At 35.5% G+C, this 144,179-nt stretch overlaps 6 protein-coding genes across 10 annotated transcripts; 2 read left to right on the plus strand and 4 right to left on the minus strand.

Annotated features, from left to right (window-relative positions):
• Positions 1 to 2,890: 2,890 nt before the first annotated feature.
• Positions 2,891 to 78,334, minus strand: LOC113073763 (ankyrin repeat and fibronectin type-III domain-containing protein 1-like). The gene is made up of 25 exons (XM_026246516.1): positions 77,974 to 78,334; positions 77,785 to 77,866; positions 76,872 to 76,975; positions 76,518 to 76,670; positions 73,091 to 73,305; positions 64,721 to 64,950; positions 50,648 to 50,685; positions 42,912 to 43,040; positions 39,703 to 39,895; positions 38,808 to 39,018; positions 34,641 to 34,835; positions 33,331 to 33,444; positions 32,675 to 32,772; positions 32,339 to 32,429; positions 24,778 to 24,885; positions 19,246 to 19,345; positions 18,349 to 18,481; positions 17,498 to 17,614; positions 16,630 to 16,845; positions 16,036 to 16,202; positions 13,103 to 13,244; positions 12,677 to 12,845; positions 11,822 to 11,988; positions 5,669 to 5,882; positions 2,891 to 4,222 (listed from the first exon to the last, which is right to left on the minus strand). The coding sequence occupies exons 1-25, from the start codon at positions 78,018 to 78,020 to the stop codon at positions 3,465 to 3,467; spliced, it is 4,191 nt and encodes a 1,396-aa protein (XP_026102301.1). The 5' UTR covers positions 78,021 to 78,334; the 3' UTR covers positions 2,891 to 3,464.
• On the plus strand, positions 25,824 to 28,029 carry LOC113073765 (uncharacterized). The gene is made up of 3 exons (XM_026246521.1): positions 25,824 to 26,005; positions 26,782 to 27,255; positions 27,409 to 28,029. Exons 1-3 carry the CDS (start codon positions 25,979 to 25,981, stop codon positions 27,898 to 27,900), a joined length of 993 nt encoding a protein of 330 aa, XP_026102306.1. The 5' UTR covers positions 25,824 to 25,978; the 3' UTR covers positions 27,901 to 28,029.
• On the minus strand, positions 28,019 to 32,308 carry LOC113073764 (uncharacterized). Of its 4 annotated transcripts, none has more exons than XM_026246519.1 (12): positions 31,842 to 32,308; positions 31,074 to 31,187; positions 30,905 to 30,982; positions 30,713 to 30,790; positions 30,533 to 30,625; positions 29,959 to 30,304; positions 29,487 to 29,769; positions 29,157 to 29,390; positions 28,963 to 29,048; positions 28,762 to 28,866; positions 28,404 to 28,590; positions 28,019 to 28,277 (listed from the first exon to the last, which is right to left on the minus strand). In XM_026246519.1, the coding sequence occupies exons 3-12, from the start codon at positions 30,931 to 30,933 to the stop codon at positions 28,249 to 28,251; spliced, it is 1,470 nt and encodes a 489-aa protein (XP_026102304.1). In that variant the 5' UTR covers positions 30,934 to 30,982; positions 31,074 to 31,187; positions 31,842 to 32,308; the 3' UTR covers positions 28,019 to 28,248. The 4 variants fall into 4 exon arrangements, with proteins under 4 accessions (XP_026102304.1, XP_026102302.1, XP_026102303.1 ...); XM_026246517.1 differs by having other exon boundaries at positions 28,404 to 28,620; XM_026246518.1 differs by having other exon boundaries at positions 28,404 to 28,620; positions 30,905 to 30,997.
• Positions 78,335 to 85,370: 7,036 nt separating the features above from the next.
• Positions 85,371 to 90,774, minus strand: LOC113073766 (hepatic leukemia factor-like). The gene is made up of 4 exons (XM_026246522.1): positions 90,478 to 90,774; positions 89,631 to 89,978; positions 88,127 to 88,341; positions 85,371 to 87,028 (listed from the first exon to the last, which is right to left on the minus strand). The coding sequence occupies exons 1-4, from the start codon at positions 90,584 to 90,586 to the stop codon at positions 86,813 to 86,815; spliced, it is 888 nt and encodes a 295-aa protein (XP_026102307.1). The 5' UTR covers positions 90,587 to 90,774; the 3' UTR covers positions 85,371 to 86,812.
• Positions 90,775 to 94,369: 3,595 nt separating this feature from the next.
• Positions 94,370 to 118,853, minus strand: LOC113073767 (syntaxin-binding protein 4). 2 transcript variants are annotated; one of them, XM_026246524.1, is made up of 23 exons: positions 118,492 to 118,853; positions 116,345 to 116,418; positions 116,110 to 116,205; positions 115,959 to 116,028; positions 115,784 to 115,858; positions 114,544 to 114,623; positions 113,512 to 113,641; positions 113,032 to 113,164; positions 112,120 to 112,226; positions 111,767 to 111,989; positions 111,570 to 111,648; positions 109,795 to 109,880; positions 109,089 to 109,191; positions 108,789 to 108,901; positions 108,480 to 108,569; positions 108,271 to 108,336; positions 104,790 to 104,966; positions 104,128 to 104,244; positions 102,868 to 102,917; positions 100,863 to 101,005; positions 95,285 to 95,342; positions 95,140 to 95,204; positions 94,529 to 94,633 (listed from the first exon to the last, which is right to left on the minus strand). In XM_026246524.1, the coding sequence occupies exons 1-23, from the start codon at positions 118,548 to 118,550 to the stop codon at positions 94,626 to 94,628; spliced, it is 2,202 nt and encodes a 733-aa protein (XP_026102309.1). In that variant the 5' UTR covers positions 118,551 to 118,853; the 3' UTR covers positions 94,529 to 94,625. The 2 variants fall into 2 exon arrangements, with proteins under 2 accessions (XP_026102308.1, XP_026102309.1); XM_026246523.1 differs by lacking the exon at positions 95,140 to 95,204 and having other exon boundaries at positions 94,370 to 94,633.
• A 4,088-nt stretch (positions 118,854 to 122,941) lies between these two features.
• LOC113073769 (ras-related protein Rab-40B-like) lies at positions 122,942 to 138,767 on the plus strand. Its single transcript, XM_026246525.1, has 6 exons — positions 122,942 to 123,534; positions 132,969 to 133,029; positions 133,718 to 133,778; positions 134,574 to 134,651; positions 135,062 to 135,284; positions 137,719 to 138,767. Exons 1-6 carry the CDS (start codon positions 123,369 to 123,371, stop codon positions 137,988 to 137,990), a joined length of 861 nt encoding a protein of 286 aa, XP_026102310.1. The 5' UTR covers positions 122,942 to 123,368; the 3' UTR covers positions 137,991 to 138,767.
• Positions 138,768 to 144,179: the final 5,412 nt, after the last annotated feature.

The raw sequence follows: 144,179 nt of genomic DNA on the forward strand, positions 1-144,179 counted from the left end.
GCTGACATCACTACATTTCTTTACACAATCCTTCACAGGAGAAACTCCAGTTGTGACATTTTTTTTTTGGAAATCAATTTACATTTTGTGCAAATACCATTTTTCTTTCATTTGTAAAAAACATTACAAACAGTAATAAATTGTTAAAACATTGCAGCAGACACATTCACAATGTTGCTTGCAAAAGCTGCCCTCTTCATTCGGGGGGAAAATATCTCACTTAACTACAGGCCGTACATATGGATTATGTGAATAAATATATACTATATTCACAATGAATCTGTTAGGTAATAATCATTGCAAAATGAATGTGGTATAGTTTTACAGAATTACTGATGCATTACTAAACAATCTACCTTTTTGGTTATGTCCTTAGACCATAAACTTGCATTTCATTTAAAATATCTATGGCTTTATTGATAAAATGAGGGCTGTGATATTGGTCATTATGTTTAAAGAATGATCCACTTCCAAATCATTGAAATATTTATGAATGTGTGTTTATATATGTGGCACAAATTTGCGGTAAAAGCAAAGAAGGTTCCTATCTCTGCAAACGGTCAAAAGTGGTCCGATTCAAAATAATCCAGCTACCAAACTCTTATTATAGTAAAAGTTGTGGAAAGCAAATGTACTTTATGTATTAAAAGTGCAGTTTTTATCATTCCTTCAGACGGTAAAACATAAGTGGTTTTCTTTTCCTTTCATAACAGTGGGTTACCCAGCATAAATAGGAACAGGAACAGACAAATTACAACAAATCTTCAAATGTGAACAATCACACGCCACAAACCACCATCATATGGTAAACATCACACAACTCAAGGTATTTTTCAATGAAACACATTCTGTGGAACAAATGTCACGCACTCTTTCCTTAGAACTACTTACCAGCTTTTTCAATTGAAAAGGGCTCGTGTTTGTAGTGACGGGATCATCTTACAGTCATCCAGGGTTTCTGAACACTGAAACGCAATCGATTAGAAACAGATGTAATGTGAAGTGGGTGATGCCACTTCATACATCAATAGTAAGAGCAAACAATGCTTAATGGGCAGTGAAATTAGCGGATACATCAATCTTTCATTGCAAGTAAATACATAGGTGATTTGACGGTCAGTTAAAATTCGGTTTAAGTCCTTTCTCCACCTAAAAACACCAAAACAGTATGTTTCCAGAAGTAGAAATCCCATTCATTTTCTCCACAGAAACCTTGATTTTCATCAATAACCTTTAAACCTTTCAAAATAGACCAACCAGATGTTATTAAATCAATTATTTATATTTATTTATATATATATATATATATATATATCAAGTGCAAGGTTGGGGGTTCGATTCCCTGGGAACACATGATAGGTAAAAATTCAGATAAAAATAGCCTGAATGCACTGTAAGTCGCTTTGGATAAAAGCATCTGCTAAATGCATTAATTTAATTTAATTTTAATTTAATATATATTAAACAAGTTTATATATATATATATTAGGGGTGTAACGATACGCGTATTCATATTGAACCATTCAGTACGAGGCTTTCGGTTCGGTACGTGGTACGCATTATGTACCGAACGGTTCGTTGGACTAATTAATTATATTTTTGAAATATAATGATATGCGTTCAACAAGGTAGCCCAATAACCCAAACGACGTAACAGGCAACGCCCCTGACACCCTCGAAGAAGAAAAAAACACCACCTTATATGTTTATGTTAGGCTACTCAGTCAGGCGCTCGCTCACTCAGTACGCGCTGAGTGAGCGAGCAGTTCATGCACGGTACGCGGTGTCCAATGCGTTTAACAGACCAGAAATAGAAGATCCTCCAATAACCAACAGGTCTGGTGTTTGGGTGCACTTTGGATTCCCTGTAAGCCATGGTGATGGCAAGAGAGTGGTGGATAAAAAAACAACGGTATGTCGCATCTACATGACAATAGGGTACACCAGAAAAAAAAAAAACACCAGCGGGAATACTTGAAACATGTCAACTCATTTACGCCGACATCACTTTAGTGTGTCAGTATCTGGGAAAAGACGAAAACAAGGAGAAACATACACGCAACAAACTATGCCCGCAGCATTTAGGCCGACATTTCCAACGGATTCAAACAGGGCAAAAGACATCACCGCGGCGATCGGTAGGCTTCATTTACGTGGATATGAGACCTTACTATTTACCATTCATTCTATCATCACCATTATAGCTTACAGGGAATCCAAAGTGCACCCAAACACCAGACCTGTTGGTTTTTTGGAGGATCTTCTTTTTCTGGTCTGTTAAACGCATTAGCCATTTTGCAACGAGCCTTCAGCGCGTACTGAGTGAGCGAGCGCCTTACTCTGTAGTGGAAAACGCAGGTTTTAAGAACATGCTTAATGTAATTGAGCTCCGTTACAATATTCCTTCACAAGCCCATTTCAGCCAGACTGTAATTCCTGCTTTGTTCCAAATAACATAAGCCCTATAGAGAACCAATTGAGTAAAAACATTTTTTTTATAAGGAGCTGTTTTTGTTTTATACAGTATGCTGCTAATAAAACACAATAGAAGATGGGTAAAGAATAGCTCCATCATTGTTCAATGTAAAAAAAACAAACATACTTTGTTAGTTTTAATAAATAATTTTTTTTTTTTAAAATCAAGGAAATTTATCTGCCAATTTTTTCATTTTGCTGTATCTAAAACGTACCGAACCGTACTGAACCGAACCGTGACACCAGTGTATCGTATCGAACCGTGAATTTTGTGAACCGTTACACCCCTAATATATATATATATATATATAAACTTAAGTTTTTTAAATTTACACACACACACACACACACACGCACACACACACACACACACATATATATATATATATATATATATATATATATATATATATATTATACACACACACTTAATACCTTACATAAAAAATGTATTCATTTAGTTTTACTTCTAATCAATGGATTAGAATGTTTATGTTTAGAATGTCATAAACTGGTTTAAATACAATTGTAGCTTCTAATCAAAAAGCTGTAATATTTAGAGCTAATTTGGGTTTTGTTCATGACTTCAAAATCTTTTAGTCTGAGGAGGCTTTTCAACCCCTATGGTGATAATAAATGGGAAAAATACATTCCGAACAAAGGCAGCTGAAAAAGTGGGCGCTCACTGTTGGGCTCTATTGGCTGAGGAAAATTTCAAGTTCTGAGGAAAAGCAGTGCTTTGTTTCACGTTGCATTGATAATCAACATTGTAACAGTCAGAGCCATGATTAATGAGTCCCGCAGAGTTGACCAGCAACTTCATCCTCTGCAGAGAGGATGCAAGAATTGATTAGGCTAAGTGTTCACTCATTACAACTGTGAGTTGTTGTAAAATGTACAGTTGGAGAGAAAAGGGGTGTTTTGGAGCTTAGAGGCAATTTTAGTACTGATATATCCCCATGTCTACATGATGGAATGCTTATATCATCCTAGAGAGTGCTGCTGAGGATTTCCGACACTTGTTCATTCGTTTGCTCATCCGAATCCATGTCCTGAGCTGTAGTGCCGTATCCCGATCCGGCCTCTCTGGCTGCAGCTCCTCTCGATCCCGTCTCCGCCTCCTCCCAATGTGGGGCATCTCTGCAGGGTGACGTCTTGCTGCATGACTCCACAAAGATCCTGCGAACATTGGGCTTAGACTCCCTGAAGGGCGCCCTGTATTCATCCAAACTGTAGGAGGTAGTGGGAGAGTGTGATAGGGAGAGTGGCGACTCCAGTGGCAGGTCGATATCGCTCTGTCTGGTGTAGATGCCTTCGGATAGTGAAGGAGTGTGACTCTCGCTCTGTACGCGCAGCCAGCGGTGCGGCCCGCCAAAATAACTCCTCTGGGGATGGCTTTTGGACAGCAGCTTACGTTTCGTGGGTGGATCGGCCAGGAACTTGCTGCGGGATGGCTTGTCTGTGGTTTTCACAGAATAAGAGGACAGCGATAGGTCCTCCATGTCCTTGGTGCACGATTCGGTTTCCAGGATGGACTTGGAGCAAGTGCTGTATTTGAGATCATGCATCTGGAGAACATCAGGAGCGCTGCCGCTGAGGACATGCACAGCCTGATGGGAGAGATCCTGGGCTGAGGAGTAAACTAAGTCCAGGTCACGAGGGCTCAAAGCATCACTGGAGTCATAGTCACTGTCTGTGGGGAGAAAGACTTCCGAACAGCCCTCTTCATCTGAACCCGGCTGGGATTCTGCATCAGATGGGGATTGAAATAATAAGTCCATTAGAAATAAGCAAAGTGTTCAAAGAACTAGACATGCTTTATTAAAAATCCTTTGCCTTTAAAATCTGACTGGATGAACCATGTTCAGAGTCCATTGTGGAATAGCCAATATACACCCCTGTTCAAAAGTTTGTGATCATCAAAGATGCCTTTATTTGATCAAAAACACAGTATTATTGTGACATTTTTTTTTTTCAATTAAAATAACTTTTTTGCTGAATTTTCAGAAGTTATTACTCAAGTCTTCAGTGTCGCATGCTAAAGGAACATTTCTTATTATCAGTGCTGAAAATAGTTTTGTTATTAATATTTTTGTAGAAACTATGATACAAAATATATAACACAATGATATAATGAGAGACAGACAGACAGATATTGTAGATGATAAATTACTTAACTCACCTGAACTTTTGCACACTGGTGTTTATTTATAATGTAGAAAATAAAACTGCTGGGATATCACATACTGTACTGTCAACCATTATATAATGCAATATTGTTTTGTTAAATGCATTTAAAAGATACTATTAAGTATCTATGGTATATAGTGAAGAATCATGCATAGGTTCTTTCTGAAAGATCAATGAAAACAGTTTTAATTTAAACAGCGGCAATGTTGGTTGAATACACATCCTCACACATAATGCAATAATTATAATCCCTGGGAAAATTGTCTTATCATCTGTTTTTAATTAATGTTTTTAATTTTCTTAATACATTCAAAATAAATGTAAAGGCGTACTTTATCAGCACTGCATGTTTTTTGTTTTTTTTAATGCACTGAGACACTGGTAATATTTGGAATCATTAAATCATCAAAAAATGGCCTTAAATGTATTGCCACTCTGTGTTTTAAAAGATAAAATAAGCAGTTTGTGATTTGTGCAATGCCTTAGACAAATGCAAATCTATCAAATCAAAACATGGCACAATTGGGTCTTATTAGAACAGTAATGATGATCTGTGAATTATCATAATTTGCCAATGCTTAGTGATACAGTATAGTTTGAAACCCACATTTCCAAGCATCACAGGGTGCCAGAACATCACTGATGTGAGCGTAATCTGTCCTTTAATATTTTTCTTGAAAACTAGTGTCTTTTGTTATATATTTATTTGCCACAATTTTATAAACTCTCTTCCCTTTGAACACCCTGTAATGCTCTGCAAAACACATGGCATCTCAAAGCTTTAATACTGAATGTTTTATCATATCAATAAGCGTGTTGCATTATAATGAAGCCGATGCACTTATGCATTTCTTACAGAAACGTTCTTTTGTGCTGTCAACAAATACCACGTTCTCACTACTGCAAATATAATACAAATTTGAATGCAACACAGACACGCAGTCAAGCACCACACATATTTTTATGCCTGGAAGAAATGCAGCTATTGAAAAACAGCATTTACCAGCTGTGGGCTTTCGTCTCCTCATTTCTGGAGAGGGCGAGGGAGTGGGCACGTAGTCTGTGTTAGAGGACATGGAGTCATTCTTCTGGACAGGAGGCTCCACGCTGACATCTACTAACCAGGTGATAGGCACCCAACCGAGAGGCTGTTTATAGCGGGCATGCTGCAGGGCATTGGTGATCCAGCGGACGTCTCGCCACATCTCGTCCGATTGCTTCAAACACACAAAGGGAAAAAACTGTGAGGCTGAATGCTCTGTTATTTCATTGGAAATGCTGAAAATAAAGTTAGCTTGAAAACCAAAGGCTGCTTTTTAAATGCTGAATCGACATAAATGCAAATTGCAGCTTTCAGTGTGAGAAATGCGGTATTTCCCCCCACACAAACATCACAAAGCTTTTCAAACCATTAACGCGCATCACACAAAAGCTTCAAAGGAGGCCACAGAAAACTCGCTGTGAAGTCTGAAGGTGCATGACCGTGACTAATATCACAATTTATTTTGTGTCACCTTCCCCTGTTCACCAATCACAGCAGGTCAGAGCTGAATTGTACATATTGCTCCTGTTTAGTGTGCAGAAGCGAAATGAGAAGTAAAATGTGTTTTCAATCAGAGCTGTTAACCGCCATGAAGTGAATCTTCACAACTACCACTTTCATATTTTCCATCCTTGGGACGTACTATAGCAATTGTATTTACAAGGAGCTTATTTCAAATTGGAAGGAAAAAGGCTGTACAAAAATGAAGCAGGGTAGATGAAAAAAAAAAAAGACTCTGCAATCTGAGCTTTTTCTAGCAAATGCCATGTGAGATCCATCTTATGGGAATGAGCCTTGACACCACAGGATGACTCCTTTGGAAAATATGCCGGGCTTCTAATGACGAAGAGGGGACTCCAGTATGACAATGGCAATAATATGAGTTTCTTTAAGTTGCGAAATAGACTACTTGAACTAATAAATGTTTGGCTGATCCTGCAGGATGGGAAATATTGCAACAAATTAAGGGAAAATAAGAATAAATAGGCATTGTGGCTTATATATATCATACACAGTGCTCTAATTTAGCAACTCTCAACCCAAAAATTAATCACAGGTCTGTTCTGATAGAGCCGTGGACAGTGGGGAAGAATAATGTTCAAATGGAAATAAAGAAAATGTAACTGAACTGCTATTTAGGATAGCAAAAGTTATATTTCTGACCGTTATTAAAGGAATTAGAAAATGTTTTCCTTTTTATGTGCGTCAAAGGGATTTTTATGCAAAACATTTGGCGAAAAATATAAAAATATTAGATATATCGGTAACACTTTAGAATAAGGTTCCATTAGTTAATGTTAGTTAATGTATTAATTAACATGAACAAACAATGAATAATACATTTATTACTGTATTTATTAATCTTCGTTAATGTTAGTTAATGAACATACAGTTATTCATTGTTAGTTCATGGTAATTCACAGTGCATTAACTAATGTTAACAAGCACAACTTTTGATTTAAATAATGCATTAGTAAATGTTGAAATTAACATGAACTAAGACTTATAAATGCTGTAGAAGGATTGTTCTTGCTTAGTTCATGTTAACGAAAGTAGTTAACTAACATTAACTAATGGAACCTTATTCTAAAGTGTTACCGATATATCCAATATTGAGAGGCTGCTCGTCAGCCAAGGTCCATTTCAACTGGGCCAGGACTGCATGGAGAAATAATGTTAAATGGAAATAATAAAATGCATCCGACCATGTAATCATGCATATTTAGGACAGCAAAATGATTAGGCCTGACCGCTAACAGGAATGAGAAAATGCTTCCCATTTTTATATGTATTAAGGGCTGTGAAATCAAACTCAACAGTATTACGATGCAAAATACTGGCAAAAATGTTTACAATATTAGACCGATGCAACACGGCTATAATCTACATTTATACTCAAGCTATATATAAAAAAAAAAAAACAGTTATTGACTGTCAAAGAAAACATAAAAATTGAAGAGATATTTCAAACTAACAGTCAATCTTTCCTCTCAGCCTGTCATATTAACTATTTTAGTGTTAAACTATGTCCATTGTAAAAGTCCATTGGACTGTGAGTAATATCAGATTAACTAGTAGTTTATTTCACTCGCATTATAGCAGCAAACTTGTAAATCTGCCAACTTAAAGCCATAATGTTACTACTAAGTAAATTTGAGTGTCATGGAAGCTCCATCTCAACTATACATCTTGCCATATGCATCTGAAATGTGCATTTTGCGGTCTGCCGTTAGCTCTTTGACAGGACCACACAGCGATACAAACCTGCCCTCTCGCACGAGAGCAGAGCGCAAAGCACTTTCCACCAGCATGCCACTCTGACAGACGTGGCTCTTTTCTCATTCGCCGCCTCCTAGAACGTTAAGGTTTTCACGCTAATTGATGCCACATTGCTCAGCCCCACGCACACATTCATGCAGTAACACTCATTGATCTGTATTATTTTTTTCCCCTCGTCGCTCTCAGGCGCTGTGTAATCTGTGGTTAGTGTGCTGCTTTTTTCCAGCGCCTCTTGGACCTGACATCACACAAACACTCTTGTGGTTTTGTGGTCAATCTCAATTAATCGTCCAGACCGGGGTGGCGGAGAGGGATTATTTCAGACCGGCACACTTAACACATGCCTCTCTTTCAAGTCAAACTGTAAGAAAGCCTGCTGAGCTGTTATTGAAATTTCGACACAAGAAAAACAACTTGTTTTACAGTTTATACGTCTAGTAGTTATGCTTTATGACATCAATAAACTATCCTAATTGGATTATTAGTTTAAATTGTTTTTGTAGTTTGATGTTTCCAACACTCCCAAGCGGCTGGGAATAAACATGTGATCCTCAGGAGTAAAACATGAATGACGTATTGCTAAAAGTTGTAATTGAAACAACACGAATGGGGCTAATAAAAGGGAATGAAGCAGTAAAGCATAATTTCAGATAGTGTACAAACAATTAAAAATACTAAATAGCAAAAAAAACAAACAAAAAAAACAAGTATAGCACTATTCTACACACCTGTTTATTGCTATACATCATGTTATGCATACATTCTTACAAAGTCACTGCATGCATTGGCATAAGACTGAATAACTGAAATTACCACATTCAAATTCCATTCAAACGTTTGGGATCAGTAAAATCCTGAAAAAATTTAGTTTACACAGACAAAAAAAAAAAAATTGTAGCTCAATTGTTTTCGAATTGGATAAATAAACAGCTTTGGTGAGCATAAGAGACTTATTTCAAATACATTAATAAATCTTACCGACACCAAACTTTTGTAACGAAGTTTACTTCTCATTTATTTAAGGTGATTAATCAATAGTTTTTCAGAGACTGCTGAATTTGTGAAAACAAATTATTTAGACCAAAAACACTGTTAAGCTTGGCTATAAAGATGCAAAATGCTTGCAGTGCAACAAATTATTTAAATTGGGAAGGAATTGATTTGTTGTGATGGATGTTCAAAGCAAGTTCACACTGACTGCTCCAATTACAATGGAGATTCTTTTGCAAATTATTCCTGAACTAATATACTTCCAAGACGTACAACAAGCTGTACAAAACACCAATTAATACAGATCTTATAAAACAGCTATTTGAGAAGTATTGAAGAAGAAAATGCACATGAAAACTACACATTCAGCTTGAAAATATATATTCTTGCACGTCATCCGAAAACATATTTATGGAGCCAAAAGAGTATCAATAAAGATAAATGCACACACTACATTCACATATGCACACATAGGATTCATACATGCACACACATAATTCATAAATACACACACATGATTCACAAATGCACACAAAATTCACAAATGCACACACAAAATGTAAAAAGCACCGAAGATTCACAAATGCTTACAAAATTCAGAAATGCACACAAAATTCAGAAATGCACACACAATTCAGAAATGCAAACAACATTTACAAATGCACTCAAGATTCACAAATGCACAGGACAAGATTCAGAAATGTATTTCTGATGCACACACACATATATCTTGATTTACAAACTGCTTGCGGTCTGTGAACTTCACTGCATTTGTGTGTGAATTTTGAGACTCCTCTGACTTGGCTCAACACACAAATGCCTTTTTTTAAACAGGATGATCTGCAACCAATCAGATATCTCCCTTGTTTGAGCCAATCACAAGAATGCACCCCACGTGGGGGATTGTTTACTTATAAGCCAATCAGCGAACAACTCACTTTCTCAATCAGCGAACGACTCACATTCCTCAGCGAACGATTCACTTTCCTCACGCAGCGAACGACTCACTTTCCTTAGCGAGCGACTCACTTACCTCACGCAGCCGGCGACTCACTTTGCGCAGCCGGACACCCACTTTGCGCAGCAGGAGACTCACTTTCCGCACCCGGAGAGTCACTTTCCTCTGGCAGCGAACGACTCCCTTTCCTCGCGCAGTGAACGACTCACTTTCCTTAGCGAACGACTCACTTTCCTCACGAGTCACGCAGCGAGCGACTCACTTTCCTCAGCGAGCGATTCACTTTCCTCTCGCAGCGAACGACTCACTTACCTCAGGCAGCGAACGACTCACTTTCCTCACGAGTCACGCAGCGAGCGACTCACTTTCCTCTGCGAACGATTCACTTTCCTCACCCAGCGAAGTTGAGCGAACGATTCCCTTTCCTCATGCAGCCGGCGACTCACTTTGCGCAGCCGGAGAGTCACTTTCCTCTCTCAGCGGACCACTGACTCTCTCTTCATGTAGGGACCGAATATTATAAATAAAGTGACTTCTATATTGCGTCCAAAATAATATTTAGATATATTTAAAATATTAAAAAAGGTGTAAAAAATTTTTTTTTAACTTTCATTAAAATATTTCAATAAAATGAAATAATTGCCTATTGCAAATTTATGAATCCATGGTTAACTTTTTTTCTGCAGTCACAGTCTGGGCTATATGTATTGAGACATTTTTTAATTCATATTTTGTAAAAAAATAATAATAATACAAAATAAACCTGAATTGTAATCTAAACATCTGTATTTCCATACAATTTCATAAATAAGTAGGCTATAATATGCCACACCACAGGCATATCGCGCTTTGTGAACGTGTTCATGTGATTGGCTTATAAGTAAACAACCACGTGGAGTGCGTTCTTGTGATTGGCTAAAAGAAGGGAGACATCTGATTGGTTGCTGATCATTCCATGCATTTGTGTGTCGAGCCAAGTCAGAGGAGTCTCAAAATTCACACACAAATGCAGTGAAGTTCACAGAGTGCAAGCAGTTTGTAAATCAAGATATATGTGTGTGTGCATCAGAAATACATTTCTGAATCTTGTCCTGTGCATTTGTGAATCTTGAGTGCATTTGTAAATGTTGTTTGCATTTCTGAATTGTGTGTGTATTTCTGAATTTTGTGTGCATTTCTGAATTTTGTATGCATTTGTGAATCTTCTGTGCTTTTTAAATTTTGTGTGTGCATTTGTAAATTTTGTGTGCATTTGTGTATCCTGTGTGTGTATTTATGAATCATGTGTGTGCGTGTATGAATCCTGTGTGTGCATATGTGAATGTAGTGTGTGCATTTATCTTTATTGATACTCTTTTGGCTCCATACATATTGCTGTAGAAAAAGCATAAGGTGCTAAATTGTTTCTATTTTGTATTATATTTATGAGTCCAGGCCCTTGTAAAAGTATTTTATAACTTTTGTAAAAAAAAAAATGTTAAAAGAAGCTTGTTAAAAATGGTGTTGCTCCATTAATATACAATATAGAGCTGAATTAGATTTAAAAAAAAATAATTGTTTGTCATACACTTTAGGACAAGAGATGAAAATAAACCAAAAGAACAAGTATATATATTTCAATGTCATCCAAAAGATATTGCTATATTAAAAGTATTAGCACAAGGTGACTAATTATTTACATTTTTTAATAATATTTAGTCCAGGCCTTTTTTTACAGCACTTTATATTTTTTGTAAATAAATAAATAAAAATATAAAGGTTATATAAAATGTGTTGCACCATCAATATTCAATATGATACTGAATTATAGTATGTAAAAATATAATTTCTAAAGCGGGAGAGGGGGGAAAAAAATCACAAATCATATTATCCTTCAAAGACCATACCTGAATGTAGTCCAATATGTGCTGTTGTCTCTGTTTGGCTGTGGACACCTCAGAGTCAGTGATGGCCTCTCTAAAAGCCTGCTGGGTAATTAGAGCGTCCAGATCCAGCACTGAGGACAGCCGGCAGTACAGACTGATAAATTTCTCCTTATATGAGCAGAAGTGAACTGCACATGGGAGACAGAAATATATAACACCACAGTTAGTAATGGACAATTTAATATAAGGGTACTGAGATAAAATTGCATTCCTCAAATTGACTTCAATGGGTGGTATGCTACATGAAATTGAGACCCTACGAAGGTTATCATTAATGTCCCCAAAAAACACTGACAAATCTTTTTAAAAGATGTTTTTGTAATGGAAATCTGTGGGTGGTTTACAAGCGTATGGTGTTTGGGTTGAAACTACCTCACAGTATAATGTTTAAAAAGTAGTTTGAAACTCTCCCCACAACAGCAGCTGAATAAGCTACTAAGTGTTCTAACTGGCACCACTGCTAAGCATACAAGCACACGCTTTGCCTTCGCGTCTGAAAACAAACCTTGCTATTTGAATGAAAGTGATCTGCCATTCTTTAAAACACATTTTATTGAATTATAATATTGATTACTTGTTTAACCTTTCCTTATTTTACACAGTCTGGGCTCAGCGTGGGGGGTGGGTGGCTGTTTGGCTGGCCGTGGTGCGCACCGCCACCCCGCTGGTGTCTCTGTGTGTGTGTGTGTGTGTGTCTGCTTGATTTACTAGAGGTCCTGAGGGAGTGTGACTGGAGGCAGAGGGGGGAGGAATCTGTGGATTTTTATAAGGCCAACTGAGCTAATATTGTAGAGGTCGAAACAGAAGCCAGTGTACCGAGCTCAAACATTTGAAGAGGGAGGTTGAGGAACCCCGAGTGTGGTGTGTAGGGGTTGGTCTGTCCCGGGGCAGAGCAGACGTCGTCTGAGGCAGGCAGCAGCAGAAGAAAGGACACATTGTGACCCAGCTCCAGCACCTCGTGTGTGTAAAGACGGAAGTGCTTGGCCTGTGTGGGACACACACACACACACACACACACACACACACACACACTTTAAATCATGAGGGTCAAAGGGTAACAATGTTATGCCATAACTTAGCATCAATCACATCTGTCCCCTCTAACCATCCATCCATCCATCCATCCAGATCTCAAAGGATTAAGTAAAATATATTGACAAACTTTTATATATAGAATCTTTTTGGGATGATTGTGGTGCTTTACACCAATATACCACAGACTTGTCCTGTAGACTGCAGTACCTGGTGGAGAGGTAGATTGATCTGGTGCAGCAGACTCTTAATGGCTGTCTGGAGCTCAGAGAAGAGGAGGCAGTCTGTATCCTGATCTTCTCTTTCCACCTCCACAGGGCCAGACAGTGACTGCAGCCATTCCCACTCATTCCTGGGTGGGAAGAGACAGTGTTTAGTCAACATACACATAGCTCTATATCAAGGCTTCCAGTGGTGTCCTCGACATAGTGGTTTCCAAAGGCTAGTGGGATGGCATGTCTGATTTTTAGGGTAAAGATTAGTGAGATGCTTGTGGCCAACCACTAAAAACTCTTCCTTTTAATCTGAACATTTTACACCAAGAAAAGTGCTTAATTGTCCAATAATGCTCAAACAGATGCTTAGAAAAGCGACAATGCTTGGGTATTTGTTGCAGAGAGAATAAAAAAAAATGTATTGCAAAGAGAATTAAAAAAATAATTATTACACTATTATCTGTGACAAAATATCCATAAACCTAAAGTATATATATATATATATATATATATATATATAAAATAATTTAACTTTCCATAAATTTCATAAAAACTGAAGGATGAAAAGCATCAGCTCATAGTATTCAGGTAAGATGATGATGGGGCAAAATTTAGTAATTTGGTCTTAGTCTCAAGGACACCTTCAAGGCTAGATTCTAGGGGGTAGGTTGGTGGAAAAAAAAAACGCAAATTTCTTTGCTCCAGAGGTTTTCCTCGAGCCGTGAGTGGGCATCGTCCAGTGTGAACCTCCCACTGACTTCCACAGTCCGGCTCCATAGTAAATTTAGTTTTACTGCCACACAGAGCTGCAGGATAATACCCTCCCTGTCTCTAGCTACCTACCAAGGTCCACACCATGACCCGAGATGAAAATAAATAAATAGCTCCTTTACCGAACAAAAACAAATAGCAGTTTTGTTTTGACTGTAAAAAATGGTGGTGTCAAGAAACTATGTAAGCCTGTGGTGAGGGGGAGCCCGACGCAGAGTTCAGGCATATTTCAATCTTCTCAGGTACACTCACTCTGGAGAGCTCGTATTGGCTTCACTAATAAGAAATATTAACTTGTTTCGGTGCAAAAACAATGTTTAAAACTGAACATCCATATCAATGACATTAATTAAATTGCATGAGAGGTTTTTATGATGAGTCGAGAAGTACATTTGTTGCTCTTTTGGTAAAAGCAATAAATTAACAAAAAAGGAGAAAATAATTATATGATTCAATTACAGCCTTTGAATACATGCTTTAATTGTTTGCAATATTTATCCAGTGCTTTTAAACCTAGGGTCGTTGTCTTTCATATTTTTTAAAAGAAAAAAAAGCTTCAGAGAACTAGTTTGTGAACTGCAAAATGCAGGATGATTTGAGGAAAACATGAGCTAAAACACATCCTCACTCATTTACTATATTAGTATATTCAGAATATTATATTTCCCCTAAAGCAGGACCAAACAATCATCCCATTTGTTTTGTTGCATATTATGTATAGAATCTTACTTTTTATTTGCAGAAATTTGCATTTTTCATTTAAACATCCCCGGTCACTTCCCAACGTTTTTTAGCCAAATTATTGAAGCTTATTGCCATTATGGGATTTAAAAAAAAAAAAAAAAAACTAACATACTTTTTTTTTCTTGAAAATTTTAAATGTTAAGTATTGTGAGATGTAAACTCAGGATTTTGAGTTTATATCTAGTAATGCTGTTTTTTTCTGCCACAAAATAAATAAAAAACAAAAAGGTAATTGACTTTTCTCTCAAAATTCAGATTTTTTTTCTCACAATTATGAGTTATCATTTTGTAAATCTGTATATTATATTTCTCAAAATTGCACACAAACATGTTCCAACATGGCATGATCTCAGAAAAAAAATAACAACAAAATCAGCATTGCACATGTGCTCTACACTCAAGTAAAACAAAAAAATCTAACCACTTAACTATCACACTACGGTGAGATAAACACATGAAGATGAAAATGAAGATGAAGATACAAGGATAAATCCATGACAGAACAGACAGGAGACACACTTAAGGATGTAGCAGACCAGACGACAAACAGCGAACAGAACACAACTAATATAGTGGAGCCAACAAGGATAATTAACCAGACACACCTGAACTAAAAGACACAAATCAAACATGAGGGAAAAATGGACCACAGAAATTACGAGTAATAAAAAAAGAAAAGTAAAAAGGTGTGTGACAGTAACATTTAGTTCAAAATGGCCCATGTCCTAAAATGAGTTGACACCTCTGAAGAGCAATAAAGAGAAAAACCCTAATAATAAGTGTCCTTATTATTAGAGGTCATCCTCCACCACACAGACTCTCACACTAGACAGTACACCCTGGACTACATTTCCCATGCTCCATTGCACCAATCACAAGTTCACCTGATAAGAATCACACCATGCACCTGAGACCCATTACACACACACACAGCACAATCATCAGACATGCTTTATAAGCATTGGACTTTCTCTCACACACTACCAAGTATTGTTTTGTGTAAGTCGCTCTTCTAGCAATACAAAGCCTTTTCGTGTTAGTTTGCTTGGTCTTGTCTCTTTTTTTTAGTTCTCATAGCCTTTCAGTTTCTAGTTTTCATAGTGTAGTCTTTTTCTTGCTTTGCCCTGTTACTTGTGTTTTGACCCTTTTGCTCTGGATACTAAATTACCCCTCTTGCTTAGCCCTCTGGATATTGTTCACTCATCGAAGACACACGCTCGCCCTAGGATTATTCTTGTGTCTTGCTCTATATACCTGTATGCTAGTGTTTGACCCATGTCTGTTATGACCATGTCTCTGTGTAATAAAAGCTTGCATATGGATCTGCACGTCTCATCGGCCCCCACGTTACAACAAGAAATATCTGTAAAACTGTAAAAGTCAATAACATGTTGAAGAACACTCTAAGCTGACCTTGAAACGTTCCAGTTGTCTCGTATCTTGGTGTGGCAGAGCATGTTGGGCATCCGCTGAGGAACCAGAACTTTGATCTGATCCACAGAGCTGCTAAGCTTCAGGTAACCCAGATAAAGTCCAGAGGACAGCCGATGCTGACTTCGTCGCTGATAGGCCATAATGTCCTACAATCAAAATAAGAGAGTTTATATAAAAAATTAAATAAAAACTTTCTTTGAATGGTGTATTATTTAATACCACCTTACAACTTATTCCATTGCTTGTAAATACCACAATTGTAAATGCATTTTTCTGTATTTAGGTTCATATACAGTATATGTGTGTGTGTGTATATATATATATATATATATATATATATATATATATATACACACATGCATTTCATTCACATATATTTATTACTTATTATTTGTTCGTTGCTGTCTCTGTGTACTGGAAGCTTCTGTCACCAGAACAAAATCCTTGTATGTGCAAACATACTGTACTTGAAAATAAAGCTCTTTCTGATTCTGATTATTTGAGGTATCATTAAAGTCTGTAGATTAAACCATGCAAGAGTTGACATTTGAGTCAAGACAGAGCTGTATTTACCTGAATGGTTATGAGGAGGATGTCCAGGGCATATGGTTCCTCAGGAGTGGAAAGAGACTTCCTCTGACTCTGCAGTTTGGATACCTGCATCCACTTCCCATTGAAAAAGGAATAAAGGCTATCCATCTCCCTCACTGTCAAAAGCAGGACATTCCCATGACGGTCTTTAATAGGCTCATAATGGACTCTTCCCAAATTGTGAGTGCCCAGAAGATTCTGTTTGGAGAAAGAAAAGAAAGAAATGGAGAAGAATATAATGCTATGATGCTGTGCACGGTGTCCACTACAAGACAATAGTTTTTTTGGGGTTGTGACATTGAAACCACCATGGAACCGATAATAATCATACAGAATATAATAAAATATTTTAGTGTAACTAAAAAATTTACACATTATTGTACTAAAAAAACTGTTACAGTATTTTTCGGACTATAAGTTGCATCATTCCAAAAATACGTCATAATGGGGAAAAAAAACATATATAAGTCGCACTGGACTATAAGTCGCATTTATTTAGAACCAATAACCAAGAGAAAACACTACCGTCTGTTTAAACTTGGTTCATTTCTCTTAGTTAATTTCTCTTTGTTCATGTCAAATTTATTTTGATAAATAAGTCGCACCTGACTATAAGTCGCAGGACCAGCCAAACTATGAAAAAAAGTCTGACTTATAGTCCGGAAAATACGGTAAGTAGAACATGTAGGCCAAAATAATTGTTATGCAATTTAAAATATGCTCAAACACAGACGCACACTCTGCTAAGAGTCCCACATAAGAGATTATCCAACCCAATTTCAATTTGTACTGAGATCAAATCCCATTATAGTGATAAATTGTTAGCAAGGCTCATCGCGGGCTGGCAAACCTGCAGTTGGCCCGCGGCCGCCAGCATCTTCTGTCTGGACTGCAGAGTGGAAGAGGAAGAGGTGGAGACTGCCAGGCTCTGTCTCAGCCACCGGACGTCTTCCCACATACAGGACAGCTGCAAAATAAACACACGCGTGCACTTTTAAAGTAAGAGGAAGCTATTTACCTAATTCCTCGACATCATTCAAAGTCATGAATGCCAGAGTGCTTTATCTTCAGTTAGGCGATATCTCTGCTATAAAGTGCTTTAGACAGAAAAGTCCATCATTTGTAAAGAAGAAACCGTGTGCCTGCCCGTTTAACCTTCAAACTATTTTAAACTGGGAGACAAGGTTTATCAAGCCAACATCAAAATTTGCCTTGACGAACTTTCATTTTTAATTGCATATTAGGAGACAAGTTGTAAAATAAACATTTGGATGTGGACTTGAGCGCTTGAAATGCTGCAAGGTTCGTTCCATGAGTATAACATTACCTCCAATCTCACCATAAAATCTAGAAGTATTTGGCCATCAAACAAAGAGCTATATTCTGCTAAGGCTCTCTCTGCTTTTTGCATCACACCACTTTAGCCTTGTAATGATGGGCTAATTACAAATGTGCGGCCTAACGTCAAAAGTGTGGTGACTGTTCACTTTGACAGAATATATTTAGGACGCTAAGCTGACCACGGGCTGCATTTGGAAGAAACCAACAAAAATATTGATACTTGTCAAAGAGATGTGTAATGAAAACACCGAAAATGTATGTTTCAGTTCAGTGTTAACAGAACGCACGTTACTTTAGCGTCGTTTCTCTCCTGACCTCTCCGCTGCTTAATGTCGCGGTTGACTGTATGTTTTTACATACCTTGGTAAACCACAGAAAGTCCTGCATGAGGGAGCTGCTGTATGAGTCTTCCACCTCCACTATGGGGATCTGATCCTCATTAGTCACTAGCAGACTGTCTTTATGGTAAAATACTGATGCTATATAAACTCCCCTGAAAGAAAAAAAAAACAGCCAAGAGAACATATTCAGAACAAGACGAATTCATATATTCAGCTAGAATGTTAATCCTATAATGCTTGGCACTTTCCAAGAATAGAATACAATATAGGGCCTGAAACTCGTAAAGAGGGGGCCTTTTATTTCTGGAAATATTTAGTGATATGAATTTCTTAAAGTTAAGATAATGTTGATTGTTAACCTTACAGGAAGCAAATAAAATATTACATTTATATTTTAAATATATTCATTAGCAGAAACACCAAAACACCTTATACAATTATAAGTTTTATTTTCTATTCACTGTAGAAACAACTGATGTTTTTGCATGTCAAAATATTGTTAAATCCCTTAAAAACCCTAGACAGCAATAAATGTTGCATAAACATTCAAATTAAATAGGCAAAATATATTTTGCCATTAAAATGTGAATTTTTTTTTTTTTTAATATCACAATAAATTATAATTATAAATATATGCATTATAAATATACTTAATAAATTTTTCAAAATATTCTTTAAAAATTATGACGTTTGACTTTGACTGCTGGATTCAGCGGAAAAAGGTCAAGACCACCTGAGGTGGAAAGGGCTACAAATAAAGAAGTGCTTAAATGTACTTTCATGAACATATCTAATAGCACAACAATCTAGCAATAACTATTTTTGCCTTTAATTCTGAAATAAAACTAATTTGACAAAAATATGTAAACTTTTCGTGGCAAAGTGCCACCTATTTTCTGTCATATGCTCATACCACCTTTTTAGAGTCTTGACAAATTTAGTAGAGGAGTGAAAAAGGTGTTTCAGGCTCCGGGACACTGACTGTTTACGACTTGGATTCGGCAACTTTGATGTGTCTAGGGGAAAAGACGAGGCAAGATGAACAAACAGGTAAAAACAACAAAATATATACACTTGGTAGATTCCTATGGGAGACTCAAAATAGTGTGAGAGACCTACAATGGAAAAACTGTGTGAAAATCATCTTATTTATCTGCAAGTTACTCTGATTCACTGATTCATTCTGACTTCCTTAAGATTGACTAGTTGTTAAGAAAACCCAGTGATTTATTGAGTATAAGCCATGTAGTTTTGGTCATCCTCTGGAGATTAACATTTCCCAGTCACTTGAAATCCCTGTTGTCATCAAGACAAAAAAATCATTGTAAAGAGCAAAACAACATGCTGAATGAAGGAATAAACGTAGAGCACTTTGAAGACAGACTGGGTGAAAGAGTCTCAGTGCGTAAGTGTAAGTGAGGGTCCGGGGGAGTAACCCAGGCCACCGACAAACTGGTTATCTGGAACATTTCAGCTGCGTATCTCCAGCTTCAAGTGCAGCCATATCAGCCCACATTTCAGCGATGCCAATCTTCAGACGTCCCTGTTTTCATGAAATTAAGCATCACGTAATTGCCCCCCGTGTAAACAGCAGGGCAGACGGAACAATCCATTTGGCTGAGAAGCTGTTTACAACGTGAAAGTGGCCATCAGAGCGAGTGAGTGAGTCTCTGTGAGAGCAATCACGCTAACTCTAGTCTCAATGTCTCCACCGGAGGGGCTAAAGAAGGGAGGTAGGAAGGCAGATTTTCCGTTTGAAAATCACTATCAAACTCCTCAAGGAATAATGTGTCTTAAAAGTCCCTTAAGAAGATTAACCCCTGGCCCCTTTGACCCTACCGTGGCACTGTTAACAGTACGTGATTAAATGCACACACTAATGGTTTCCTGCTTGGCGAGATAATGACATAACGTAACCTCATAACTGCAACACGGAATCTTACTGGAATCTCATGACAATTACATCCCTATTGAAAAAAAGTAAACTTTGATTGCATATGCTGGAATATCACAACCAGTTTTCAAGGTTTGGATGTCAACTGCAATTTTTGCATCACAACAAGTAGGAGTAAGAACATAATTATCCACTTTGGGAACACATTAAATCCGTTTTAACATTTTGTTTTAAATGTTAAGATTAGTGGTAGTTTCCAGTGTCCGCAAACAGAGCCACTGCACGTGTTGATAAGTTGAGAGCAGAATTTGTATTTATTTCTCCCTCAAAAGGTTAACTGGCTTTGACAAGCAGATTATAAGACATGAGTGCATTGGCCTCCTGTGCCGCCAAACTGTCACAATAAATAAATAAAGAAATGCATTTTCATTTATGAAAGCAAAAAGAAAAAAAATGGATCGCCTTTGATTAATGACTTGGCAATCCATCTGTCTACCGCACAGTGAGTGCAACCATGAAATGAGGTTAGTGAGAGCCGGAGAGACGGCGAGCGCGGGTAGCATTCTTCATTTTCTAACTAATTTAGCGGGGGTCAACGGACCCTTTTCAACATACGAGAGCGAGCGAGATCATCCATAACGATCGTGGCCAGACTTTCCAGGCCCTCGTTGACAGAAAGCGCTTACATAGCAGTGGCGGAGGTGTGCGTGTGAGCGATTGCGCTGTGCGTGTGGGTGTTGCTGTGTCTCATGCAGGAACACTGGGAGCTGTGTGCATGACACACACACACACACACACACACCTTGGCTTCAGAGCAACCTCTCAGCTCCACATATACACATCATAAATTAAGATAACCTCTGCTTAAACAAGCTGCATTTTTTTGTCAGAGTGGTTTTTATAGTGGTGTCATTGTACTGATGCGGATTAATTTTGCAGATTTATTTTCGAACACCATTGCTCCAAAAATTAATATGGGGACACATAATGCACACAGGAAATATCTCTAAATGTTCTTAGAACTAGATGAATATATTAAGAAATGTATTCTTGCTTGCTCATTCTTTAATTGTTTGCACTTCGCTTCTGTGAATACTTTATGTCTCTGACAGTGTGGTAAGAAAAATTAAACAATATATATTTTGAGGTTTATTTAAAAAAAAAAAATTATATATATATATATATATATATATATATATATATATATATATATATATATATATATAGAGAGAGAGAGAGAGAGAGAGGGGATCGAAAGTTTGGGCATCCCTTGCAGAATCTGTGAAAATATGATTAATTTTCAAAAAAATAAGAGAGCTCATACTAAATGCATGTTATTTTTTATTTAGTACTGTCCTGAGTAAGATATTGTACATGAAAGATATTAACATTTAGTCCACAAGACCAAAAAAATTGCTGAAATTATTAAAATAACCCTACTCAAAAGTTTGGGAACCCTTGGTTCTTAATACTGTGTGCTGTTACCTGATGATCCTCAACTGTCTTTCTGTTTTGTGATGGTTGTGCATGAGTCCCTTGTTTGTTCTGATATGCAAAGATGCTGGAAAACTGAAGAATCTGCAGGACCTTAAAGATTTTTCTGAAGAACTCTGCTCAGTTTAACTGTCCAGAACAAACAAGGGACTCATGCACAACCATCACAAAACAGAAAGACAGTCTAAGATCATCAGGTAACAGAACACAGTACTAAGAATCAAGGGTTCCCAAACTTTTGAGTGGGGTTATTTTTAATAATTTCAGCAATTCTTTTGTCTTGTGGACTGAATGTTAATATCTTTTATGTACAATATCTTACTCAGGACAGTACTAAAAAAAATAACATGCATTTAGTATGATCTCTCTTATTTTTTGAAAATTACTCATATTTTCACAGATTCTGCAAGGGGTGCCCAAACTTTCGATCCCCACTGTATATATATATAATAATTATATATAATATAATTTTAATTATAATTTTTTTTTTTTTTAGTTTTTACTATCCTGAATATATTACGTCAAATATTTTAAATAAATTAATGTTGATATTTTGTACTTAAGGATATTTATATGTTCTTATATTCAAACTATTACATTTTTTTAGTTTTTAATTTATGTGGTTTTTAAAGATATTTCAACATTTTTACTGAAAAACAAGACAGACTGATGAAGAAAATGCTTTTGGCAATGTACATACCCACATTCTCTCTAAATTAAAATGGACAAAGACAGATGAGTTATTTTTGCATAGTTTTCTGCTTTCCACATCATTCAGTGTTTTTCTTGTAGAATCAATTAAATAAATTCATTTGCGACGCTGGCAGCCGTCTCTCTGACATCATTAGGGTTGACTTCTAAACAGATGAGTGATGCCGTTTTTTTGCTCACCCCCCTCCTGCTTGTGGCCGGCTGCATAGCTGCCTAATGAAGTTACTGTTTGTGAGCAGTGCAGCACTGTCAGCACCAGGAACAGCGTTCGTCTATACCTCGACGGCCGGCCTCTGGGTTAGAGGGTGGGCCTGAGGCCAAAGCAGACTGTATGCTTCACGATACGTCCAGCAAGCCTCGTTTTAAAGGTGTTTGTGCTCGAGTCCTATGATTTACAGTGCTGCACTATACGGATGACATGTTTGACACATAGATGTTAAAATCTAAAATGGATAAATGTATTAAAACATTATTTATTTACATGTCCTCCTCCCCGGCCTCACCTCTTGCGTGCAGAGTGTAGGAGGGCAGGCAGCAGGAATGCTGAGAGAGCGTATTCATGCTGCTCTGGATGACCATACTTGAGTCAAAACACTTTGACCATGCTTCATTTAGTCACTTTAATACGGAGTTAATCTACTGGAAGAAGTGTGGACTTAGAAGACGAAAGGATGATGGTAGGGAGAGATTTCTGGTGAGTGGGCCGATGGGTGGATGTTAGGGAGAAATAGGCAGAGAGAGAGACGATGAGAAAGAGTGAGAGCATTATGAGAGACCGACGAGGCAAAGGCCGAACACAATAAAAAAGCAAATAAAAGAGCACCAGCTGAGCAAAAAACTGAGATTATGAGGATGATGTCATCTGGTGAGTTTTACAAAGCAGTCTAAAATCACGATAATGAAAGCATTGCTCTAAATTCAAATGAGAATGAATGCAGCAAAAAATGTAAATAAATTAAACCAATTTAACAAAATATTAGACATTTATTAGAAAATTATAAAGAATGTATACACTTATAGAAAAAAATTAAATGAATATAAAATATTAATTCCATTGTGAAATTCTCCAGATATATATAATAGATTTAAAGATATAAGTATAAATGAAAAAATGAAGAAGAAAAAAACAAGCAATAAGACCAAACAAGAAACATCACACAACTTTCAAAAAAGAGGCATCACAGAACTGTAATCAACATTTGAATTTTTTTTTTATCATTTTGGAGATGAAGTCTACTACAGACTTGACCTCTGTGTTAACTATTAATGAATATTGGTTCGTGACTGGACTGTATAGAATCACTGGTTTAAAATATTTCCCCGCACCACTGATCACAATGCAGCAGGTATGTGATTCCCAATGTTTTGAACCATTTACAGTGTAATAGGTTTTCAAGCTCACATGGGAGAGCAGAGATATTACCAAAACTTTCAAACCTAATTGAATACACCTACGCTACTGTGGCGATTTATGATGCTCTGAAGGCAGGACCAGTTTGATATCAGGGACCATAAATATGTTGCTCTAAGACAAATGGGGATGTTGACCATTGGGAGTATAATTGTTTAATCAACCCAAGCTCATAAACCTGAAATGTTTAAAACACATTAATGCTCAAAAGTATGTACAGTTTTTTATGTTTTTGAAATCTCTTATTCTCACAAAAACAGTCATTTTGTGAAATAGTATTACAATTTAAATAACTGTTTTAATATATTAAAATTTGTAATTCATCCCTGTCATGCCAAAGCTGAATTTTCAGTAGTCATTACTCCAGTCTTCAATGTCACATGATCCTTCAGAAATCATTCTGATATGCTGAACTGGTACTAAAGAAACTTTTTTGTGTGCGGGTGTGTGTGTGTGTGTGTGTGTGTGTGTGTGTGTGTGTAAAAAACAGTTGTGCTGCTTAATATTTTGTGGAAACCATGACATTTTGTAATTAGGATTATTTAATGAATAGAAAGTTTGAGAGAACATCATTTATTTTAAACAAAAATATTCAAATCAAATTAAACATCTTGTCTATTGAAGGCACCTTTTCTGAATAAAAGTATAAAAATAAACACATTTTGAACATAACATTTTGATCTCTTACATGTATCTTACACAGACGTTGATGTAAATCCACTAAAGTTTCTCACAAGAGACATCCCATGTGCTCCAGAGCCTTGCTACGTCACATAACTGCTCATTTCTCAATCTCCTTTTTCTAAAAAATTATATAAATGAAATTCCCAGGAAGCTAAAAAAGGAGCATTTGTGAATATTTGTGTGAATGAGAGATAGTGTTCTTACACTTTGTGTATCTATGTGAATCAATACGAGTGATCTGTATGTGTGTGTACCTCCACAGCAGTAGTGCTGGTGTGTGGCTCGAACCTGCTGTAACAGCCTCTCCATAGCCTCAATGTGTCCTCTCCTCTTGCTTTCTCTCCCATCGCAGTCCTTCCAGTCTAACAGAGAGCAATATCACACAAGACTCAGCTTTAGATTTGTGACATGTTATAGATGTCAAAAAAAAAAAAAAACATTTAATTTGATTCAGTCAGATGGTCCTGCAAACGCTTAAAAGTCTTAAGGCCCGTTCACACCAAGCACGATAATTATAAAGATAACAATAAAGATATAGTTCTAAATATCGTTCTCAATATTAAAGAATAGCAGAGTCCACACTACAACTATAACGATTAAGGCATAGAGAAATGGTATCGTCGGAATCATTTTCAGAACGATTTTTTTCCAGCTGATGAATGATACAAATATTGACATCCAATCAGAATCCACCCTGCTATTGCTATAACGAGCTCGAGGATTTAAAGCGGCAGACGCACGTGCGCTCAGAATAAACAGACGATATCGTTCGCTGGTGTGGACGGCTGGACGCTAATATCGTTATCTTTATAGTTATCTTTAGTTATCGTTCTTGGTGTGAACGAGGCTTAAAAATACTCCAAAACAATCCAAAAGTATGGTGAAACAGTGTTGGGGGACTTACTGAACAGCAACACGTTATCAAGAGAGGGTCAATTGAATGCAATGTATTATAATGAGTATAAAAAAAACTATAGCTGTCTCGGTGTCTGTATTGCGTACATGCAGTTTTATAATGCTGGATTTGTTACTGACGCAACACTTGTCAGTTTGTTTTTCTTTGCAGTGCTTATTTGAAAGCTTAAACTCAAGGCCAGATTGTTAAATAATAGCGCAGTCCTATATCCAAGGATGTTGGCTAAAATCAATATAATTTTCTTTCCTTTTATCTGACATAATAGTTGAATTAGAAGCACAAAACTATGCTGACGCAAAGCTCAAAGCTTTGAGAACTTTCCAGTCAGTGGTGTTTGAAGCTGTAGTATGCTTTTTTATAAATTATCCTTTATTGTGGTACTTAAAGGAACCGTGTGTAGGATTGTGGCCTAAACTGGTACTGCAGTCACTATAAAAATACTGCAGAGCGGTGTATCCCCTCCCCCTCCCCCCTGACTCGAGGTTGCCAGATAAGCTGCAGGATTCAGCAGAAACGTAGGCTGCTTCATCGAGCTTCCAATGGCAGGTGACGAACAGACGTACACAGTAAGTTTTTCCGTTTTCTGTTAATTATGTTTATGCTTCATGAGAGATATTTTGATAAGTAATTATGTATTTAAAAATTTTACTAATTGTCATTAGTTAAATATAATCGTAAAGATGTATGCTCGTATGTGACTGTATAATCGTAAAGATTTATGCTCGTATGTGACAGTATAATCGTAAAGATTTATGCTCGTATGTGACATTATAATCGTAAATATGTATGCTCGTATGTGACAGTATAATCGTAAAGATTTATGCTCGTATGTGACAGTATAATCGTAAACATGTATGCTCGTATGTGACAGACAGAATGGTAACTGTTAGTCTAACTTGTAACGTTATTTATCTGTCATTAATGTAAATACAAGCACAAGCCTGTCACTGTGTAACCAATATCAAAGATACAGTTATTCAATTAGCTGATGATATAAGTGAAAGTGGCCAGCTGTATTTTTTATTTTTATTTTACTTACCCTGCAGCACGTCCGTAACGCTAAAATATGTGATGTGAAGGATTACATGACATTCTATTATTTTTGGCTGTAGAACTTGCATGAAAAACAAGTAGGCTACAAAACGTTCCAAATGGCCCAAATTTTTCACATCATAGGCTACACTGTGCTTTTCATTAGTGTTATGGACATTAGAAAAAGTATTTTTTCCTTGGAATTGTACCTACTGTAGTGCTTCCAAATCAATACTAATATAGTACATAGCCTAAAAGGTAGAGAATGTTTATTTTGAGTTAGCACTTGTACTGCTCTCACTTGTTGCAGCCTGATTTAGACCTCAGTTATGAGGTGCCCGCTGTCCTAAGTGAGGCTGATGAGAGCTGGGAAGGCGAGAGGAGGCGCAGACAAAGGAAAAGAAGAGCAAAGGGGAGAGGGACAAGAGTAGAGCGTGCAGGTCTTGGTCCAGGAGACAAAGAGCAGAGAGAAGGAGAGAATTTAGAGGGAGGAGATGGACCAGGTGGAAGAGGCCAGAGAGCTGGAAGAGAGAGTGCAGATGTTTCAGGTGGAAAAGGAGAGAGTGTGGGCCCTGCACCAGGTGGAAGAGGCCAGAGAGGTGGAAGAGGCCAGAGGGGTGGAAGAGGCCAGAGAGGTGGAAGAGGTCAGAGAGGTGGAAGAGGAGATAATGCAGGTCCAAGTACTGGAGTTGGCAGCAGAGGAAGGAAAGGGAAAGGAGGCAGAGATGCAGAGGAAGAGAACAGAGTTCAGATGATCCAAATTGACCGAAGGGTCCGGACAGAGGTTTGTTTCCAGAATATGCTAGCTACACAATTGATAGATTCTAGTAAAATTATGGCTTGTGATAAGTAGCCACCATTTGAATCAATGTTAGCATCTTTGTTATTTTTAATCAAATGTAAATAACACATTTTCTATTATGGTTTGTTTACTTAGGCACTCATTCAGTGCATGAGTGAAGTGAGGCTACGAGCACTAGCAACCCAGGTCTTCTCCCGGAATCCTGGATTAGTTTTTGATGCACTTCCTCAATTGGACAGCACAACCCCACCTAACGCTGCTCTTCCATGGTGCACCTGTGGGAACTGCAGGGAAATGGCCACAGACGCTGAAAGGAAATGCTGTGGCCAGGGGCCTGACTACTGCATCAGCAAATTGGCACATTTTGATCTGTATTGTCTGGAAGATGGTTATTTGCGTATTCACAGAGATTACAGAAATGATATGTTGGTGGTAGCTGAAGTTATAGAGCCAGGAGATGATAACAGACAATTTAGGTATGCTGCTTATCGTCAATACATCTTTTGGCAGCATGGGTCACTGGGTCTGGGTAACCGTCGTGTTATTCCCAGCTGCTGTATATGGAAAATAAGGGACAAATACCCTGACCCCCAAGGCCAGTACACTGGCTTTGTACCCACCATTTGATACCATTCTAACGTGAACAGTTAAATTCAAGTTATTTATTGTTGTATATATAGTTTTACTAATTGTTTTTTGATTTGTTCAGTTTTTTGGTTTGTTTGTTTGTAAAGAGCCTTCCTCATTTTTTCAATAAAAAAAGTTTATTTATAATAACAATACTATGCTTTTTACAATGTAGAGAAACAGTATATAAAATGGTATAATGATAAATGTTACACAGTATAAATAGAAAACTAGACTCAGCTGCTCTGTACTGTTAAAATTTTAGAAATTGTTGATAAGCAGCTTGTGACACAAAAGTTTACATGGCCATGAAGATGGTCAGGGTTGTGAGGCTCTGGAAACTGGGCTTCACAGGTCTTTAGTCTGGAATGTTGACACTGAGGAGAGCAAAATACAACCTGAAGTTAGTTTATTTCAAACTTGGAAGTGTTATGCATAACATCTGACGTAGTGTGTGGCATGTAGCCCAAGGTGCAAAATAAATAAATTTGCATTCAACCTACCAAGACCTCTCCTGACTTGGGTGTGCAGGAGTTCCTCAATGGTTGGTGCCGGCACAGGGGGAAGTGGGCCGTACCTTCTGGGGTCATCAGGTCGTAGTGTCCTCCGTCTGGGCATCCCCTTACCAGCTAATCTCTTTTGAAGGATCATAGCTTGCAGTTCTGGGATGTAGCCATACGTCTTGGATGTCTTCCGAGTGTATAGCATATGTCTGGTTAGCTACTGAATCAACAAATATCCAACATCAACGAACCATCCTAACTTATTCTCTTTACCAGCAAGGCATGTCTAATAAGTCTGCATGTTAGTTTTGCATATTATTTTTAGATGACAACTATTTTTCAAACCATATCAACTTACAAGGAACTCTTGGTAAGAATCTGCTGTTTTGCAGCACCACCAAAAGTGGTTGACAATGTCTTTTAGCCAACTGCTCAAACTGGACTGACCCTTGACCTGTGAAGCCTGGGATAGACATAACAGTTATCATGATTACACCGCTCAAATTAGGGTAGATTGCCATGCAGAAAAGGAAGCCATAGTAATGACAGCTGAACTTACAGCATGGATCCTTTTTGCCAAATTCTTGGCCCCATGCCACATATCCAAGCTGTGCTGCAGCCCAAGGTCTTTGTACTTTCCTTTGTCTTATTTGAAAAAATAATATGTATAATTAGTACAGTAATGGTCCCCCCACCCCTCCAAAAAAGTTGTTGTAATTCTACAAGTAACGCAAAATTTCAGTGGCAACTTACTCATTAGTGCGGAGATCTGGACATGGGCATCAGTGCAGACCTCTACTAGTTTCACTTCATTCAAAAGAGTGTCGACTGTCCGCACAAATGCCTCTCTTTCCATGATCACAGAATTTCGCCCAGTCTCCCTTTTGTCCACAGTGATGACAGAGATGATTTCCCTGGATTCGTTCTCCATGGCAGTGTATGTACAGTACTGGGCGCAATGTCCAGGACTGTCCATTATTCCATCCGCTATTCAATTTGTAAACAAGAATCAATGATTAACACAGAACATAAAATTTACATCTTAACATTCTGTAGCATAAATGAATAAAAAATGTACATTACCTACTATTACCACATCTCTGTCTTTTAGCCGATTTATTGCCTCAGCCCTCCTCTCTTCCCAAAACTCCTTCACAGTGTCTACACCGTATGTGTCCTGAATTGTGAAAAATGAACTACGGTCCACCATCCCCATGTTCATAAACTGGAACAGAAGCGAGACTTTGGCGTAGTTGCTTCCGGAGAGTAGTATGTTGCTTGCCAACATAAAGTCCCCTGCTAGCATCCCGTACCTCAAAGTGGGCTGTGAGCTCCATCTCCATACAGTGTGGCCAACAAGGCAGGTCTGACAATAAATGGGACACAACTTAGGCTATTTAGCATTATCAAATACAAACATAGAATTGCTTCCACTAAGTGGAAACTACAACTCAGGAAGCTTGATTGAGTTTCACAAAACCACTGTCAACGTATTGACATTGCCTCCAACACCGATCTACACTTATTTGCAATGTAGTATGATTACAACACATACCCATTCCATGATGCTTGCAGTACCCCTGCGTGTAATGGAAACTTCAAATGGAGGGCGACACTGACACTCCATTTTACTGACGTCACATGTGTATGGGCACTTTTGGACCGGAAGCACAAGTAATGTTGCAAGCTGCCTCAAACAGTCCTCATAAGTGATGGAGGCCCGTTTCCCGATTAGGTCATCTTCAGTCATGACCTCCAGTGTATCAGGAAAGCCAGGTTGTTGAAGTGTAGGTAAGGTGACTGATGGAGGCTCTACATCCGGGATGTCATGTACTGTCTCACTGGCATCTATCACAGGCAGATTATCAATGCATGGTGGTGCCTGCAATGCTCCACCCAACCTAAAGACATGAAAGATATATACTGTATATATCATTTACAGATAGATATCCAATCAGATGAATAAAATAAAAATGGCATATACAAAGACGGGGTTATCTTTGAGATACTACAGGGACCAGAAAATATAAAAAAATCTTACATCTTTTATTTTTATGTTTACATATTTAATTGAATCAATGTTCGATAATGTATTGTGCATAATCTTAGAGGATCCAATGTTAACATACCGAATACAAATACGAGGGACATAGTCCTCATCTTCACTGTCATCTGCTTCAATCTCCTCATTACTAACACCTTCACTGTCCCCCCAATCAATTCTGGCAAATGTGATAGAAAATTATATTTGTTAATACAAAGCAGAACATCTTGTTACTCAATGTTCAGTAAAACCCAGTGGAACTTACACACTGTTCATTAGATCATTTATCTCCTGCTCATTCATGACCTGGGTTTCAGCATCCTGGATGCTCATGTTCTGTAGACTAAAAACAAAAACAATACAGAGGTCACAAAGATTTTTTTTTTTAAGTACATTTTTACTTACAAAACATTTCTTATCATTTGGCATATTAGGAAGCCTGAGAGGCTTTATCTACCTTTCCTCCAGAACCTCAGAGGCATCCATGGTGCGCTCATCATCTTCCAGTCTTTCCTCAATAGGCGACAGGTCCTCTCTGTAAATGGTGTAGCTGTTTAAGACCCAAATTGTTTCAAAATATGCAATGAAAATAAAAAAAAGAAATAAAAGTGGTACTGACTACTGACCGATTTGAAAGTGTTTCAGATGATGCACATACGATACTGGAAAGTGATGGTGCAGTCAGGTGGTGCTTCTTCAAGTTTCTCTTACTGGGTGTTGAGGTGCTGGGGCCATAATAGCTGAAGAGATAAGCGTTTTTGATTTGATTTCTTTTTTTAACATATAAATACAATTACAATAAAAAAATTTGAGAAAAAAAAAGATAATAGTAAAACAAAACAAAAAACATATAAACAACAAAATAAAAATTCCTTTTTTTTCAATAACAAAAAAAAATCGATTTACAAGTACTAAAGTTTTTGTAATAAGTACGCTAACAAATAACCAAAACATTTTCCACAGCAATTGTAATGCGGGCCAAATTCAATATCACCAATGGCTATCACAGGGTTGTTTTCAGTTCCATCAGAAAATATTGTTATAGTAACTAAATTACATTAGCAATGGTCATAAAGGTCAACTTTCAGCATGTGTAACTTGGTCCATGATATACGTGAAGAAGAAATGACGAATCATTTTTACTGAGGTAACATTAGGCTACTGTCTCAATTACGTTTCAAATTGCCATAATGGGCGTGCTAATGTTGTTTTCCTCAGCTTCTCAGCATAATGACAGAAAAACGGGCTACTGTAATGCATTGCTTAGCATACGTCCATGTGAGCTAACGTTATTTTACTTTGCACAAACATGCCTAACTTTGTTCGACTGTCATTAATATATCAAATGTCCATCGACATCAAGTACAAGCTAGCCAAGCATAGATGAATCTTACCTGTCCAGGAGAAAATTAGCAACGTTGGCGTCTGTGTTCAAATTCTTCTCCGTTTTCAGCCGTCTCCATCGTTCAAAAACATCTCCAATACAAATTCTGGTTTTATTTCGGACTTTGTCACGACGAATTTCAGAATTATAACGAGGTCATTTTTAATTTAGTAACAGACATTTTTATCCGACTGGAGTTAGAGTAAGTTACAGCAAAGCTGGCAACACGGATCCCGAAACACTACTGACTTCGTGATTGGTAGATAGGAGGAGGGAGGCGCGTCAGGCCAAAACACAAAATGACAACAACAACATCAGTTGAGGGCTGCAAGTCCACTTTTTAAATGACAATATCCTGGCCGGACTACTGTTGTCAGTGATATACGTATATGAAATGAACATGTTTTCTTAATGTCTAGTGACACATCAGGGCCATTTTATGATTAATTAAAATAGATTTCTTACATACAGCTCCTTTAACAACTGTGGCTGCTCTTCAGAACTTACTGGAGGGAACAGCAGAGGGAGGTTGAGAGAGTTGTGCCGGACCCCAGCCTTTCATATTGTAGGCAGACACTTGAACGTAGTATTGTCTACCCTGTAACAAACACGAAAAAAAAATATCTAAGACATAATTTACTTATAACAAGCTGTACTACCAGTGGAGTTCTGTGGACATAAAATAACACATAACTGACAGCAGACATATAGACCAGACAATAATCTTTGTGTTTGTGCCTACAAGTGCACAAGAGACGATGATATGTTATTCTGAGAAAACACAGTGACTCGAAGCATCTATCTCTGGATAACAGTAAAGTCTACAAAGTAATTTGAGCTCACCGTGGTAAGACCTGTTATTGTGTGTTTCAGGGACTGCAGATTTTCGAGGATCAGCTCTCCGGCTAATAAAGAGAAGTCCTTCAGACAGCTCCATTCCACTGCAATAAACGCCATCATACATTATACAGAGTTAAAAGCTGAGAACATCAATAAATGAGTGAATCTAAAGAACCAAAATACGACAGAATGAAACAGGACCATGACATCATAAACTACAGAAATTTCAGCTAAAACAACATCATAGTTTTAATAACTAGATATTTATATTAGAAAATGTGAGTGGTTTTCGTCCATGCATATTGCTAGGCTGCTGTGGGTCATTGCTAAGATGCTCTAGATGGTTCCTAAGGGGGATTTACAGTGGCTGTGCACTGATACATATCTCCAACTCTCTAAATAATATTCAGATGCCTAGATATGACTTGTGATTTTCCTTTAATTTAAGTCCATGGGTTTGTTCACCTGTTAATCATCTTTTGAAATTAAGAGAAACTGCAACTGTAAACTGCCAATAAAAGTAATAAAACACCTCTTCTCCACCCCTTTCATACAGTTGTTATACCCACTGTAATAACAATTTAATTAAAAAAAAAAACACCCTTTCTCAATGCAATCAGGTATATGTGTCTGTAATACAGACAAATGGCTGCACTGACCTTTGTATTTGGTCACTACAGCCGAGTTCATGCTGGCAGGTTCCTGAAAGCTAACAGTGAGAGACGTGCTGCCGGTCACACTCAGACGCACCATCAACGGAGCCTCCGGTGGTCCTGAAAGAGCCAGTTCAAAGGTCACATAGCAGAACTTGCACATAGCTTGCATTGTGCTTTTAGGGTGGGGAGTACAATAACTGTTGGTAATTAAATAACCATAAATACAGGTGATGTTTAATTATTATGATGTGTGACTTATTATGCAAAGTAATCCATTGTCAGGTTGATTCCCCGCAAGTATAAACATTGTTCCGACATCAAAACACGTTCTGCTCTGTTTGAGCATCTCAGCCAGCCCAGCTCAGCAACGATAGCTATGTTTTTGGGGCGATTTCCGTTAGAAAGATCAATTGAAGTGTTTGAGTGTCTGCACACAAAAGTGGCTCGACTTACAATTTATTTTCACAATTAATGAAAATAAAGTTTGAAATTGCTTAAACCTTTAAATAGACATCTTATTGTCCTTCAGAGGTGGAATGTAATATCGGTTTATTGCTTTTCTGTTGACCTGCTGTCAGTGTAAATGGAGCCACTGTCTGCCCAAGGGGAATCCAACAGCAGTGGAGAACTGCAAAAAGGGGTGAAATCCACTCATTTCAACAGGAATCCATTATGCCTGAGGGTAGACAATTTTTCAACGCAGATATCTTGTTGAATTCAAGTTGCTCATGCAAATTCTGCTTTCTTTTTTTAAAGTAAAGGGGGATTATTTTTTTCTATACCCACTTTATTTGCACATGCAAGCTGTTTGTGACTCCATCTTCTTGTTAGCACCTTCATATTGTACAGCTAATGGTGCTCTTGTGTTACCTAAAATCCTTTTCAGAGATACCGCTGAGTATTTCTTGGCAAAACTTCTGTGACAAAGCGATGCTGATTTATCGCGGCTGCTTTCACTTGAGGTTGTTTACAAAGAGAAGCCAACGAAACTCACCTGATTTAACAAGAAATCAATATGACAGGAGGGTGAGAGGAACTATCTTGTGTGTTCCCAGCTCAAGAGTCATTTCAGGCCAATCAACCTGATATTAATATCAGTGGGCCAAATGATCATAGTGGCTTGTTTGAAGAGTATTCACATTCTAATAAAGTTAACAGGAATAGATGACCTTTCAGCAGATAGTGATAGATTAGACAGGACTGATATTAAAAAAGGCTAGTTTTCTGTGTAATTGTATTGTATCTTAACATATGAATGACCTTTCCTCTCCCTGAAAGGTTAGACAACAGTAGCAGTCTCAGGTTTAACTTACGTGCATGCTCGAATCCCGTGCGCATGCGCTTGTAGAGTTTGCATCTCCACTCCCAAGCTTTGAGCTGTTTTTCCTTGTCAGATGTTTCCAGGCTGAGACTTTCTCTCATAACCTGGGTGGACAGGTCGCTGGCTCTCCTTTGGGCTTCCTGCACCAGCGCTGAGAGATGGGCATCTCTGCTCTCCAAACTGACAACTGAAACACAACACAGAGGTCTGGTAATGATACTTTTGTATGATTACAAAATGTATGATTTTTTTCTTTTTTAGCTTCTGGGCAACCTTGTATCTCAGTTTAAAAGTGAGGTGTAAAGTCAAAATGTGTTACTTCAAACCTGTATAGTGTAAAAAATACAGGTTCTCTGAAATGAAAATTAAATACACATTCAAGCTCTTGTACAATAGAGCACAACACTGGTCACCCATTTTTTCAGTGGCCTATGTACTAGAATTTCCTCTGTGGGCAGTAAAAAGGTTTTTCCATCAAAGAGTTTTTTAAGCCTTGAACCAAACCAACCAGCTCGGAGATGAACACAACATTACAATTCGACTGGAAGCTAAATTACCCGAAAACAGTCACTAGACTGCATACTTAAAATTATTTATAAGGAAATGAAGCTATCATTCCATGACACATTGAGATTGACGTAATACAAAAACTATAGTACAATATATAATGACTTTATAGTTTTAGTTGTAAAAACAATATATTTTGAGTTTGTTGCAAAATATATATGCATTTTGAGAGTGTAGGGAGTAGAAATTTGTTTTCAAATTTATATTTGTTCTTTCTCTCTTGAGGAGTGAGTAGTGTAGGTTTTTGAGCTATAATAATAAAATAAAAAAATATAAAATGAATCAAAAATCAAACAAAGCAGAACCAAATAAACAGAGCATGGTTTACACAGAAAATTAACTCATCAAAACTCAGCAAGAAGGCCAACAAGAACATATCAAACATTCAATAATGAACAACTACATAACCAGACCAAACACATAACCACATAAACCAGTAAGCAAAACCAGCACATGACAAATCAATAAACCATAAGAAATACAATCAGAATAACAAAACAGAAACAAAGATACAAAAAAGCTAGATAAACTTCAAAATAAGAGACAGATACAATTATTATGAGTAGTGAGTTTCTGAAATAATATTTAATTCACACTTGTGGATTCAACAGAAGAATGAATCATAATTTAACTGCCTCGTGGTAGCTCTATCTCGAAGGGTTTATGCGTTACTGCCGAAAATCAATTTCTCTATGGAGACAATGACTAGGACATTTACTTTCTGGAAACCTAATGAAGCATTACGCTCCATATCCAAAAAACAAAACAAAACAAAAAAAGTATTAAAAAACAAGTAAAATTGTTGTCACAAAAAAAATTAAAAAAAAAATATCAGTTTAGGCAGGGCATAAAAGTTTTCGCATGCAAACTTGTTTATAATCAAAACTGTAATGTGAAAATGACATGTATCTCCAACTTACATGAACCAAAAATAAAAGTCCTGATTGAAATGACAGGAAGCCCATTACACTACCATTAATTCTCCCAGCTCACACTCCATGTGTCAGCATAGCAGTGTGGATGAATGTACTCTACGGTCGTCTGGAACACACAGGACTGTGTTTGGCCATATAGATTTGTCATGGTAAAATGAATACTGCCTGACCAGACCTCCTCATGGGCTGTGAATACGACTGCATTTTCTTTCAGAGTCTTACTCATAGACCATGACAGCAAAATAAACAAATAAATACATGGCTGAAGAAACCCTCTTTCACTGGCCCAGCCCGAACCCCTGGAGACGGGAGCTCTCCGGGGGAGATGATAAAGTGTGTGTTGTCAACTCAAAAAAAGAGGGTCTAACCTAGCCGGTCTTACACGGGGGTTCAGGGCACAGTGGAAAAGGTTGATATTAGCAGCCTTGAGGTGCAATTTCCTGTGCTCTGAAGATTGACATCTGGCTACTACATGCGGTTAATTGAACAAACTATAAATTAATGGGCAAGTCGGCAGACATTGCACTGTCACACACAGTTGGCATTGTCGGGACTTCCCTAAATATAGGCATTATGGGCCCCAGTCCTGTCCATAAACATGCTTTAACATCAGTCTTCGGTCAGCCCCCTAAACTGTCAGGCGTCTGGCTGATTGATTTACTTGACACTTCTGGCTTGACATAAATATAAATCCCAAAGCCCAGGAGGGGAAAATACGGCAATGTTTGTTTTCTGTTTGTTTACAAGGATTGGATTTTGCCACGATGAACTGTTTTGAAATTTAACTGTAGCCCGGGTACAATAAATCACTTTGTATAATTGCCTCCTGTTACATGCATAATTGGAAAAGTCAAACCATTAAACGACAAACCTTGTTAAGATTTTTGTGAGGGATGCCGTGTGCTGTCTACCCCACCCCGGCCTTGCTCAGACTGCAGTACACTACTCCCTGTTAGGTCGCAGACAACATTCAGCTTTTTCATGATTGCACTGTGGACTGGAGGACTTTTTTTTCACGTCTTTCAAGGTAAGAAACACCTGTTCTACTGTTACAATAGACTCATGGACTGAATATGCTGTTGATTATTCCAAGGGCAATGGGCGCAGATATTTTTAACAGATCTGTTCTTGATGCATTAAAACCTGATATCCGGACCCAGGTTGTCACAACTATTTTTATATGAATGTTAAAAAATATGCATGAATGACAACAATGATTGTTTTATTATAAGCGTACAGTATGTGACACTGTACAATGTTATTACCAAAATATTACATAATTACATAATTCATTAACTCATTAGTGGTCACGACAGATGTCAGTAGATGTTTAAAGTAAAATTATGCGTGCTTATGGCAGCTTTCATGGAAAAGTTTATTCTAGTATTCCTACTTGGAGGCGATTATTACACGAGCCCCTAAAGCAAAGTGCCAAACACTCACTTCGGCTCAGTCTGTTTATCGTCAGCTTCATTCTAAACAGCTTGTCCAATTACAGAGCATCTGCTTTTGGTCACCAAAGCCAAACAGGAGCGTGTGACACAAGAAAAACCTTTTGATGGTGAAGAAACTGCATAGAATGCACTTCTGTTCCTTAGGGATGAAAATGTGAAGATAAGCAAAACATACAAAAGTAACCTAAGATAATAAGTAATAAAATCAAAGTAATACAAATTTAAATGTTAATAGTAAATAAAATGCCTAATTTAATTTAATTCAGCCAAAAACACAGAATTACTGCTTCTGTAAAAGAGATTTTATTGTATTACTGTGATATTAACTGTAAAACTGAAACATTTTATCAAATGTGACTAAGTTTTATTAAATTGAACTGTATATATATATATATATATATATATATATATGTAGAGAGAGAGAGAGAGAGACTATTTAGAACTACAACTGTTTAATATTAAATTAATAAATGTAGATATTTTATTGCTAAACTGACTTTTTAAACCACTTAATTTAATTTTATACAATTTAAATATTTAAATCACACAGTGTGTTTAAGTGTTAATACAATGAATACTACATACTATGTTTGTGTGCATATGTTTGTGTATATGTGTGTGTGTGTGCGCCTATATATGTATGTAGAACTAGTATTCTAGTATAGTATACAGTACTGTATTCATTTGGAATATATATTTTATATATCAATATGCAACAGCTGACATTTAATGAGGGGACACAAGACTTAATACATTAAATCAAATACAATCTATCTATCTATCTATCTATATCTATATATCTATCTATATATATATATATATATATATATATATATATATATATATATATATATATATATATAAATTACTAAGAAAATGCTAGTATTTCAAAATGTTTTGTTTTAGACACAGGACTTAAAAAGAAAGACAAACGAGATGAGAATGAAAACACAGCTGAACGTAATGAAGAAATCAAATCGGTAAACATGATGACAGACAGGCAAACGGAGAACAACGTCCAAACAAGGTGATATTGTGACACCACCGTGACAAATGTTCATAAAGGGCTAGATTAATTAATTGATTCACTCCAGTCAAATTACATTTTAAACCTCAAGAATGGCTCTTTAATAATGAAACACATTAGACACACTGAAGGACTTGACTGTTTGAAGCTCATCGCTGTTAAATATGCATACTCACAGTGAGGGCTCTCCTTCCCTCCAGCTTTGAGTAGCAGTTTGGCTATGGGGACGTTGTTGGTCATGATGGAGATGTCCAGAGGTGTCAGACCTTCACTGTTGGGAGTGTTGAGGTCCAGTTCATCAGCTGTGTACTGAAACAGCAGGATCTGTACGGCATCCAGGTCCTGCTGTTCGACAGCCTCAAACAGAGCCTCACTGCTCTGAAAGTTCTGTGAGGAGAAAAAACGGTTTGAAGGTAAGCAGCGGCACTCATGATACTCTAAGTAGTCATTTAACAGAACTTTTTATACACTGTAATTTGCAGAAAATTTGTTACAGGAACAGTCCCCCTATTGCACCTTTGCACCTCACTCAGACAACATGAAAAAAAGAGCACAGATTGCCAATAGATGATTTCTCATGGGTTTGACCTACAACCATACGATTAGTAGCACAGATCTTTAACCAGGCATGCACCAGAAACTACTAGTACCCCGATCAATTTAATGCAATAATAAATGAATAATTCAAATGTGAATTCATAGTTTCTGAGTTTCTTAGCAGTTGAGTTTCTGCTCTTCAATTGTGAGTTAAATCCATGTATGAAAACATATGCAGGCAGCGAGGGTGAAAGATGTATTTGGGCACTTGAGTCAACAAGAGGATTGCTAGACCTAGTCGTATATAATCAGTGACATTTGTGTAAGCTCTGAGAGCATGGCACAGCGCTGACAGTCTCATGGGCATCCGAAATGTCACTCCAGTTTTAAGCATGTCATGTGTAAGGTCAAGTGAATGTTAATATCAATTGATTATACAGTTTATTAATGTAAATGTTGGCTAATGTCAGCTTTTTACTGTAAGAAAAATGGTGAATTATTGATTAATTAAAAAAAAAACATTAAGATACTCACAGATACTTTACGGATCCGATCAGATCGACCAAAAAAGTAGACATCCTCAAAGGAGGAGTGGCTTCCCTTGAGCTTCTCTGAGAGGTTTCGGTAGAGGCGCTTGGCAGCACTCGGGGAGGCGGGACCTGCCCCCTTCTTAGTCTGCGTCAGCTGCAGGTTCTGCATCTGTTGGGTCATACTAATGGAGAAGTTCCTGTGGAGTTGAGAAGGGAAAGAGAACAGACAAAACACATTTAGGTGTGGACTGTTACATCAGTGCTGTTAAGGGGGTGCTCTCAAAATAAATTAATAGCATGTGTTTCGGTATGCAATTTATGACTAATATCTGAGTCAGCAGTGTCTTGGTGACAGATGGCCTGGCCACTGGATAGTCATTAATTCCTCAGCTCAAGCAAAAAACTACCTGCAAAATAACTGCATATGCACAGGTATTTTATTTTGAAAAGAAAAAGCAAATATGTGACATCTAAATAAACTTTTCTGATATCTACACTACATTTTCATAATGTTTTTTTTTTTTTTTTTACAGAAATTAATGCTTTTATTCAGCAAGAATGCATTCAATTTATCAAAAGTGACATTTACAGTGTTACAAAAGATTTCTATTTCAAATCAATGCTGTTATTCTGAATTTGATTATTGAAAAAATCCTGAAAAAAATTTATCACTGTTTCCAAAAAAATAACTGTTTTAAACTAATAAGAAAGGTTCCTTGAGCAGTGAATCTGCTTTTATTTTATCATGTGACACTGAAGAGTAAGAACTGATGAAAATTCAGCTTTGCCTTCACATGAATCAATTACATTTTAAAATATATTAAAATTGAAACAGCTATTTTAAATATTTCACGATGTTACTATTTCTGTATCAGATAAAAAAACCTTTGAGCATAAGAGATTTCATAGGCATAAACTTAATTCCTTCAAAAGATTTTAAAGGGGTCATATGACGTTGCTAAAATAAACATTATTTGGTGTAATGCTATGTGTTTATGCGGTTGAAGGTTCAAAAAACACATTATTTTCCACATAATGTACATTATTGCTGCTCATCTATGCCCTGCCTTTCTGAAACTTGTCGATTTTTACAAAGCTTATTGTTCTGAAAAGCTGATTGGCCAGCTATCCAGTGCATTGTGATTGGACAAATACCTCAAGCGTGTGATGGAAATGTTACACCCCCTACCAATCTGGTATGTAGCATTATTTATCAGAACACCGGTGCGACAGGACAAAAACAATAAAAAAAAAACAGTATAAACTGTCATAATTATAATTACTCACACTGTCTTTCTACACATTACGCATCGCGCTGCATAAACATAAAACCATGTCTGCATTTGTGATCGGAGAAACGACAAACAACAAGCACTACTTTACACTGTTTAAAACTCTCGTTTGAATCATTTGTAGCAAATTCTTTAAATATGAAACCATACTTACAGACTGTGAGTCAGAAGCGCCAGACTGTGAAATTGCCCCACTTTATAGAAACAGACTCCATTTTGTAGGCTACTCTCAGAGGAAACAGTCCTCATCCTCTGTATAATGTGCTGCACACATCTGAATATTTGGGTTGAACTGTTCCAGAACAGAATACAACTTAACCACTGATTTTTTAGTTGTGTCCTCTTTTGGAAGGCCAAATAAAGTAGCTTTGCTTTCACAACAAAACACAGCATCTCGACAACATGGCGGGTGCAGCAACAGTGAGAAAGTTATGCTACTTTTTTTTATGAACATTTGGGTGGTGTTCTGCAAATTTTCCACAATGTGACATGGAGATGTGGGGGGGGTGTAGTCGACTATTAAATTTTATAAAGAATATCTCTTTGGATTTGAGACTTTAGTCTTTGCAACTTTACAGATCTTCTTTATGCACCAAGAGCTTGTAACACTCCAAAGAGAAAGGAAAAATTTAAATCGCATCATATGACCCCTAAAAAAAAGAAAAACTCATTTCATGGCATCATTACTCAATATCAAAACTGATATCACTCAGTGATCCAAAACAATTTAATTAACTATGGCAGCCAGGCCAAATTGACCTAACCGCAATTCGTAGATACTTTACTAGGTGGCTAAATACAACATCACTAGCATTAATTTGTATGATTTGTGGAAAATCTTACATATATTATGAGGTGGCAAATTTGTATGAAAGACTACCCCTAACCCTGTCCTTAAATCTACAGAATCAATCCTTACAGAAATCATACAAATTATATTTGTATAAATTTGCTACCTTGCGAAATATCTATGAATTGGTCGTGAGATATCATTGGCCATCACTGCAGGACAACATAATCTGGTTATCAAGGATATCCTCAGTGTTCTTATACTATAATGAAATCCTCCAGGAAATCAATTAATTCTGAGCTAAGAATAACAGTATGTATAGACAGTGAATTTATAGTAGCTGTTGAGAGAATCCAATTTATAAAAAAAAAAAAAAAAAAAAAATGGCCGAACATATGTAATACATATGTTTTGCTACATCCCAAAAATGTATCAATTTGTGAAAGAATACTCTGAACACCATCAATCACTCCATGACATGTGAAAACAATTCATATAAATGCCTGAATAAAAGACAAGATCTGAAACATTTGTCAAAACATCTGGTGCAAGTACACACTGTCTGAACAGAGCATAAAAAAACATGCTGTTAAAAAAAAAGAGAACTTGAAGTCCTCATTATTGAAAAAAAAAAAAAATAATAATAATAATCTTGCAATTACATCGAATTTGTCCTTAATTGACATTCCCCTTAAAAGCTATGGAACCGAAGGGGATCAATGTGGTATTTCTCATCTCAGCGCTCCATAATCCTGTCAGACATGACATAAAGGCAGTGTCCTTGTTTTTTTTTCTTGTGCGCAGTTTTGAGTGTGCAAACACCTACTCAGTGCACTAATAATATTGCACTCTGCAGTGCCAGAGTGAAGCCTCTGACACCACTGAGTATTCAAGCGAGCAAAGTGAGAGGTCAAATCAGAGTGGTGCTCTACGGTTATGCCTTGAATACAATAAGGCCAATCAAAAAATGAAAATGCAGCTGCCTGGATGACTGAGAAGCACCTGTGGGAAGCAGCAGGGGGGTGATGGGTAATTTTAGAAGCACTTAAGAGGGGAATCGAACTGTGAGGAAAAGTACACTTGAAGTAAGAGACTGCGGACGGACGAGAGTGAAAGCGATTCTCAACTCACCTGTCCAAGCTCTGAGAGCTTCCCGCAGCGCCAGAGAGGAGGAAGAGGGGTCTGAAATCCTTAATCAGCGCAGCATCGCTCTGCCTCTGGTTGAGTCTCTGAGCCAGTCGGGAGATTCTACTCTCAGATCTGATGAGAGAAAGTCCAGTTAGATGTGGGACAGTGTTTGATTCAGGACACTGGAAGAGGAAAAGGGTCAAAACAGACACCCCTGCTCTGGAGTCGCCCGGAGTACCAGGTGTTCACCGCAGCTCTCCTCTTCACGAGCATCTCGCCACGGTGTTGGCTGGCTAATGTGCGGTGAGAGGAGAGGAGATGGAGGGGGGAGGGAGAGGGAGAGAGAGAGAAAGAGAGAAGGAGGGGGAGAGAGGGGCATTCTGCAGGCACTAGGATGAGCGACACAGAGACAACAAAAGCACACAGGCGTTTAACGCGAGATTCCACTGAGCATGCCCAGAGCACGCTGTGAAAGCGATGGGGTGGGGGGGGGGACCTGTTGTTCCAGTTCTCTCATTCTTCCTCTTATCTGCAGAAACAGGCATCTAATCCCCAACATAACAACAATCTGGTGTTCTGACTTTCATGAGTGGACCTGAGTTGGATCCACAGGTAACTTGCCTCTCATGTACACATTTGCACACATTTGCAGTGTCAAACCCTACTGAGCTGTCTGTCAACACAGTATTTTAAGACATCACAGGAGGCCTGCTCCAAAAGGTAGCAAGCATAATTATTAAGATTATGTTTCGCCCCCTCTGGGTGCATTTTATACTAAGGCGCTCAACCAGCCACCACTGAGTTTCCATTAGATTCTTGGAAAAAAAGATGAATCCAAAGGTCATAGCCTCTGACCACACACACTGGTGACACGACTGCCTAAACATTTAAAGATATTATTTAAAGAAAAATATTCAAATAATTATAGAAAGAATACAAAATAAAAAAATTCTAAACAAGATAGATAGACAGCTTCAATTAAATTAGCATGCAGTGAGGCAGTTCACTAGGTTTTGGGATTACACATGAATCACAAAAGCAAGCTGATGAAAACTCAATTGTGGCTAGTTGAACTCTTCAATTTAAAATGTGGCCAGAGGGCAAAATGCATAATGCTCCAACTTAATTGAGGCATACTTCAAACTAAAACATGTCCTAATTTCCCCCTCGTTGATGATGTTGTTATAATAATGATCAGAACATTACGGGAAAAAAGGTTGTTTGTGTCTCTGTATTTGTGAAGACCCTTAGGTTTTAAAGCAATATTGAAAATGAGTGCTCAATCACTGCATGTAATGCTTTTAATCCATTAATACTGACTTAATAGCTGGAATGCTTGACTGTGTGTTTAGTGCCCTAGTGCACAAAAGCATGCCCTGATTTTTATTGTCTACAAAGGCCAATGGAAAATTACAGTTCCATTTAGGAGATTTCGAAGACTTTTTAGAAGTAATACTAGCTTTTCATGATGAAATCTGAATTAGACTACAAAAAAAAAAAAAAAACATGTTTTACCGTGGGAGGATGTGCTCAGACTTTACTGTGTCTATAGTCGTGACATGGTGTGAAATGGATCCCCGGGGAAAAGGAATATTATACTAATATGGCTTATCTCTCCACCTACTTGGATATTAGTAAATGCTTTAATTTCTCAGAGAATAGCTCAAGCCATTTTTTTCGCATGCAAAATGGTCACTAAAACAAAGAAGAGCTAAAGGCAGTCCTCCTCCATAGTTGGTTTGAAGATACCCAACCATTCCAGTTGGAGATAAAGACAAGTTTGAGGAAAGAAAAGTGGATGATTCACACGACCACATGGCCAGACAAGACATTTTACTACTGCACTCTTACCCACATAAATTCCATCCTGTGTTAAATCAAACTTCTAAAAGAAGAGAGAGACACTTTAAAGAAGTAATGAGGAGATACAGAGAAGAAAACAAGAAGGTGATACAAAAAAAGATGCATGAAGATAGCTGCAATTTGACAATTTAATTCAGCTAAATGATATAGGGATGTGTTCTTTATTTAAGCATTAATGAATATATGCCAAATTAAAAAGACAGATTCAATTGTTCCTTATCTAACATAAAACGTATGAGGTGCAGCCAGAGACTCAATTTCTGTCCTCAATTTGTCAACAGTTTTTTTATTTAATTTTTTAGGTAATGCTAAATCGAAAACAAAGTCAATGGTCAAGTGCTTAAAAACAATGTTTATATGAAATACTCACTTTTAGATAAGAAATACATTTAAATAATAATGAAATGTCCAAAATCGGCCTCCCTTATTCACTGTTCTTTGTACGTCAAATAACAAGAACAATATGAAAGAGCAAAAGAATAATACATTTTAATCAAATTTACTTTTACATTGCTTTTTTGTTTTGTGAATGGTTTGATTACATAAATCAGTAAACAGTATTATACACTGTAAAAAATGATTGTTGATTAATATATATATATATATATATATATATATATATATATATATATATATATATATATATATATATATATATATATATTGCAGTATATTTCAGCCTTTTTTATGGCTCTAAACAATACTGAAATAATGTAAAATGTAACTTAATTCAATTTGTTACTTGCCATTTCTTAGGAATTAATTGTGAAATTCATTAGTAATTAATAAAAGTGAGTTTATGAGTACAATTATAAATACTACAACAATGTTTTAGTGTATATTATATTATAATATAGTAATAATGTTTTATAAACATACACCACCTAATACTGTACATGTGTAAAAAACAGCAATTTCAGACACAGCTAAACTTAAAGTTAATAAAATAAATTCACATACTTTACTTTAATACTAACTCTCAAAACAAGCTTTCAAGAGCTAAAACTGTCTCACATGCAATACTCAAAGTGTATATTCTTAAATGACACCAGATATATACACCAGGGATAAGGGGTCGGCCTCTTTAAGAGGGAACTGCATCAAAACAGTTCAAATATAATGGCAAAAATTTTGAAGAACATTTTCCATGGGGGCAGAACAAAGCTGTTTCCATAGCTGCAGCTTAAAAGCAAAGCTCTCATCGTCTTGCATGTGAGCATTCAGGAAACACAAGCTTAATGAAAACTGACACTAATTGTACAGCGAGATACCCGTGTCATCAGTTCCTATCAGTGGAAGTCCTTGAAAGGGTATTAGAAAAAAAATTAATAAAAATAAAGTAAAGTATCATTGTGCACCACTCAGCCCAAGGCAATCTCTAATAAGGAGTAAATAAATACATTTATTATTTCTTGAATTTTTCCTGCTACTTTTGCACAGTGATATTGCATCCCGTGGCCTACAGGAATACCTCCGTGCAACATTACGCTTTATAAACTCAATTCCTCATGTTTGGCAGCACTGGGACAAAGAAACTAATTTACAAAAGCAAGACAAATAACTCTGTCAACATGTAGTGGCTCTGTTAAAAAGGGCTTAGTTTCTTTCTAACGTCAGGAGTAGTGTTGTCAAAAGTTAAAAATGTGACGATACCAGCATTTTGAATTCTTAAACGGCTCTGATTGGCCATTGTGTTCAACAGACATATCTGTTGAGTGCGTGAACACAATGGCCAATCAGAGCTGTTCAAGGATCTGCTCAACAGTGCTCAAAATGCTAGTGGGAAATGCTGGTATCGTCACATTTTCGAACTTTCAGTACTGACATCTGTACTATTGATAACACCAGTCAAGAGGAAGTTAAAAGTGATACTAGAAGGAAACAATGAAGAAACCAGGCCAGCTAGTAATAGTACATAAGCACAGGTGTAGAATGACTGAAAGCACAAAAGGAAGGTGTGAAAACAGGTAGAACCAGTGAAGCAAATGGAAGGAGATAAAAAAGACACCCTTGGTTCCTATTGCTTGAAGCATGAAACGGCTTTATGAGTCCTCGTGGAACTTCATGTAAAGTTGTAGCTATCACAAAACCACTTCTAAACTCATGTCATCTCCAACCTGATCCAGTCGTCTCACATTGCAGCCGCTTCCAGATATTTCTTTACTCATGGAAAGACAAGAAACCTGCAGAAGGGGGGCTATGAGAGGAGCAAACACGTAGCCAATCAGAAGGCAGTATACCAAGTCACGACGGCTTGAAAGAGCAAGCGTTCTCTTCTCAGCAGGCTTTTGTGTGCAGCTCCTCTCCGCAGCTCAAGGCCAAGTCTTCCATTTGCATGGCAGGCAAAACAAAAGCCACGACAACAGCTCTGCGACACACATCTCATCGGAGTATGGGCTTGGATGCTTGGTTTCTATTAGTATTTTGCTCAAAACCTAAAAATATCGTTTACTGGCAGGCAAATCCACAATATCATGCGACGATTCCTCAGGCGAAGTGCAAACCACATGTACGATGGTGATTAGTCTCAAAACAGCTACTCCAATGAACAGAAAATGTGGGAAGTGGATACTAGAGCCAAAATCAAGCTCCAAGAACTTGTAGAGTAAATTATCAAATGTCTGCAAGATTTTATAAATGAAAACGCTGATTTTTGTCATACTTGATGGGTAGAGTACCACACTAGAAATGTTAAGATTATCAGTTTGATTGCAATGAATGCGATTCCAATAAAATGGACAGCTTGACCAAAAATGAAATTACTTACTTGGCCTCATGTCATTCCAAACCTAATATTAGAAGAACATTGGGAACCAAACAACAAGTTGGAACCCACTGACTTCCAATGTTTGGACAAGGAGATTCTGAGACGATTCGCAAAATATCTGCTTTTATGTTCCACAGAAGTCATACAGGTTTGGAACGACACAAGGGAGACTAATGATGACGGGATATTCATTTTTGGGTGAACTAAATTCAATTTGAAGGCACCCACTGCAATCAACAAAATTTGATAATACTTTAGTTTAGCAAACTGTGACTGTGTTTGACTGAATTCGTTAAGCTAAACTATTGGCACATGATTAAGGACTCTGTGATTCAATCCTTCAGAATATAAAAGTCAAGTGTCGTATAAAGCTTATATAAACATTAAAAAGATCTTTACGTAACTCTCCTTAATAAACTCAAGTGTTACCTTTATGTGTGGGCAACATGGATTTCTGTGTCCCATGCTAGGTTGAGTCAGCCAAAACTATAATTCAGAACAATTTGTGTCAGCGAAAGTACAACTCATCCTGAGATCAACCTGGACTCTTCTTTTTTTGGCATAAAATACATACATCAAATGTAATGTTTCAACTGTGTCATGAGCGGGAAACATCCATCAGTGAGAAATGAGCCAGAGAATGGCTCGACTGACCGAGCATAAATCAAGCAGCTGTCAATTAGTCCTGATGTTGTCATTCTTCATAGGAAGCAAATAGCCGATTGCAATGTTCAAACTTTGATTTTTGTCTGTGAAGCCATCCGCTGTTTCAAAGATGTCTTCAGAGTTGTATTTTTCATTAAGACAATTATAACTGAAAAATTTTGCTTCTGGCTTAAATATGAGTCCTCTATCCATAATATTGCTTTCTCAAAAGAAAATAATTGTCTCATCTGAATCAGGAGAGAAATATGAACAGATGAAGTGAAAACAGTCTAAAACAGTCGTAAAACAAATATGTTGATGTGAGAGGACAACAGGTGATTGAGAGTTTTTATGCTTTATGTATTATGGTTTTATATTTTGGCCAGAAGCGATGGATTTAAATTTACCTTTATGCATTTAGCAGACGCTTTTATCCATAGCGACCTACAGTGCATTCAGGCTATACATATTTTACCAGTATGTGTGTTCCCTGGGAATTGAACCCACAACCTTTTGCGCTGCCAATGCAGTTTTTACTCTAATGTTAACTGATGGACTGGATTTGTGTGGATTACTTTTAAATTATTGTGATTTAAATTTTATCAGCTGTTTGACCTTATTCTACCAGCACCCATTCACTGCAGATGATCGATTGGTGATTTTATCTACTCATCTATATCTTGGATGGCCTGACGGTTGAGTACATTTTCAGCAAATTTTCATTTTTTGGCTCACCTATTCCTTTAAACTTCAGTTTGTGGCTTCAGATGACTAGAAATATACTGCACAGGTAGTATAGGATAATTTAATTAGCTTTAATTGTGATTTGGCAGGACATAGTTCCCATCTACTTGCATTGAATGGAAAAGAGCATCTCAAGCATTCTTCTAAACTACTACTTTTATGATCCAAAGAAGAAGAAAAAAATCATACGGGTTTGGACAGACATAAGGAGACACGATGACAGATTTTTCATTTAGGGTCAACTATCACTTTCACCATTAATTACATAATTGCACTGCTACGAAAGCTGATTTGTACATTCATGTCTTTCAAACCCAGTATGACTTTCTTTTCTCTGTGGAACACAAAGGGAGTTCAAGCTGTTCTTCTCCATAAAATGAAAGTGAATGGTGGCAACAGCTTTTTTTTCACAGATTTTTTATTTTTCACAGATACAGATGACAGATTTTTCATTTAGGGTCAACTATCAATTTCACTCTTAATAACATAATTGCACTGCTACAAAAGCAGTGTTCATGCATTATGGAATACAGCAGCGTCAGAACATATTTGTAATAAAGTCTAAATAATTTGAATTATGAAACTGCAATAAAGTCTAAATAATTTGAATTATAAAACTGTGAAACAATGCAGTGTATCAACACCACAATGTTGCAGCACCTATCTCTGGAATCATGAAAGCCAACGACTTGATTATGTCTTGCTGAGGCTTAAATGCGGCTTCCATTGAGTTGATCTCCATAGCAACACTACTAGTGCCATATTTCTTAATGGATACCATGGGCTCCACTGATTCAGACTGCAGGCAGTACGGTTTCTCACCGAGCGGAAGCATTCAGAACAGTTTCCCTCTGCAGCTACTAGACGTGCGCATGCAAACACACTATTACCCAAACAAACTGACAGGTTAGGGATTTTAAAACCCCATAAGAGGTTCTACTGGTTGTAGAAAATGTATTGTTGTGTTGAGCTGAATACAATGCTTCACTGTAAAAATAAAACTGCATCAAAAGGAATGACAGACACCTGTAGAGCTATTACACACTGTGAACTGCCACAGAACCCATGCATTTTTTGCTCATTAACATATTGCAACAGTTAAATGAATGAATAAATACATTATCCAATAGTAAATGCTGCAGATAGCTTAGTCAAGTTGATATATCAAAAAGCAAACCTTCATGAAGTTTCATCAGAGTAGTGACCAGAGCAGCGAATAATAGTGCACATAACACTGCAGGATATTGGCTGCTTCTGGTTAATGGTGCCCCCCCCCCCCCCCCCCATGGATTCATATTGATAAAACCAATAGCTTAGAAACATGCTCCTTTGTGCATTTGATTGGATTAAAATTTCAGTGGATCACAACGGATAACAATGATAAGAAGCACAAAATAAACAGTTATAAACATCTTCTGTGATAACAAGACCTTCTGATATCTTGGTTCTGAAGTCGGAACATGTCTAAACCAGAAATACAGAATTTTACTGCCTTGCAATGATTATTATATAATTATAGAGTTCATACCGAGCTCATTAGCCAACTGTAGTTACACTTCATCATATTCATGAGTTTTCTCAATTGTGTCAATTTTGTGAACAACATTTGATAGTGCTGTCATTAGTTCAACATCTGTTTCTTGTCTTTATCTTTTCCGTTTTCATTTCGGACAACTGCATGGAGTTTTAGAAGGTGAAGGATGTAAAATAAACTACTTACTTTTTATGGGTTTCGTATCTGCCAGTGGCTCCAAGACTCTGCAAAATTAAATGAACAAAACAGTACAACTTTAAATATCATTTATATTAACATTAATGATAAATTAACCTTGATTAATTCTAAATTAAGACTATCTGAAAACTTATTCAAAAGGTAAAAAAAAAAAAAAAAATTGTTTGTTTAAAAACTAGTTATATAAATAGTTTTGTATAAAAACTGTCACTTTATGCTTTTGCTTGGAAAGTAAATCGGTTGTTATGCAATTATGAACTTTTCCAAACTAATACTAGATTGTATAGGTATTGAATTACCCATAAGTCAAATAAAGGCAACATGACAAAAATGCATGAAACTACAGTGCCTGAATTACTAGTCTAGGATTCCACAGCAGACATACAGATGCATAAAAACAGATGTGTAAATGTGGCCCCTCGTTGCTTACATAATGTGAGTTAATGATATTAACACTCTCTATTACTACAATGCCAAACAGAAATATTCAATTTTCTAATTATGCCATAATCAACGCAGATACCAAAGCACTTCCGTTACCAGAAACTGTGTCCCCACGCTTGGGAATGGCACTCTCACTGTTGTCATAGCAACTTTCGAGAATGTTTTGAAAACGACCTTTCTTGTAGATGTGCATATCCTTTCATCTGACATCTAACGCCATGTACAAGTGCTGAAAACCGTGCACATCGATCAGCTACCGATGCATGAAACTCACACGAAGTGAAACGGATCATAAGTATTATTATGGGTGAAGTACACAAAAATAGATTTGTACGATGCTTGAGCTGTTACAGCATACAGCACTTTGTTCTTTATGTGGTCTTTGTTATTGTATGCAATTATAAACACTGCGGGAATGTTTTTTGGAGGATACAAGGGAGGCAAAAAATATGAATATGAAATATGAAAAGCAAAAATGTATAAAATGTGAATGGAGAACAATAATGCAATGGAACAATATATAAACTATTTATTTTACTTTTTAAGTCCAGCTGTGTATATATTATATCATAAGGTTATATAAGGTTCCATGAATGTTAAAGGTTCTTCATGAAAATATTAATGCCAGTAAAGAACTTTTTTAAGAGTATATAATCGTTCAAACTATTGGCTGTTTTTTGAAAGTCTAAAGTAAATGGTGTTCAGTCAATACACGGAAATGGTTTCAAAGTAAAATTACAAAAATAAATGCTCTTTAAACACAGTGAAGAGAAGTTACTTCCTAATTTCAAGAGTCCAGTCACACACCACTCTTTCATTGGTACCCTCTGTTTTAATAGCATCATTTGTTCAAAGAAACCAACTCTTAAAAAGTTAATTCAAAGTTAATTCTCATGAGAGGAGTCCTTAATTAGCTTTAATGTGAAACGGAAGCAGGAACGCAAGGCAATCAGCCTTTTTAAATAACCAAACAAAAGAAATGAGCAATTAAGAAATAATTATCTGTAGATCTGTAAATTCCGTGCAAAGCAATATCTGAAGTGCTTGTGCCACTGGATGTTAAAAATACTCCTTAAATCAATATCTGCACAAAAATAACATCACTATATCACACTGATATAGAAAGAAATGAAAATACTACTACACTGTCCAGACTGTTCTTCTGGTTAATATTGACAAAAGGCTCAGTAGCCACGAGCCTCTTTCTCCTGAAGAAAGTAAAGAAAAATATATTTTCACATACTGAAAGAACACGTCTTACAGTATATGATGTGACTCACTGAGATGCACAAAATCGAGCTGAATCAATTTCCATTGATGATGACACACTTGCCACAGTGTGTGGTACACAATGTTCTATTCCAAACCCAGCAGCGTCTGTGACTGAAGTCATGCTTCCTAACAAAGCACATAGCGTGAAGAGTCGTGAATATATCCGAGAGGGACTGAGTCCTCCATAAATGCTGCTTATCTGCTCGCATAGCGTCTTGATGAAATCAGCTGGAGATGAATGACAATGATCATTATGAGTGTAATTGTGTGTAACAAACTGACATCAAATTCCCTAACATTTCCATAAACTGGCCTTTTGGCAGGTTAGATGTTTCATACATACTGTCAATGCTAAACATCAGATGTATACACAAAATCATACAAAACCTGGCTAGAAATAATGAGACTAACCATTTGTAGAAATGGGAGAAATTCTCAATATTGAACTTTTTGGGTCAGAAATCTCTTTTTAAACAACAGATTCAGTAGATTACAACATGGTCACATTAAAAAAAGGTATCATATACACATCAGATACTAAGATATCAAATATAAAGTTTAAGTTCAAATGAAAATCCTAATGTTTAAATTTAAACCTATGCTATACTGCATACACATTGGATGACACATTGGATCATTTTTAGTGTATTCTGAGTTAAAAGAACAAAATGTACAGTACCCCTGCTGTTAGATTTTATTGCAAATTTGATATTAAAATGCAATCTTGAAAAAAAATTTTTTTTAGCTGAAATATATATCAAATTAGAAGTTATTTTAATTTCATGTAAAATACATATTTGAAAAATTATATAGACATAAAAAAACTAAAATACAAAACACCCAACGTTACCAAAAATGTAACTAAAATTACTCATTCAAAATATTAACAAAAACTATAATAGCATTCCCATGATACTACAGTAAAACTGACAAAAGTCAAATTTTTAAATGAAAATTCCCAAACTATGATAGATAAACTCACAATTGCAAGTGCAAAATAAAAAATTGCATATGTGAGATCTAATGTCACAATTATGACAAAGTGTAAATTGCAAGAAACTGCTTTTTAAACAAATTTGTAATTACAAGAAGTCAGTTACTTCATGGAGTCAGTTTACTTGTCATAACGAGACTTTATCATACTCAACAAGGTCATGTTTTTGACTTGAAAATCCAGATCAAACACAATCCAGTAAAAATGAGACAGCAATCTTGAACCATGTGAAAATGTGACCACAGCAAAATGTCTGAGAGCAGCAAATGCCAGCCGACCAGCACTTTGAGCTTAGCAGCTTTGAGACTTCTAATCGAGAGAATTGCTATTGACGGCTTGTTGATTTTGGTGAAATGTCACACTCAGGAAGCTCTATCGGGAACACAACACAGGGCTGCTCTTGAGTGCGCCTGTTTTTTTAATGTCAGTGAACCTTCTGGACCAATACAACAGTTCAGGGGCGACAGCTGTCAATCTTTGGGAATTAAAGGAGTCTGGAAGGGCTGTAATTGCTTTAAAACATGAACAGAGACTAAGACAATGCAATGGTACGGTCTTTCTAGTTGTGATGCAGAACAGTCACTGGAGGAACACTGCTCTGACAGGTCTGAAGATTAATCACAACGTTAAATCAAACAGCACAAACAGAGTTCATTCATTCATATAATGTGTTAAAGTAAGGCATCAAGCTATAAACCAGGTGTCTGAAAGCTCATACTAAAACTAACACCTCCACACAGCAGAAAAAAAACATTTTGCAGCTGTGCATACGGTGGACAGATAAATTCTGGCAGCAAACACTCTCACATCAGAATCTAACACACTGGCAGACAGGAAACGGAAGTGTTCACCATCCCAAAATATCTGCTTGGATGGACAGACATCTGGTCTTGTGAGCTTACAAGTGAAGACTTACTGTACATATAGATAGCTTTTACCATGTCCCTACATAAACATGTCAAATAAAAACCATAGCAATTCTCCTTTTTTACAGTACTGAACAATCCTGCTTCTGCCATGGCAGCATGTATTCAATCTTTCTCCACTGCTGCATCACAATTGATTTTCACATGAGCATCAATAATGTGTTAACCAGTGATGTGGAAGCTAATCAAAACTGTGCCAACAAGTTACTTAAGCTACAGTAAAGCTAGTGTTTTGATATAGTATGCTATACTATAAGCTGATATTGAATGTATAAAGTATTCTAGTAAAAGTAGCAAATATAGATTTTCAAAAAATCTAACTTAGCGGTACTTTTGAACAGTAGTGCATTAGCTTTTTTTTTTTAAACGCTCACTTATAATTATCAGTCCAATTATATATGCTAAATGCATAAATGTATTATTTGTATGGAAAAGTAGCATGTTACTGAAAAGGTACATGGTTTTGGGTTTACCACGTAAGCAAAAGTAAGCCACTTTAAGTTAGTCACTCCCCTGGTGTTAACCAACTATTAGTGATGCCACTGTACAGGGCCAGTCATAAAGTTATTTGTCCCCAAACAAATCCAAAATCAGCCAAGAGGAAATGCAATGCCAGTGGATTATTTAAGCAGAATTGTTTGTGTTGTAGCATTGCTCATTTGCAAGTCGATTTGGATAAAATGTTTTTCATGACACATTTTGAAAAAAAAAAAAAAGTCAATACAGATCAAGGACCCAGCACGGTATTTAATAGCAAGTTAATTGGACAAATTAGTTAGCGTGAGCATAGCTACAATTGCAGCCCACGAGGAAGCCGGAGGTGTATGACTTCAAATTACTGTAATCAATAATTCACTTTGACTAATTTATATACGGCTCAGTCAAGAGGAATAGCGGATGGCAGGGCATTTGAATGCTAATTGCTTAGCACCCGGAGGATCATTATGGATGCCTGGTTTATCTAATCTGCCCTCTGAACTCCGTATAGAGTCTTCTGCTTCTTGACCCTGCTCATACCAGCTTAAAGGATCATTCTCGGCTGAAACCGAAGTCTGTTTTCAGCTCTGGACGTAATGAATGAAGTGAATAGCTTGAACTGAACTCAAATAACCTCTTTCTGTAGATTAGGCCAGGCAAGCTCAGAGCTGACAGCCAAGACAGTCAAGGGCTTCTAGAACTTCTCACTTCACTGTGCTAATTTGAACAAGGCCTTTATTTTTCTATTTGTCAGTAGAGTAAACTGTAGCATGGTTGTTAAACCTCTCCCAGGCCCAATTAGGGGAGCAATGCTAGCATTCATAGCCCAGATCTCGCTTCTGGTCTGGGAGGAAGAGGGGGCTGTGGTGATGCCCCTGGCAGCCTGGTCTTGGCAGCTCCCAGCTCTTGTGGCAGCAATATTAAGTGATTGCTGAAATTCATGGCCTGCACAACCATTTTATATGTTTAGGTGACAACCGGCTTTCATATGGTGCAGGCATTCAGCAACACATTAGCAAATTGTGCCGTTTCATTATTCATTAGTGTGCAGTTGTGCAGGAACACACTGTCCTGGTGTGAAAAACATGAGCTTTATGACGATTACTGGCAATTCTTGCCTTATCAGATTAAAGCTTCAATAATTGGAGCATGTTTTGCTCCAAGTGCAAGTGTAAATGCAATATGTAATTGTTTGACAAATCCTGCAGTGTTTTAAATTTCTAAATTATCAGCTAAAACTATTCTACACAGCATTGTTTTATAATTATCATAAATGCCGCCTTTTTAGCATATATTACTTGAGAAACTACAGGGAATGTCTGTACTAATAATTCATATGACCACTTAGAAGCATTATAAATAAAATAGTGTTCAAGGGAAAAAAGGGAATGATGAAAATGAATAAATTAATTTTCAAATTAATTTAAATTAAATCAAATTTTGATGTTGATGGACAAAAAGGTTCACTGACATATTATGCATCAGGCATAGTATGCAAGCATGAAATATGTTAAGATTTTAGATCTACACACCTTTAATTAACCGAAATATCCCAAAACTAAAAGTTATTTTTTACCATGGTGTTTCAGTAGGGTACAATCACATTGGAAAGTTGTTATTTTTGTTATGTAAATCTTCAAATGACAAAAAGAAGGGGGAAAAAAAATTAAAGATTTAAAGATTCGACGGCATTTCTATACCACTAATCAGGTGACCAGATGTTTTTGCTTCCACTAAAGCTCTGGATCTTTGTATCATTCTCAGATCGATAGCATTATCATAAAATTTTACATAAATGTGTGGATTTCGGTCAGCTCAAATGCAATTCTGAATGCAAAAATTTGTTTTGCTGATACTTTATCTTGTATGAGTTTAGCATTAAGCTACATTAATAATTCATGGAAATGTTGAGCATTAAATTCACAGCTTCTTATTCTCCTCTCCATAACTTAGTAAGAAGGCCTGGCATTTTCTTTTCCCTCTTAATGTGCTGCTAAATTGATTCCACCCACACAAACAAAACATTCATAAACATCTGAAATCAGAGATTTAAACTAAGCAGCTGCACATTGTTATCCAACCTTTTACGACGTCTGGGTGCAAGACAGCTTTGAAATTGTTTTGTAACATCTTCTACCCACGCTCATCACCTTGGGCCAGACAACAGCTCCGGCATGGCAGAGAGAGGGCAAGCTTGCCCCCTTATGGTCTCTTAATGAAGCAAACTTTCATATAAGGCCACACTTAAACCTGTAGAAAGCAAGTCTTCCGAACTAGACCACCGCACCCCATCCAAAAGGAAAAGAAAATAGCCCTCCCCCATTAGACAGCAGGCAAGTTCTCTTTTTGGCGGCGCTTGACTCAGTGGACTCTGTTATGAGTTTGGCCGCCTGATTAGAGTGATAGACACGAAGGAATCCGGCAGGCGCTGCCAGAGACCACCATAAAGAGGAGGAGGGGAGGGGAAACAGGACAGAATGTCGGAGAGGTCTGGAGCTAAACATCCCAGAAAAGTCCTAGAAGCAATGTAGACCTTATGCTGTATTGGAGCGCAGGAACTATAGGGACACTAGAAAGAGGGAATCCAAAGTGGTGAGTAAACACAACAAGGAGATACATTAACCTTAAACACTGTGAAACTGTAAAGAATAAACTCTGTAGGACATTCTCCATACAATCCATGAAATTAAAGCTTTTGAATGTTTCTTAGAATAGGCTTTGCTATTATCAATCAGCACTGATTGAAATCCATTACGCAATCATGTGGAGATGCTATTCTAGTATGAACGAAGGTTCAAGTGGTTGTTCTGTAACAATTATAGAAGGTTAATTTTTCAAAGCTGTTCTGTTGTCTAAAGATGTTTGATGCCCGAAGCAGTAATACATGAGATGAAACAATTCCTGGGAGCCAGTTTTTGGAAAGATTGGTTTTAAAAGCTTCTGGATCTTCAATTACATCACCCTGAATGCATTGAGCACCTTGAGTAGAATAACTCAACTCTCAGACCCTCACTAACCAAGCACCGTGGTAACATATGGTGATAATCAAGGGCAATAAATTGCTGCATCGGTCTGCAGCATCCAACATATCTTTTGTCGGATTAAAAAAAAAAAAAAAAAAAGAATTTAAACCAAAGAATCACTGATGGCAAAATAAATAAACAATTATTACAAGGTCAATAATGGGATAAGCAGATTTGTGTCACTGAGTTTTAAAGAGCTTTATAAATAATTACAAAAATGAAATGACCATGTAAACAAGTTCAGAACAAACTTGAGGAGTTCATGCAGTTCAAGTGAAACATACAAAATAATATGAGTTTTGCAGCAAGATGTTCTGTTTCAATGTGCTGGGTATCTAATATTCTCATTCACTGATTTGTATAGTTGTTTTTCTTAAGGTTTCGATACAGATCACTGCTTATGCGTCAATTCAGACTTTCATACGTCAGAATATCAAGCCTTGCATAATAACACAAGCATCAGAACAAACCCTCTAGCCTTCTGAATTTCATGACCATCAGTGCTAGAGAGTGATTGACATAACCTGGCAACATAATTACACAGAGGGTCTTGCAGACTCCGCTTTAAGGTGCATTTCGATTTTAAAGGCTTGACTATTCACCATAACAAAGGAGCTCTCCACTGACACTTTCCATGCAGTCATGCCTGAGCTGTGAGCAGGGAAAAATTCTGGAATATCTGTGTAACTGTGTTTTCTCCTGCCATGGGGCTATAAAGTTTGACAACTCATCCACAAGCATTCTGGGAATGAAAAAAACGGAACTTGGGTTGTGGACTGGACCCATGTTTTTTTTTTTTTTTTTTTTTTTACGTCCACATCATTTCTCAGAAATCCGTCTCTTTGGAAATGGCCCAAGGATTCAAATGCACCGCTTAAACATGGCACTTTTTCATTCGACAAGGTGTAAAAAAACAACTGGGTGACATGAAATTCTGCATTTGGTATGAAAACAGAGCAAACACAAACTTTAGTCTCTCATATTTTTGGTCACAGAACAATTTCAGTGGAACAATTGTTAGGAAATTATAGGAGAGCAAGGAATGTAGTAATAATAATAAAAAAAAATTGCTAGACTAGTAGGAAATCATCTCCAGCTGGACTGTAAAATTCCCAGACAAAAGGAGATTTTTTTTGTTTTTGTTTTTGTTATATCTTTACAAACTCTTGTCATGTGTTTCTATGTCTTTTAAAATCAGAAAAGGACCATTAAAGTATGAACGTGTATGTTCAAGCAAACCTCTGTGCATGTTATGTTTTCAGCTCTGAAGGATCAGAGTCTTCATTTTTACTGAAACATACATTCATAAAGTTTTTATGTGATGTTTACTATCTAACAGACAGGGCAAAATCTGGAATAAACATTTTGATCAAATATTATTAGTACCATAGACCGTCTCTTATGGGCAATGGGTCTCATTCATGAAACACGAGCAGAACGAATTTTTGTGCAAATCGCATGTAAAGTGGTTTTGGCTTAAATTTTCGGATTCATTAAAACGTTCGTATTTTCCAAATGTTAGTTGGTACGAAAGAAATCTACACCTGCTCCCAGCCACGCGTAAATAGTGCGTTTAACGTCTGAACATTTTGCTCATTAATACGGCTGCATTTTAATTCACCTTAATCGGGTACATATTTACACAGCATTTTGAAAAAAATATTATATATATTAATTACATACGGTTTTTCTTTTAACTTTATTATTAGAGCCAGTAATAGGATCTGTAATATGCTGCCAAACTTCCTTTTTTAGGACCTGATACGCCACTAATACGCTTGAAAATAAAATGTGGCGTTTTGAATGAACTTCTGACAATAAAACTTCAATTTCTGCAGCTGAGAAATGTTTCTTTTTCAGTCGCTTTTGAGAAGACATGTTGAAATCCTTCGTTTGGTGTCATAATATGATTCTCATATATAGTTGTCAGTCGGATTTAATAGGCGGGATTTATGGTAATTGAGAGTGAGCGTGCACGCGCGTCCCATTTACGACTGTTTGGAATTCATTAACACACACACACATTGCACTATCACATCTGACGTTTACAAAGTTTTTGTGAATCAGGAGAAGAGTTTTCGGGAAGTTCTCTTTACGCGCAAATCACTCAGATATTTACTCGTATATTTACGAATGTTTCATGAATGAGACCCATAGTTTGTCACCACATCAATGAGTAATTTTGGAATCATCACAAAACAGATTTGTTTCTATAAATATAAAAAAAAAATAAAAAAAAAAATAAAAAAAAGATCTTGTGCTAGAATTTGACATTGTGAATGTTTTTCTGAGACCTTGTTCATCACAAGTGATGAAATGTGACAATGGCAATGTTCTTTTTTATGTTTATTCTTTTTTCACTTGTGAGCTTGATCGGTGCATATTTCTCTCCTGATACAGAAAAAAATGACATTTACACTAGAGAAAACAATATTATGTATAAAGGACTTGTATTCTAGTCGGAAACAATGGTTTGTTTAAAAAAAAAAAGTATAAAATGTCTTGATGGATCGCAATAATCCAATATTATTTTCTTCACAAAACATAATTGATGGACTGGAGTCATGTTGATTATCTGTGGATTATTGTGATTATTGTTTTATCAGCTGTTTGGACTGACGGCACCCATTCACTGCAGATGATCCATGGATGAGCAAGTAATATAATATGATACATTTCTACAAACTTGTTTCGATAAAGAAACAAACTCTTCTAATAATATGAATAATAATAATAATTCCTTAAATTTATATAGCGCTTTTCTAAGCACTCAAAGTGCTTTACATTGTCAGGGGGTATCTCCTCATCCACCACCAGTGTGCAGCATCCACCTGGATGATGTGCTGGCAGCCATAGTGCGCAACAACGCCCACCACACACCAGCTTACTGGTGGAGAGGAGACAGAGTGATGAAGCCAATCAGTAGATATAGGAATTGTTAGATTAGATTAGATTAGATTCAACTTTATTGTCACTGCACATGTAGGTACAAGGCAACGAAATGCAGTTAGCATCTAACCAGAAGTGCAATAAGCAGTAAGTACAGAATAAAGGTCTATAATATGTACAATAACTATACAGGTAAGTATTATGGACATAATTTACAGATATTAAATACTATAAGCACGATATACAGATAGGTGTACTATGAACATACTATACAGATGGGCTATGTAAAAGTGTATGTACACTATAGGCAGAACTATGAACATAATTTACAGTATTGCAATGGACAGTAAAGTGCATAGAAAAAAATATTTCAATGTGCAAATGGATTATACAGTGTTCCTGTTAGGAGGCCATGATGGTCATTGATTCCATTGTCCTCATTTGTAAGTCGCTTTGAATAAAAGCGTCTGCTAAATGACTTAATTTAAATGTAATAACTGTGTAATAAACATGTTGGCTTGAAATGAATGGGGCTATCAAATATGTGTAAATCAATTCTTTGCTCATAATAGGCAGGAAGGGCAATATTATTAATCTAAAACTGGAAAGTGGCTGGGTTTAACAGGACAGAGCACTATGAATTTACAACATTTGAACAGCTTCCTGAATCAGTCAGACCAGTTGAGGCTTCAGATGTCATCAGTGACATCATTGCTCTAAAGTGATACAAGCCTCTATACACCCTTCACTGAAAACTGCCAGGATTTCTTGACACATGCTCAGGCACAGAACATAACATCACTAACGTATCATCATGAGCCACAGGGTTTCATTTGGTTTTGTTTGTGTATGTTTTATGACTCTCAAAGCCGTGATTCTCATCCGCTTACATTATATGGCCGGCAGACTGCAATAGTTTGAGTGGTAACACTTTAGAATAGGTAACACCTATTAGTTGCTTATTAGCATGCATATTACTAGATTATTAGCCATGTATTAGTGCTAATTAAGAACATATTAATGCCTTATTCCACTTGACCTTATTCTACATGCCTAATCTTACCCAATACATAAACCTAACAACTACCTAATTAACTATTAATAAGCAGCAAATTAAGAATTTATTGAGAGAAATTTCGTAGTTAATAGTTAACAAGTGTTTCCTATTCTAAAGTGTTACCAAAAGTAAATCATAATACATTTTCCCTTAAAACAGACCAATTATTGGACACTTGTTTTCCACTCAACAACTCACAAACAAGCAGTAAAAATCTCAGAATATTATGTATTTCAAAGATTCTTTAAGTTCTTTAAGACCAGGGCCTCAATGCAATTATGTCTTGCATGCTACACCATTAAAACGTTACGTAATCTGACTTTGAAACACACTAAGAATCCAACTTCATTCATTGATTGCTATGGAAACGATGGTGACTGTAGCAGAATGAAACCTGAACTGATGGGAGCAGCGTCTGTGTGTGTGTCATGTGTCCAATTGAACCATATCAAGTTCCTTGACTGGTCCCTGACGACAGATTCCTGTGGTGCTCTGGCTAGCGCAGCTAGAAATTATTTTCACATTATAAGCTCGCATCTATGCATACCATCTGCTTTGATGCCTTCACGGCATTTCCACACACCATACTGATGTTCAGCTTTGTTGATGTGCAGTAGGATCCAATACCTCACAATATACAGTAATACACAGTATTCATTTTTTATCTGCATTATGATGAACTGCATGATTTCCTTCCTGAGATAAGCACACTAATTTCTGGATGATTTGTGAATTGTGAGATTTTGAACCATGGAAAAGTATTTTCTTAGAACGGCTGTAGCATGAGTTCTAAAAAAAGACTAACGTCTCCAATAACAAGCTACTTTTACCAAAATGTAGAGATTTTTTACACAAAAACACAGCATTGCTGTTTAAGCACACTAGTCTTGAATTGCTGTGGCCTTTTTGCCCAAGGTGCATGCTCAAGACTGCCCTCTATAGCATCTAAAGTAATATTAAGGTACATTCATTGTAGTGAAACAGTTCGTTCAAAGATTTGTGTATATAAGCAAGTTCAAAAATATATAAATGTAAACTTTTTAATGGCTTTAAATATTTATTAAAATAGTTTTTTTTTTAATAAAAGGAAAATTATTTTGAAACAATAAATAATAATGAAACATAAATAATAAGATGATAAATAAATGAACAAATTCAAAAATGTAAAAAAAGAATTATTCACCTTTCCCCATGTGAGATATTTTATATCTTCTTTGTAATGTAGAATACTGAATTAAATCCTTGATTGTTGCTTTCACCTTGATTATATGAATTCTAATACTTCTAGTTTTATTAGAAACATTTATCTATTTAGTAGGGGTGTAACGGTACGCAACAATCACGGTTCGGTACGTACCTCGGTTTTAAAGTCACGGTTCGGTTAATTTTCGGTACAGTAAGGGAAAGAAATGCAAACATTAAACTGTAGGTTGTTTATTACTATAAACTTTTTTTAACAATTTGTATTAAATACTTTTTAATAAAATATATAAAAAAATAAAAAAGTATAAGAAATAAAATACTGCTGCAAAGTTCTCCACTAAATAAAATATTCTCAGTCTCAAACCAATATCATATAATAAAATATAATGCAAAATATAAATAAATAACTATGATTACAGTGCAGCATTACCAATCCCAGCTTGTAGGCCTGCTCATATTTAAAAAATATATATAACTTTTCCAAAGTGTAAAGTCTGTTTAAATGCCGACGGGAGCGGCGTTTGAATTACAATCGTTTTTTTCCTAGTTGTAGTGATGTTCACACTCGCGTGATGCCTTTTGAAAACCTTAGGCCGGTGAAACACTGGCATATTGCACCTGTCAAACATAGTCTATTTTACCGTCAATACTGTTGACGGTGTCCTTTATCAGTAGGCTTTATATTTATGACCAACATGAAGTATAGATATTGTTGTTGTGAAGACAAGATCCTGGTCTGTCGGCGCCTCGGTGGCCTCCCTCTATGTCACCTACAGTAGCAGCAGCGAGCCAGTGCCGCGTCAGGCAAGATTCTGGTGTGTAAAGGCACAAAATGTACCTATGTTCCGCAATCAAAATATTGCATTCGGTACACACGTGCACCGTATCGAAAACCCTGTACTGAAACGGTCCGGTACGAATACACGTACCGTTACACCCCTACTATTTAGTGTTCTCTTGGAGGTTGTAAAATATTAATAAGCCACGCTCCACCCAGAGGGATCCAACTTCTGATAGATGCCTCATGATCAAAATGTTTGTATTTTTTCACTTTTTTTTTTCCAATTTATAAAGGACTTTGTTGTCAGTAAATGACCCCAAGTTGTGCTGAATCATGTGCTTCAGTAATGAGTTTTAAAAAAGGTAAAGTTTGATGCAATCCACCCATAATCCATAACCATCCATTCCGAGAAGCTAGAAATGTGCAGACTTGTTTGTTTATTCATGGCCATGATTATCTGAGACCAGCACATAAAAGCCTAATACTTCATAAATACTTCTTTATCTATGCCTTCTTAAAATCTATATTTATATACACACCAGCTTTCTCAGAACTGCAGATGCAGCTTCTTTACTACAGCAAATTTATGCATATGGAATTCATGTTCTGCAAAAGTCCCTAATGTAAGGTTACAAGGCAGTGCGTCCTCAAAGCACTGACTCACTGGTGTAGGATGACAGATGAGTGTTCGCTGAATAGACAGCAATGATCAAACTCCAGGATGAATTCTGTGCAAGCGTACCTCTTTTTTGAACTGTTACACAACTGAACGTCTATGAAGAACCTCATGGCAAAAGCTCAGCAGCTGTGAAACTGTCGAAACACTGTATGCACTACATCAATATCTGCCTACAAAGATAGATATGCTAAGAAATGTCCTTAAACAAGTCATTGCTAAAACAAGCAACGAAGGGCACATTTATATATAGGAGCAATATGAAATTTCCTAAGCTGAGCTCTATTTGACAGCTATATGAAACAGCTCTTCCACTCACATTAATGTTCCTGAGTTTCTTCTTGCCCCTCTCTATTCGGCTGAGGAGTCTGTGATGTTCTCTAGGCGTTTGCTGGAAAAGGCGGTCATCGATGGATATGGTCTTCCTAAGAGGCACTATATCCCTCCAAGGCTCTGGGACCCGGCTCTCTGAATCCACACTCCGAGGAAAGCGTTTCACTTCCGACAGTGACGACGTCTCCCCTCGGTCATGGTCACGCAGCACTGACCCTGAAAGAGAGAAACAGACACTTCAAGTGATAGCTGACACCCAGAGAGAAAGAAAACACCGGAGAATGAGGATAGGACCAAAACCTCTCCTCACAAGAACACACATTTTGAAGTGTTTGTGTTCACAAAAATATTTAGGCCTCCATTTAGGATCTATGTATATGAATTGCATTTAAACTTCACATCTTTTTAAACAGTCTTAACATACTGTAAGCTTAATGTGATGTACATACAGTACATATGGAGGCCTGTTTTGGCCATGGAATAAAAATAATAATAATAATAATAAACCTAAAAAAAGGTGTAATTGCAACTTTTTATCTCACAATTCAAACTTTTTTCAGTTATGAGAACAAACAAAAAAAAAGTCAGAACTGATAAAATATAAACTCAGAATTTCAAAATATAAGCTCAGCATTGTGAAATGGAAACTCAGAATTCCAAGAAAATAGTCGGAATAGCGAGATAAAAGTTGCATTTATTATATTTATATTTTGTGGCAGAAACTAGCTTCCTTACATAAATGAAACAGGTAAGACAACGTTACGAAAAAACTGAATAAGTTTATACAGAACAACCAGGTTTAAACTATATATTTATCATCAATAAATACAATTTCATTCGATCCCATACATTTTAATTAACTGAATATTGCTTATTCCACAATTTTAGTGGATTTACATATATATAACTGACAAATATAAGTTTATTAGTTTATGTTAAAACTGTGTAATCAAAATGGATGGGAATTAGATATGCATTTCAAATACATAAATCTTAAATTTAGGCCTAAACAGTGTAGAAAACAGCAGCGATGAGATAGAATTTTGTATAAATGAGAAATCACTTCAATAAGAAGAAATATGAATAGAACGTTCTAACCATTTTAAATAGCCCATGCTCTCACTTCATTTTAAATGCTCTGATAAAGCATCTTCCCAATGATTCTCTAGTGAGTCATGTCTGTAACAACATCATAGTAAAGAACATGATGTAAAAAAAAATATTATTACCACCTATTGTACCACATAAATCGAATGGCTAAAAATTTCACTTTCACCTTAAGTAAAATTAAAAGTGTAGTATCCTGATGATCTAATGAAGCAGTTCTTGTAAACTGGAGGCTTATAATGTAAACACACACATGCACCATATGTTTCTAGGTTTGTAAGAGGGGTGTTTGGTTTCTCTGTATATCAGCTGGTGAGCAGCAGTTCTTGCTCTTTATCCACTGGGCAACACATTGCATGGTTTCATGTCCTCCCCTTACAATTAAAACTGCATGAAGACCTCGCCTGTTGTGAAGAAAACATCCTCTGAAGATGTCAAATAAACATTTATGAATTCCGTTTTACAGCTACAATCCACTATGTTTTGCATCTGTAATGAATTTGAATGGTGTCCAGACAAAATCTGGAACATTTTGATAACCAAGCTCAAATGCAGTATATGATGCCAGCTTGTGAAAACAATCAACAAGCCACATAAATGCAGACGGTCAATAGAGAGAAGCACCAAACACTGTAGCACAGCACAGTAATAGTATCAGAGAGTAATACTTTGATTCATGGGTGTTTTTTTTTCCAATGACATACAAGCAGGTCATACAGTATAAGTCCATTTTATGATGAAGTTTAAAATGTCATTTTCTGCACAGAATGCTATTAGACACAATGCATACTGTAATTTGAGATTTGTAAAATGACATTGTGTAGAAACACTTCTTTTTCAGATTGTTTTCTTGCCCACATTTGAAGAAACATCCATACCCCATAGTTTTAAAATTATCATTTTATATAATTTCATATTCTCCAAGATACTGCAAGCAATACCAACTGCCAAGAACAACTGAAATAGCCCAATTACTGGAAATCCATGTGTTCCATTGACAAATCCACAAATAATCCACTGAACACCTCAGCATTTTATGCTATTCAACAACTCTTATTAGTTACCCAGGTGTCAATCCAAGTGTGAATTGCACGCTACAGTCATACATTATATAATCTCACTTGTCAAACAAATACTGTAGACTAACTTTGTTAGCGCATTGCTATGGAAATGATGGTGACTGTAGCAGAATGAAACCTGGACTGATGGGAGCAGCGTATGTGTGTGTGTCATGTGTCCAATTGAACCATATCAAGTTCCTTCACTGGTCCCTGACGACAGATTCCTGTGGTGCTCTGGCTAGCGCAGCTAGAAATTATTTTCACATTATGAGCTCGCATCTACAGTATGCATACCATCTGCTTTGATGCCTTCACAGCATTTCCACACACCATATTGCTATCTGACATGCAAACTACATTATTAAAACAATATATTACAATGCCAACCATTTAGATATCCATACCTGTGTTAGCAGTTGAATCTTTATATTTATACTGATGAGTCACTAACACAGTAAAGAGGTTTGAGATTTAATCCCAGGAGTCTGGGTTCAACAAAGACTCATAACCAAGCAGCTCGGTGTTATGTGAAGATGTTATATCACATCAGCGGCGGTGACATTATTTGTAAAACCTCCTACAGCTTGAGTTTGGCTCCAGGGGTGAGCGCACTAACAAATTGAATGAGTCTGCAAAGCATTTTTTACAGAACAACCCCACTTTAAAGTCAAATAAGCGATCAAAACACAAATTATGGGACTGATCTAATTTGTCCAATTACCCATTATGTCTGAAAAGCACCCATGGATGGACACAAGGACGTATGCATGTTGATGAAGCGCTGAGGCTGTCTTTCAAGCACAGCTGAGAGTAAAGCATTTGATAAGAGTAATTTAACACAGCGTCCAAATAAATTTAACACGTGAGAAGAATCTTAAGACTTTAAAACAAACCACATCTGGTGCTAATGATCACAGTTTCCATGACAACCATTTGGGTTCAATCTTCCTCATCCTCAAAAGCAGTGGGTAAAGAGATGCTGGCATTCATCGGGAAGGCCATACTTCTTGCCAAAAGCCACACAGCATGTCATCCGGGCCCATTAGAGGAAGACAATATCTTTATTAACCATTCTAGTAAAAGTTTGGCAACAAATCTGCTGATAATGTGCAGGTTAGTTGGGAGATATGACCAAGAATCATGATCTGCTGGGACATCACATAATGCATACAGAATTATGGACACAGTATATCATTTTATAAATGAGACAAAGATCATTGGAGTACATTTTTCAAGAAAATACTATTTCAGTCTTGTAAAATTGCAAATAATTTCAAAATGTTTTATTCATTACTTCACTACTATTATTTGCCACAAAACTGCACAAAGACATGACGGCTGAGGATCCATGTGCAGAAGTTTATAGTAGGGATAATCCACAATTGTAGTCAAAACAGGTTTTAGGTTGAACACAATAAGCAGTCCACATAATGAAGACAAATAAACAAGCGAACAAGGATAAAAGGCTAAGAAATGCAGCTGCCCACACACAGAAGACTTAACGAAGAAAGACAGAGAGAACCAGGATTTTATAAGGTGAGCTAACAAGGTAAATGAGACACAGGTGCAAACAATGAGTGCTGATGAGACTGGGCAAAGGATTATGGGACATAATCAAATGTTAATTGTTTTTTCAATTAACAAAAGTAACCACACATCAGGAACAAATCAATAGTAATATTCATAGTTGGCACTTGCAAATCATCTGACATCACAGTACTCAAAGTTGCTACAATTCCATTTAATGCTGAAACACTGCTGTGTGGTTAATCATCGGCTACAGTTTGAATGACAAATGACATTTTAATGGGAAATGAAAGGTTCGGTAAAAAATGGCTGAATTTCTACTGCCCTACAAGCTCAGAAATGATGGAATTTAAATTTAATACAGCTGTGGTTAGAAAAAACACAAATACTCTATTGTTTGCTTCTCAATCATCTCTTCGGGACAACCGACACGGCTTCTGTTCAGTTATGTGTCCAAGCTCAAATGCAATTGTGACCTCTACTGGATGACTGGGGCAGTGCACTGCACACTGCACACTATTGTAATATAATAACATTTAATTTATGGCTTTGATGTAAAAGCTTAAATTTCAATAGCCATGCCTCCGGTCTTCACATAATCCTTCAAAAATTATTTTAATATTTTTTCTATTTGGTGCTCAAGAAACTATTTATTCATGATTATCAATGTTTAAAACAGCTGTGCTGCAAAATATTTTTGTGGATACTGTGATTTGACATAATTTGACATTTATTAGAAAACAATGTAAAAATCTTTACTGATTCTTCATAGACCGATTCTTTATTTTAGAATCAGTGTTTTTATGTAATTTAGTTTACACCAATATAGTTTCCTATATAACATAAAAGAAACATACAAGAAATTCATTCTTATAAGATAATCTGAGATTTTTCATACCAAAGTAATATCAACAAATAATGAAAAAAACTTTCTGAAAAGACTTTATGAATGAACAAATGAATGAATGACTTAACTGCTTTCACCCAGACGACCCCTTTTAGCTATAATTTCCCGCTTGTGTCATTAAGCGCTTCCCTGTACACAGGGGTTATCTAACACTGATTGTATCATTTAGTACATTAAGGCTGAATCTCACGTCCCCAGGTAAAAACAGAGAACCCAGTAGCTGAAAACAATCCTCCCGCAGCACTCATTCTGTTACACATGATGGTGTCATTATAGGAAGATAACACCCAGCACCCATTGGAGCTCTTTGGATAAAATATTGATTCTGACGCCACTGCTGACATCAATATGTGTACTCAACACTTCTGTAGAAACAATCCCATGATCCCTAGAGGGGCATCACATCAACACTTTCTTTTTCATGTCTTTCACTTTTAGCCCAAAGGTGAATTTAGGTACGGAAAACAGTCACTATTACAAACCAGATAAAGGTGTGGAAAACACTATCGTTGTTTACATCATGCTTACAACAGCATGGCTAGGCTGATGTTTTGCAAATCTTTGAATCTGATAAAGCTTGTCCTAAAAAAAACTTTTACTGAATGATGTTTTCTCTGCTAAGTACACTGAATCAAACTTAACTTACATTTGATCACATATAAGTTCAGAATGGAGCACTAGTCTACTGTCAGCTGTATTTTATGCAGTATATACTGAAAGATCACATTACCATTCAAAAGTTTGAGATTGTCAAAATGCATCAGTGTTTTTGAAAGAAGCTCTTATGCTTACCCAGGCTGCATGTATTATTTAAACAAATAAACAGTAAAAACAGTAATATTGTGAAATGTTATTGCAATTTAAAATAACTGTATTCTGAAATCTAATGTATTCCCTGTGATAGCAAAGTCATTATTCCAGTCTTCAGTTGTCATGATGCTTCAGAAATCATTCTAATAGACTTATCAAGGTTAAAAACAGTTGTGCTGCTTAAGATTTCTTTGGAATCCATGATACTTTTTTTGCTGTTGTCAGAAAACAAGTATTTATTTAAAATATACATTTTTTGTAACATTATAAATGTCACTTTTGAGACATTTATGGCATTCTTGTTGAATAAAAGTATTACATTCTTACAAGTTACACATTATAAATGGCATTATAAATTGTTTTATATTACTGTTTCACTGTACTGCAAATTTAGTAAGTCAATTATATACACACACACACGCACGCACACACACACACGCACACACACACACACACATATATATATATATATATATATATATATATATATATATATATATATATATATATATATATATATATATATATATATATAATAACATTTAGTTACACTACTAACCTAAGAAATGCTCATCGTGGTAAATGTGGATTATCTGCACAATCCATAAATACATAAAATCTGCACACTGTGTACACTGTATATACAGTACATTCTATTTACTGTAGCAATAGTAAGAGAAGTATGCTAGTAGTATGGCATTATAAACTCATAATTCTGTCATTATTAACCTATTAACTGTCATCCGTCCGCTCTGTGGGACGCCTACATTTACTTCACTATATTACAATTAAATCTAATCTAATCTTGACAAACTATATATCGTTGGAAAGATCTAAGACTCCCAAATATATATTTTATCAACGTTTTTTGTTAAAAATTATTTAGGAAAAGTAATAGATGAATTTATGACAAGAGTGAACCCTCAAAAATCTACATTATAACAGGAATTTTGACCTTTGTTAAAAAAACTTTTTCTCGATCACATTTTATAAATCATGAGAAATTACATATCAACTGAAAACTTAAAATCTCAAAATTCATCCTTTAAAACCCATTTTAAAATCACACATTGCATTACCATGTAAATGGTACATCAATATCATGTTACAAAATGTTTTCAGTCATGAATTATACAAATTTAAGTTTGGATCGTGCACTACAAAGTCAATGTTCAAAAATATGAGTGACAGTTAAGGGGTTAACTCATCCTCATGTCATTCCAAAGGCCGTGTTCATTGTAAGGAGAAAAGTGTGAATATTTTCTCCTTTCATCTTCCCTGGAAGAAATAAAGTGGTGTTTGGAATGACATAAAGGAGAGTAAATGATGACAGAATTTACATTTTATGGTGAACAAACTCTTTAACAATCTTCCAAGTGCCCAGTAACACCATCCACTGTTTACATACCAGTCATACGCTCTTCCAGAGATAGGCCGAGCTGTTTATGGTATTAACAAAAGTCATTTCCCGCCATTCCGTACCACCCCTAAAGATAGTGATAACACTCTTTTGAAGGGTAGGTGGGGTTGGAGAGTGACTAAATAAATATCACTGCCTCTTCTTCATCTCTCGATACCAGGAAATGTTGTTTTCCTTGACAAATCCATGTAAACTGAATTGCTCATTATGCCATCCAAAGGTTCACCACTACTAGGGCAGAGCCACAAATAAACCTGCAATTAGGAGTCATTTTCACATACAACATGAGCACTAATGACAGTGCCAGCATAACAGCATGAACTCTAGCACTGGATGAGGTTAGTTAAAACACTAATATGAAACACATACTTTCATATGTTCTGTAAAATATTCTTTGTTTTTAAAAAATTGCTTTAATCTGTATGTTCCATTTTTCTTTTTGCTAGTTAATTTTATAACATTGGACTAAAACTTATTTTATTCACACAGGTTATAACAATTTTCCAAACAATTTTATAATTTTTATAACTTTTGGGAATTTTTTTACCCACCTTTTTACACTTGTGGTGTTCCTGTTCAAAAATGCCAACTGTACTTGCTATTCATTTTTTTTAATTAACTTTTATTTTAATTAAGACAGGTTTTGTGTTTATTTTTAGACTCAGATTTATCATCGGAATCATTGATATGAGTTTATGCATCTCAGTTGCATAACTTTTTTAAGTGACTGTTTTTACCATTATTTTAAAAATTATTACCATTTATTGGCACTCAAAATCTAAGGTGCATTAGTTCAGACTATTGAGGCCTACGACCGATAACTTCCAAAAACAAATACAAAACCTGCGCTAATTGAAAGAAATGCTGACAAAAAAAGGTTTAAACCAAGATTAGATAATAACACGGCACAATGAAAGATTTACTAGCAATTTTTAACACCAAATTAGGCAGAGTATTTTCAGCACAGGGTTAATTGCTGGGTCTCATCTATTTGGTTTTCATTTGGATGTGCTTTGTAGTGGATATAAAATAACACAATATATGTCAAAAGATATGCAAAAATAAATTACCATTTCATATACAGTGCCTACAGTATTCCACAGCATCAGCCATTTACTATTGGTAATTGCAGCAAACACAGTGAGAGTATCACTCTCAGCAGAAGCAATTAGCCAGATTACTCGAGTCATTAATTTTGCAGAGAGCCTTCGCCCTCGAATTTCACAAATATGTATGTCAAACTGTGCAAATTGCTTGATGTAGCAGGCAATCAAGCAAATAAAAACAAACATCAATGCCTGGCAAAAAATAGCGAAATGAGAAATCAATCCATTCAGGAACCACAAGACCTCCAAATGTGGTTCCTCAAACTCAGACACTGAAAAACTACACATATGTACTTTTTTGAAAAAGGTTTCAACCCACAGCACTGGCACAATTATACATACTGAGAGCCAAAAGGGTTTTGGAGAGGAGTTGGTATTGGGGACTGTGATGAATGGATGCAGTTTGTGATTGGCATACCTGATGCGTCCCAGTGCAGTCCTCCGGGGCTGGCTGCCAGGCGCCGGCGTTTCCTCACACTCACGCCACCTTGACAGGAGTCTCTGGTGGGCTTGGGCAGAGGAGTTGAGGTGGTCCGCAGGGGCGACGAGGACTGAGGGGCGGCTGAAACTGGCAATAGATGGGTTTCCCTCTCCTGGCACTGGCTCAGATGGATAGACTCGTTCTCCAGGGGCCTGTGGAACAAAAGAGATTTCATTTCTGCTGTCCCTCCACTATAATTAGCTGTCACAGTGTGATGTTTTCACGATCACAATGGAGCTCCCCCGTACCGCACAGCATGTCATAACAGCAGGGATAAACGCATGTTTTATTTCCATACCAATCAATGCTTTCAGCTGTATGTCAGAAAAAGAAGGGAATTACAGTTTTGAAAAATGTGTGTGTAAACAAAATGAGAGAGTATTTTGAAGCATTATATTATACACATCAAGCTGTATAGACAAAATTATGAGTACATTTAATGCTTAGTTTGAGTACATTGTGTTCTACGCTGTAAAAAAAAAAAAAAAACACTGTCAACATTACAGAATAAAATGGCAGCTGTGGTTGCCAGAATAATTATTTTACAAAATGTAAAATACTTAACAGAACAACCTTTACATATTAAAGTTTAAAACTGCAATTTACAAATAATAATAATAATATTTAAAATATACTAACACCCATTATAAAATCACATATAATAATTTTTTTCTTTTTTATATACAGTTTATAAACTGTAGATCATAAGATGACTTGTTGTTTTTTACCTCCAAAAAGTAACATTCATTAGTATTTTACCAGAAAACTACATTAAATGATTTTCCAGTTTCACCAGTTTTTGTATATCACAAAATAATTTACAGATACTACTTTACAGTTAAAATGAATTTATTTAATACAAGAGTTTCACAATTTGAGTTAATAAATGAACTTTTCCACGACATTCTAATTTATTGAAATGCACCTGTATACCTCAAGATGGGTTTAAAAAAATTGAGATCAATTTGGAAGATTAAATATTTTTCAATGTACCGTAGTAATACATTTAGCAGCAGTCTTAATAAAAATAACAAATAGATATACAAATAAACAAACACAAAAAAGACTAAAAATATCCCTATCTGTTTGAGGACATACAGTACCTGGAATCAGGAAGTGTATAGCTTTGGCTTTTCCATGATCCTCTCTTGCATGATCCTGATTTTTTTCTTCTAAACAACAATTCAACAATCCGTTCCATTGTAAACATGATGCCCTCATAGACTTCTACTCTTCATGTAAAACAACTTACTAAAGATTTTCCATGTGTTTCCATTTGAGCAATGAGCAACATTTTAAACTTGAATGCACCTGCAAGATTTAACGCCACAGTTTTTGCCCAGGACTTCCCATAGCTAAAGCCTTTTCATAGTCAATTCAACAACGTAATCGCTCTGGGATAAAAAGAAAGCTCCTAGTAAAAAAACAAAAACCAGCCCCACTGAGCCTTCAGCGCCCGGCATAAATATTAAATTGCACCTTCAGCTGAAGTGCACCAGCCGTGCGCGCACACAAAAGCCACATCAGTCTGTCAAGAGTCAAGTTCAGTGTATATCTGATGGTAGAGTTGACTGTGTTGCTTTTGTGAGGCTTGATTAACTGTAGCAAGTTAGGAGAAGTTTCCAGTGAATGCTTTGTTTCCACTGAGAGATGTAATAACACCATCACAGTATGAAACCCTGCTTTTTGTTTTTAATAAATGGCAGAGCAGCTTATGAATGTAGCCTGATTATATCAACTTTAATGGCGGTGAGTTTCTTTTTGTGCCCCAGGTAGGATTAAAACTGTATTAGCTGGTCTTAGTCATTGTATGCATTGCATTTTTGTTCTTACTTTGCAGCATATGGTTTTGGGTGCTTTGATGATTCGCTTTTTGTTGAGAGTGCCATATAAAAGGTAGCTGAGAAGACATGATTGGTTTTGATTTCCTATTGAAACCCCAAGAGCCCAACATGTGGGAGTTTTGAGCAGTGTAGAATAGTTGCTTGTTTCTCTGATGACAAATGCAGACATGATTTTATGTTTATGATGCATGATGCAACGCAACACATAAAAAGACAGTATAAGTCATTATAATCTGCAATTATTTCCCCACTGGATGCAACAAATGGCTTGTTTGTAATGGATTTTATTGTTTTTGTCTTGTTGTACCAGTTTTCTGACCGGGACACGCATCACAGTATAAGGGTCATAACATTTCCATCAAACGCTTGAGGCATTCGGCCAATCACAATGCACTGGATATTTGGTGAATCAGAGCACACCTCGCTTTTCTGAATGATAAGCTTTGTAAAAAATGACACGTTTCAGAAAGGCCGGGCATAGAGGAGAAACAATAATATACATTATGTGGAAAATAATGTGTGTTTTGAACCTAGAAACAGATTACATAAAAATACACAAAATATTGTTATTTTTATCAACATCATATGACCCCTTTAAAAAATATTTTTTTTTAATAAATTAGGCCGGTTACATTTTAGTATAGGGACCAGTTATCAGTTTTAATTAGTTGCTTATTAGCATGCCTATTATTAACATAATGGCTGATTATTAGATTAGTTCATTAGTATTAGTATTTGACCGTATTCTACATCCCTAATATTGCCCAATTACTAAACTTAACAACTACGTTACTAACTATTCATAAGCAGCAAATTAGGAGTCTATTGAGGCAATACTCACAGTTAATGGTTTGTAAATAGCGTGAATTGGACCTTTAAATAAGGTGTGACCTTTAGGCTTCAGCTGACTTTACTGGCAGATCCCAACACTGTGTAAATGTTGACATCATGTGGTCACTGGAAGAATTGCAGTCTAGCAACTGCACTAAACTAAACATCAAGACTATTTATAAATATATATATATATATATATATATAAACACACATATATTTGTTCAGTATTTAAAACATAGTAATTGCAAAAACTGTGATGATATTTTTTTCATTTATTTATTTATGCATTATTTCAGTTACTGCATGTCTACTTAACAACTACAGAAACAAAATGCAAATGTGAGTCAGACTTATTTGAATATGTGAGATGAAAGATACCACAGAAGAGGCTTGGAACTTGCACAAAAAAAGTGTACAGTAGTTAGCTGCTTGTCAATAGTCAGTATACAGTTAAGTGGTCTTTACACAAAATCTAAAAAATCCTTTTGCATGTCTATAAGATAAAGCAAGACACTGCTTACCAAGCAAACAGCCTACACACACACACAAACGTGAGATTCCTGAATATATATGAAACTTGCCCTTAACTGAAACGCCTACACTAAGAAAAGCAATCAAACTGGTCTGTGACAAAGAAACAGGAACTATCGAGACCCATCCTTAAAATTCTCTCACAAACATGTTACCTGGACTCTTGTTCTGTGTCTGCAGTGCCATTCTCATGGGACGGTGAAGGCAAGGAGCAAACTGAATCCCGGCTCCTGGGTAACAAAGTTGAGGGCATACACAGCCATGTCTCCAGATCAGAGAATTTGGAGTAGCTCAGCATTTCTAAAACACTGCAGTATAGGAATACAAAGACATATCATGTCAGTAAAATATATTACAGTAAAGAATTGTTTAGAATTGTAAAAATATATGAAAAAAGAATGTTTATTTGTGTAATGTGATCAAGTATATATATATATATATATATATATATATATATATATATATATATATATATATATATATATATATATATATGCAACTTTTAGTACCTGTCCTCTCCCATTCCTGGGATTTCATATTTGTGACTACCACATGATGTTTGTGGAGCCAGCAGGCAAGTTTTCTCAGTCTCACAAGGCATCTTGAGCCATTTCTGAGGAAAACACAACAACCTGTTAGTGCACTGTATGCTGATCATTTTCTTCCGCAGCCACTAATGAAGCCAGTTATCCACATGGCTAATGTTTTGGACCTGAGGTCACTTCTATGCAAAGGTCCCTGCTAGTGGTGCCAAACAGAAGCTGGCAAATCAAGCCTGCACACATTATTATGTTCATACCATACATATGACTCAGTAGCCTTTTTAAGTTTTAATACAAAATGTGAATTCTGTCCTGTCCTGGCATTTTAAATATTAAATCATATACATAGAAATATGAACATGATGTTTAATGATGAATTGTTTGACTGTTTACATTTTACTGAAAAGTCAAACCAGGCAGGTTCCATTGTGACACTTACTCGGATACCGTGTGACAGCATTTCATGGTAAATGTTTAAATTAACTGAATATTTCCCCCTAGGTAATAACGGAGGAAATGTTACATTTTGACTGACTCTGACTGACTTAATAAAGAAACTTACTTTCAAAAATAAACTATCATGACAAACACTCATATCCTCAATCACAGAAATGCCCTCGGACAAATGAGCTTTAGCAGACTTGTGGTTTCGAAATGAGCTTTAAAATCTCCTCACACTTTTCCCATCACAACACTGTTCGTATCCCACATGTATCCATCTTTAATTACTCCTCTTCCTTTCGTATAACACCCCCACCTTCACTGCAAACAGTCAAGCTGTGATGTACACTGTAAAGTTGACACATTTTCACGCTACGTCCAGTGCAGACAGCTTCATTGAATACGAACACGGACTCGTTTGGAAAAGCAGGGAATGTACCTCTTTGTTCTCCGGTTCTGGACTCAAGGAACCGCTGCGGATACTCAGAATATCTGCATCCTCTTCCCGTAAAACCCTGAAACTGGACTCAAAACTTCCCGTTACGTGTCTTCCACTCAGGCATAGTGAAAAGTCTATCTCCTGCGAGTGTATTTGGGAACAAAAGCTAAAGATTTCGGCTAAACTCACCAGATACGATCCCTGTTCGCCATCAGGAAGTGAAGAAACACTGTCATCTGCTCCGAAGATATGCGCTTTTCATCTCTGGTTCAGCTACAATAAACTATGTTTCACGGAGTAATGTTTAAATTCCCTATGTTTTGCTAACGACCGTATGACCGTTAAAATGTCGATATTCGTTAAAACCCGTCTGTCCAGATTTTTTTTTTTTTTTTTTTTTTTGTGCTTGTCAGTGTATGATAAGACAGGAAATATTTATGTAGTTATCCAGGAAAATGAGAGACTGCAATTATCTCACATAAACAGTTCTTCATCTTCATGTTGATGTAGCCTAACCAAAGAACATCTCAGCCATTTCCACCAAACAACGTTGACTAGCCTCAGTCATATAAGCTATAAAGTTTTTGTACATTCATGAGAAATATATAATTATTAATTCAACAACACACACACACAACCCTCTGCTAAACCAAGACAGATAGAGAGAGAGAGAGTTAAGTGGTAATTCACTTTAATGAAGTACATTTTTATTTTATTTATTTATCATCATTATTATTATTTGCAGGTTTTAGCTATTTCATTGGTCAGAAATATGTAGCTATTGTTAAAACTGCCTGTAAAAGTTTTGTAAATTAATCTAAAATGCACTTAATGTGATAACTAAATAATCTGATTTTACTCAAGTCAAATACATAGTGATTTTAAAAGGCTGGGGAGGAACATACTGTAAAATACTTAATTTATATTAAACCCACTCACTCCCTGCAGATGAAACTTTTTTCCCTGTTAGTCACTATAAAGACCACAAGAGGGAGCATATCTTCAGAGACTGAACAGATCTCCTGACTGAGGAAAAATATATTTTTTTATAGAGTCTCTTCTAGACTTCTTCATGCACTACACAGATCACAGATGAGCAAGAGCCCGAGCACAGCACCCAGTAATGGGAGTGGGAATAAGATGAAAGAGGCGGAGAGCATTGAACATCTGTCTGTAATTGACGGCATGGCCAGAGAAAGCTAGGGGAGTGTCTGGCCTTGCAGCTGTGGTGCACAGATTTGTTTTCATTCCTTGGATACTGTGGCACCCTGGTGGCTCAGAAACCGACCCATCACAGGAATGATTTTCTATGTGCAGTCGGTATGTAGAGGGTTAAGTAAGGTAGACTTTAAAAGAAGAGAAACATATAGAAAAAAAAAAGAAAAGCTTCTTTTCAGTCTGGTTGCCTCTCTAGGGCACATATGCTTCATCTCATGGTAAGTTTCTCCTTCAGCTTCTCAATCTGAGCAGTTTTATAATTCGTGCATTAAACTTCCTTGCATTACTTCAGAAAACTGGTAACTAATTTTACTTCACTGTTTTGTAAATCTGCTCATACACTATCTTTCAAAAGTTTGGGGTCGGCAAGGTTTTTTAAATGTTTTTCAAAGAATTTCTGAATTTATTTAGGCAAAAACATGAAAAAAACGAAATATTGTTCAATATTTTCTATTTTAGTGTATTTTAAAATATTATCCATTTCAAGCAGCCATTACTCCAGTGTCATACAGTCCTTCAGAAATCATTCTAATATGTTGATTTGGCGCTGAAGTAACTTCTTTCTTATTATTACAGCACCCACGGATCGACCATCTCCATTCTGGGACTTCTGCTCCTCACCAGTGGACTGTTGCTTCTGGGCTTCAGTGGAATATTAATAAGATGCAGAAAGAGAAGAAAAATGGAAAAAGCGTGGTAGAGTCAGACTGACCTGGTAGAGTGTTTGAGGAATAGTTTTGATTCAAATATATTTGTAATTACTGAAAATGTATTCAATTGAACTAATTTGTCATTTTAATCCAATTTAGTAAAATATATATATTTGTCAAAATATTAAGATTTTTTTAAATTGAAAAAATAAAAGCATATTCATCATGAGTTTATTCAGCGTTGCAGTTTTTTTCAATGAACCAGCAGTCTTTTGAGTTTCTAGAGAATCAGACTGACCCAGATCACATATATGCATAAAAATACCAAGGTTTTGATTAAACTGTACAATGTGCATGACATTTGAGGTTAAAACAATCTGCTTTAAATGGAAATATTGGTGACTTCAAACCACATAAAAACCAGAGCAGCGCATTCACTAGATTCTAAACAGATTATGCACTTTGTCACGCATGTTTTGCATGGCCCCCATCTATGACCTTCTTTTTAAGATCTGCGTTATTTTTATTTTTTTTGTCCATCTGGTACCTTTACACTATAATCCTTGTCAAACCATAAAACTTTGGTTAGGTGGTATGTGCCAGTGTTCACTGCACAACTGTAAACTGTAATAGATGCTGATGGACAGATCAAAGCATGAATAGACAAATGTTGTAACCCCAGATTAAGAAAAACATTCTACTTTGTCTTTTTCCTCCATTAACACAAACAGCATGAACAATAGTGCATCCTTGGTTTACCTTTGTGTATAACACCAAATTATTTTTATTGATAAATGACATTTAAAATGACATATTTGTAATATTGCTAAATATTTTTTATCACTTTTGTAGTTTACTTTGGCTTAAAATTCATTATACTTACAGTACATTGCTGTATTTAACACACACACACACACACACACACACACACATGTTTGTTTTTGTGAAAAGTGGGGAAATCCCATAGGTGTAATGGTTTTTATACTGTAGAAACTGTATATTCTATCGCCATTGACCAACCCTACCCCTAACCCTCACAGGAAACTTTGTGCATTTTTACTTTCTCAAAAAAACTGATTCTGTATGATTTATAAGCGTTTTGAAAAATGGGGAAATGGGTTATGTCCTCATAAGTCACCCTCTCCTTGTAATACCTGTGTCATACCCATGTCATTATACAAAGTTGTGTCCTGATATGTCACAAAAACATGCCCATAGCATATGAGTTTTTGTTTTTTTGCTGATGTTTTTAATGGAGATATATGTGTGTGTGTGTGTGTGTGTGTGTGTGTGTGTGTGTGTGTGTGTGTGTGTGTGTGTGTGTGTGTGTGTGTGTGTGTGTGTGTGTGTGTGTGTGTGTGTAAAAAATAATGGGGAGGGGAAAAATGGATATTACACATTTCCAAAATACACTGAATCTGCTTTTTGGCTTGGGTGTTATGTCATGGTCCATTAATAATGACATAACTAAAAGTCGTTCATTACACAACACTTACTGAAATCCCACATTGATGTGCTCCTGACAAAAGGACACGAGGTGGGACATGCTAAAAAATTTTACTCCACCCTTTTACCTTCTCTGCATAATTTGGCCAAAGCCGTCATGCAATGTGCAGCTGGCAATATAAAATGACAGTTTAAGCTATTAAAGTGAGCAGCTTTTAATCATTGGTGGAATAGAAGGGGAGGGATTAAAGTCTTTGAACGGCTGAGAGAAATCTCCACTCTGATCTCTGCACAGGGCCCTGCTGGTGCTCGCCGGGATATCCCTACTACTGCAAGCTTTGCCGAAGAGCCCGAAGGGAGTCCATGGTGCCCACATTTCTCTCAGAGTTTGGAGTCAGGGATGCAGCTTCGCCATGGGTCTCATGCAATTTTACCAGGAGATTGATCCAGTCACTCTAAACCTCATCATCCTCATCGCCAGCTACGTCATCTTGCTTCTGGTCTTTCTCATCTCTTGCATCCTGTATGACTGCCGTGGCAAAGACCCTTCCAAGGAGTATGTTTCCGAGCCCCCTGCCCCCCAGCAGCAGTCTCCCATTCGGCTCGTGGTGATGCAAAACTCCCCGGCCTCGTCGCGTTTTAATGAGCAGAACAACACAGCTGCCTCCAGCTTCGCACCTCTGACCCCTGACATGCGCGAGAAGAAGAGCACGCTGGTCTGACACATCCAGTCTGCTGATGAGTGCCCTTCTCTCGTTTTTCCCTTTCGGACACATATTCAATCTTCTTGAATTAAATAAATGTACAAATTTGAACCTAATTCGAGCTGAAACAGGTAAGATACAAATACTTCTCACTAACCTGAATATATGAGCCTTTTAATGCTATTTATTGTTACTCATATTTATCCAAGGTGATGTCATTTGTACAATTATGACACAAGACATACAACAAGAAATTGTTTTCATTATTAATTACGGGAAGAGCAAAAATATTTTGCATATTGATATTATATTGTTTGTTTTAAAATAAAACTCTTTATAGATCTTTTATTTTTTTCAACTCTAATAATGACAAACAGGATAATGCTTTTTATAAATTCATAAAACATATCAAGAATTTAATTGAAATGATGAATAATTTATTTAGATGCTTAACATTTTAATAAATTATTAATTAAATTATTTTTATTTAATATTACATAGGTGTTTAATATTATGTATGTATGTATATATTTTTATATACATTTATTGCAATAGTATGTATTATATTATTGATGTATTTAACATTGCAAAAATACTCTTGGGATCATGTATATTACACTACAGAAGCGACAAAAAGATTACATAATATTAAAAGTGAGCCATTCTCCAACACCACAGACACATTTCTTTTCAAGGTAGAAAAAAGTGGATGACTCGCTGAATTCTTTAGAATTTATGGCTGTTAAGAGGAAGAAGGCATTTGGTAGCACAGAGATTAACTGCAGCAACATCAAGTGTCTGTATTGCATCATCATTATGAGTAAACATACAAACCAAAATGGCCGTAATGTTTTAAGCATTATGGTCTTTTCTTTATCCAGATATGATGGTTGTATAAAAACTGTATTGTGTAAAGTTTAATTCAAGTATCTTAAATTGTGAAATGCAAAAGAAGGGGAGTTTTTTTATGGTCATTTTTCATCTATTCCTCTAAGGTTGGTCAAATGTTGCAACTTTAACCCTCTGGAGTCTAATAAGGGTATTTTTGGGGCCTGGAGAAGTTTTGTCAGGCCCTGACATTTGTACTTTTTTCAGTTTCTTATAAATACCTAAATGGCTAAAGTCTAATCCCACTGTAATCAGCACATACTTGGCTCATGACATGAGTTTAATTTAATACCAAGAGCAGAACTATCTAAACTTAAAAGTATATATCATTTGCTCTTTTTTTGTGTGCAAATAGGTGCTTCAAATCACATTTTGTTGGTTTGAATGTATCTTATAGGCTCTATAAAAGTGGCAGCCATCATTTTATGATATATTCATGATCAGTTTGACAGACTACATATGTATTGTATCTGCAGTATTTTTATTGCAATATATTTTGCCATATATATATAGACAATTACGTGACATGACCCTCTGACATTCACTGATAATTTGAAATAATACATCAAACATCATTTACAACTGGAGGTGCAGTCAGTAAAACAGTCTTTAATGGTCTCTTCTCTTCTCTATTTCAGAGAATCCATCTGCAGTCATTAGTTTATTGTGGACAATTTCATTATGGAAATGGAGTTATTTTATCCTCTGGACACTGGATAGAGGCCAGTAGAAGACACAAGTGCGTACCTGAACAGAGTTAATGTCTGGACACTTGTACATTTATAATGTACTCTGCTGTAGAAATGCCATGATTATTCAGGTTTGTCAAAGGCATGAATGTAGCCCAAGTAGTGTACAACACTATGTATATAAATTATACATTTTGAATGTGCTAGTTGTGAAGTTTGAATGTGTGTATTTGTAAATGTGTGAACAAATAGGAATATTGTAAATAATACATTTACAATAATGAAACCACTTGGCTAAATGCAACTGTTAACAATGTAATCAGATGTAAAACATCTATATTTATGTATTGCATTTTTGCTTTTTTCCAAAGCAGCTTACTTTGCATTCTGTGTATATATTTTGCAAGTAGGCTTTATGTGTTCCCCAGGAATCAAACCCATGACACTGGCGTTGCTAGCACTATGCTGTTGAGCAGTTGAGCTATATACATCCTCTAAAATGCAATTATTATGAAGTATAACAACAGATGATATTTTATTGAAAAATAATTGTGCTACAGTAAATGAGTTAAGATTACATTCTAACTTATGTAATATTCAGAGAACTGTATTCGAAAAAAATCTGAATAAAAGCAGAACATTTTTTTTTTTAAATCAGATTTGAGCATTCTTTTGTTGCATGTGCCTATGGCAGCTTCTTTCCACCTCATGTATATATACATGTATAAATTAGTTATATATATATAACTAATTTAATAATAAACTAATTGTGACCTTATATCTCAAAATTTAGACTATTTCTGAAATGTTAACTTGCAATTTTTCTAATTTTACATCACACCATTCTTTACTTTTTTCATTGATCTAACTCAGAATTCTGAGAAAAATATCTCACAACGGAGACTTTTCTTCTCAGAATTGTTAGATAAAAAGTCACATTTAGCTTTTTTTATTGTTTCTATTCCATAACTGAAACAAGCTTCCTTGGTAAGAGCTGTGCTAAAAACCAACTGCTCCTGAATGTGAGTAAATCCTGAATAATTTGTAATAATTCCTATAACTGAATTTAAAGAGAAAATAGGTCTGCATGTGGCTAAAATTGAACACTGGCCCTCAGTTGATCAGGGTCATTTATCCGGTGTTGGCCATGAGCTGGAGAGGGCAAGCAAGGGTATGGAAGGTTGAGGATGAGGATGTGACCAGTGTAAGGTTTGTAATTCCTGTTGCCGGTCCTTTCTTTCAGATGGATTGCAGCCAGGCTGAATGCAGGCTGGGATTAATGTTAGAACCCAATCTGCTCCCTCTGCATTTACAAATGGCTTTATATAACACCCAGTCTATTTGATAAATGCCACATAATCCCAAAGGAAGTCATATGTGTTTGTCTCAAGTAAAAGGTTGGTTAGGCCACACTCAGAAGCAGCACATACTGGAGCTCTGCTCTGAACACGTCATTGACTTTTTACAGCATGCTAAAGCTTTAGAGAGAGAGAGAGCATGACTGTTTGCATGCATGTCAAAGGGATGTACTGCTTAACAGAATATTTTTGGGAATTAATGGACAGTTTCTATATGTGGCCTACTTCGTGTATTATTATTACACCTATAATTACATAAAAAAAAAAAAACATTGAAAATGTCATGTGAACTTGCAATGTCTTTCATAAATATGTCTATAAATAATAATAAAAAATAATAACAACAATGTAATATTTAGCACATTGTGATATCACATTATTTAACTATTTAGATATACAAACAAGCATTTTTGGATAGGGATCTCTAGTGGTCTAGTTGAGAATAACATCTTTTATTTTTCAATCTTCCAATATACACAGAGTATGAAATCAGAAGAAGTTTCTTACAATTATTTGGCCCTTAATGAGTTTGTAGTGCAAATTAAGCCTTTGTGAAATCTTGAAGGAAAGACTTTAAATATTTATAATACAGCACATTAATATTTCACTCATTAAACACAACATCACCAAATATCAGCTTTTCAAAAGTTTTTTATTTTCATTAAGAGCAATGAAACAGGAAAAGGGAACCAAAAGGGACCACAGCAGACAACATATTGCAAATATTTAAGCCTTATAATAATCTGAAGAAAGAATGTCAAAATTTAAACATGCTGTATTTTAATATATTTAATATAAAAGACATCTTGTTTGTTGAAATATACAATGATTGACAACATGTGGCCAAGAGTAGAGCTCTTTTACCAAGTTTGGCAAATAATACCATATTTCATGATCATACATCACAATATAATTTAATAACAAAAAAAACAAAAAAAAAGGAAACATGAAAAAAAAGTTTCGATACTGATGCACATAATACTAAAGTGACTGAATAAGAAAAGGTTAAGAAACCTCGATGTAAAGTTCATAGTACTAAATGTATTATATTAATGCCCATATACAGTTACCTGTAGAATTAAAACTTTATTCCATAGAATTTGAAGCCTATAAATATACAGTATACATCAGATTACATAGATATATATTCAGAAATTCATATGAAAATACTGTACAAAAGCAAGAATAACTTTGTAAAAACATTTAATTGTAATATGACAATATAAACGTATTGTATTTCATATCATTTGGTCTGTAGTAAAGAGTGATAGACATAAAACACGTTGCACTACATTCATTTCACAACTGACCAACAAAAGGCAACATATCTGTAACAATATACTCTAAAAAGCAGGTTGCCTGTTTGTGTCAGCAATAAGGGCATTTTGACCTCAGTTCTACCTAAACTTAATTAGCATCCCAGGATTTAAAGGGATTGGTTGTGGACTTTTCATTCACCAACAAAAAACTACTGGTTCATAATAAAGTAACAACCAATTTCAATCATGCTCTATATGGCACAGATTTCCAGTAGCTTACATCTTTATTTCATTACGCTTTGGAATATAAACAACTTGATTGTCTCCAAGGATATACATATATTTAGTAATTATGGTCATATAGAATAATTTAACGCATTCAAACTCTCAAATCCTGCTACATTCTATTCTGTCTGTGAGAATATTGTCTTTACGGAGACACAAAACCTTTATGTGCACCAAGCAGCTATGCACATGTACCCCTCTCATACACAACTCAATGCGTGTCTGTAGTGGAACAGCAGAAGATCCACTAGCTCAGATTTAACGACAAATCAAGGCAAACGTTTGTGGACAAATGCTACAACACAGTAAAATAATAAGTAACATGATCAGCAAACAACGATGGCTTTGTTTGCGATTACAAATAGAGAAAGATAATGGATAGATCTCTACAGTAATGTTTCTGCCTTATAAGGTGTCAAAAACAGACTGAGATCTGGCTGGAAAACAGATCCAGTGGACTTCAACCCAAGAATACTGTCCTTCGAATATGAAGGGCATGGGTGGGGGAACTTGAAGAGCACCTGGGTGGTCTCACAGGGGGTCGTGTTGAGCTTCATACTTTGTTAAGACATTTTTACACCGTCCCAGCTCTCTCCGTAGGTCGGCAACTTCCAGTCGGAGAGCCGCGTTCTCTTTCTCCAGAAAACCAGCCCGGATGGCAATCTGATTCTCCTTTAGGCGTCGAGCGTCCCGTGACCTCTTGGCAGCCATGTTGTTCTTTCTGCGTCGTGCCCAGTATTTTTCATTCTGCTCAAAATATCCAGAATAAAAGGGAGGGGAAGAGACGGGAGCGCCTTGTTACATTATTTCAAGATAACTCTGATTATTTAGTGTTTTTAATGGTTATGTTAACCCTATAAAGCCTACTGCATCATGATGTACAAATAAACTTGAAATTATCAACATAATCAGCTCAAAAACCTTTTATTTTATAGTTTTATAGTCATTTTTAAAAAATGTCAGAGCAATAAAAATATTTTTCTTAGTTGTAGTTGTTTAATAGTTGTGTACTAAAGTACTTTTTACAAGATAATGCTATTTCAGTCTTTCTACTTCAAAATTTCATGTGTTAATAACAATTTCTCAGTCAAATTAGTTTCTACACTTTAACTTTTTTTTCTTTTTCTTTTTGTTGGGTACTATGTTTTTTGCTATGAAAGCTTAACATTTTTTATTTTCTTAAGTAAACATAAGTATACATTTTTTATGAAAACTTACTGGACTGAAGCAACTTTAACTTGATTGTCTTTTTACTTTTTGGAAAAATCAATTTAAAATGTGACTAAAACGGATGATCATAAGCTCTATATTCTGCCACATTATACTATTTGTGCCATAAAATCCTGACATATGAAATATGATGATATATATATATATATATTTTTTTTTTTTTCTATTACTTCATATGTCAGGCCTTACAGGGTTAATAGTTTCTACACAACTAATTTGGATTCATAAGAACAGAATATTATTACAAATTATACCATATTTATGAATTTATGATTGGCAGGACAAGCACGAGAGAAAACCAGACATCATTGTGATGACAAGTTTTCTCACGCATTCGCTGCCGTGCAATCAGCTTTGAGCAATTTACTCTGCAAAGCTGGGTAGGGATTCACTTCTATTTGAACAAATTAAAAACAGCAAATCCTTTAATCCTAAACCCAGCAGAACTGGAGCGATACCAGGAAAAAAAAAGAAGATCACGTGGGCCAGGCCGCCAAAGGATGAATGAACGGATATAAGCTTCTAAGCAAGAACCTGCCCAGCTGGTCAATAGTGAAGGGAGAAATGGGTGACAAACATACTCTGTTGGGGGCTGAATAACTAGACACAAATTACCTTCATATCATCAGGAATGTAGATTTTGCGCGCTTTCTTGATCATAGGCTGAGGTTTCAGCTCCTCTTCAGAGAACTTGCGTTTACGTGGGTCGAAAACCTCCTGGCCCGGCACGCTGGACAGAGCGAGGTCTGCTGGATCGGGCTCGTAGCTCACTGGTATCTGAATAGCCTCTGGGTCTACTGGACTTGGTGTGTTACGTGACGGAGGCAAAACTATGAGAGGAAAAACAGTCTATTTATTCAGTGGTAATGTATTGTGTGACAGATGGTGAAACAGCTGTCATGAGCATTTCATTCCACTAGGAGGTGCACCACACATTAATAAACAAAGTGCAAATAAAAAGTACTGTCAGTCCTGTCGATTTGTGCATATATTTCATGTAAATTCGAAAATCATTAACATCAAATATGTAAAGCAGGACAGTCCTTCTTTGTTTTAGTATAAATACAAACACTCCAGAGTTTCTTGAAAGCACTTATTATCCTGTGTATATTTTAGAAGAAGTATTAAAACATCTAGAAAATGTTATGTTGCTGTAATCAGTTAAAGATTTTTTTAATGAGAATTTTATTATTATAATTCACCATTTACATTTAATATATGATAAATTCCCAAAACTGAGTGTACAATTAGTTTGAAAGACCTAACTGAACAAGAGATCATCGAATTTCCAGAAACAAAAGCCACAATTCCAAAACTTCATATAGTTTTTCCATTAAAAAAAAAAATCAATAAATAGGCATTGCACACAAATACTCAGTCAAGGAAAAGCGTGAAAGCAAATTTTAGCCAGAGTAAAACAGCTCATCATAGGTCTGAGATGTCCATTCACAAATTAACTGTAAGGCTTGGGTGGGAAAATTGAGCCGTTTTTACACTACTTTTAATGTTTCAGAAAATAAGAAAATCGTATAGTCTTGCTTATCATCAGACAAGCACCCAGATAATTTATGTGACTGTTATTATTATTATTATTATGAGATAATACCATCTGTATTTTATCATATAATTCATTCCAGCTACTTGTCAAACTGGCTTATATGCAACTTTTTATATTAAAATAGAACAAAATAATGTGCCAAAGAATAGGAACAAAGCAGCCATACAGAGGAAAGCTATATACCCCAAACTCCAACACACTCTAACTAAAAAAAACATTTCCCATTACCTCCCACACACTGTCATATTTAGACAGTATATCTGACCCAGCTTAACATATTTTCCAAGGGTCTTTTTTACATCTATTCGTTTAGCTGACACTTTTATCTAAAAAAACTTACAATTGCTATATATGTCAGAGATGGCACGCCTCTGGAGCAACTAGGGGTTAAGTGTCTTGCTCAGGGACACATTGATGTCTCACACTGGATTCGAACCCGGGACTTTCACACCAAAGATATGTGTCTTATCCGCTGCGCTAACACCACCCCCTAATCTATAAAGCAGAATGGGGAACAGTAGGGTCTAGAATTGACACTGTGGGACACAGAAACATTTGTACCTGGTCTGCCCGGGCTGTGGAGGCAGTTCTGAGGAACCATGCCTGTATTGATGGAGGTCACAGCCCGGCTGCTGAGGTCCATGACTGAGATGGGACCCAGAGGCATTGAAGCCTGCTGCTGCTGCTGCTGCTGCTGCTGCTGGTGATGGAGGCTTTGGTCATGTTGTGCGGGACTGGAGGGGATGCCATTTTCAGAGAGAAACTCCTCAAGGTCCATATACTCCAACTGAAAGTTGTCTCCATCATAAGACAATGTTTTATCCCAGAGCGTTGGCCCTAAGAAAGCTGACTGAGGAGCATTTCCTTCTTCCTCCAGCTTTTTCACTTTCTCTCTCTCCTTAACAAAGCCTGAAAGAATTTTACCATAAGTTAGCACATCAAGTTGTGAACCATTACAATTTAGTATTTTTATATGAGTAAATAAGTTTCAACACAGATTTCTTCTTTAATACTCAAATTGTTAAATAAAAAAGCATTTAAGCTAAAACTTTTTTTTAAACTAAGTTTTATTCAATAAACATTTTATGTTTTACTGATTTTTAAGCAATGTTTATAATTGCATTCAAAAATGAAAAAAAAAAAACATTTCAATGTGGTTTATAAAGTTATTATTCAGAACTGTAATATCAATTATGTCATCTCTAAGTGAAGTCGATTCATTAATTATACACTTAACGTTATCGAATAAAAAGTTAAAAGGATATTCAAAACAGCAAAAACAAATGGCTATTTAATCTGTAGATTGCAGCAGGAATCAGATGAAGGCTCTTTACAATAAAGCTAACTGTAAAATTATTATTCTCCATACTCTGCAACATAACAGTCATAAAATGAAAGCTTTGATCACCTTCATCTTGGTGTAAAGGTAGTTTCAGAGGTTTTTCCAGGAGCGCCTTCAAAACGCCGTTAGTTTGCGATGGTAGGAAAGCTGGATTCATTGTGAGCTGTCTGGACATAATCTCTCTTATTCCGTGCAGAAATATTTTTTAAATATTAAACTGAAAAGATAGGCTATATAGAACAGCGTTTATTCGTCTAGTAACGGCAAGTGAGAATAGACCCTGCTCTACAGCACCGGCATATGAGGCTTGCCTTGAAGTGCGTGAGTGTGAGTGTGTGTATGTGTGTGTGGAAGAAATGTGATGATCATGACCATGTGTCAAGACTGAGGCATGTGACGTCAAACAGTCAGAGGCGGAGTTAGATGAACACTTTCGCTCCACTTGCTAGCGGTTTAGAGACTGTGTTGCCATATCCTCTTATAATAATTACGTTTTCCATGTTTTATATTGCTTTGGATGAAAAGTCTTAAAAACGAATCAATGTAAAAAAAGAAAAAAAAGAAAAAGAAAAAATAAAGAAGGTAGGTCCAAATTAAATGCAGTGAAATACTGCACCAGTAAAATCGTACCGACAAATCATTGTCTAATAAGATTATCGTATGTCGATCTGAGAATCTTTTTCCAATATTTCAGCAATCTTGGCATGCGTGATTTCTTTCAGTTGTTTGGAATCAGAGCTAGCGATACCAATTGTCCACAACTCAGTTTGACTTCACTTTGATTCATAGTTCATACCATGATACTATGAAGTGAACGCTGGATGAGGTGGATATTAAAGGGTTACTCCACCCCAAAATGAAAATTTTGTCATATACCCCCATGATTACCCCCAAACCCGTAAAAGCTCCGTTCGTCTTCAGAACATAATTTAAGATATTTTGGATGAAAACCTGAAAGCTTGAGACTGTCCAATAGACTGATAAGTAAATAACAGTGTCAAGGTCCATAAAAGGTATGAAAAGTTGTCATCAGAATCTGCCATCAGACATGTAATGTGGTTTATATGAAGCGACGGGAACACTTTTTGTAACACTTTTTCAGTAACGACTTTATTCAATATGACTTTAGTCAACAGTCTCATATACTCATGCCTATGATGCGTAATGAGATGATTTAAATAATTCTTTATATCATTTTGTTTTTTAACAAGTTTGTCAATTTGTTTTGCACAGGTGGAAGTTCTTGCTTCTTGACTAAAGTTGCTTATGTTTCTTGAAAGATCTGGCATCACATTTTAGGGCGGACGTTTTGCCATCTGCTAGTGGAGTCCAAATGCAAATCTACTCTGCTAAATATGAATTTCAGCTAAATATTTCTTGAAGATTTAATAGCTGAACACTTTTGAGAAATTCTGTTTGATGCATTTTAAGCATAAAGTTATCAAACACAATCAGTGCTGTTGTCTTTGCTAAATAATTTCACATCAAAAAGAGTTCTGTTGTTACAATCTACTTTATGTTTGAATTTATTGTGTTTATCAGATTCACTTGTTCAAAATAATTCTTATGCCATCACCATTAACACTACAACCATCATTTCATTCAGGTTAAACTGGACTTGGAGAGGATGATTGTATATCAAGTTATTTTGAAAAGGTAGGCAGTGAGACAGTCAGCATTTGGAGGCTAAAATCAATATGCAATATTTTCAAATGATTTTGCAATTTTTTTTGTTTTTCTATACATTCTGCTTTTTTTTCTCCAAAAGTTAGGTATTATTAAACCTATAGCACATTGTATAATACATGTAATATATATGACCATTCTCATTATAAAGGTGGTAATGATTCATCAACTGAACAGACAGGTATGATACTGTTTCCAAGGATGCTCATAAACAAAGCATAAATGTCCTGTTAACACTTTTGAAATGTGAAAAACAAAAAACTCTAACTAGTGATTTAAATGTAGATTTTTTTACGTTTTCTGTCATTCCTTGCAAATTGCAGTGAGATAAAGCACCTTCATGTGACAAACCTGTTCAAAGCTGATCCATATAGTATATTGTAACCCACTGAAGATAAACGGTCAGAAAAGACTCGTGTACATAAATGGACAGTAAATGTGAGTGATTTTCTAAACCCACCAACCTGAGCGTGAAAAAGCTAATGGATTTTTGCTATCAGAGTCCTATAGAACTTGTCTTTCTTCTTTTTGTTACCTTGGCAACCAGTTGCTAAAGCAATCAGATGTGACGTTGCTTGGCAGAAAAGTAGGCCATGACTGGCTGCTCCTCCTATAATTTGGAACAACTAAACCACATGCTGTAACATGTGTCTGACAAACTGGAAACAGATTGCAACTAGTTAGAAGGCAAGCAGACCTACATATAAACAGCGGCTCTCTAGTATAGTTAATTATAATTAATTATTATTACTGTACTGTCATCTTATGTAATTTCCATTGGACAGGTTGTACCAAAATTTAAGGTTATTCAATCCTGAATTATGCTCTTATGCACAATGACAAGATTTTCACATGTGAAAGAAATATAAAATAGTGCTGTGGGTCCCCAGGACCAGGATGAAAACAACTGATATGATATATGAAAATATAAAATATATAATGATGATTTTAATACATTAATATCAGTGCACTTTGGTTGAAATAAATTTTTAGTATTATTTAGTATTCCCCTCTGAATTCTGAGTTTACATCTCAATTTATTGGCTATATGTTTATTTTACTTTTCTACTGAATATGGGTGCAATTTTTATAATATATTTGCAGCAAGTCCTTGGAAATATTTCATTTTCCCAGTACATTTTGTTTGTGGTTTTCATTCAATAAACAAAACAAACAGACAAACAAAAAACTGTTAATTATTATTGTTATTTTTAATTTTTTTTTTTAATGGACTTTTATTTATTTTTATTTTTTTTTATAAGATGCAAAGGCTGCAGGCATATAGACATTTATGTGATTTAAAATTCAATGGAGTCATATATATATAACACAGTATATATATACAGTATATAACACAGTACCAGCTATTTAGAAAAAAAAATTAAAATCAATATTTCTTGCCTGAGGTGTGCCTAAGTGCATGTGAAGTGCACACTCATCCTGAAATAGACAGACCTAGCAAATATTCTTTCAAAAGGCGAAAATGTGGATAGATTTTTATCTGTTTATTTTTTTTTTAATAGAGCCACAGAAGTATTCACACATTACAGGATAAACATATATCTTCATGATCTATGTAAAGAGATCGCTGAAGCTAACTTTACACTGTTAGGCAGAGTGAATTCACAACAAAGCAAATGTGCCATGTCGTATGATTTTCCAAGAAATTATCCACATAAGGCTTAGGGTATGTTAAACTCACATTTCTAATGGAAGCGCAGAACTAATTGCACATGCAAGAGAAGACACTTTCACAGTTATGCATAATGAACGTCACTAAAAGTAACGCTTACAGCAGAATTAAAAATGCGTCTTTATACGGAGAACAGTTACATTATAGTGAACCAAAGAAGCGTCTTGCTCTCAGAGCTGGTTCGAGGAAGTTTGGGAAAGTAAATAAATTCCTGTTTCAACAAATCTGTGAACAGAAGTTTCAGAAAGTGGATCAAAGTGGCAGCAGACACAAGCCAAATAGAATGAACTTCACAACATCTAAGTTCCTGCTTCACCAAAGAGGCCACGTCCTTTGACTTCAAACAAGTGCAATTGACTTTTTCTGAAAATCGCCTGTCCATTGTTTTTCTCAAGGTAAAAAATAGACAGAAATGAGTGTATAACATGAGGGGAAATTCCTAAAATGTCAGAAAAAACAGCAGACAGACACAAAAACAGGGAAAACTCAACTGTGAGTTCTCAACCAATCAAAGAGCTCAGGAATATTTGTGATAAATCTGTTGCGTATTTCATTAAATCAGTTCGATTTTCATTTAATGAAGGTGTAGAGTTTTTTTTTATTTTTTATTGTTTGATTGACTTTTTTTATAATGCATATATCACTTCATGTTTATGCTGTGTTTAGGTTGTTTTTCTTTTTCTTTTTTTAAATGAACAGTTGGACAGAAAGTGGGAGTAGTCTTTCGAATCAGTCTAGGCTGTGGATTCTGGAGAGTTCAGGCTTTCGTCATTTGTTCCTGGTTCTGACAGACCCAAAGATCTCATTACAGGGTGCGTCCATGATGTTGTCTGAGTTACATGACTGGAGGAAGAAGAAAGTTTCATTTCAGAAATGACATCCTCAAATGTAAAACATTTTGAATTAAAGAAGAGAAAAAGATGGACACTAATATTGTACGCTAGCAGTAACAGTTTGGGGTTAGTAAAGGTTTTTAAATGTTCTTTTAAAAAGTATTTTTCTCACCAAAGCTGCATTTATTTGTTAAAAAAACACAGAAGAAAGAGAAGAGTAATATTGCAAAAAATGATTACAATTTAAAATAACTGTTTTTCATTTGAATATATTTTAAAGTGCAATTTATTCTGATTGCAAAACTGAATTATCAATATCCATTATTCTAGTCTTCAGTGTCACATGATTTTTCAGAATTCATTCTAATATGCTGATTTGGAATCATTAATTAGATTTTTTTTTTTTTTTTTTTTTTTTAACAACACAAACATTTTTGCTATCCCTTTCACAACAGCATTATCTGCGATATTTTGTCACAATATTTGGTTGTAAAAGTGCAGTTTAAAGTACAGTACCTGATGAATGTTTACTGTATCTAAAACCGTTTATCTCACGCTGCACAAACAACTTATGAAGTGCCCTTCAAAACATGAGAACTGTTATTTACAGAAACAAAGGAATTGTTTTTTATGAATGTATTTGAAGTGTCTCATAACTTACTTTACGTAGTACTTCACTCCACCCGCAGTGTACGCCTCACCCCAGACAAAAGGTACACCTGAATGAAAAAAACAACAACAACAATAGAGAAATCAGATACATTTACTCTACATGAGGACAACAAACAAGATACTGGAGTCTGCAGCCAAAATAAAAAAGGGCATTGCAACATTTCTCGTTGATCCTTTTGATCCTGAAAGGCTAGTGACCGTGAGAATTTCCTGGAAACTGGATGAAATGGGGTCATAAATGAATATGCTAAGAGTGCCAGCATGTTTGCATGATCTGAAAAGCTATTTTCATAAACGTAAGGAATGTAAATTTAAAGTATAACAAGCATCAAATGGGGGTAAATCAGATTTGCTTCCATTGGATTTGGATTTAGGTTTAAAACTCCATCCGCACACATGTAAACAATTCTCCACATATGCACTTTTTTTTTTTGACACACAGCTTTGCATACAGGACGGACGGTTGTAATGAACGTCAGCCAATAGAACGTAAACAGACACTATTGAAGGCTCAATATGGCAATGGGGGGAATCTCATTACTATGTGCCACCATACTGGTAACAAATCCCTGACAGAATTTGATCTTAACACTCCCACTCCCTCAGGAAGTACAATTGATAGTAAGTCTGCTGGCATACTCAGTATCCTGACATGGCTTTATAACGGGTTTCTGTTCAGAAATATGATCTTATTTAAAGTTTTATGAGGAAAAGGTTTTATGAGGAAAAGAATACACAGAGTATCCCACTGTCTAGATTTCACAATCAACATTTTGACAGGAAAGGCCAAAGAATAATTCATGCCGTCTCAAATTTCTACAAACAAATATCCCTGGCTACATATGATTTAGTGCCTATGGGAATTTACAGTAAATTTAGTGTGTCTACATTTGAACAAATAAGTGGAAGATGTATGGAAGAAATTTTGGCTAACAAATAAGGTTTCAAACCATTTATCGTTGAACTGGCCATATCTTGAAAAAAAAAAAAAAAAAAAAATTATATATATATATATATATATATATATATATATATATATATATATATATATATATATATATATATATATATATATATATATATATATATATAATATTTAAATAGATTAGAAAAACATTATTGTCCTGAGGGAAAATTGTATTAATACAATATCTGCTGTTTAAATACAAGTGGCATGAATATAATATATACAGCAAAACATCACTACCTTACCAGCAATATACAGTAAATACATAAACTACAGCGAAAAATAAATTGCACAATACCCGTCGTGTAACACACCTGTAATCATCATAATCACATGTAGTTACAACATACATACACCAGGAAAAGGAAGAAGAAAAAATTACTTAGAATTATTAACCTCTAGGACCCAAATACAGATATTTTCCACCTGAACACTCCATTTCAGTTTTTTATCGATGTGAATGCCCAGATATCTGTAAGAGTCCATCTAGGCTTCTGTATATTCTGATCTTTAATGACCACTAGTGAGTGGTCTCCAATGGATTTGGGGTCAAACATAATCTCCACTGTTTTCTTAGTGTTAATGGTAAGAAAATGTTTATCACTCCACTGAACAAAATTCTGAACCTTGTGTTTGTAAGTAACAACAACGGATCTATCAGATTTAAATTGATCTTAGGAAATAAAGAAAAATAAAAGAGCAGTGAACTTGCAGAAAACTAAAACAGTAACGTTTCGTCTTGTCACATTCTTTGCATCAGTTGAAATTCCTGTTGGTTGTTTCTATTGTAAAACAGTTTGTCCTGGTAATGGCCCTTCTTTAAAAGAAATGGAAATAACTAGGCATTCATATTTAATGTGCCTAAACTTTGGTGTATCATAGCTAATTATTGGCTGTTTTCTTTAAAGACGTCTTCAAAATGAAAACGCATTTCATAACAATTCCTAGAATATAAACAGAATGTTGTTTCTAAAGCTTGCATTCATCTCTATTTTTAGCGGCCATCAACTCAAGTCTTTAAATTCTACAGCTCACCGATTTTTTTTCGGGATTCAGTTTTTTTATATTCAGCGTCCTGACGTATCCACATTGATCACAAACCGTTACTGCCTAAGCCTTGGGACATAGTAACACTCAGAGTAGCTCATCACATGCCTCTTTAATTCAATCAGCTCTTTGTTTTCTAAAGGCCTTGCTCTAGTAACCAAGAATGAATAACTTCATTAGATCAACACTATGAAATGGAAAAAAAGACTATTTCAGTGGCTTCAAATTACATCTCAGTAAATCAGATATAATTGGGATAAGCTGCAGAAAATCTCTCCAAAATTGATTTGCTGTTCTCTCTTAAAGGGACAGGATGAAAATTCTGTCATCGTTTACTCATCCTCATGTCATTTCAAACTTGTATGGCTTTCTTTTTTTTTCTGTAGAACACAAAAGAAGATTATGTTTTTCAAAAGGCTTTTGTTGGTGTTCTGCAGAAGAAATTACATGAATGTGAGTAAATGACAGAGTTTTCATACCTGTTCAATGAATAACTAAGGCCAATTATTTTACCATAAATGCTTATTCCAAAGCATGTCTCCCCCTCTGTCTTATTGATGAGCCAGAGCGATACACAGCCTGTCACATGGCTGGGAGAACATCCATCACGTGGAAAGCACTGCCTGTCTCTAAGCTGGGCTAGAGCTGCTCTCTCTGGTTTCAGTCGGTGTGATGAGGGTGGCCCTCCATGTGCAACTCAAAGCCTGCCTCGTCCTCCCCTGCAGGGAAGCATTCAGCCAAAACGTGAGCATCACTCACTGAGAGGTCACATGCTGCCAGGTGAGTGGGACACGTTTCCCTATTCTTTGAGGCTGAGACCATTGTAGACCATGAGACCATGTATTCAAAGAAAAGAGGAGGCCAGAGATGCTCTTTTTTCTGGATTCCAGTGTGTCCCTGAACTGTCTGTTTCCTTTAACATGGTTAATGTTAAAGAGCCAGTAAGATGAAAATTCTAAGCTTCCTATCACTGTTTATAAGACCTGTACATTAGGTTTAAATCCATCCAAGGTTAAAAAACATTGTCTTTTAGTCAAAATTTCATTTTAAAATTACCTCAATTCTCAGGGATCCCCAAACGGTTCGCGCGAAGCTGTTCAAAAGATTCAGTTTCCTTAAACCCCACCTTTCGGTAGCATACTGTGTTCTGATTGGTCAACTAACATAGTCAGTTTTGATTGGTTGTTCCGCAAACACGACTTCATGGTAAACAATGCGTTAGCATCTTTTTGGGGTGAATTATGTCTTATTCCTCTCATCGCGAAGCAAACAGTAAAATAAAAAACTTGAACAGTCTCGCTGCTTTTTCTTCTGTGTGGGTGTTTTCAAACCGCGCGCTTCAGTTTGAATCTGAATAGCGCGTTCAGCGCGGGGGCATGGTCACATTAGATATAACGAAGGGAGACGTGAAAAACGGACATCGCGTTGTTTTCATATGGATTACTTTATCACAGAATATCTGTTAGCAGCACTTGTTACAATTAATTTTAATGACGTGTTTGTAAATGAAGATCAGCACAGACAAAGGCTGCAGACAGCACACATACTGATAAGACGCTCGGGAGAAAACAAACACATAACTTCATAATCATACTTTGCGTTGTGATTCGGAGATGCTCGTTGGTCTAAATAAAGTTGGTAATGAACCCTCTTTTATGGCCAAACGCTTTGAAAATCCCTCCTTGTACTCACCGAGATTAGAAAAGCAGTCATCAGTGAAATCAGTGAAAAAGGGATTTGTTGTACTGCTCTGTTATTGTGGTAAAAATGAATTTTAGCCATTGGTTCTTCTGATCTTCACTCTTTGGCAGTGAAAATAAAACAAACTTGCCTTTACAATTAAAAACACACTGTCTCCTCGATGTGTGTGGGGGTGGGGCAGGTCAGAGTTCCGTTTCTCCCAACATGGTAGGCGGAGATTATTATGCAAAGTGTTCCTAGTGACGTACATAGAGATGGGCAAAATATTTGAAATCTATCTAAGATTTTTTAAATCTATCTCGTTTCAGCGATTCAGAGTCGACTCCTTACTTTAGAAGCCAATAACTTTATAAATCGTGTACTTTTTGGTTTAATTACTTTGCACATTGTTTACACTGATGGACAGCTACATCATACACTGTAATACAGGTAATTTTTGATTTCCCATCTGTGTGGCTCTTTAAATCATGCCGGTCTGTAACCAAGAATACGATCCAAATGCTTTCTAGAGATACAAAGAACAGGATACTTCAGCTAATATTACTATCTGATTATCTATATTATTATTCAATCTATAAATCAGGTCGTTTTTTTTTAACTTGACATTGATTCAGTGACTCTGTTTGAGTTTTATGAGTATGTATTGGACATCCTGTGTTAAACAGGAAAAGTACTGAAAAAGAAAAGGCGTTGGTGTTATTTTTTTGTTTCCAGAGCTGCGCTTTGGATGGACTGCTATCAGTAATGTTTTGACAGAGGGATCAATTTAACTAGGCCAACAAGATTGTATTCTTTCATTTAGCAAACACTTTCAGTCAAAACAAGATGTCATGAACAATCAATGTAGAATTGTTTTTTAATTTTAATTTACATTTTTACATTTAATTCTATTTTAAAAGGCTCTTTTAAATGTTTTCCCAATAAGTACCCATTTCTAAAGATAAATATCTTCGTGTAGCCTGTGACAATTGCAACAAAGACAGTTGCTTTCTAGCAGCTTTGTATCCAGGCAACGATATCAGCAGAAGTGAATCAGATCTAAAGGCTTGTATCATTATCAAATACACCTTATATTGTGTTTCATGGTGAGACTGCCCTAATTTGATTCACTATACACATCTAAACACAGTAGATTAGATTTCACAATTAAGGTGGTTTGCCTCATTCTCTGTAATATATAAGATGTAAAATGCCTACATCACAAGGAATTGAAAAGATATGAATGATATGAAGCATTCAACAAGCAAGGGCATTATTAAGTTGAATTAAATCTAGATCACTTGGCTGTCTAGTGAAAAACATAAATATATTCCATTACATATTCTATCTGGATAGGTTCTATAAATTTGAACAACAAGCAGTCTCTTGGTCATAATGATGCTATAATGTTTAAATGTGTCTAGTTTAAGAGGCTCGTAATGAGATGGGATCATGGAAAGATTGTCAATGTTTTGACCTCTACAGGTCATTAGATTCATTTGTGTAAGTTCAAATGTTGCTGGAAGGTAAGCTACATATTTTCCTGAGATTTACAAAGGTGAATGGGGTCAGGAGTTCAAGCAATGGCTAAATGAGCGGACTGAATCTGGTTCTTAGGGTAAACCAAAGTCTTGTGTGTTATATTTTATAGATATATATAAAATGTACAAAATATTACTCATATTATAATATTCCTCCCCATGAATGATAACATCTCATCCAGCACAGTTCAGCTGAAATTGCTCATGACGTAAGATACATTTAGGTCAGAAAACAACATGAAGGTCAGACAAACTGATGCAAAGGACAGTTGCAATTAAGTAGATGTTTGATTTTCATGGGAAAGCAGAAAACATGCATGTATACTACTTACAGTCGAGCTCTAGAATGCCTCTGACAGTATTAGTTAGTTCATTCGCTTCCACAGCAAGAGCAGATGCTGTCCAAGGTGGTTTCTTCCCACCTCGAGATGGCAAGGTCTGAGACAGAGTGGCCAACTTTGGATTGCTGGAAGAACTGAAAAACATAACACACAATCCTTTATTTAAAACAGTGTAAGCAGTTTCAGAATTTTAACTAACTAACCTAACCTTAACCTAACTAAACTTTTTATTTAATAAAGATGTTTTATTTAGTTTTGTTTTGCATTGTTAAAAAAAAAAACTGTAACCTACTGAACACTGAAAACTGTGTCAGTCTTGCACGATTTCTTATAAAAGCTGTAGAAGAGTGCACTCCTTTTGACCTGAAAAGAACAAAGCATGCTGGGCAGACTGGCGTAAAAGAAGAGCCCAGCATGACTCCTAATAAAGGGTGAATTTTTGGGGAAGGGGATTCAGACCCACTGACATGGATGGACCAGTGTTATGAAAACATATTATGTAACTACCACACTTTCGGGTCATTAGCAGAAAACTGAAATGAATTGGTCCAGACTGATCGAATCATTGCATGCGTTTGAAACATATTTAAGATTCGCTACAGTCTTACAGTCAGGTTTTAAAAATAAATTACTAGAAAACTGCATCTGAATGACAATGTTATAAGGTTATGAATAATATTACCAATATGTAATTTATTCATGTACAATGCCATTACAAGGTAATATTTTGTTTAAAATATTACTATTATCAACAATCCAAATATTTAATGACACAATTATTTTATTATACCACTCAAAAGTTTGTGATCATAACGATTAAAAGAAAAGAAAAAAAACTTTTGAAAGACATCTCTTATGCTAAACAAGGCTGTATTTATCTGATCAAAAATACAGTAAAAACTGTTATATTGAGAAATATTATTAATGTACAAAATATCTATTTTCTAGTATAATATAATTAAAATGTAATTGTTTTCCTGTGATGAAAAGCTGAGTTTTCAGCCCCACTACTGCAATCTTGTTACTTACGTTGACTGATTCTTCAGTATTCCAGTTTGGTGTTTAAGAAACCTTTCTTATTGACAAAAATGTTTAAAACTGTTGTTTTGGAATGGTGATCTTTTTCTTTCCATGATTTATAAATGAAGAGAAAGTTCAAAATTACAGTTTTTTTTTTTTTTTTTTTAACAAAAATCTTTACTCTAACTGGTATTCAGTTTCATGTTTCCTTGCTGAATAAAAGTATTAATTTCTTTGGTATTTTGGAGGGACTATACTGTATAACGAAGATATTCTACAGTAAAATAAATAAATAAAGTCTGAGAAAGGTTATAATAATACTGCAAATACACTCATATTTAGCATGTAAAGAACTATCCTTCATCGGCTGGATGCATTCAAGGTACAGTAGAGTAGAGTGGCTTTTAAGCACAGTTGTTGGTCATCATGCACCCTCTCTCAAAAAGAAAAGTCGTATTTTTCAGCAAACTGCTGGCAGCCTTCATTTCGATTTAATAGGACATTTTCTGGCCCTAATAGACAAAGACACAGTGGCCTCTTCAGTCGGTGGGGATGATCATTATGGGAAAAAATGGCTCTCCAGACGTGCTCTTCTAGCTGAGCAAGGGGCGACAGGCTGCAGGAGGCCATGTTGATTGGGTCTAATCAACATCACTGCCACAGCAAGGTGTTGTATTGGCCTCTGTTCATTAGCTACCCCTGTCCTTTACCCACAAGGTCTCTCTTATAATAGAAATAAAGGGAGAAGACTCCATTTATACACCCTGAATACACAGCCTCCTAGAATATCAAAGAAGAACTTTATTGACTGTATAAAGGTCCCTAAAGGAAAAGTCTTTATTTTGTTATTCATTCTTTTCCAAACACCTGTTGCTAGTGAAGTTTAGTATTACTTTCTGTCATACTCCAAATTAGATTCGATTTCAGTCAAATCATTAGATCTGCCTTCACAAAAGGATGAGAATAATCATCTTACCTGTAGCCTCTTGAACCGCTTTGGTTTTCAGACAGGAAGCCTTGGACAGCCTGTGGGATTTTTGAAATGTAGGTGATCAGATTAGTCCATAGTCGAAAGATTTAATGCTGCATAAAGATTACCCTGGTGATATTTTATTCTTAATAACATGAATACATAATTTTTATATTATTAATATTATTACTACTACTACTTTGATGGTTACATTTCAATGAAGTTAATTGTGTTCCTGTGGCTCAGTGGTAGAGCATTGTGTTAGCAGTGCAAAAGGTTGTGGGTTTGATTCCCAGGTAACACACGATATGTAAAAACTGTTAGCCTGAATGTAAGTTGCTTTGGATAAAAGCGTCTGTTAAATGCATTAACCTAATTTTAATTTTTTACCAATAATAAACTGTTTTACATCATTATTACTAATAATAATACCACTGCTACAGCTACTTGTATAGTTATTTAAAATCTATAATAATAATAATTATTATTATTATTATTAACAACAGCACTTTATGAGTTTATGCATTCACATAAGAGTAAAAATGTAATGAAAATCAAATATCTGACACATAGTGTCCACTACATTAACCATTCATGGTGCAATGTTATATATAAATCATATTTAGCATGACTAAAGTGTTTATGCATCATGTACTTCTGCAATTTATCATTATATTCTTATGCAATGAACAGATGCTATGCACAGGTTTATTTGGGAAGAAAGACATTAAGTTCCCCGTGTTTTGTGGCAAATGTTTGATTTACACAGTCCATTGGTTTGATAATTCATTTGTGGCATCTGGTTTAAGTGGAAAAGCAGTTGCACATTGATGTCATGTTCTTTTCACATTCTGTCATTTTTTCATTTTTTAATAGCTGCCTAATGAAAGGGTTACTACACATTCTGTGTCAAACATATGATAAGTTTGAAAAAAAATGAGCTTCTTTGTTTGTGAGAACTCTTGGGATGATGAAGTAGATTCGCTATGCTTGTGCGAGTAGATTTGACCACTTCATATAAGCCTGAGTTGATGGATGCCATGAGAAGAACATTCCACAGACTCTTTTTATGATTTAGTGAGAAGACTAAATTCGGGCAAGAAGGATGGTCTTTGACAAATCACCATATGACGTGCAAATTCCTATACAGTACAATGAGTCATTTTGCATGAGCAATTTTCCTGGTGCAACTTTATTTTAAGACATGAGGATGTGATGATTTAATGTGCAGGTGGTTAAATTGAACTGAAAGTGAATATACATCACCTCCACAAACTGTAGAAGTTTACCCGTAGAGACTTCAAAACCTTTCCTTGCAGTTTCACTCTTTCGTAGCTGGCATTCGAGTACAGAAATCCTTTTTTTCAGATCTTGCAGATCCTCCTATGTGAATATTAGGAAAGTAGTAAAGTTTACTTTATGGTTTTTACTGTGTCTTACATGAATTTGCAATCAAAAGTGCAAAATAATGCTGTCAGAAAATCACAATTTGGATATGTGCCACTGGAAATAGTAAACTGTTACTGTAATCAGATTTATACAGTGCATATGTTTTAGAAAACCTTTTGTAGTTGGTTGTGCTGAAATGCAATCAGTGTGTGATGATTTTTCCACAAGCAATCATAGCAATAATTAAGATCCTGTTACCCTACATAATCAAACATTTCTATTAAAATAAAGTTGATCCTGACGACACGCAAGGTTGCTAGCCAGAAATTTCAAAAATAACCTCATCAGCCCACGTCATCCTGCAAGATCATGTTAAAGTCTTCGCAGCACATCAGCCCAGTTACTGAATAATACAAATCAAACAGTGACCTAGTTTCTATAGTACACGAGAGAGGATAAACCTGGAGTGGGGCTGTGCAGGGAATGTGGATCGGGAATGAGAAGAGAAGACTAGTGTAAAACTCTAAAAGGTTGAATACCTTTTCATGACTGGGTTGCTCAGTTTTCTGAGATTTCATTTCAGCTATCTCAGCCTCCAGGAGATGGATAACCTCCTCGTAGTCTATCTCCATTCCCCGGGCCTGTTTCTGAGCTGCCTCTGCCAGATGGATCTGGGTCCACAGGGATCGACTCTCCTCCACTGCAGATTTTGCTTCCTGCAACAACGGAGTTCCACTCAGAGCGACAGTGCTGAGAGTGCATGTACAGTACGACGCTACAATGCTCAGGGGCTCTTCCCTCTAACATTGCAAACTCAGTGCACTTGAAAAGAAATGCCTCCAGACTCACAGCATGACAAAGCACAGCTCTGCTTCTTTTAAGTTTAAAAAGGCTGAAGGAATAAGACATGTGCAAACAAGTTTCATTATGTCCATTATTTCTGCTTTAGAGAGAACAGACAGGGCATGTTTGGCAGATGAGAACCTGTAAAACAAGCTGTTATATAATACAGGGTATAGAAAGATGTTTTGCCATTAATGATAACTACAGAAGCATTGGATACTTATCAGCATGGCATCGTTCAATAGACGTCAGATAAAAGAAAGGTAATCAGGCCATTGTAATTATGAAGCTGTGGGGTATAATAGGACTCTTAATGGACAGGTTACATGAAATGTGTGAAAACCACACTGTGAGGATCTATAAATGATGGGGTAGTTCACAAAAAAAAAAAAAAAAAAAAAGATCATTATTATTAGATAGTGAATGTGTGACTTTCTTAAATTAAGTAAAATCTGAAAATGTGCATTTTACTCATTAGGAGTACTATTAACTGTCACTTATTTCAAAATACCTGGAATAACTTATGTAAAGGGAACAGATAATTGCCCACTGAAAGAACTTTACTTATTAAATAGACATGATGCGTCTTACATCAGCTCTTTACCAGAGAGGTATAAAAATGAGCGCTTATGTCCAGTTAATGTCCATGTAAATGGAGAATATGTGAAGTTTATTATAAGGATCGTGCATTGGTTGAAATTAATCTAACTGTCAAAGAATGTTGAATTCAAAAGCACATACTGTATAACTGTCCCAGAAGAGGTGGCTGGAGAAAAATAACAAGAATATATATATATTTTTTTTTTTTCATGATTGTTTTATAAAAATTCAAAAGAACAGCACTTATTTTGGAAATAGTTATACAGTAAATTTCTTTACTTTCACTTTTGATCATTTAATTTTGCTGTAATATAGCTGGGTGTGCACTGCGTGGACGGTGATGTAGCCTGCACATTTCTCACAATAGAGGAGGCTTAAAAGCCCACTGCTTCGATGCTGAAAAGCCCATCAGCCAACCTGTTGCTCTAACAGCAGATATAGAATGTAAAGTGTGGGCGGGGGTGAAGAGAGCAGAAAGGATTCAGCAATACAGAATGAAACATACAGGGCTGTAAAAAGCCTTGGTTCACACCACAGGGAGTGTATTACATCTATTAGCACTTCAATGTGAGGAACTGGATACAAACTGAGCCCTCTGTAGTGCTCCAGGAGGGAGCAGCTGCGACTCCACAAACTGGAGCAAAGCACTTTGTGAAGGAGACACAGAAGTTGCGCTGACCCTGACGCCAATTAAAACCCCACAGGGCCTCATACAGCTGACCAAACATTCAGTGTGTCGCTTTAAGAGAATAAATGCATATTCCTTCTTATTTAGATCGTCTCTTAAGGTCAACCCCAAGTGAAATAGTGGCTGAATGCTTTTGCATGAGGAGCGATATCCCCAGCAGCAGGGTTGATATGAGGGCACTAATAGTTCACCACACACCATATACCATACATATAAACTAGCTTTTATGAGCAGTGATTTATTTGCCAGAACTTGCTACTATGATGAAAAGGTGTCGCTAACTGATTGCTAAGGTGTTCAAAATTACTTTTGCCATGTTGATATGTGGTCAAAGAACTCAGAAAGGGTTCAGCAGCAAGTCTCTATAAAATTCTGGTCTCTAAGTCTCTCTTTCAGTGCATGTCTGTGCCCATTTTATTATTCAGAGTTTGGGGGCAGAAAGATTTTTAAAAATATTTTTGAAAGTCTCAAAATCTGCTCTAAGAAGTCTCATCCAATGCTGCGTTTATTTGATAGAAAATGCAGTACAATTTGAAATAGTTAAAAAATAACATCACAAATTAAAATATATATTTTTCTAATTTAATCTCTTTAAATATAATACATGTAATTTATTCAAGCTATGGCAAAGATTAATTTTCGGCAGTCAATACTTCAATCTTCAGTGTCACATGATCCTGCAGTTCAGAAATCCTTCTAATTTGCTGATTTGGTGTTCAAGAAACATCTATTTTTATTAAAAGAAGCAATGATACATTGTGACATGATGCCAGGATTCTTTGATTAATACAATGTTTAAAAGCTTCACTGATAATTTTGTTTAATTGATATGCAGCAGGATGATCAGAATGTACTGCTCTGCTGCCTTAGTAAGAATCTAATAAAACCATTAAAGTCCAATTAATCTTGCATAGAATGGTGACGCTCTTCGGATTTGGGTTTACATAACAGGCACTTCTGAGGCTCTGAGATAGAACACAAAGAGCTAGTGGGAGCCTATTTCTTTAGAACTCATAGAAAAGAACTATTTCCAAACACTGACCGCCATCCCTCAATGTCCTACATACTTCATCTCCCACATGATGTTCTTAATGTGGGTGTTTCAAGCTTCCTGTAGTGAGCGCAACACGCTGAAAATACATTTTTGGATATTGCTCAAAGCATTTTTCATTTTTTCATTTGAGTTCTGATTAGTGCTGCTGAGAAGAAGAAAAAATGCAGTTTCAGCATTTAACTCTACAAGGCACCTGCATCTGACCTTTAAGAATTGAATAGCACATGTGCCCAGAGCTCCCCCCTGTGGCATATCTAAAATACGGTAAAGTGACAATGGAATAAAGTTATGTAAAAATATAATAACAATTAAAAAAAAAAAGAAAGATGGATTGGAATCTTACACCACTTTTAAATGCAACAGCAGGCTACTGTAATTCTGAGCTTACAATGTGGAAGTCAAAACCAAAAACTGTCTGGATTTAGTGAGATAGTATAGAAAAAGTGCTATATGAGCCTGCGTGCCTCCATATTCATAGATATCCGTTAGATCTACTCATTCTGAAAAACTTCAAGAGACAATTCTGTCAATCAAAGTGCTATGTTTTGTTTTGTCCTTGTAGTTCAATTCTCTGGACTCCCTATAGATCAATAATTATAAATGTAAAAAAATATATGAAGTTTAAAAAACTTCACTGCATATAGAACTTGACTGACAACTTAAAAAAACAACGACAGGTGAGTAGTTTGCTTCTACAATGCCAAATTATTGTGTTGATAAATAGCTATGTTTGCAGTTGTGCTATACACATGTGCAGTTTAAATGTTGTAACCTGCTAATATGGGCATCAAAAAGAACGTGTTCTGCTTACAGTGTGTAAGAATGAGTTGCGTACCTGTTTAACTTTTGTCAGTTCCTGCTGCATCTTATGATTAAGGCTCTCGGATTCTGTCTGCTTATCCTGTTAGAAGAGAGATCTTCATATGAGTCAGCATTAGAGTTAGCGTACTCATTTTCACAAACAGGATTAATGAGAGCCTCACTCAAATGAATGTCACACATTCCAGCATGTGACAAAGTTTAAAATCATTGACATGGTGGTACCTGCAGTTTCTTGAGCACTCTTAAGACCTCAACGTGCTCATTTCTTAGTCTCTCCATCTCATCCAGATCATCAGAGTCGGATAACGATGGCTTATAAAATAATAGTTAATATATAAAAATTACATGAATAACATTGGCAAATAATGAAAATTAATGTATGTAAAAAAAAAAAAGACAAAGAATATGAAAAAAAATTATATATAAATATTTAACTGATATACAGTATGTGTGTGTGTAATTTCTTTGTCAATGCATATTTGTATGTATGCTTTTGCTGCAAAAATAAATAAAAAAATAATTAGCATTTACCGTAGGGTTTGATGGAGGCTCATTAAAACCATCTGATATCAATCTTGCTACTTCCTGTTCCGAGTCAGATTTGGATGGTAGTTTAAAGAGTTCCTTTGCAACTCTCTCGAAATCTTATAAAAGGAAACTTTCCTATTAAAATTTTCAAACATAAAATGTGTAAAAATGTCTTTAGCACTTATTTTTTTTTATGTATAAAGCTAGAATAACGTACTGCATAAGTAAGGAGAGGTTAAAAAAGAAAGCCATCAGTACATAAACAACTACGACATAATGGAGATTGACATAATTTTTTCTCACCTCCATAAGCCACTGTCCCTCCTGGGCTCAGACGCAGCCTTTCTCCCAGTGTCAGGACCTGAGACTCAGTAGGCTTCAATCCCAGCATGTCCATGTCCAGTGCCTGCTGACAGAAGAGCCCCCCAGTGTAACGTGGTCACTGCTTTGCTTTCTCTCAAACACACACTCGCTTCAGTGTCTACGTATAAAATATAACACAATTAATAATAATATAGTTCATGCATTTAGTTTCGTTTAAATGTTACTTTTATTTCAATACATGTATCCACTAAATAAACAAATAAATAAAACTATAAATACTTATTTTCACACAATTATATAAATACATATAATGCATATTTACTTTAAAATGTGCTTCTGGAGTTAAAATCTTTCTAAAAATTGTTTTCTGTAATCTACAGAGTTGCTTTAGTCCAGTGTGATTTAACACAATGAAGCTGTGGCACATGCAGTCTCTATTAATTTTCCCATAATATCACATGAGGTGTGATACGGGGTAGGTCGCTAACTGCACATATTGTTCACAACAGTGAGATTAACTCCCTCCACACATGATAGTAAAACTGTAAACGATCAATACAGTAATGAGACTGATGGGCAACTATTTGTTAGCATTTGACCCTGCTGTAAACACAAGATGTTTCTGTAATTCTGTGTTGTGACAGAAATCCTTATTTTCTAATTGAGAGGTTATGATTATGGAGACCTGCTCTATTTTCTCAAAGCTGGGAGTGGAGGATAGATGTTTTGAAGGTCTGCAGGAATTGCTGGGATTACAGGCAGCAGTTGCATCTGGAAAAAGAGAGAGAGAGAGAGAGAGAATCCAAATGAAAAAAATCTATTTTGCAAAACAGCTGTTTGTGATTTTTTTTAAAGTACATCACATTTTTTGTAAGTCTCTTACATAACTCTATGAGAGTTCAATTTATTTGAGTAGATTCCTCACAGTAGTGGCTCAAAGAAGCATTTAAGGCATATTTAAATGTCTCTGTATTTTATTACAAAATATCAAACCAAGTGGGATTTATTTTACAGAAATATAGCACACACATTTTCCAACCACATTTTTTTGAACACTTTCTTGGTTGATATTAATGCAACATGTTCATTATTAAAATTTGTTTGCAGATAACACTTTCTTTAATATTTTGTATCTAATGCAAAAACAATTATACACTCTTTAAATGTTTGGGGTCAGTCATTTTATTTTAATAAGTGTATTATAAGAGATCAAATATAATGGTGTAATATTTGAATTAAAGTTTAAATTGTTGTCTCAAAGTGGCCCAAACTTTTTTGGACACTTAAGTAACACCATTGTTCAAAATTGTGGGAACTTTAAGATGTTTTGTTTTTTTAAATAAGTTCTCACTAGTCTCTCTCTCAGGTCTGAATACATATCAAAACATTTCAGAAACAGTAATTTTCTTTATTTCATATTTCATGTTCCTCGTTCAGTACAGCTGGTGTTTAAATCTGTTTTAAATCGCAGCTCAAAGGAGCTTTATTGAAAGTGCTCGTCAATGAAATGAAACCCTGTCCTGAACAGAGTTCAGTATCCTCTATTTCACCTGGAGTTATGTGTCACGGTGATAGTAATATCCATTTTCAGAACCATGCCAGCTGGATTATCTTGAGTTACAAACACAGCATCTCATCAGCACACGTCTGCCGAATGGGAAGCCTGATCCAGGTTATGACAAAATGCTCCTTATCAATGCATTTCAGGTTGCTCAAAGCCAAAATTCGATTCACAATGCATCAGAATGTGAAAGGCTCCGCAGACAGTGCTATGCTATTTTTTGAATAATAATAGGAGATGCATGCATGGTTGGTTTAAAGGAATGTTTAGATTCAATACAATAAAGTGAAATTAATTTTGACTTTTTCGGAAGAATAAATCAGTTACAGTAAAGCACTTACAATGGAAAAACAGGGACATACAATCTTGTATTTGTGGTACTTTCTTTCTTCCTAAAATAGTTTATATATATTTAAGCTGTCATGTTTTCTTTATTGCCATTTTTATGTTGAGACTATGTTACTAAGTAGAACTAAATAAAAAGTTATATTGCATGCATCATCTATTGTATGTATCATTTAGTTACAGTTGTATGTGTTTTGTTTTTATATATTAGATAATTATTCAAACAGTGCTGTTCACATCTCTTGGTCCCACCATTGAAATGTAAAAGTTGATTCTCACAAATATGATTTGTTGACCTCAACCCATTTTTAAGATAATTATATTGTATTATATTTATTTCAATGTTTATTTCTTTGACCCCTACATATTTCAAGACCTTTAATGTAACTATTTTTTTATTTTGTTTTTTTTTAAAAATCGAATTATGTTCATAAACATTTGAAGTACGTTCAATATTTACTAATCAACATTAAGACATTAAATTCGGACAATAGGGTAGAATTTGTATGGAACTCCTATAGGATTCATATAAAGGGAATATAGGCTTGCAGTACCAGAGTTGGCCACTGTGGTGCAGGCACTGTCAGGTGAGGACACAGGGCTGGGATTAGGCTTTCCTGTTGCTGGTCGTACCTGAAGGAAAGACACAAATAGAAGCCTTTAAGAAAACAGCAACCACACTCTTTAAAGCACTGCTTAAGTAACTCAACTCTGTTGCCAGAGTGGAATCAGCCACAGTCTTCTGTCTCACCTTAATAAGTTCTACAGAAGGCAAAGTCTCGCTTCCAGAGTTGGGGGTGTTGGCAATCTTAGGAACGAGACCTCCGGGCAGAGTTGTTCCGCCCAGTCCAGCGGGCCTAAGTTGGGGGGCTGTACTGCAGGGAGGCTGAAGGGAGATCGGGCTGTGTGGTCCACTACTGGAGCCTGATGAAGACCTTCGTCTGATGAATGCTATCTCTACTGTAGGGTCTGGTCTGTAGGGTCAAACAGTGACATTTGCCACATGCATTTGTCTTGGACAAAAGCAAACTATCACAAGATACTAAGCGTAATTTCATTATGTTAACATTCTGCAAAGGATGTTTTGGAAGGTTGAGTTTTAACCTGAGTTTCGTTTGAGTGAGTATGCTTTTGGCTTCTTCGTGTGTCACTCCAATGAGTGATTCCTTATTGATGGATATGAGCTGATCGCCAGCCTTTAGTCTCCCATCCTGGAGTCAAAAAACAAACAAACAAACAAACAAAAAACATTCCCTTCACCCTGAATGGGCTTCACTTCATTTCACTTTACATTACCAAAGTCTACATCACTTAAACCTGTTAAAAAAAAAACAGTAATATTGTGGAATATTACAAACATTTAAAATAACTTTTTCTAAGTGTAATTTATTGATGTGAAGGAAAAGAGATTTTTCACCAGTCATTACTCCCATCTTAAGTGTTTCATGATCCTTCAGAAATTCTAATATATATTCTAATATAGCTACTAATTTGGTGTGCAAGAAACATTTCTTATCATTAGAAGTGTTGAAAACAGTTATGCAGCTTCATATTTTTGCAGAAACTGTAATGCTTTCTTGGTACAAAAGAACAGCATTTATTTGAAATATAAATACTTTTTTAACATTGTAATTTAATGTCATGGATGATCAAGTTAATGCATCCTTCCTCAGTAAAAGTATTAATTTATAATAATAATAATTTTAAAAAAATCTTACTGACCCCAAACCTTTAAAATTGGTGTAATTTATTGAACTTCAACTTAGTCTACTTTAATTTACCTTGACCTTAATTTACCTCACTTCGTCTCACCATAGTCTACTTCATTTTGTCTAACTTCACTTCATTAACAAACTACTTGTGGTGTTTCACTAACCAAGAATCAATACAAAAAGCTGGTGTTTAATTTGATTAATTTCGATTGATTGATTGGTAATTAACATTTTTTTGTTCATTAACTCAAAAACATGATCTTAAATGTTAAACATTTTCAAAATAATAAAATTAATTAAATACCTTTTGGCAATCGCTTCCTTGAATTATTTCCTGAACACACACCATTGGCCCCTCTGCACGGTTAGCTCCGCCCCTGATGACCAAGCCTAATCCTGTCCCTTTGGCAACACATATCAACTGAATCATGCAGTCTCTGGGGAAAGAGAGGTATACATAAGGGCTTGGATCAAAAGCAGAAACAATGGTTCCTGAGGTGATTCGTTTTTTTTTTGTTTTTTTTTAAATAACACATTTTTTATGAATATAAATTAATACATTTTCATTTTGTGGGATTTCTATTTTATTCAGGTTAGGTCAGGTGTATTCAGGCTCAGACTCTTCAATTAGTACACTATTAGCAGCAGTACTGTACTGTGAGGAAGCTGCTGGGTTCTGTCATTTGTTTTGGTTGTAGAATTATTTAAAGTATACACAAAAGGATCACAAAAAAGCAGTGGATAAAATCTGGATTCTATCTTGTGTGTGTCGTTTGGTTCTTACGTGCAGACTTGTGGAGGTGGGGAGGTAATGCAGGCAGTGGTGTATACTGGGTTGGGGTCTTTAGGGCTCAGAAGCAGAGGACTGGTTGATCTGGAAGATGAGGAGGAGGAGGCAGTGTCGGTCAACTTTCCTGAAGACAAGAAACTTGCTTTTTAATAACTCCAGACTCTGCAAATGACACAAATGAATGCTATTATACTACTTAAGCACACTTAGAAAATAACAAATGCTTTACATACATACATACATACATACATACATACATACATACATACATACATATATATATATATATATATATATATATATATATATATATTTGTATATACACTACTGTTCAAAGGTTTGGGTTATTTAAGATTTTAATGTTTTTGAAAGTCATTAATGCCTAGAAATTGTGCATTTTTTTAATCAAAAATACATTAAACAGTAATATTACTGAACATTATTACAATGAGAGTTGATATATTTATTGATATATCTTAAAATGTAATCATGTTCATAGCCAATACTCCAGTATGATTTGGTGCCCAAATGACATTTCTTATTATCACATCTGAAATGGTCGTGCTGCTTATTAATACATTTTGTGTTGTACTAATAATTTTAAGTGATTTTTTTTTTTTTGTTTCAGGCTACTTTGATGATTAGAAAATTCAAAAGAACAGCATTTAGGTGAAATAGAAATCTTTTGCAACATCTTAAATGTATTTACTATCACTTGTGAATTTAAAGCATTAAAAAAAATGTTCTGACCTCTACTTTTGTACAGAATGTACATACAGTATAGTATACACATACATTGTTTCAAGTCAAATCTGATACATGCTAGATGTAAAAATGGCTCTTTATGTAGAAAGACAATGATAAAAAATGGCCTTTTCTGTTGAAAACAATGATGATATGGAGGACCCAAACTAAATCTTTTTCTAAGTTTGCAAACTGCAGGCTGCAATTGCTGCAAGTCCTCAAAATCAGACATTAGTCATTCACTCCTGAAATGCAGTAAATGATAGACGTAGCGGAAAATACCTGTGGAAACAGAAGTGTCTGATCCGGAGCTGGTACTACTGCTGGAGCCATATTTTTCCATTAACTCAACAAATTCCCTCCTAATAATAAAACATATAAAAATACACGCAAAATCAGAAATATATCCACCTTTCCTGGAGACATAATTTTCCAGTGAATCATAATACTTTTGTATAGACAAACCCTTTATTAATTTTTGTGTCTGTGTTGTGTCCAAAAAATAAATATAATGTGGCTTTTCCATTCTGTAAAATCAAGCATTACATAAGTATGAACATACTTGTTCTAAGGAAGTGCTGGAGGAAATTATCATTATTATTTTTTAATACACATGCACAAACACACACACACAAAACATTAAACCCCCTAACTAGATTTTGTAAGACAGTCTCTGGTTAACTTAATGAGATATGACATCTCTCATTAAATGCAACTTCCTCATTAGCGCTCAAAGAAGCTTAGAAGCACTTAATTAGATTACGGATGTAATCACAGATGAATGTTCTCAAAATCTGTGTACTGTACTGAAACAGTTTGTTTGAGGTGACTGATTGTCCATTCATTATGAAGGTAATCCTTTTACAATGTTACAAATTAAAACCTGACCTCAGCTGGTTTAACTCAGGACACATATGACACACTTGCGGCCCAAATACGTCAACAGCTGTTCAGTCGGGAGTACAAAAGTGCTCATCAGGAAGTCACAGAGACCAGCAAACTGCCAGTTCCATTTAAACAAAGACAGACAGCAAGAACTTGACAACTGCCCAAAACCGAGACCTCTGGCTACGCAGACAATGCCAAAAACAAAAGAACAAAAAAATAAAAATACCTCGGCATGCATCCTCCAAAAAGTACTCAGCAATGAGTGGTGGCTTGATGTTGTCAGTATAGACATAACTATATCGATCTAGTCCCCTAAGAAGATTCAAAATCAACTATTCTTTTTAAGAATAATAATAATAAAAAATACAACAAAAAAAATGCATTATACTTAACAAAGGCCAAAATTCTCAATAAAGTGCTAAAGACTTTAATGTATTTAAGAGTACTCATGCATTTATAGGATTAAGTACATAATAACAGTCTGTACTTGGCAAGCAAAATTTCCGGTCTGCATATAATTCAAATCTTTGAACGCAAAACAAATCAATAATATAAAGAGTACAAATAAACAGGAAAAATAATTTATTCCTTTAAAAATGTTCAAATATCACCCAATTCATAAAAGTCATCTTACCTGGAAGCATCGTCGCGCACTATCAGTAAAGACATGTGATTTGAAGCTGACGCCATGCGAAGAACTTCCACTGCCCTAATAAAACATCCAACCGATTTCTCAGTTAAGTTGTTTTAATATACTTCAGGCTTCTTCTAATTTATTACAGATCCATAACCAATCCAGAATACATTACTTTTCATTTGTAACACCTCCTAAATTCATGTTGTTGACATCTAAAATGAGGTCCCCTGCTCTAAGACGCCCTGAAAGTCAAGGAACATCAGCCATCATTCCCAGAATCTAAATAGAAACATTCATTGGAGATTTTGGGAAAGAGAACATACCGTCCTGTGCTGCCACACCACCTGGCAAAATTCGTTTAATGAAAATTCCGAACTCTTCACCGCTCTGTTCCCTGTAGCCCCCAATAATCTTCACACCTGTCAAATTAAGAACAAGATTTTTGGGATTAATTCTTTATATGGGGTGAGAGAACCAAGTAAAACAAATCGTGCACCAAATGCCCAGTTTTCTAGGAATAATTTTATAAACTGAAAGAAATTGTGCCGTGGTTCTCACCAAGCCCTTTTTTACAGTCTGTAAACTCTAGTCTCTCCACAGCACGGTTGATGCCATGGGGCCCCATTATTGTCCTGAAAAAAAAAGAGATTCCATTAAATATTAGTGCATGAAATATTAGCATAAAAACAAGATTTACAGAGGAATGTTCCAGACTGTTTTTAAAAATACAGATTATCGAATGGTTGGTAATAATGCGGTTGACCCTCTGAGGCATGAATTATAAAATCCCAAAGGAAAGAATATAATCATTCCCAATTTAATTTTTTTCCCAAAATGTTGAATATTGAGAGAGTTGCACACCTGCCCTTTGTAACAGGGAAGTTTCTTCCTCATACAGGAAATAGGTTACTGTGCATGGGTTTATTTTAAAATCACTCAAACATGTAGGTAAACACTGAAAGCGCCAAATGATAATTATTTTATAGAAAGAGGGTATGGATCAAATCCAACGATGGCCTGATCTCTATTTTAATCCCTATAACAGACTGAAAGCAACAGAATACAATGTTTTGCCTCTAACTAGGACAATGAGTAAAATGTGTACATGTGTACAATTTTTCAAAGCAAAACTGACATATAATATTCAGTTGAGATTAAATTTAAATATGCATCTGACTTCATCAAAACCCAGGAAACAGTGTTATTTAAGCTTTTTCTGTCTGTTTGACAAAGAGGCATGCACTTTTGAAAAGTGCGTGATTGTTATTCAGTATAGCAGCTGTGTGTTTGTTCAAGGCCAATCTGCCCCCTGCAAAAACACAGAAAGAAAATAGAAAATGATCATTTATAGATAATTTATAAAATAGAAAATTTAAAACGGCAGAAAAATAAAATAATACAAATTAAAAAAAACTGGAAGGAGTGTTCTTGCACATTGTGTAAAACAATGTGTTGTCAAGTTGACATTTTGTTTATAATTAGATAATGAAAAGTATGCTTCTAAACTATTAAAAACCTATGTTTATTTTGCATGTTTTGCACTGACAGTGCAATATACAAGTTATGATATTAGAAAATGAAGAATTAAAAAAATAATAATAATAATTATATATATATATATATATATATATATATATATATATATATATATATATATATATATATATATAAATGCAAAAATATATTCTGTGTTAGTGTCAAAATATGTCAATGTTTTTTCAGCACTCTATATTTAACAGTACTAAAAGAGCCAGGTTAAGTGGCAACAAACATATGCATTAGCTAAATACTCCATCGTGATCATGGAATAGATGTAGATTGAACTGATGATTTTATTTTTTTGTTTTGTTGGGATCATGTGGTGGTCAGTGCGAACTGAACAGGACGACAAGGACAAATGCTTGCGCTCCTTACTAGTGATATATTTAGTGATGTCTCCTGCTGCTCTTTAAACAATGCACTTTAATCTCTGTCACAATAAGAGTAATGAAGAGAATTAAAATTACGTTCAGTGTAATGACATTATCTGTCCTGTACTGCAGCAGTCAGGTCATGGTTAAGGCATTTTTATTTCCTTTAAATATATATCAAAAGGATTCTGTCCTACACAAACCTTACATAAGCATATATCATAAAGCATTACGGGAAATGAAAGGATATGTCTTCATCGAGTCACCCTGAACAAAGAGAGCTCAAATGTAGAGCACGAGATTGTGTTACAAAGGATCCAGCATTAAACTGATCACTTAATTCTAATCTGTCTAACCTTGCTCAAGCCATGTAAGGATACGCACTCAAGTGACTATAGCGAAACTACGCAGGCATCCCTCTAGGGTGCATACTGTCCGTCTTGCTCTAACTTTCCACTTCCTGCTGGTTCATCACCGATACAATGATAATGAACTTTAAATGACTTCAAAACAATATCTTATGTACAGTCAGCAACTCTGTGCTGTGAATGAAAGCTAATTTATCTGCATTATTAGAGCATCACAACTGATTAAACACAATATTAGGATAGGCTGAAATGTTCCAAGGCATTTGCAACATCCATGCCAAACACATTCAAACAAGCAGAAACAAAGTAACAACACAAGCACAGAAAATGTGGCTAAGATCAGCATCAAATAAGCTTTTAAAGCATTAGTTTTTGCTTAATCTAAAGTCACTCAGCCAGATAACAACCAGATAATGGCATTTCCTACCAGTAGAGGAGTGATAGCCCGTCAAAGTGTTCTGCCTCCACTTGTGGAAGCAGTGCCATTGCAGTTCCACGAGCAACTGATGATGTAGTGTAAAGTCTACGTTATCACCGGGTTGGGGGGAATGGCAGTTCAAATCAGGTCAGTCTCGATGACCGAGAGACAGCAATCTACCCAGAGAGTAACAGACACACTCCTACCTATCCATTAATCTCTCCTGATACCCCACAGTCACATGGTTCGCCTCACCTCTCTCTGCGCTGTCACAGCTGATGATGATTCTGCCTCTCCGGAGGCAGGAAAGCTCAAAACTTGACACCAGGCTGGGATGTGGAACGAGGGGACGGGTGTCTGACTGCATGATTTCTGACCCAGGGACACTGAATCTACAGTCCAGTCGATTTTAAACTGAAAAGATCCTAAGAAACCTAAATTAGCTGTGTACATGTAAAAGCAACTACACTATACAGTATATAAACAGAACAAATATATAAAATAGAATCTATTTTATTTTTTTTTTTTTACCAATATTAATATGAGGTCACCGAGGACAAAAACAACAACAACAACCATGACACATAGCCTATAAATAAAGCAAAATTTCTGAATATGATAATCTTTTAACCCTTAATGAACCTTAATCCTTAAATGAATGCAATCATAGATGAAGGTTAAACAATTCTATTCAGCTTGTGACCAAGAGGAAGCGCTTTGAGACCCTGCTGGCATCTAAAAGTGCAATAATGAAGGAGTATGATTTCATACTACACAGAAAAAAATAAAACCTTTTTCTATTGACTGATCACATCTAGAGGTTTCAATTCGCCAAACTGAATTAGTGTTAATTTAATTTTATAAATTCAATAAGGCCAGTTGGAAAATTTAGACTTTTTTTGCTTTTGGGTTTTTGCTATTTTTTCCCCTCGAAAATATTAAGATGAAAGTTTTGAAATTTTATCTCAAACATTTTCACCAGTGCCAATTAAATTTATAACCTTTATAAATCAGACACAATCAAGTTCACTAAAGCCAGTGTTACATTCATAAATGGTCAATTATATATGTTTTCTGCAATGTTAGTCAATACAATACACTAAATTCTCAATTAAAACTAGCACATCCTGAGTGTGTAAACAAATTTTTTTATAAGTGTATTTTTTTATTTTTTTTTACTCAAATTAAACATTTTAAGTGCAAAACGTGTAACTGAAGTGTAACTAAAAGGTGTACATGCATATACCAGCATAATTTGAGTCAGGTAAGCCCTCAGCATCTGCTGTATGAAATGCTTGTGGTTGTTGAAAGTCATATTAGGTAGATATTCAATCATGGGTTTAACATATACATGCACAAAAATGTAAATGGCTTAATAACGGGTTTTACAGAATGGATGAGCACGTTAGCATTATATTCTGCATGTTTTACTGTTAAAGGACTTGCTACTCTGTTATTGGTTGGCAGTTGGTTTGAGTTGTCTTATAAATTAAGAAAAATACTTTATTGTTTAAATTGACATTACAGTTTTATGCTTGTCAATTAATATAGTAGCAAATAAAATAAAATATATAACATTACTGCAAGTTGTTTCACAGTTTGTTTGATTATGCTGTCAGATCATTTTCATTTAAGTCGGTTTCGCCCCAAGGCCACATTTACCTGATTAAAAATATTTGTAAAATGTAAAAAAAAAATTTTTTAATTTAAAATGTAATGTATTTCTGTCATTACAAAGCTGAACAATCCTTCAGAAGTCACAAAATAATATTTCTTAATATTATCACCATTGAAAAGTTGTGCTGCTCCACCCCATGATTCTATGAATAGAAAATGAATTAAACAGCATTTATATGTCTTTGCTTATCAATTTAATGCATTATTTTTTTTTTGCTGAATTTCAGTATTAATTCATACTGATCCTAAAATCATACTGATCCTAAACTTTTGAACAGTAAAAACAACAGCAACAAGCACTTAGCTTCGATGTGTCTCATAATGAAAACATTCGTTCACTCTAAGTACTAGGCCTTCTTTTTTTAGTTATGAACTGATCACACAGTCTGTGAAATAATTCATTCATTACTCATTATTTTAGTGACCATGTACCATGATGACTTGTACTGTTTTGTGTTTTAGGTGAAACACCTGTCTTGAGGGGCATTTCACTTGTAACTCTAGGATTATGCTTTAACCATTCCTTCTCAGTGAATGAACTGTAAAGCATGTACAGCAAGCCATTTCTAGAACTCGGCTATGCGTTAATTGTTGCAAAACCAGAAGACTAGCCTCATCCAGTGGCCATCTCTTCATCAGGATGACCCCACAGTAATTCCTCAATCAGTCACGAGGACCTAAAACTCACAAAAGGAAACATCAGAGCCAGGAAGATGACTGGAAGAAAAGGAAAAAAGACCATCCTCACATACATCGCGGTCACTGGAGTGGGAATGATGGCTTGTCATATGCTGCTGTTCCATCCCCAGACAGTATTGTCCAAGTCAGTATTAAAATAATAATATGAATAAAGTTAATTTTTGTGGATTTATAAAATTACAATAATGTTACTTTTCTTTCTTCAGGCAGCAGGGCTGGGAGGCACAGCAGTAGCAGGACATGACACAAATCAAGTGAAGACAATGAAGCCAGTCAGGGACCATATTATTAAAGTGGCCTGTTGTACCATTTGAGGCTGGACAAAATGTTAATAAGATACAGGTAAATATGAAGCATTTAAATAAACCCATGGTGACATTACTATTATAATTTAGGTATATCCATTTGTTACCTAGCTCACTAAAGAGCATGCTAAATTTATCTATTAGTGTGCTATGTATTGCTTCTGTTTTCCCATCAGGGTTTCTGTTTTAAGCAACAGAGGTTAAACCCACAAGTATATATATATATATATATATATATATATATATATATATATATATATATATATATATATATATATATATATATATATATATATATATATATATATATATATATATATATATCAAACATATGAGCTGTATATGAAAAAAAATTGAATTTGTCAACATTTGTGAGGCTAGTGGCTTACTTTAGAACACTAGAGGGCAGCATTTTACAGTCTTTTAAACATGATCTTAAAACTTAGCAATTGCATTGTAAACAGTAACATATTTTGTACAACTTGCTGATAGCAGATACGTGCTTTATATAATGCATGCGCAAATGCTCTTAGTGGTGCTTCAGTGAGCAATATTGCGCAACAACACAACACTACTCAAGCAGTTTGGATTGTACTTAATCACAAGACACAGTACACAAACAAAATTCGATGTTAAAGTAAAGATACAAAAGGATATTAGAGTAGTCATTAATCACAATGAATGAGACCCTGAAGATATGTAGTTTTATTGATATTAAAGATTATGTAAACAATAATAGTGGTTTAAGCATAAAATATTAATACAATTTTCACAACAACAAAAAAACAATGCCTAAACAATAATGATGCAATAATCAAAATTGCAAAACAGTGTGCTGCATACACTAAAATCTTTTAATACTTTTTTAAATGTTCTTTAATACCAGAAGAAGCTTTAATATAATGCAAACATATATCACAGTTGATATATGATACATAAATAAAAAAACCATTTTATATAATTTCTAATTATTAACTAATTTCTACTTTTCTAAATATTGATATGTAAAGCATTATATAATGTGGTTATGCAAGGGATTGTTCTTAGTTAAAGTTATAATAATAACAGTGTTAGAGTCTAGCTGGACTGGGTTTGTAAAGGTTAAAAGCCCAAGAGATCAAGATACAAAGGACAGTATGCAAAATACAACCATGGTGAATATATATTCAAAAGAAATAACTGACTTTAATGATTTTTATAGCCTTTTTATTATCAGACTAAAATATAGTTTCAAAGTATTGCTGTGATTTTAACAAGGAGAAGAGAGGAAATGCTTAACACCGTGTGAGAGCTGCTATTTTATTTTACATGATTCCATAATATTTAATAATATTTTAACTTTGTTATTATATTTGTCATATTGCCTTATTCATGCTTGTACAGCACTTTGGTAAACACACACGTTTCTAAAAAAAAAGTGATTTATAAATAAACTTTTACTTCGACTACAATAACCTGTTTAGAAACTACAATGATCAAATTACGTCATTCAAACGTTTCGTCATTCTTCGTGCCCCGGAAAACAACAAACCCGAGCACGCGCTTGAAAGCGCGCTGGAAAGCTGACGCAGAATCAGTTGACCAACCTCCCGCGCGACAAAGTGAACATACGGGCTCTGATCTGGTATCAGCGTTAATGGGATCAAAACAGCAGATTAGCCACACCCTCTCCAACACATAAAATGCGTTTGTGGGATTTGATGGACGCGCTAAATGTCCAATGAGAGAGCAGAGCTGCCCTAGCAACTCCACACAGGAACCAATCAAGGAAAATCTAAGGATAAACTCACATTTTTCCTGTTTAGGGAGGTTGATAGGAGAGAGGGATGTGGCAGAGAGCTCAGTGGACCAGGTTTGCGCGAAATGTAAAGATGAAAAAAACAGTAGGAGTGATTTATAAAGATTAACATGTCTTTTATAAGTATAAACAGTCAATTTTAAGAAGTTGCTTGGCTTATGCTTCTATACTGTAAACGTATGACGGTCTTTATTTACCTACTAATGTGACGCAACAGCATCAGTGGATCCACAACCAGAATCTTTGAACAAAAGGACAGCTTTAGTGTTGTACTGGACATGACATTTTAAACTCAGAAAAGACTAGTGAAGAATATGTAAGTTTGTTTTTAAAACGGCTATATGGTTTAGTTGCACTGGTGGTCTGAGATATTTAAAACAAGTCCATCAGTTACACGATGTACCAGAATGGGTCATCGGGCTGATGTGAAGATGAACCACAGGAGCAGCCCAGCAAAAGCTTATGATTTCCTCCTGAAATTCCTTCTGGTTGGAGACAGTGATGTTGGGAAAGGGGAAATACTGGCCAGTCTACAGGATGGGTCCAGTGAGTCACCCTATGGATACAATATGGGTAAGTTTTGATCTCTTTACTGTACAAATTAAACTAAATGTAGTCGGTCTGCGCAATTCTAAATAAATCTATTATCATGGATTGAAGTTTATTCAACATTTATCATAAACATGATGATCAGAAGGTGAGAATACAACTAGCAAGAATCACGTGCACATCTACATCATTTATTGTGAACTGTTTCAGTTATTTTGTCACCAGAAATGTTGTCAGTCTAGAAGATAATTTACACTGAAAACAAGGGATCACCATCTGTACAATTTATTTTCAATCTTTAATCTATTATAACAGTTAGTATGCCACATATATTAAACACCAAAATCAAATTTCTCATCAAGCCCTGGTTTGTCCAGCTCTTATTTACAGCTCACCAGTAGTTGTAGTTATTGGTTACTCCCTGTTTTGGAAAAAGTAACTCTTCCCAGGGGACAAAATCAACTGCAGTGAACCCCCCTTTGGGCTTTCACAGCTAAACAACATATTTTTCATGTATCTTGCCTATAAGGCCAACAGCATTCTTTATGTGATGCAAACAAGTGGCTGGTATCAACATAACTAACAAAACACAACATCTTATCATGTATGTAATGACTTGCATATCAAATACTAACTCAGTAGCAACCAGCTCTCGTGGTGACAATCCTTTAGATCTCCTAATTCATAATAGTTTACATATTTTCTCCAGAACGCTGTTTTATTGTTTTTACTCTATGCATGCTTGAACAGGAAGAACAAAACTCTATGTGCCATTTTTCATTGTCACTGCATTGAGCAAAGTCCAAAGTCTGATGAACATCGTAAGTCTCTAACAGCTTAGATTACACCGAAGCGATATAGCAAGTAAATTGACAGCCAACCTGTTCATTTAAGGTCAGAGGCTGACTGAGATCTGGGTGGCTTTCATAGTTGTGTACTCATTTATCCAAGCAGCTGAGGAAGGGATGCCAGCCACTTTTTGAAGAGGGACCCTTTAAATAGTATTTTAATTGCTTGGATGGGCATATTACTATATTCTTTAAAGAATAGTTAACACACACACACAAATAAACATTTGCTAACATTTATATAATGTATAATTCAAGATGTAGATGAGTTTGTTTCTTCTTCAACAAATTTCTTCAATAGCTTCAACAACAGAAATTCAACTTGACATCATTTGCTCACCAATGGATTCTGTGGAGCAAATAGGTCCCATCAGAATAAGAGTCCAAACAGATGATAAAAAGCTGTTGCAATAATCCACAATACAACTAATCTGTAAATCAGTTACACATCAAGTGTCTTGTGAATAAAGATGTAGATTTATCATCATTTTTTTATTAGATTTTAACAAAATGAGAATGAAAAGGTGTCCTCTTATCATTGCTTCGATAAAATGCTGCACATTTTTTGTGAAAGTGAAATGTGTCAAATAACAAAACTAAATAGAAATTTAAAAACGAACCCCAAATCAAATAAATAGAGGCAACCACTGCATTTGAATCACAATCCAAACAAAGATTCTGTTTACATGCAGCATGAGCAGTTTTAAAATTTAAATTTTATTGTATAATTTTTAGGGCTGTCAAATGATTAAAATTTTTAATCAAAATTAATCAGAATTTTCAGTGGATTAATCATGATTGTATTTGAGAGTAAATGGGGTAAAACCTTAAGCTTCTTTGGTGTTTTCGTCGCGGCGCTCGCCGCTGTTTTTTACTATCTTGAGAATTCAGAGATCGACGAGACTTTCCTAACGTGAATAATTTGTCACACTGCGCATGCGTGAAATGCGTTAAAAAATTTGACGTAATTAACAACAAACAACTAATTAACGCCGTTAACGCGCTATTTTTGACAGCCCTAATAATTTTACATTTTAAACAAAAACAGAATGCTTTGACTTTAGTTTTGTTTTTATATTACCACACTTTTGATGTTCAACAAAATAGAACTAACATGCTTACATTTACATTTACATTTATTCAATAAGCAGACACTTTTATCCAAAGATGAACAGATGAAGACAGTGGAAGCAATCAAAAACAACAAAAAGAGCAATGATATATAAGTCCTATAACAAGTCTCAGTTAGGTTAACACAGTACACGTAGCATGGGATTTTAAATAATATAATAAATAAAAATAAAACAGATAGAAAAAAAAAGAATAGAGCAAGCTAGTTAGAGGTCTTTACACATACACACACATATATATATATTTGCATAATAAATGAAAAGAAAAATAGAATACAAAAAGATTAGAAAGGTAGTTAGATTTTTTAAGAATAGAATTAGAATAGTGAGTGTTAAAGTTAGAGGGTCAAATAAAGATGGAAGAGATGTGTTTTAAGCCGATTCTTGAAGATGGCTAAGGACTCAGCTGCTCGGATTGAGTTGGAGAGGTCATTCCACCAGAAGGGAACATTTAATTTAAAAGTCTGTAAAAGTGACTTTGTGCTTCTTTGGCATGGCACAATCAAGCGACGTTCACTTGCAGAACGCAAGCTTCTAGAGGGTACATAAGTCTGAAGTAACAAATTTAGGTAAATGGGTGCAGAGCCATCAATGCCTTGAATTTTATGCGGGCAGCTATTGGAAGCCAGTGCAAATTGATAAACAGAGGTGTGACGTGTATTCTTTTTGGCTCATTAAAAATTAACCTTGCTGCTGCGTTCTGAATTAATTGTAAATTGTAACATGTAATTGTAAATTGTACATGCTTCACGTCCTCTTGAAAAATTACACATGCGCAGTATCGTCAGCTCATCGGTTCTCAAATCAGATGCTTATATTCTATTACCAGATCACCAGAACACTGAATCGATATTTCATTGCATTATTAAAACCTGTTAACTGTCACTCACGTTTTTGAAGATAGACTTGAATGTGCATGATACAAACCTAATTTTTTTAATTCATGACTGAAAACATTTTGTATCATGATTTTGATGTACCATTTACATGGTAATACAATGTCTGATTTTAAAATGGGTTTTGAAGGATGAATTTGGAGATTTTATGTTTTCAAGTGATATATAACTTCTGATGATGTCTAAAATGTGATAGAGAAAAAGGCAACGAGGAAGTCTTATTTTTAAACAAAGGTCAAAACTCCTTTTGTAATGCAGATTTCTGAGGGTGCACTCTTGTCATAAATTAATCTATTACTTTTCCTACATAATTTTTAACAAAAAATATTGGTAAAATATATATTTGGGAGTCTTAGACCTTTCCAACGATATATAGTTTGTTAAGATTAGATTAGATTTGATTGTAATATAGTATAGTCAATGTAGGCGTCCCGTATACGGGACGGGGTGACAGTTAGCAGGTTAAATTATATTTCATTACACTGATAATTTGATGCTCATCATCAGTTCTCTTTTCACAGCAGTTCAATATATATATATATATATATATATATATATATATATATATATATATATATATATATATATATATATATATATATATATATATTTTTTTTTTTTTTTTTTTTTTTTTTTTTTTTTTTTTTTTTTTTGGGGAGTCAGAGGGAGTATCAGTATCAAAAAATTGTAAGTAATTTTTGTATTTGTGCTTAATGGAGACGCAAACTCTTTCAAACAATTCAGTCTGATTCTAATCTAATCTAACTAGCGATCAGGTGTGGTGCTGATGCTTCTTATGTCCGTTTCAGAGCACCAGAAGGCAAATATTTCAATCAACAGCTCAAAGCTTTGTTTGTCTTCAGAACACAATTTAAGATATTTTGGATGAAAACCGGGAGGCTTGTGACTGACCCATTGACTGCCAAGTAAATTACACTGTCATGGTCCAGAAAAGTATGAAAGACGTCATCAGAAAAGTCCATCTGGCATCAGTGATTCAAATGTAATGTTATGAAATGAAGAGAATACTTTTTTGTACATGACGAAAGCAAAAATAACGACTTATTCAACAATTTGTCTCCTCTGTGATGCACCACCGTAGCGCCATTTGGAGAATATCAGTAGATTGTGAAAAGTTTTTTCCAAACCAGAATGAATAGCATGATGTTAACAAAGAAAGAAAGCTGTTTCAGAGTAAGATAACTTTATTGCATTTTGATCAATCATTATGACAGTAAACTTATTTTTGAAAAAAGGTGCATTGATGGTCAGTTTTATTTTCATGTTAACTTTAAACAGTTGATATTTCTAGCGAAACAGTGATGAAAATGTAATATCCCACTGCAGGCTTGTGAAAGGGACTTCATGCTACATTCATTTACATACTCTCTAGTAAAAATATAGCCCCTGTAGGGCCAGTAAACAGCTCTGCCAGGATGCTAATACTTGGAAAACATCTTTCTAAAACATTGGGTATGCAAGCAATTAATATACCATTGCTGGAGCTTTTGCTTATTAGATTCAGAACATATTCTACATCCTATTCTGTCATATTTTAGAACTGTAACCTTGGGAGCAACTCACAAAAAAGTGCATATTGTATGTACATGGTCGATTATCTCAATTATGATTAGACAGGGAGAGCTTTTGCCGAACAACCTTGCCAGCAGAAGTCTCTGTTGGAATTTCTGTTTATAGAGATTATTACAACTGGCCAAAGCTCTTACGTAACTGTGCTCTGCTGAGTGAAATGCGACTGAGCCGAGGGAAATGAGGATGCAGCCAGACTTTGCTGGTGATAAAACATTATGATGTTAATCTAAACACTTGCATGTACCTTTCAAGCCACTTGTTTGTTTGAACGATAAACAGGGTTCATTGACTGTTGGTTTTAAAGGAACAGTGACAGTTGAAGCCTTGCAGCTGTTCTTCTCCAAGACAGAAATCAGTTCTGTGCCACTAAAACATTTATCCCACTGTCTTATAAATAACGCACAGGCTGATGTGTTGCTCAATGTGTTTTAGTTTATGTAACGCCTGTGGAGATTAATCTGGGTAGACGGCATATTGAATTGTGCACAAATTAAAACAAGGCTGTGAATGGAAGAAGGACAGTATGTTCAGTGTGTTGTATTGTCTTAGATCACATCTAATTGTATTGTCTTCGATCACATGTAAGACGATACAACACACATCATAAAATTTTTTGTTAAAGTAGCATTACCTTACACTGGATGAATATGGTCAACTTGCGGTGTTGAACGCAAATAGTATTTGAGTTTTTGTAATTTGTGAATTATCAGTTAATATTGTGGTGATGAATGTTTATTTTTGCATGCTCATTTTCTGTATATTTTTATTTTATTTAGATCATCTTTGCAATTATCTAGTTAATAGTTAATATTTAAAAACACTAATAACTGTATAACACTATTAAATATCATCTTGAGAATCTAAAAGGAAATCTTAAAAGCAATAATGATTATTCTGTGTAATAATAACTATGTTATTATGCCTAAATTCACCTGTAGCATTTAAAGTGACTGATTTTAGTTTAGAATTTTATTTTTAAAAGGATATCCCACCAAAATAGTCCACCCAAGTTACTAAATGGTTTGGGTTCCCATTGACTTCCATTGTATGGGCAAAAAATACAATGGAAGTCAATGGGAACCAAAAATGTTTGGTTATCAACATTCTTCAAATTATCTATCTTGTGTTTAGAAGATGAAAGAACTGCATACAGGTTTGGAATGACATTAGGGTTAATGATGACAGAAATGTCATGTTTGGGAGGACTGTCCCTTTAATTTCTTAAAATGAATGAAGAATTTCAGTATCAGCCAATTTTGGTACTGATACGGCTCCAGTTTTTACTTCTTGTGGTTCAAAATGATTTAAAAATAATGTTTAAATGTACCCTTTATTTTGTTCTTTTTATTTATATGATAATTTTTTAATGAGAGAGAAATTACTATTTCACATGGGTCTATGTGAGTTTAATTATGCTGGTTTAAAATCCAGCTGATCTGTTTGATGTTTTTGAGGTCAACCGCAATGGCTCCACAGGCCACAAAGCAGCTTGCAGTATTTTAGGTTTGTGTTTAATTTCGTGACTTGAAGTTGCATGGGGATGGATCAGTAAGTGTTAGCAACTGTTTCCTCCCTCAGATTTAAATTTTGAACACCATTATCCATGGAGGCTTCATCCTCATCCCGTTACTCCAGTTGATCCAGCATATGTGTCATCCCGTCAGAAAAGGTCTATGGCTCTCTGTTGGTTCCTTTGAGGGAGACGAGGAGAGGTGCAGAGCAGGGTAATTGTGCGGGGAGACAGAAAGAGTTAGTGTGAAAAAATCTCTCAGGATGAATCAGAGCTTGCCCACACAAACTGTAAGACTGCATCCTACAGGCAGACATTTTTATAAAGAAAAAAAAAATACTAGAGAGCTGGTGTTATACAATAATCATCTAAATGTGGTGCTTCATTCACATTGAATTAAATAATTTACAATAAGTCTTTTATCAAAAGCTTGTGGTGGAAAATATGAAGCATTCCTGGAATAAATTATATATATATTGATGTTTATAACTGACTACTAAGGAAAATTAGAATATTGTGAAAAGGTTCAATATTAAAGACACCTGGTGCCACACTCTAATCAGCTAATTAACTCAAAACACCTGCAAAGCCTTTAAATGGTCTCTCAGTCTAGTTCTGTAGGCTACAAGAACCACTACGCACAGACGTATGCAAGACACGGGTTTCAGCTGTCGCATTCCTTGTGTCAAGCCACTCTTGAACAACAGACAGCGTCAGAAGTGTCTCACTTCAAAAAGGACTGGGCTTTGCTGAGTGGTCCAAAGTTATGTTCTCTGATGAAAGTAAATTTGGTAACACTTTAGAATAAGGTTCCATTAGTTAATGTTAGTTAATGTATTAATTAACATGAACAAACAATGAATAATACATTTATTACTGTATTTATTCATCTTCGTTAATGTTAGTTAATGAAAATACAGTTATTCATTGTTAGTTCATGGTAATTCACAGTGCATTAACTAATGTTAACAAGCACAACTTTTGATTTAAATAATGCATTAGTAAATGTTGAAATTAACATGAACTAAGACTTATAAATGCTGTAGAAGGATTGTTCTTGCTTAGTTCATGTTAACGAAAGTAGTTAACTAACATTAACTAATGGAACCTTATTCTAAAGTGTTACCGTAAATTTTGCATTTCCTTTGGAAATCAGGTTCCCAGAGTCTGCTTGAGGTCCAATGTAAAGTTTCCACAGTCAGTGATGGTTTGGGGTGCCATGTCATCTGCTGGTGTTGGTCCACTGTGTTTTCTGAGGTCCAAGGTCACACAGCTGTATACCAGGAAGTTTTAGAGCACTTCATGCTTCCTGCTGCTGACCAACTTTATGGAGATGCAGATTTCATTTTCCAACAGGACTTGGCACCTGCACACAGTGCCAAAGCTACCAGTACCTGGTTTATGAATTGGCCAGTAAACTCGCCTGACCTTAACCCCATTGAAAATCCGTGGGGTATTGTTAAGAGGAAGATGCGGTATGCCAGACTCAAGATTGCAGAAGAGCTGAAGGCCACTATCAGAGCAACCTGGTCTCTCATAACACCTGAGCAGTGCCACAGACTGATCGACTCCATGTCACGCCACATTGCTGCAGTAATTCCGACAAAAGGAGCCCTAACTAAGTATCGAGTGCTATACACACTCATACTTATCATGTTCTTACTTTTTAGTTGGCAATTTCTTTTTTCTTTTCTTTTTTAACAATATTACTATTATTACTCTATCTTTGCACAGTGGCAGCCTTGTTGAGCATAAAACATAAAGAAAAATAGATATTATTGTTTTATAGAACTAATGCATCATATTTTTACTGAGGACTTAGTAGCTGATAAACTTCATTTTTAATGTGCACAACATGAGAGCTAAACCTCACCACTGCATGCCTTAGGAAATGCTATAATTCACTAAGTGACCCCACAGTTCACAGGGTGACTTGGGATTGTGATTGTTGTGATGGTGTTTTCAAATCCTCTTTCTGTCCTTGTTCCATGTATATTTTCACAGTGTTTGAGTTTCATTCTCATCACAGTGGAATGTGTGATGGGCTCTGAAATTTCCTAGGATAAAGGGCGTTCAGAATACCAGTGTGTATGTGTGTGCAACCTGGAAACCCCACGGAGGTGACACTGAAGCTTTTCATTCTCTGCCCAGGCATCCTCTTTGAGTGACATGTTCATACCAGCAGACGTCACTTAATCATAGTTGCTGTCACTAAAATGCATGATCAAAAAACTGACATTGTAAAAAAAAAAAAAAAAAAAAAAAAAAAAATATATATATATATATATATATATATATATATATATATATATATATATATATATATATATATATATATATATATATTAGTTAAGAGTAAAATAATGTAGTCTAAATTTGTACAAAATATGCAGTACTTTCCCTGAGCATTTTTCAGTGGTTCTTATTATTAGTGGTTGTGTAATTCATTTCATACTGTTTGTTATCTGTTTTAACAAAATAATTTTGCAGACAATTAAAGTCTTATGACTTATATTAAAGTGATAAGTCTTATGTAGGGACCAGAATATAATTTAGTTTTATTGAATAATAAATACTGCAATAATGTGATATACTTTTGCAATTTAAATTAACTTTTTTTCGATTGTAATTTATTTAAAAAACAAATTTATTACTGTGGTAGCAAAGCAGAATTTTCATTTGGTGCTTAAGTAATATTTCTGAGTATAATCAATATTGAAAACAGTTGTGCTGTTTAATATTTTTGTGGAAATCTTAATAAATATTTTAAATGTTTTTACTGTTACACGTAAAGACAAGACATTGTTGATCAACTAAATGCATACTAGCAAATCTATGACTGTTTAAGGTGAAATGTGTATTAATTTAGGACCCACTTTATATTAAGTGGCCTTAACTACTATGTACTTACATTTTAATTAATAATTTAGTACAATGTACTTATTGTGTACATACATGTTTTTACATTGTACTTATATTTTAAAAAAAACTACATGTAATTACATCTGTATTTAATTTCTGTAATTACATTTATAATTAAACTGTTGACCCATACTTTACACCTTAACCCACCCTTAAACTTACCCATACCTCCAACCCTCTCCCTAACCTTACCCCTATCCCACCTCAATAGCAGCAAAAGTGTTTTACAATACAATATGAACACAATAAGTACATTGTACTTATTTTTGTATGCAAGTACATAATAGTTAAGGCCACCTAATTTAAAGTGGGACCTTAATTTATTTTTTAGCTTATAGTATAGTTTAATGTACATCTAGTTTAATATTTGCTGTGTAATGTGAACATTCTAATCTGATTGGCTCAACCAGTAGTGTGAATTTGGAGAGGTACTGCAGGTTTTTATGTACCAGTGGCAGACAGGAAACCCATTTGAAAACTGTCATTACTCGGTGATGCTAGTGCTGCAGAAATTCGACACTTCACCTTTAATAATTTTGCTATTCTTCTTCACTTGTAGGAATTGACTACAAGACAACTACCATACTGCTCGATGGACGCAGAGTCAAGCTCCAGCTTTGGTGAGTAGCTTTACATCACAGTTACTTTTCCTTTTAGACTGGAAACCCAAGAATGTAGCACCTGACAGTTCCTAGAAATGCATGTTGAACTTTAAAGTTTCAACTTGATTTCCTCCTATTATCTTCTTGAACTCAAACCGAGCACGGAGAGAGATTAAAGATCACCCCCTCCATTTCATCATGCCTGTGTACACTCAGTAAGGTCCTGTTGGTTTCCAAAATATGAAGTGAACATGCCAAACGTCTGGCAATGTTAATTACAGTGCTCCTCAACAAACTCTTCCGATGAAACATTCAGCCAAGTCAATCGTACTAGCCATGCCTAGAACCTGTTTATAAATTCTGGCGCATTTTAAGAGAGCTGAGCTTTTTGCAAGAGTCTGGAATCAATTATTGATAATCTGGCATTGGCAGACGAAGCATTTTAGAGGAGAGTGTTTGTGTTATTCCAGCCCTTCCCGCTGCAACATGACTGGCACATCTTGGTGCTGCGCTCAGCCCTGGATGGTGAATGATTCATTCCATTGCTCCTACTCAAAGTCTGCTGCCCTGGCACCAACCACAGAGAGCTCCTCGTGCCACCAGGCAGAGGCAAAGACAATAGCTACAGATGTATTGAAGAGCAGAAGTAAGATGAATGTGTTCTTTGTCATGTTGACCCCTCTGTGTTGTGTTGTTTTTCTTGCAGGGACACCTCAGGACAAGGCAGATTCTGCACCATATTCCGCTCATATTCAAGGGGAGCACAGGTATAATGGCAATAAATTATAAAAACACTTTGGAAAAATATAATGAGTAGCTATTTTTAATTATAATTAATATATTTCATATGAGAATATTTATAGTAATTTATTTGAATTCATTTAAAAATAATGTTACGTTATTTTTAATTGTTTTATTTATAAATGTAAATATAATACATGTAAAATATTTTTATATATGATTTATCAGTCACCAGTAGTTATTCATTTTAAAAAAGTAATTAATTTAAATTATATTATATTTACAAATATTTATTTTTCATTATTTTCTATATAATTGTTATTATTATTATTTATAATTGCAATTATATTTTGCTATGATTTTCATCAGACATAATTTGTGTGGTTATGTGTAAGCCCATTGTATATCATATGCAAAGAGACTTAAGGGAATGGGCTTTTAAAATGTCTCTGAAATCCCAGTGCTCCCAGACAGTTGTTAAACACTCCACCCAGTGACCAGCAGTTCCTGTTGAAAGTGTGGTATGCTATAAATCGGAGTGGACTGGAACTGTCGACATGACATTTCCTGGCTCTGGCAAACACAGATATCCTAATAACAAAAAACTCTTGGAGCAAAGCCACATCGTAAACTTCTCTGCCATGCAATTTTAATCACATATTGCATGAGATGTTAAATAACACCACGTCCAGTACCACCCTGACTTTGAAAAAACGTTTATCATCTAATTCGATCTCAAAAGCTTATGGTCTCAATTTTTTGAAAGTGCATTTAAGTTTAACATACTGTATGCTGTCTTTAACAAATGTTGTTTTTCACAGGGTGTTATCCTTGTATATGACATTACAAACCGCTGGTCTTTTGATGGCATCGACAGATGGATTAAAGAGATTGATGAGGTAAAATCAAAACTACTGTAGTTACAGTATGTAGCATGTTAAATATGCAGTGCATTATGATTATGGGTATAAAAAGACGTGAGCTCATATTAGTGGCTTTTGAAGTACATTGAATGAAACATGCATGTTTCTCATCTTGAGAAAGTGATCAAATAGATGTGTATTTCTGTATTTCAGGAAATGTGCATGTTATGCAACTCAATAGCAACCGTTATGCTTATAATCATTGCAATCATACATGATAGTAACAGAGGCTATGTAACTAATCTGTGTAGCTTGATGATGGACACAGCATTTTCTTTCAAAACTGCTTTATTATTAAAGTGATTGTCTTGACATAACAATATAAAACAAATCAACAAACCACTTATATCCTGAAGTTTTTTATTGTTGTTGTTGTTTTTACCCAGCATGCACCAGGTGTTCCCAAAATTCTGGTGGGAAACAGGCTTCACCTGGCCTATAAACGTCAGGTGACCACCGAGCACGCCCAGGCTTTTGCAGAGAGACTGGGCGTCACATTCTTTGAGGTCAGCCCTCTCTGTAACTTCAACATTACGGAGTCCTTCACTGAGCTGGCCCGAATTGTGCTCATGAGGCATGGTATGGAGCGACTTTGGAGACCCAATAAAGGTAAAAAGCCTCTATGATCAGGCTTCATATAAAAAAAATATATAAATTATTTATTTACAATAGGGCTATGTCTTTTACATTCACTTTTGTAGCTGTGTGATATTTTGGAAAATATAACACAAAACTAAAAAATATAGAAAGTGGGATAAAATTTTGTAATTATCATATGTATTTAGTTGGTTTCTTGTAAATAGACATTTCAGGAAATTTTCAGTTACTTTACAAAACACTTTATTATTTTCTTTTACAAGAAAGATATATTTATTAAGAATATTTTTATGTATTTTGTATGAGAACTTGTTTTGGGCAGTCACAAGAGGTGAATAGGTAACAAATTATATTCCTATGAAATTATACCATTTCTTATTATCATTCTCATTTTTCTCATTACCATCTTTTTACATTACAAGTTACCTAAAACATGTTAATATCAAAAAACTAAACACTAAGATATACTGTAAGATTGGGAACACGTTTTTTTTTGCCAGTGTTTACATATTGTATAATCTGAATGTAAAAATTATTTAAACAAATCATTCTCTTTCAAAATATCCTATTTAACATAATTGAGAAACTAAGTGAAGAAATGTTCTCATGTTTAGTGGAAGTGTGGAATTCAAATTATGCTTATTAATTTTTTTTTTTTTACTTTTTTTTAATAATGTAAACATTTTAAATGAATTGTTGTTGACAGACATAATTATAAATAAATAAAAACTATATATTATATTATATTTTAATGCCAAACATTTTTTTAAATAATTGATTTTACAAATTATTACAATGAAAATATCACTTTCAGTTACATAAATGTAAATCATATAAAACAATTACAGAGAGAAAAGACCTAAAACAATCTAAACCTCTACAATCATCAGAGGTTCACATTAGGGATGCACGATAATATCGGCACAATATCGGTATCGGCCGATAAAAGCTTAAAATGACCATTATCGGTATCGGCCGATATGAATATTTCTGCCGATGAGCCAAACCGATATTCTCCAAGTGAAATAATTGACCTGTTTTTCAGATGTGAATGTCTGTCTACATTTGTAAAATAATAAATTTATGGTAGAATCAGTACAGAAGAGATACATGGATTTCTCTTCAGTAAAATTAAAGTTTAAATATATCAGTATATATTTGTATATATATCGATATCGGTATCGGCATCGGCCAAAATTATTTTGAAAATATCGGCATATCGAATATCGGCCAAAATCCAATATCGTGCATCCCTAGTTCACATCAATACCATTGCTGTATTTTCACTACACTTCTATCAGCATCTCCCTATGACTCATTATGTTGTTGAGGTTGGAAATGTTTTCTCCGGGAAAAAAACTTCACCATAAATGCTTCTTACATGAAATGATGCATTAAGGAACGCTGTTACAGAATAATGCAGACCTTTTAGTGGAGCCTTTTCTGAGAATGACCACATAAGAAACAGCAATACAAGTTTTTTTCCTCAGACCAATACTGAAATTATGTATAGGCCAAAGGAACGCTTTCGAAACCTGAAATATGCAAAGCTTTGAGACTTTATACAGCTCACAGCGGAGACACCCAGTGTTCAGATATCAATGTAACAGCCAGCTGCCCACATAGCACATTTCAGCTCTTAATAATCATAGCTTTGGTTTATACTAGAAAAATGATTTAAGGAACAAGGTCAAGCGATTAGGAAACATTTACTTAGGTTGACGCGTTTGAATAAAACATTATATGTTTACATTGACTTGCAAAGCAATATTATAAAACAAGTTTCCATTGAAGCTTCCATTGAATTACTTCATCCCTTAAATCTGCAGTAGGTAACTTTTGTAAAAATATATTTTTTACATATTTGTTAAACCTGTCATTATGTCCTGACAGTAGAATATGAGACAGATAATCTGTGAAGAAATCAAGCTCCTCTGGCTCCTCCCAGTGCTCCTATTGCCATTTGCAGAAATACATCACTCCCGTTAAGAAACAACCAATCAGAGCTGCGGTCCGTAACTTTGTTTGAGTTCAAAATGTAGAAAAATGTATATAATAAGCGAGTACACCATGAATCCATTTTCCCAACCGTGTTTTTAGCTTGTCCTGAATCACTAGGGTGCACCTATAATAAGTGTTTATATTCGGACTATTTTAGATTGCTTCGGGGATACCGCGGCGGAGTAACCCAGTACCTTTGTGATTCTTCATAGACATAAACAGAGAGAAGTAGTTCCGGCTACGATGTTCTTCCGCAAGACGCAAGCAGTTTCCTTTTTATTAACCGCTAGAGCGTCAAAAGTTACCTACTCCAGCTTTAAAGACAAACATTGCTGACAGACTATTATAAACCATATAATGATATAATGACTTGAATTTGTGGAGTATTTTATGAAGAATCTAATATGTTGCATTTAACTTGGTCCTGTTCTTTTCTTTTGTCCAGTGTTGAGTCTGCAGGACCTTTGCTGTCGTTCTATCGTTTCCTGCACCCCAGTGCACCTTGTGGACAAGCTTCCCCTTCCTGTTGCCTTAAAGAGCCATCTGAAGTCCTTCTCCATGGCCAATGGTCTCAACGCACGGATGATGCACGGCCGTTCATACTCAGTCATAGCTAGTAGTGCTAAAAAAAGGAACGGAACCAAAAAATCCAAAATCATCTACCCTCCACTGAGTCCATCCCAGCACTGCGCACGGACGAGCTGCAAGATTTCATAGATCAATGCAGTTGCTGTACTTACAATACACCCTCACAATGCGATTTAAACAAGGAGCTAGTGTTCAAATCCACCATGGTCTCACAATAAATAAGAACAAGCGAGACAACTGTGGCCTGTGAGGTCTTCGATATATTAAGTGTTTGACCAAACTTGATAAACATGTTACTTAAAATATCCTCCTGGCCATATTCAGTTGTGATCGCTGGATAGATAGATGTAAGAAAGAGGATCTGTTTCTAAGTGTTACCAAGCCTTTATAATGCTCTGCATTGTTTAAATATACAAGTTCTTTGTCTTGTAAATGTATTGATGGTACTGCATTTTGCTGTGGAGGATTCTTTTTGCTACTGAACTTGGACCAAGCCAGCAGGAGAAACAGACTGCTTTCCTGTTTTGTGATCACTTTCAAAACGGACCTTACTGACAAGTAATACCAGCTTAATTTCCTTTAATACTTTTATTCAGACACTTTTCAGGGGCTAAGAGAGTCAAGGTTGAGACACGCAGCTCTTTGTATTGTGTATATAATTTGTTTTGTTTGATACTATATTATTAAATTCTTAATTATTGTGATACACTTGACCTGTGACCAATATTGTTATTAAACAATACGTTTATATGGGAATCGCACCAAAGACGTGGAAGATTCACATGTGGCTTCATTTGTCACATTGAAAACAACACTAATATTTCAGATAAATTTACATTGCAAGCAAACAGAAATTTCTAACGCGCTATCATATAAGGTTTTAAATAAAGATCAGTGAAAAATCAAGAGGTCGTGTTGTCTTTTATTATCTTCTGTTCTTGTTCACTAGAGGGCAGTGTTTTATTGTAGGTGGTCTTGAAATTTCGTGCTTAGTAGTCTACTGTAACTGTGTGGTTTTGGAGGGTTTGGTGAAAAGAAATTAAATTATTATTCCAAAATAAAGGAGGTATTAAATTACTAGTGGCTAGAGTTTAAATAAATAATGTCTTGTGACATAACTGTCGATTGTCACACAAAAAAATGGACCAGTCCTTCAGCAAACCATACTGTTACAGAAAGTTTAAAAGTACTGAGAAGTATTTATTTGTTGTTTCTTTAAGTGTTTTAATGCAAGTTCTTCCATATTTGTGCTATTTGAGTGATAGTTGTCTAATTGTTCATTTTAATGTGGGACTTCCGTAATCCTTCCGCGATAAGGCCATCCCATGGACAAAACAAAACAAAACATAAATTGGATATAACTTTCCACAGGCAAGGTTAGTAAGACGTTTTATGACACTTTCTCATGTTTATATGGCAATTTTAAGGCCATAATTTAGAAAGTGTGTGTATTTTAACGTTCCTTTACCCTAAAATATCCCCAATTAAAGCTATTTGATTGTGGCGTATAAACAGGCGTAGAGTATAGTACAGTACAGTAACACTGGCCAGGGAAAATAACATTTTAATATAGCTGCAAGCAGCGATGGCGGGCTCAAGCCACCAATGCCATCACCACCCCGGTGGCATCAGGTAAACTGTGCCCAGCGGGCACATGCATTCACAATATCCCTCTGGCAGTGAGGTTTTAAAGGATAGAGGGGAGCGTAGAGGGGAGCGTGCATTTGCAGTGGCTGGGCCACGACTCTGGAATACCCTGCCTTTAGAGATCAGACTGGCCCCTTCCTTGTCTATTTTTAAATCTTTGCTAAAAACTTTTTTATTTTCCTTAGTGTACTGACTACTGTGTTATGCTACATTTTGAAATGGGTGGTTTTAAATTTTTTGTCTGGTCTATTTTTATGTATGTGTAATATTCTTGCTCTTATGTTAAAGCACTTTGGTCAGCCAGGAGGCTGTTGTAAATGCGCTATACAAATAAATTGAACTTGAACTAGAACTTGAACTTGATATGGCAGTTAAAGGGTTAATCCGAATCATCTAGACTTTAAAATCACATTCACAGAACAATATATATATATATATATATATATATATATATATATATATATATATATATATATATATATATATATATATATATATATATAACTTTAGTAACACTTTACAATAAGATTTCATTTATAAACATTATGTTTACATGAACAATATTTATATAGCATTCATTCATGTCAGTTAATATTCCAAACTTAAACATTAAAACATTGTTTTATTGTGATTTTTTTCCAAGCACATTTTACCAATTCCAAACCATATCAATCTTAATAACTACCATTATTTTTTATTTAATCATTTATGAGTGCTATACAATAGTCCAGGAAAGCTGGAAGAGAAAAACAGGTCAAGAAGAACTGACAAAAGAATTGCAAAAGAATTAGGAATTAATGTGAAGATTAATTTTTAGTCAATTCTGCAAGACAGACTTTCAGGAAAGGAGGTGGAATAAAAATGAGCTCCTAAATCTTAATCCCAGATTCTGGAAGATATATTCCTCAAACCATCGGACAAGAGAAGGTGGTGCTGGTCCTTCACGAGTCACTCTAATCTGTTCATTAAGCCTATATATAAAGTCTTAATATATAGTATTTCACAATACTTCATGGTATTCTAATTAAATAATTTTTTGGAATCTTAGATCTCTCAGAACCTGACACATTGTAATTCTGAGACTCCAGGAAAGTGGCAGTTCTGTAAAATGTTGGCGCTGGAGACTAAATGCTCACTGATAGTTTCACACCTAATTCACTTAAAACACACACAAACACACACACACAGTGACAGAGGGACAGAGTGACATCAGATGTATGTTTTTTAATTTTCTGTCATCCATATAATGTTGTATAGTCATGAAACTATGCATATTTCCTCAGAATGACTTTTCTTCTATGTGTACATTTTTTTGAAGTGTTTAGAAGCTGCACTTTTTTTACTGGTTCCTTTTTTACTATTATTTCAAAAAATCACCACGACAAAACCATTCAAGCTATCCAAAATTCATTCACACCTGTTCTGTAAGATTAATTCTTTAAACAGTGGTAAAAGAGGATGTGGTGCTGAACCTTCAAGAGTCACTTAAAACGTATCTGTCCATAAAGCCTATTAAGAATTATTCTTAATATACAGTTCACAATACTTCAGCTTGTTATTCTAATTAAGTGAGGGTCATTTTATCAGTAAAATTCCTAAAATACATATTATTTTATTTGAAAGATTTCTATAAATTATTTAAATCATACTCGTTTCTCCAATAATTATTTAAAAGTAATCCTATAGCTCCCTCTGGTGGCCATTATAGGTACTAAGAATTGCAAGCTTGATTTATAAGTTATGATAGTTTTAATTTTATGCTGGCTCTTGAAAATGATAAAGCTATGAAACTTACTGTGCTTCCTTCAAATGAGGACTTCTACTTATATAAAAAATTATGAAGAGTTAGAATGAAACATTTTAAAGATATAGTAAAATAACTATTGTATTTTTTTATGTTACTTTAATAAATCTCTATGGCAACACCATTTAAGCTATCCTAAACCCATTCACAATTTAACATCTCAGTATATTGGCATCATGTTGAAAAAGGAGTATGGAGTAGTATGAGGAGGAGTATGAATTCATTTACAGGCTGATTTTATCATAAATCCACAATAAAATTTCTGAGTTCTGTATCAATCTGTGTTGTTGTTGTTTGTTTATTTTTATCTTTTATTTTTCATAGGAAGATAACTGACCCTTTACTCTCCTTTTTAATAAATGTGCTTATAAACCAAGGACAAGCTATTTATAGCTGTATTTATAAACTGCTTACTACTGACTATTGATATTGGGACAAGGCTTTATAAAGCATGAACTGACTATTTAATAATGAGTGCAGTTATTATAAAGTGTTATCAATGAATTTGCTAATGTTAACAAATTAGACATTATTTTACAGTGTTATCAAATCCTTAAATGACTCATAAGCATTTGTGAAAGTTCTGCTTGCATTACAGCTTAGTATTGATCTGTGAGCTGAACAGATTTACTGTTACATCTATGAGATTATGTAAATTCAAATAAATATAATGTCACAGGATGTCATAGGTCAGTATCAAATGAGTTTGAAATTATTATTTGCAGCACAAATAAGGTTTTTTTAGGATTTTTAAAAATCCCTAAAACTGTCAGAAAAAGGTTAAGGCCTAAGCTATTTCTATGTGAGTGGCTAATTTTATTTTTGTTTTTATAATTGTAATACACAAACTATGAAATTATACAAAATGTATAAAAAGATAAATAAATAAATACGCACACATTAAAAAAGCAGCCAAGTCGAATGAGTTTCCTTTTTTATATAGATTAAAATTGAAGACAGAAGCAAGTGGTAAATGTGGTCACTTTAATATTCAAATACAGTAGATCCAGTTTATGTTCACGTGGCTGTTTTCGTTTATATTCGCCAAGCTATTATGTGTTTTGAAATAATCTTGTCCGTTATGTGTTCGTTCGTACGACGAAAGGCAGAATCCTGCAGCTCGAGAGATATATGTTATTCTGCCAGTCGCGCTTTCAAATAGTCTTGCACACTTAAACGGGTCACAAACACCTGCATTTAGCTCTTGTAGTGTTACAATGGGTTTATTGTGTGCATTTGTGGTAATATTTTATTTAAAAAAGCTCTTAAACAAGAATAAATTCGTTTGTTTTGAGCTCGACACTGTACGCGCTGATCGGAGCGGTGATTTCAGATAGGCAAGCCACAAATATTTCATTTTCACACAAACAGTTCAAAAACATCTGAATTTAGCTCTTGGTGTGTTCTAATTGGTTGATTGTGTGATATCGCTGTAATAATTTATTTTTAAAAGCTTTAAAACAGGAATAAATTCGTTTTCTCTGAGCTCTTTACTCCAGACGCTCGTGATCACAGCGGTGATTCATCTCTCCTATTTCTCACGTATCTCTGGCCAGAAATAATTTATCCATGAGCCCTGAACCGGTAATAATCAGATATGTTGGTTTAGCTTGTCAGTGTGAATTAAATCTAAGTATTTGTTTGTATTTTTAACCGATTTAAAAGTGAAAGTAAAAGTTCGGGAATTGAACCTGTAGGGGCGCAATTTCTCTCAGACAATGGAAGTCTGAAGCACATATACTCAAACAGAGGGACAGAGTGAGATGAGATGTCTGACAGTTTTTTAATTTTCTGTTATCCATACAGTGTTGTAAAGTCGTTAAACTATGCATATTTCCTCAGAATGACTTTTTCATCTGTATGAAAAAATTCTTTGACGTGTTTGGAAGCTGCAATTTAAAAATACAATAATGATTCCCTTTGTAAGGTCATTTAAAAAAATCACCACGGCAAAACCATTCAAGCTATCCAAAATCCATTCACAATTTAAGTTCCTATCAGAAATACTGATGTGTGTTCAGAGTTTTGTGAAATTCTAAGTATGTTATTTGCCTCAAAATCACCTGAGAAGTATTCCAGTTTGACATGTTGCCACGCCAACAATTTTTTAGATATCAATATCCCCCTTGCAGATTTATATCGGCTGTGTTTTAACATTATTCTGATGAAGTTTGAAGCAAATCGAGTAATAATAAGATGCTGAATTCAAATCATTTTGAAAATGACACACTTCCTTCTGCCAGTTGGTGGCGCTATAACTTTGACTCCTAATAGTCACATATATGCGATCGACATCATACAACGAATAATCTGATGAAGTTTGATTAAAATCAGGAAATGTATGTGGACGGTATTAGACACTTCCTGTTTCTCATTTCTCGCCATAATTTCAACGCCTCGCCACGAGCAAACCGTTCGAGATATCAAAAATCCCCTGGCAATTTTTCATCCCCAGTGTCTTGAGATCATGTTGACCGAGTTTGGCGACAATCGAGAAAAAAACCTATGACAAGTATTTCAAATTCCAGAGCATGCGCTTTTTACATAACTCTAAATAGCTGACTTCCTGATGGGCGGAGCCTATGACATGCAATACGAAAGTTGTTTGGCACGATGAGATCTATATGTGTACTGAGTTTCATATGAATATGTGCAAGTATGTGTGAGCTATACATCAACATTTCTGACTGTGTTCCAGGGGGCGCCGTAGAGCCCCTGTGCCACGCCCGGGTCCCAGCCTCTGCAGGCTCCTAAAGGCCACAGATTCCAAAGTGTGCGCAAATTTTCAAGAGTTTTTGAGTATGTTAAGGACCCCAAAAGCCCCCACAACTTTGACGAAAAATTTGAATACTAAACCCTAAATAGCC

This window comes from Carassius auratus, unplaced genomic scaffold (assembly GCF_003368295.1).
Source record: "Carassius auratus strain Wakin unplaced genomic scaffold, ASM336829v1 scaf_tig00012847, whole genome shotgun sequence".
In the NCBI taxonomy this organism is placed as follows: domain Eukaryota; kingdom Metazoa; phylum Chordata; class Actinopteri; order Cypriniformes; family Cyprinidae; genus Carassius; species Carassius auratus.

Bases quoted from the DNA above. Each gene is read 5' to 3' on its own strand.
- LOC113073769 (XM_026246525.1), top strand. From the start codon at position 123,369: ATGGGTCATCGGGCTGATGTGAAGATGAACCACAGGAGCAGCCCAGCA. The intron at 123,535-132,968 runs GTAAGTTTTGAT...CTTCACTTGTAG, and splicing joins ACCCTATGGATACAATATGG to GAATTGACTACAAGACAACT. The intron at 133,779-134,573 runs GTATAATGGCAA...TGTTTTTCACAG, and splicing joins CATATTCAAGGGGAGCACAG to GGTGTTATCCTTGTATATGA.
- LOC113073767 (XM_026246523.1), bottom strand. From the start codon at position 118,550: ATGGCACTGCTTCCACAAGTGGAGGCAGAACACTTTGACGGGCTATCA. The intron at 115,859-115,958 runs GTAATGTATTCT...ATGTTTTATTAG, and splicing joins GGAGGTGTTACAAATGAAAA to GGCAGTGGAAGTTCTTCGCA. The intron at 109,192-109,794 runs GTCTCCATAATC...TTCTGTCAGCAG, and splicing joins GCTTTGAGAAAATAGAGCAG to GCACTGGACATGGACATGCT.
- LOC113073766 (XM_026246522.1), bottom strand. From the start codon at position 90,586: ATGTCCAGACAGCTCACAATGAATCCAGCTTTCCTACCATCGCAAACT. The intron at 89,979-90,477 runs GTGATCAAAGCT...AAATTCTTTCAG, and splicing joins ACCTTTACACCAAGATGAAG to GCTTTGTTAAGGAGAGAGAG. The intron at 87,029-88,126 runs GTAATTTGTGTC...TATTTTGAGCAG, and splicing joins ACATTCCTGATGATATGAAG to AATGAAAAATACTGGGCACG.
- LOC113073763 (XM_026246516.1), bottom strand. From the start codon at position 78,020: ATGACAGTGTTTCTTCACTTCCTGATGGCGAACAGGGATCGTATCTG. The intron at 76,976-77,784 runs GTACATTCCCTG...TGTTTTCCTCAG, and splicing joins CAGAACCGGAGAACAAAGAG to AAATGGCTCAAGATGCCTTG. The intron at 34,836-38,807 runs GTGAGTATGCAT...GTTGTGTTTCAG, and splicing joins AGGGAAGGAGAGCCCTCACT to TTGTCAGTTTGGAGAGCAGA.
- LOC113073764 (XM_026246517.1), bottom strand. From the start codon at position 30,933: ATGGATGCCTCTGAGGTTCTGGAGGAAAG. The intron at 28,867-28,962 runs GTAAGTTCAGCT...TGTCTATCCCAG, and splicing joins TGGCAAAAAGGATCCATGCT to GCTTCACAGGTCAAGGGTCA. The intron at 28,278-28,403 runs GTAGGTTGAATG...TGCTCTCCTCAG, and splicing joins CCAAGTCAGGAGAGGTCTTG to TGTCAACATTCCAGACTAAA.
- LOC113073765 (XM_026246521.1), top strand. From the start codon at position 25,979: ATGGCAGGTGACGAACAGACGTACACA. The intron at 26,006-26,781 runs GTAAGTTTTTCC...CACTTGTTGCAG, and splicing joins GTGACGAACAGACGTACACA to CCTGATTTAGACCTCAGTTA. The intron at 27,256-27,408 runs GTTTGTTTCCAG...TTGTTTACTTAG, and splicing joins ACCGAAGGGTCCGGACAGAG to GCACTCATTCAGTGCATGAG.